Source organism: Hippoglossus stenolepis, chromosome 22 (assembly GCF_022539355.2).
Source record: "Hippoglossus stenolepis isolate QCI-W04-F060 chromosome 22, HSTE1.2, whole genome shotgun sequence".
NCBI lineage: Eukaryota > Metazoa > Chordata > Actinopteri > Pleuronectiformes > Pleuronectidae > Hippoglossus > Hippoglossus stenolepis.
In genome coordinates this window covers 14,290,131-14,403,354 of record NC_061504.1, presented here as the reverse complement: position 1 = coordinate 14,403,354, position 113,224 = coordinate 14,290,131, and the positions used below count along the sequence as shown (strand labels likewise).

General features: G+C 43.4%; 8 protein-coding genes across 15 annotated transcripts; 4 read left to right on the top strand and 4 right to left on the bottom strand.

Annotated features, from left to right (window-relative positions):
* The first annotated feature begins 612 nt into the window (after positions 1-612).
* On the top strand, positions 613-40,109 carry si:dkey-97m3.1 (fatty acyl-CoA reductase 1). Of its 4 annotated transcripts, none has more exons than XM_035147559.2 (14): positions 613-837; positions 15,574-15,831; positions 27,428-27,603; positions 31,084-31,263; positions 31,616-31,793; positions 33,433-33,477; positions 33,551-33,669; positions 34,155-34,184; positions 34,373-34,440; positions 36,230-36,401; positions 36,488-36,617; positions 36,956-37,083; positions 37,287-37,389; positions 39,811-40,109. In XM_035147559.2, the coding sequence occupies exons 2-14, from the start codon at positions 15,643-15,645 to the stop codon at positions 39,895-39,897; spliced, it is 1,605 nt and encodes a 534-aa protein (XP_035003450.1). In that variant the 5' UTR covers positions 613-837; positions 15,574-15,642; the 3' UTR covers positions 39,898-40,109. The 4 variants fall into 4 exon arrangements, with proteins under 4 accessions (XP_035003450.1, XP_035003451.1, XP_035003452.1 ...); XM_035147561.2 differs by having other exon boundaries at positions 614-832; positions 37,287-37,379; XM_035147558.2 differs by having other exon boundaries at positions 614-832.
* A 514-nt stretch (positions 40,110-40,623) lies between these two features.
* On the bottom strand, positions 40,624-45,010 carry LOC118101591 (endoplasmic reticulum-Golgi intermediate compartment protein 2). Of its 4 annotated transcripts, none has more exons than XM_035147502.2 (14): positions 44,871-45,010; positions 44,156-44,304; positions 43,963-44,071; positions 43,801-43,847; positions 43,629-43,696; positions 43,493-43,533; positions 43,075-43,176; positions 42,824-42,919; positions 42,609-42,664; positions 42,089-42,187; positions 41,785-41,882; positions 41,550-41,712; positions 41,097-41,176; positions 40,624-40,954 (listed from the first exon to the last, which is right to left on the bottom strand). In XM_035147502.2, the coding sequence occupies exons 2-14, from the start codon at positions 44,259-44,261 to the stop codon at positions 40,880-40,882; spliced, it is 1,140 nt and encodes a 379-aa protein (XP_035003393.1). In that variant the 5' UTR covers positions 44,262-44,304; positions 44,871-45,010; the 3' UTR covers positions 40,624-40,879. The 4 variants fall into 4 exon arrangements, with proteins under 4 accessions (XP_035003393.1, XP_035003395.1, XP_035003394.1 ...); XM_035147504.2 differs by having other exon boundaries at positions 44,226-44,304; XM_035147503.2 differs by having other exon boundaries at positions 44,156-44,295.
* Positions 45,011-47,788: 2,778 nt separating this feature from the next.
* On the top strand, positions 47,789-66,260 carry kdm7aa (lysine (K)-specific demethylase 7Aa). 2 transcript variants are annotated; one of them, XM_035147399.2, is made up of 18 exons: positions 47,789-47,906; positions 55,231-55,316; positions 55,839-55,956; positions 56,429-56,589; positions 58,334-58,475; positions 58,820-59,006; positions 59,323-59,485; positions 61,103-61,190; positions 61,302-61,408; positions 61,662-61,753; positions 61,931-62,017; positions 62,467-62,718; positions 62,809-62,939; positions 63,675-63,829; positions 63,919-64,013; positions 64,197-64,381; positions 64,482-64,867; positions 65,371-66,260. In XM_035147399.2, exons 1-18 carry the CDS (start codon positions 47,809-47,811, stop codon positions 65,457-65,459), a joined length of 2,622 nt encoding a protein of 873 aa, XP_035003290.1. In that variant the 5' UTR covers positions 47,789-47,808; the 3' UTR covers positions 65,460-66,260. The 2 variants fall into 2 exon arrangements, with proteins under 2 accessions (XP_035003290.1, XP_035003289.1); XM_035147398.2 differs by having other exon boundaries at positions 63,672-63,829.
* A 1,855-nt stretch (positions 66,261-68,115) lies between these two features.
* ndufb2 (NADH:ubiquinone oxidoreductase subunit B2) lies at positions 68,116-70,356 on the bottom strand. The gene is made up of 4 exons (XM_035147400.2): positions 70,164-70,356; positions 69,853-69,997; positions 68,889-68,964; positions 68,116-68,194 (listed from the first exon to the last, which is right to left on the bottom strand). Exons 1-3 carry the CDS (start codon positions 70,247-70,249, stop codon positions 68,890-68,892), a joined length of 306 nt encoding a protein of 101 aa, XP_035003291.1. The 5' UTR covers positions 70,250-70,356; the 3' UTR covers positions 68,116-68,194; position 68,889.
* Positions 70,357-84,912: 14,556 nt separating this feature from the next.
* On the top strand, positions 84,913-91,833 carry LOC118101428 (fibroblast growth factor 6). The gene is made up of 3 exons (XM_035147186.2): positions 84,913-85,675; positions 86,186-86,289; positions 88,391-91,833. Exons 1-3 carry the CDS (start codon positions 85,333-85,335, stop codon positions 88,565-88,567), a joined length of 624 nt encoding a protein of 207 aa, XP_035003077.1. The 5' UTR covers positions 84,913-85,332; the 3' UTR covers positions 88,568-91,833.
* Positions 91,834-91,961: 128 nt separating this feature from the next.
* On the top strand, positions 91,962-96,115 carry fgf23 (fibroblast growth factor 23). Its single transcript, XM_035147185.2, has 3 exons — positions 91,962-93,157; positions 93,256-93,359; positions 93,791-96,115. Exons 1-3 carry the CDS (start codon positions 92,923-92,925, stop codon positions 94,253-94,255), a joined length of 804 nt encoding a protein of 267 aa, XP_035003076.1. The 5' UTR covers positions 91,962-92,922; the 3' UTR covers positions 94,256-96,115.
* A 286-nt stretch (positions 96,116-96,401) lies between these two features.
* tigarb (TP53 induced glycolysis regulatory phosphatase b) lies at positions 96,402-100,102 on the bottom strand. The gene is made up of 6 exons (XM_035148157.2): positions 99,981-100,102; positions 99,670-99,707; positions 99,219-99,340; positions 97,978-98,055; positions 97,759-97,869; positions 96,402-97,224 (listed from the first exon to the last, which is right to left on the bottom strand). Exons 1-6 carry the CDS (start codon positions 100,010-100,012, stop codon positions 96,790-96,792), a joined length of 816 nt encoding a protein of 271 aa, XP_035004048.1. The 5' UTR covers positions 100,013-100,102; the 3' UTR covers positions 96,402-96,789.
* A 650-nt stretch (positions 100,103-100,752) lies between these two features.
* On the bottom strand, positions 100,753-112,772 carry LOC118101630 (G1/S-specific cyclin-D2). Its single transcript, XM_035147545.2, has 5 exons — positions 112,325-112,772; positions 111,195-111,410; positions 108,649-108,808; positions 106,028-106,176; positions 100,753-103,772 (listed from the first exon to the last, which is right to left on the bottom strand). The coding sequence occupies exons 1-5, from the start codon at positions 112,517-112,519 to the stop codon at positions 103,608-103,610; spliced, it is 885 nt and encodes a 294-aa protein (XP_035003436.1). The 5' UTR covers positions 112,520-112,772; the 3' UTR covers positions 100,753-103,607.
* Positions 112,773-113,224: the final 452 nt, after the last annotated feature.

The window sequence follows — 113,224 nt, the reverse complement described above, 5'->3', positions numbered from 1 at the left end:
CTTTATATATAAATATGTAAATGTAGAATTCAAGATCATCTGATAGATGTTGATTCATGATTTTGTAGTACTTGTAAATGTGTAGTAAGTTTTATTTGAGTACTTAGAGGGGTGCGAATCTTATTCCCTTGAGTACCTGCCCCCCGAAGTGTCTGTGCACGGCCCTGTAAATGTATTTAATTGACTGTCAGCTGGCCCATAGTTTAATAATATTCAGTTATTCATTATTATGAATTATCAACTATACCAAAGGAAAATATTCATGACAAATTGTCAGAAAAATACTAAATATTTAGTAAATATTCATTATAAATCATCTGTTAAACCAAAGGCCCATTTTCTAACAAGTTGTAAAACAAATACTAAATATTTACTAATGAATAATAATCAATTATCATTTAACTACTGAACTGTGTGTATTGTTGTGTATTTACTTTAATAATCATGCTGTTATAAATCAGTCCCATAATAAAACGACTCCATGTGTTTCCTCCTTCACTCCTCCAGAACGGCGTGTGCCTGCGGGACAAGGGGCGGGCCGTGCGGGGCCCTGCGGGGCGTGCGGGGCGGGAGGGGGGGACACGCCCTGCCCTCCGTGTGTCAGTGTCACCGGGTCCAGCGTCTGTCATCCGCAGACACACGCTCACAGGCGGGCAGGCAGGGCTGTGCATCAGAGGGGGAAGAACCGGGCGTCTTCTGACGGTGGAAGTATCCGAGCAGCAGGAGCCCAGGGGCGGCCGGTGGGTGGAGGCAGAGAGTCCGCAGCACTAACCCACAGCCTCTTTGACAACCCGCGAGAGGAAGGAGCCGCCCGCGCCGAGCGACGTCCACGGTAAGGTGCGTTTCTATCTCCCCACGTTTTCCTCCTCGTTTCAGCGGCTGTGCTGTGTGGGACTGCGGGGCTGAGCGGGGCTCCGGGCTGGAGGCAGCGGGGCGTCCGGGCAGTGGCACGCCGCCTCTGGAGCATCTTCCTCCGGGTTGTGGAGGCTCTCTCCGCCCGGGGAGGAGGATGCTGAGCGGGTGAAGGAGAACATGGATTCAGGGGGTTGTGGAGGTTTTATTTGTATCGTTTGTTCGTGTTGTTGTGGACGTGGAGGGTTGTGTTAGCACGTAGTCAGCGCAGAGCTGTAGCCGCCTCCGACGGCAGGCAGGGCGGCAGACACCGGGACCGGAGCCGCAGTCAGCGTGGAGGAGCCGCGGGGAGCGAGCAGCAGTTCGCCGCTACACGTCCGGAGCTCGGCCTTCAAAGGAACAGAGAACTAATACACATAATAAACCACTCGTTTCAGAGTTATAACTAAATATAACTGTATTTAATCAAATGTGAATTTCTTTATATTTAAACCCTTTAAATTGGCCCTGTACTCCGACAACCTGGGTCCATTAGTCTGACTAGGAAGTTGTTTAAAAGTGGAATTGGTTCATTTTCACATATTTATTTATATATATTAAAAGCATAAGTCAATAAAAGTTGTAATAATGGTTATCAACATCTATTTGTTATCAATTCCAGGCACAAATAACAGTTTCCATTTAATTAATACCAAAATACAAACCTGTTTCTGTTTTATTCCCTCTGATCGTTATTTAATCCAATTATTTATAGATTAAAAACTCAATAGAAAGTAGAAGACGTTGGTACCTTCCTTCCTTTTTAGTTTTTTATTGTAAAGGGTTTTGCCGGAAGTGGTGTGTTAACCATTTCTGTCTTCACGTCATCAAACGGAACGTGTTAGCAGGGATTTATGAAAACGATAAATTTGTAAATATTGTGATTTTTGTGGCGATCGAAGCGATAAATAACAGAAGAATGTGTGTGTATGTGTATAAGTGTGCGTGTGAGTGTGCATGTGTGCGTGCGTGCCATGTGGAGGCCAGTCGTTTGAATCACCTCCTCCTGGCTGATGTGTTCTGACTGGGATGAAGATGAGCCTCCTCATCATGAACGTGCCACTGGGCAGCAGCTTGAGTTCAGACCCTTGCCTCCATGTTTATTCATTTCTATATAATATGATCATCAGACCACAGACCCTGACATGTCTGTCCCTCACTGTCTCGTTCAGAACTCAAAGATATTGTGTGTCATGGGCTGTGAGCTGAAAACCAGCAGGTTCTAGTGATTAAAACCATTATTAAGTCCTCAAATGAGTTCCTCAGTCGTCTTCTATTGATGAACTAACTGACTAATCGTTGCTGCTGTATTTTTAAAGTGTTTGTCATCATTAATCATGTCGTAGATCTGAACTAAACAGGTTAACGACACTGATTATCTCCCTTTCATTCACACAAACATGCATAATTCAAACACAATAAGCCAATGGGGTCCCGGCCCTGATCAATATCAGACGTTTGTCTCGTGTAATTTATTCACCGTCTTCTTAATGAAGTCAAACCACTCGTGCTGAGTCAGGAAACTGTTCCCTTTGAAATATTTGAACACACGATGCCCCTGGCACATGTTGAATGAAACAAGTTCCATCATGAAATGTGGGGATATAGCTTATTTGATTCTATATATATAAACTCATATATAACATATGGTGTGAGCAGGTTTCCCTCCTCAGAAGCTGTTTTGGTGTGTGATGATAAATGCTGCTCGTCACTATCGCAGCTATAAAAGACCCGTGAGCTGATTTCTAAATCGGGATCACAAAAAGCTAATTATCACAGGGCGACCTATATTTTGTTCTCAGTTAAGTGTTATGTTTTCAAAGCTGTATTAAGTCTGATCAGACGCTGGTAGAAAGATTTATAAAATGATATACATGGCTGCTCTCAAAGTGGATGATGTTTTATTTTTCAGAAATGTTAAAAGTTGACAAAGTTGTGTTTCGTAAAAAAGATCTTGGCAGGAAAGATTCTTTGACAAATTGTTTTACAACTTAAGTCGTAGTAAGTCGGTTCAGCAAATGTGACAGAGCAAAATATCATATCACATCCTCTCATCCTGTCATGTTTTACCTGACCTGCTCTTATTTCAATATCATCTAATAGAGCCTTTCGCAAAAATATCAATATCTGCATTTATTTTTGCCAATATGTTAATAATATAATACATCAACTTTTATTTTAAAGAATAAACAAAGCAGAAAGTTCACGTTGAAGTGTATTTTACTTTGTAATATCAGTATCGGCCTGAACCTTAAATCTCTAAATGTTGCGTAGACGTGTTTCTTTTCAGTCGTCCTGTATGTTTCCATTCCTCAGAGACTAGTAACACAACACACTAAGTGCAGAGGTATGTCTCTTCTGCATCTTTGGTGTTGGGCCTCGAGACACGGCTGTGATATAAAGACTCCTCCTCAGCAGAGAAACCTCTTTTCAGTCAGTGCCTGTGTGGAGGAGCGAGTCCTGTAAAGTGTGCCACCTTCCTCAGCCTCGGATTGTTATCATTCAGTCTTGTTGATCGTGATGTAACATGTAACACATCATGCACACGTCTCTGTTTGGACATTCTGAGAAGTGCTGTGTAAAAATCCCCACATTGATTTGCGTCCTCTGGAGAATTCTTTTCGATGTGCGACAGTAAGTCCCTCAGTGAAACCTGCTGGTTTACTGTCGGCTTTAGAGGAAGGAAGTGCCTGTTAGGTGACACTTCATATTGATGGGCTCCTCCAAAGATCAACTCACGGGGGAACATCATCGGCTTTAAAGTCTCTGACATGTGAGCTCATGAGTCACCATCATTTGTATTTAATTTTTAGCGTGATTGTTGGACACATGATGACGATTCATCCTGAGCCTGACGTGGGATTTATGTATTTCGACTGCAAATATTGATTGTTTACGATATTGATAAATCTTGCGATTGTTTTCTTATTCGTAATTTGATTTATAAAATGTCAGAGAAATGAAAGCGCTCTCTGGGAATCGTGCACATCGATGCAGACCTCATCGACAGTTCACACAGGCCGAAGCTGTTCCACTTCATTCCATTCACAATCATACATTTTATCTGGCAGGACTGAGATTTACATGGCGCAATAACTTTAAAAAAAAACACTGGATGCTTTGTCGTTGCTCTAATTTGAATGTGTTGAAAGTTACAGATTGCTCTTCTGTGATCGGTCGTGCCGTCTCCTCCCCACAGCAGGATGTTGTGGTCTTGCCAGTCCGACCTGCGTTAGAGCTGCTGAATAGCATCTGATAAGATAAATGCTTTAATTCAAGAGCAACAAACTGAATAGTTTAGTAAAACAAACAACAAGCAGAATAATGCAGGTGTTGATTTAAAAAAAAAAAAAAAAAAGATAAAAGTAGTTCACGCACTGTGGTTGTGCCCTTTCTGCAGAGCCAGGTCTAAAGGAGGAGCGGAGTCCCTGCACCTGTGGTTCACTGGTTCTCAGGGGAACTCCCAGATAGGTTTGAATCAGCATTTGGTGCCAAGGCGGTGGATGGTGAGGATAAATGAGCAGGAGAAAGGGGCCACGGCAGCAACAGGGAGAGATTGTGTTGATCCCACGTTCACCCTGAGGATAAACCTTACTTTGTGATTTGGCAGGTCGGTTAAACTCCATCAATTCCACTTGGAAACACTCGGAGGTGAAAGTTGTCTCTTGCCACTTTAAATGGGAGGAAAACGACTTCATTGAAGGCTCAAGCAGATGTTGTAGATTACAGTCACCTTGCAGCACCCTCTTCATATGTGGTTCTCCTGAGCCTCCTGGCTTGTTAATAACCAGGGGGATATTGTAATGGGCTGTATGACATTGAACCCAACATACACGTGGGTTATCTGTTAACAGCGTGTCCATGGAAGCTAATGGAGAGGATGTTCGGTGTTGATTAATGCAGCCAATGACCACCACATACAGCAGCTCTTTCAGATCAGGGTGTAGGAGCCACTGATTTCATCAACCAGTGGAACATGTCCGCCTCGTCTCCTCTCGTTATCTTTACATTTTCTTCCACTATAATCAGTAGAACTCAAAAAAGTCCTCGCTTGTAAAGAAAGTGAAACAGGAAACACCCTGTGAGCAGGCGGATGTTACTTAAGTTAATCTACCAGTTACACAAACAATCACAACTACAATGACTGAAAAAATACAGAGCCTCAGGACTGTAATTTGTGTTTGCGCTTGTCCAATCAAACATTTGTGTATGAGAGCAGAATCTAAAGCTGCTCTCAAACATGCACTGAGCTCCAGTTGTACGTGAGAACACAAATGTCCGACTTAGTTGCTCCCAACATTTTCCAGAACTCTTTTTATTGCCAGCCTTCGAATAAAATGTCAGAGTGAGCTCATGTTAGAAAACAGCAGGACGGGAAACCGAAAGGACGCAAGTATCTCAGGATTGAAAAAGAGGAGCCCTGCACCTAGAAGACGTTAATGAAGTTGTCAACGTAGAAAGACAACCGGGTTCGAGAGCTATTGGTGAATTCTTCCACTTATAATCCTCACTATGGACATTGGGGCTGTTGGGTTCTCTTGCTATTTTAGGACTGATTGTGGATTATTCATAAGGACATCAGGACATTTACTTCATTGCGATGTTTCTCATTTTAGCTCTGCCGAAGTAGGAACTGCCCCAACGGTTTTATTTAAGCAGCCTATCAAACAAGGCATCCTCGTCTCCCCCCACACACACACACACACACACACACACACACACAAGACAAACAAGAGGAACCAGATTGTCTCGAGGTGAAGCAATGACAGGCTGATTGCCTGGACTTGCCCTCACACCCGAGCCTATCATGTCCTTTAGCTGCTGTAGAAGTCAAACTCTTTACGTGTGACATATTCTAAGTTAGTGTTTGTTTTTAAGGGAGCAACAAGGAAAAACCTCTTTGGCTAATTTGGAAAGAGATGTTTGTCTAAGACCCTGTTAGGTCGAACCTTGTTCTCCATATCAGGAACTTGTTGGATAAAGGCCGAGCCTCCTATACATCGACCTTGTGGCTGGCAGCCAAAGATACGCATACTTTCCTCCTGTACGTCAGTCTTTGCTCCCCCCCCCCCCAACTGGTTGAACAGAAATGGAAGAGCAGGAGCTTATTGGGATCATATCCTCCTCACAAACGACACAATGCAGCAGAAGTGGCCGTGGTGCAGAGGAGATAAAAGACTGCTTCAAAGTGAACGGTGCAGCCGCTCTTTAAATAACAACGCAGTCAATTAGCAAGTTGTTTTTGAATGTAAGGGCTGTTTTCCTCCCGAGGTATTTACTCCTGTTTTTAATGCCTGCTTTGATTCTGATGTGGAAGCAGCGATGAGTCAGAAGATTAAAGGGCAACGTGACTCACTTAATTATTTAAGTCATCCATCAAGGAAACTAAGCTTAATATTTGCCTACTGTGTCGACACTTGTCAGTGTGGTTTTGCTGTGGTAACGGCAGCAGGAGTCGCTGCCAATTTACACAGAATTGAGAAATACTACACAGAGGATGTGTTAGTCATGGATCGACCGTTTATTATGACAGGGTTTCTGCAGGTTTAAAGATATTTGACACTGACCAAAGTGTTTGCTGACTTTAACCAGACCAAATAACGCTTGAAATCCTGGAGCGATAACCACGTTTACCAGAAGAAAATCTGAACTGCACCACAGTAAACATTTGATCTCATTTTCGGTAACACATCAGTCACTCTTGCCCGAGCATGAACCACATCTTCACTCCGGTACCAGGAAGAGAGCAGCCTTTCTCATAATCTCTCCTCCTCGTCTGGTATCCAGCAGACAGCCAAAGCCGATTGCCAACTCTTTTTCTCTGAAACACACTTAAGGACATCTGACACACACTCACACACTCACAAACACACACGCATCAACAACAACAAGACTGTCCTTGGACAACATATTTGTCTTTTATTGACAGAAATTGGAAATTGGCAACAACCACTTAGCTGCATTTTTAAAGGTTCCATCGTTTGCCTCCGATAATATCACAATGTGATTGGAATGAGCTGTGTGTGTGTGTGTGTGTGTGTGTGTGTGTGTGTGTGTGTGTGTGTGTGTGTGTTTGGTGTTTGGTGTTTTGGGTTCCTTTGTGTCAAATAAGGTAAGATTACAAAGGTATAGAGTTAAATCTTGTTCTGTTTCTGTCCACTAGCAGCGTAAATCTGAAATAATCTGTGGATGTTCATGCCTCTCGTGCTCAACAACCATCAGTGATGTGGTGGTGGTTCTTCTACCTCGGCTCTTATCTGATGGATGGATGGATGGATGGATGGATGGATGGATGGATGGATGGATGGATGGATGGGTGGGTTGGTGGGTTGGTGGGTGGATGTGATACTCGAAACGCTCACCAATTGGTGCCAGAGCTGCTCTGTCATTAACTATATGAACCTGACTGGCAGCAACAAAAGGTGAAGCTATTGAGCACGTGTGTGAAGTACTACATTATTCTAAGTGCAGTGTGTTCACTGTAATCTGCCTTTGCACCAGATACCTGAATCACAATCAGATCAAATCACTCGGTCACAGATATTGGTTTCCATGCAGGCAGAGCGTGTGTTTGCTCAAAAGCATGGATGAGTCGTGAGTTAGAAGAAGTTGTGTGTCTGTATCATGTCACCGAGGTTTCCGTTTTACACTAATGCGTATTACTGATGTAATTAGAGCATGTGCACATCTTGGATTAAGAGCAAAGCAGTTATTAAGCAGTCGTTCACCCCGGTGCTAAGTGATCTGGCTTTTAATGTTATAATATTCACAGCATCACATTCATTACATTGGAAATCTTTATTGCTTCTTGCTTTTAATGGGTCAGTCTTCATGCCGACACACTGAGAGCGTCCAGTGTTCCTGGACTCTGCCAATCCCAGTTTAATAATTTAACATCACTTGTGGACAGAAGTTTAATCAACATGTAATTAATTAGCATCAACCTGACCCATTACACCCCCTGTAATTTGATGAAAACTGGAGGAAACCATCATAAAGTTCTTTCAGGAAAGGATCCGGCACTTTTCCTTTCCCAACAATATTTGTCCTGCGATGGGGACACGTCTCGTTTTTTAACAGTTACAACCAACCTTTGTTTTAACCCTTGGATACAAAAGCTGTGATTTGTGGTAATCAAAAACAAGATATTTAATGAATATAGCAAATAAACCTTTTTTTAAATATTTGCAGATAAAGTCTTTCACAGATATATCGTTGTTGACATTTATCCGTCATTGTCTGCGATTATTCCACCACCTACAGTGATGAATCATGATCTAGGTGAACAGCAAACATGGAGTGGTGAAGGCAGCTTGAAGGGGCCTCAGAGACATCCAGGTCCAGGCCTCTTTCCACTTTTGGAAAATGAGTCTGCAGGATAAGTGACAGTGCAGCTGTGGCCTGTGCCCCAGTCTGCCTCTGTGATAAGGGCTTGAAACTGCCTCACCAATTAAGGCCTGTTGCCATCGCCGCTGCATGTCTGCGTATGTGAGCTCATGTCGGGCTGCGGAAATCGAGGCTCTTTTGTCAGCCACTGTGTTAATGGCTTCCTCGGATCGATCATAAAAGACCACTGAGCTCTCTGCAGCTGGGGTTTGCAAGTCAGTCCAAGTGCATCCACAGTGAAAATCAAACAAATCCCACGGCTGTGTCCCAAAACACTCCCTCATTGACTTCTCCTCACACAATAAACACTCAATATATTCACTGGATAGTGAGTAATGCATCGAGACTGGATTCTGAAGGATGAATCATCCTTTTGCACCAGCACTAACAGGCGTGGCGTTGCAATAACGGTAATTGACGTGTCTGTAGCAGGAAATGCATTGTGGGAAACTAATTGATCATATTTCTGTTTAAATGTGACTTTAAAGTGTCATATTACAATTATAATGAGGTATTAATATGTTAAATAATGTTTGAAACTACTTAAAACGTATAATTTCTTTATCAGTATTGTTGTTATTGGTGTTTTAAGTCCATCTGTTTGAGTAGAGGCAATGTCCCCATGCACAACTTCCATAGTGTCCGTGAACTGTCACTTCCATAAATACAAATGAGTCTCAAGAAGATGGTGATAGTGTTTGCACTGAGGAGTCATTAGTATAGGCGTCTATACTGGAGTCTATACTGGAGTCTATACTGGAGTCTATACTGCTGGAACACTTTTACAACCAGTTTGACAACTGTTTAAATGAACAAAATATGTCCACTGGGTTACAAACGAAGCCTCAGTTGACGAGTTATTCGCAAGTTAGAAACACAAACCATGACATTTACCCCACTGCGCAGATCAACTCTACTCATACATCACTGCATTAATACTCCACTACAAAGCGATCTCACTTTTTCTTCATTTGCCTCGACCTTCTTTACGCAACTGAAAAGCAGCTGAGCACTAACTAATGAGCCACTACGACTTATATGAAATTATTTTATCGGAGGAAACCATCATAACTCACATCACAAGAAACACCAAAGGCAGATAAAGAGAAATAAAATGATGAAGATAAAACAAAACTGCTAAAAGGGGAGTAAGTAAAAGCAGAGCAGAAAGGAAAAGTTATCTATTGCACCTCACTAGTTGCATCTTCCTCTTACACACACTCTTCAGTTGAAGTGTTGTAATACAGAGCCTCACTTGTTTCAGTGCTTAAGACGACAGCTTTCAGGGAAGTGTTATTTTTTTTGTAAAGGTGTTGGAACAACTCGTTCCCAAAAGCGACAGCCTGCTTGATGGTGCCTGATTTCTGCAAAACGAGTTGCGGTGGTTTCGTTACTTGAAAGCAGTGCGCTGGGACTCGCACCGCGGTGACCACACGGTGCAGGTTCATGAACTCACGGGCCCTGGCACGGCATCCAGATTACTATTGCCAGTCTGGGCCTGAGCCTGGCGTAAACTGACGCCGCAGCGCCAAGAGGCTCCGTCACTCAGAGGCGGCTGGTGTAATTACAGCATCCCTCTGCCATCACACGAAATGTAGACAATGCACTGTTGCACGTGTTTGCCAATACACAGAAACACAAGCTCACACACACACACACACACACACACACACACACACACACACACACACACACACACACACACACACACACACACACACACACACACACACACAATCTCCTCTGGCCTGGCATCCGATAGCGAGCAGTGACCTTCATGTGTAGATTTGAAACTGGCTCATGTTTTCTACTTTCTTTAAAAGATTATATTAAAGAGACACAGCTTAAATCCTCGAAGCCCACGGACCAACATAATTAACTCTAATTAGATTAGCCTTTAGCTGCCTCGGGAAAAAAAATACAAGGAAGAGAAGACCTTCTAGTTTTTGTGCGGTAATGTAATCTCGGATAAGGGCTCTTAAAAGTGCTGTGCAATTACGTGGGTTTGTGTAAAAGGGCAGTGTCACCATCTCCTGTGCTGGAGCGGGGGAGTCGAGCTGGAAAAGATGTTTTAAGTGATTCATCGTCATGGAAAAAGTGATGTGTTTTTATTCCAAGGAAAGAATTCAGGGTTTGACTTGTTGACTTGAGTTCAGTCTACTGTTATTTTAAATTCCTCTGAACAGCTCAGCAACCACGTGTAGCCGTGACGATGTTGCAAGAGTGGTGTGATGTTTTTGCCTTTTAAAAAAAACTAAAAAACGGCACTGCGCCAATGGGTGTGGCTAAGTGACAATACGGCTACATATGGTGTTTTAAAAGAAACATTATCTCTGTCCAGACTTGTTTCGTAGCTGCATATCAGAAACAATCTCTCTGCAGACTCGCACACCTGAAATCTTAGTAGCAGAGGATACTACAAACTAGAATGATGCAAAATAAAGAGCAGGATTTTCAGTTCTTGGACAGACGACATTTTATTCATCACCCGTAGAGTCGTGACAGATTTGAGCCAATCAGGCAGCGACTGCATCAACGTTTCCAAACCTCTTCGTCTCAACTCTGGAGTTTTCAAACTAAAATGGGGCCAGAAGCATTTTCAAAGCTTCTGGAGTAATGTGGGCGCTAACTCATCAATTCATCCTCATCGTAAAAGTATTTCCTGATCATTTTAATTATGAGACAATCAGGGTTATGTTAGAATTAAAGTAGTCTGATCTTTGCCTGATAACAAACTCGTCTGTCGTCTTGGCGAATGGTCAAAATGACTCAATATTTTATCAGTGTCTCAAGTGCAAGTGATTTCTTTCCATGAGCTGATATATGTGATTAATCTAATCTTTATATTCATTCGTTACCCACGTCCACTCCCTCTTGGTAAAGAGACACGCACCTGCTCATTTTCTCTTTACTTGAGATTGTCCTCGACAAGAACCAGTAGAGACCAGGACAGAAACATTATCACGTAGTTAAGGACTTATTGATGATCTGTCTTTGACGATTGTACTGTGTATCTGGGAGAATCAGGACATGTTGGTTCTAGTGTTTGTTGTGGTTTCTTTTGAGTCTTGGCTCCTGGATGAGACTTGTTTGGTCCCGGAGTCTCTTCTGTGTCCTGGCTCGAGTGTACGTCAGCTCTCTGTGTTGGCAGCGGGATGTAAAAACGACTGCCCTTAGGAGTTGTACACTTAACTCCGCTTTTCAGGGTTTTTATTTACCCTGTTGGCAGTGTGCTATTAAGTGACTTTGACTTTGTGCAAGTTGACTTGTTCAAGTTGACTAATGCTACCTTAATTATTGGCTGCATTTTTGCAGCGTTTTACTCTTGCCATTTTTCCCACACTCCCCTCCCGCCTCTGTCAGCTTTTGTCCACTTATAATGGCTTTAGCCGGCGTGCAGCTGTAGTGCTCGATCCTCGCCTGTGTCTCCAGCAGCACTCAGCTGACCCACTAATGGAGGGGTGAGTGAGGAAGGGCCGGAGGCAGCAGAAGGGCCGCAGAGCTGCCGCTTAAAACAACCTGCCTCCGACAAACAGCGTGGACCTCCTGGGGAGAGGGAGGCTTTGAGGAAAAACACAGAAAAACCCTCAGTCAGAGAAGAGAAGACGAGGAAGCATGAAATCAGGCCGGAGTGCAGCAGCGTTGGCCTCAGACACCAGCAAACCTCTGCAGCTCAGCTCTCTTCTTATGCCACAACTTGTTGTGTTAAGTGCAGACGTTGTCCTTCAAATGTCAGAGATGGGACAAAATATCAGCGTTTGTTAAATGCACACAATTCGGCGACAGTGGACGTTAGCATGATTATAATCTTTTACGATGTCCGGTGGTTAAATTTCACACTGTAATACTAACCGGTGGGAATTTGACCGTGGTTAATCATCAAACTGGGAAGTGTTTCATCCCGAGACGCGGTACTTCGTCAAGATGGCGTCACAACCCGAGAGGCTGATCCCTTCAGGTTTTAGTGCTCGTCTTTGCCGCCCGCTGCTCTGACTGTTCCTTTCAAGTCATAATACAGACTTTAAGAAGGAGGCTGCCTCATTCATCAGGGAGAGGACAAGGTTAATGCTCACAGAATTTCTCTAAGCTTTATTCTGCTGATCCTTGGCAATCGGTATTAATATTAATAAAACATTAGATTTTGTTTTTATACTGCCAACAAAAGCCTGTGATTTTTAGCATGAAAAGAATGAAGGGAAAGAAAACATGCCGGCGGCCTCAGGAAGCAGAGGAGTGTTTTCATGCATGTCAGGAAACTGCACTGGGTCTGATGTTGCCCTGAATGATGCTTACTGAAAACCTGTGTTGCCTTTTTCTGATGTCTTGGATATTGTGGTCACGGTCCAACTCATGGTTCTCATTCTGCTTTTGACTCAGTCTTTCAACCTCTTATCATAGGATGTGTCTGTCTCCAATAAAGTGTGGATACCCGACCAAAGCCCAACGGTCAGCAATGGCCAAGGCCGGGTTCGGACAAATGTTTGATATTCATATATTCATATATTTGTGGTTGGGACACAAAAATATGAATTCTTGTAAGGATTTGATCAGGCTTGGTTATGTTTCTCTGCTTCTACTATCTGTACCAGAACTCAGGTGTCATCACACTGTAATATCCAAAGATTTCAAGCATTATCAGCCCAAATAATTGCTTTAAGAATCCAGTAAGGAAGCAGAAAGTGTTCTCTAATAGAAGATCACACTGTAGCTTCTGTTTCCCATGTTGCCTTGTGGGAGATAAAGGCCCAACACCATCAGCCAGAGTGACAGGCAAAGAGGTGGAGCTGTCGAGCCCTGGAAGAATACAGCAGTGTGTGTGTATGTATGTGTGTGTGTGTGTGTTAGTATCATGAATCTGGGTTATGTGCGTCCCTTCCAACACTTTTCCAGCTGCAGGAACATTTCCATTGTCGGGCATTAATCCGTAGTGACTCTCAGCCCCTCTGCCCTTGTCCTCGTGTCCACAGGGAATAACTGTGAAGCACAAGCTGGAATGTCAGGGGCCTCAGCAGAGGACCTTGACTTCGACCTTTTTTTTATTTCAGTGTCTGTGCATAGTAGAGTAGTAAATCTGCACATACATTACCTTGTCTGTATATTATACACCTTGGAAGAAAGGTTTTTAAATGAGGATTAAAGTAATTTGTGTGAAAGTGAGTCTCGGTGGGCGTTGCTTGAAACTCGGGCTTTAGTTTCTCTGACTGTGAACGAGTGGAGTATTAAATCCAACACACAACCTGTTTGTAAAGGGAGCGTAATTCAATATTGCATGCACAGACGGCAGAATGGATAGAAAGCAAGTAAATACAAGATGGTTTGTTATCTGGGCCACGTTTGGCTCAGGAGGATTTGGTTGCTGACTTCTGTCTTTGCCGGGAATCAGCAGCCCGGGGGGGGGAGGATGAAAGACACACGGTGGGAAAAAAAAAACTGATCTTGTGTACAAATCACTGCTCTGCTGAGTCACTGAAAGTGCTGATCAAGCGTCTGCCCGGACTTAATGTTGTGCTAATGTTGGCAAGTTTTTACATGTAGGCGTCCCAGCAGCCCCGGCTGTTTTTTGCAAGTTGGTTGGCAAACGTAAGATGTGACTGAACACGTCATGACTGTTCGCTTGTTCGGGAAAAGAGGACGATGCCAACCGGAGACACAAGGCCGTCATACACTGTGCTGTAGTCGTGCATCGTTGTCGTGGTTACACACAAATGCGCTGCAACATCTGGAGCATGGTTGTGAGCTGCAGACGGCGTGACACTGGTTTCTCATCGAGGCTGGAGGCTGCAGCGAAGGTCACATGACGAAGATGAGAACAAAGTCTGACATCGTAAATATGCGACATTGCACTGAGGTCATCGAATACAACCAAAGCCAAATAGTTAAATCTGGAATCAGATTATAAATCATGAAAATGTACGAAGTGCATTGTCTTAATTCTGCAGACCAACCATAAATTTAGTTTATGGTCTTTTCATTATAGTCCCTACACTCTGAATATGATGTACGTTTACATGAGGCGTTTTCTGCCTCCAAGCTCCAGTCAGGAAAAGGCACTCATTTCTTCAAATGCTTATAAAACCCTGTTGTTGTATTGTTATATCTGTGGGATCCAAACTACCGCCCTCTTCGCTGAAGGCCATCACAGTAAAAACTGTGAAATATATAGGTCTTACTTTTTCTAATAGATCTAACCTTTGACCCTAGCAAATAAAAAGACTGTCTGTTGGGTTGGGGTCTGGCTTGGTTAGTTTTCAGACGGGTTCAAGGTGAAATAATCGTTAGTCGCAGCCTTAGTTGTTGATTGAGTGCAGTTTGATTGCTTTTCCCACTGATGAGTTTCCAGTCACCTGTTGGCACAGAGGTCTCCCCCCTTGCAGAACTTATTGTGCAGATAAGATTCCAAGTGGAAGCAAATTGTTATGTAATTTAGATGATTGACCACAGATGCTCCTAATTCTGACCGAATCGAGCCGCGCAGTCTTCATCAGTGGACGGGAAAATTAAATATGCTTGTATTGGGGCCAACTGTTGCTTCTGCTGTTGCTTCCGGACAGTCTGTGTTGGTGAACAGTTCAGGAAACCTGGCATCGGTACTGAAGCTAATCACCAGCGGCCGAGCCCTCAGTCAGGAGCCAGGAGCCACATCCGCCTCTATCCGATGTCTTTGCCGTAATCAGGACCATGTAGGACCTGGCCGCCTGCCACTGCTAAAGCAGCAGACGCAGCTCCAGATTTATTGTATTGAGTTGGCCCAAATAAGCAGACACAGTCCATTACACCGCCGCCATTAGAGCCGCAATTGATCCAATTAAGTTGGCGTAGAATGAGGGCGGCCGGTCATCGAGAAACACGTCAAAAATCCTTGAAGAAAAGACATGAAGGGCGAGTGAGGGCTACTTTATCTTGGGTTGTTGTGTGTCTGTGCAGGGTATCACAGGTATAGAGCCAATACACACACACACACACACACACACACACACACACACACACAAGCTCACAGATGCCAAACTGCCCCTGAACATTTCCATCTCTCTATCCCTGTGTGAATATTCATATGATCTTCAGACAAGTTGCATGTGTCCTCATTGAAGGTCAGAACACAACACAGCTGAGCCATAGCTAAAAATTTGTTGAGGTGTGTGTGTGTGTGTGTGTGTGTGTGTGTGTGTGTGTGTGTGTGTGTGTGTGTGTGTGTGTGTGTGTGTGTGTGTTTGCATCCGACTGAAGTAATTAACAAGCTGCACATTCATGCGTAACATTTCAGTTTGTATTCACTTATCCCCCCCCCTCCTTCTGCAGGAGCTGCCTGAAGGCCAGGACCTCGACGGGTGAGAGAAGCAGACAACAGAGGGAACGAACAGACTGACTATGGCGTCCATAGCGGAATACTACGCCGGCAAGAACGTCCTGATCACGGGGGCCACGGGCTTCATGGGAAAAGTGCTGGTGGAGAAGCTGCTGAGGTCGTGCCCCGAGGTCAAAGCCCTCTACATCCTGGTCAGACCCAAAGCCGGGCAGTCCATGCAGCAGAGGGTCAGCGACATGATGAAGTGCAAAGTAAGTCATTTTCCACCCACTGTTCCCCCACAGGAGAATAACACCATGAAGAGGTTTCACAGACACTCCATGGATAGGATGATTAAGATGATTCTTGTGGTTTTGGTCATTACGGTTGAAAAAGAGATGATCGACCTGCACTGCGCTGGAGAGTCGACTATTAAAGCTCGAACCGTTTATCCAATAATAAGTTTGAAAGAAAGAAAATTAAACAGCAACAAAATTAATGGATCAAAGTCACTTATTGAGCAAACACAAGAAACATTTGTGTGTTTGCGGCTCCTCACATGGGAGGATTTGTGCTTCTCAAAGTTAAAGATGATGATTTGTGATTTCTTTTAATAAATGAATAGTGATTTTATCAATCTATTTATTCTCGCTCCGGATCCAACATTTAATCACTCGATACTCATTCCAGTTCTTGAAATTAGGCCTGAATTGATTATAAATCTAATACGAGCACGTGCAGGTCGTTGGCTGAGTTTTCATGAGTGCAGGGATTTCTCTGGTAATGAACTCAGTGAACGGAGCCTTTTTTTTAAATAGATTTTAAAGACGTGGTGTCGGATCATTACATAGTCTTGCATAGCAACATCTTTAACTCTAGATAAAGACGATAAAGGAGAATATCTTTGCTGCTTGCACCAGCAACAACGAGAACACTGAGGGCTGCCCTTCTCTTTGAAGAAACTCAGAATAGAATCTCACATTGTCAATCAAAGCATCGGACTATTTCTGTGTTGTTGAATAACGAAGAACACAGAATAACAATGTGAATGAATTGTACCGGAGGAGCAGAAGAAAAGGTGACGATGATATTATGCTCTGTCGTCTGTTCTGTTGTTTGAACAAGACAAAAGTTACAGATTATAGATGAGTCACTCACGTCTTCACCGAAATGTGCAGTGGTTATGATTTAGTTATCATGTAAAATATGAAAAAGCAGCACAAAGAGAGATGTGTTAAATCATCGCAGCAGCAGAAAATAACCCGATGACGTTCAGTGCTCAGACTCGTTCATTCAAATCATCACTCGAAACCGGGGATTGTTCAAAAGGCTTTCGCGGTTTTCGGCGTGTTTACAGAGCCGCGGAAATTTGCTTGTGAATTATAGCGGCAGCGGCAGCAGCTGTTGCCATGGTGACACAAACTTAATGACAGCTCGGTAGATTCCGACAGTTCATCTCCGGGCTTCAAAGCGAGAGACGCAGAAGAGTCGGAGAGCGACAGGGACGACTCCGAGTGAGGATACTGAAAGGACGAGTGACCTGCGGGGTTGTAGCAGGAGCAGGAGGTGAGGATGAGGAGGTCGGACAATGAAGAGGGGAAGAAATAAAGGAGGTGGATGGGGGGGGACATAAGCTGAGGGGAGAGAGGTAAGCTCTAAATATGTGATGTCAGCTGTATCAGGCCGAGCAGCGAAGCATGACTCATCACAAAACGAACTGGACTGAATGAAGTGATGTATCGACAGCGGAGCGAGTCGTTGATCAGAAGCAGCAGCTGCGAACTCGCGTGCTCCTGCTCTTCGGGCGCTGCTGGCCTCAAACTGTCAGGCACACCTAAGAAAATCACACCTTCCCTGTTTCGCCCCCACTTCTCTCTCGATCTATTTTTACTGCTCTCGTTGAACTCGGTGCTGCGCTCGTTGCTCTGCTCACCGCCCGTGGGTCTGACCCTTTGAATTTAGCCTTTTTCTCGTCTTTTCACATCTGTAAACTTTCACGGAACCTCTTTCACCGTGTAATGAATTAAATTCTGTGGCCTCGAGGGAAAAATTAAAGTGAGAATAAAACTTTTTTTGATCGCCTGCATCTGTTGTTAATTACATGTCAACAGGGTCACGCTGTTTTGCTCAAAGGTTTTTCAGTTTACTGGTTCAAAACCTTTTACTGTCCTGATACTGTACAGATGCAAAAGGCTCCCTTCCTTTACAGAAGGAAAGGAGAGGGAACATTTAGATATGACATTATGACGTAGAGTGCACAATAAAATATATAGAATTACCCAGGTTGTTAAATGTACTTTATCTTGGACTCTGGGGGCTTGTAGAATTATCTCTCCTGTTGTACAAAGTAAAAAAAAAAGGAGTAATTTGATTATGTCCGATATATTTCTGTCAATCGACTGATCATTTTAACCCAATAACAACATCCTAACCTGGATTAGAGCAGTGATTGTTAATCCTTACTAAACCCAAATAGGATGAGAGCAGCTCTGTGTCAACAATATCAATACACCAAAATATCACAGAACTCATGTTCCACAAACGATTACTCCTGTTCTAAGTATTTAACCCACTTCACATTCACTCATGGTGACGTATGATTTTTCTGCTGAAGGTCTTCGCGGTATTTCCCCCCCTCAACAAATTTCCATTGGATTTGGCATCGCTCTAATAGTGTCTGCTATCAGGGCAGCGCTTGATGCTCTGCCAAGTACAGACTCACTCAAGCTCGGGCCCCATTCAGAAGTGATGTCATTCAATTTCCACGACCTGGCCTCAAGTGCCAATTGGTATTCATGCGGGTCCCGGGATCAGTATTATACTGTTCAGAACTAGGATAATTCATGGAGGAGAACAGTGGTTTTGGTCTCTCGAGTGAGCCTCCTCTCTCCTCCTTCAAGCCCGGCCCGTATCTTTCTTACCACCTGTTGCTAGGTAACAGCCGAGAGATCTATCCCACGGCGCTGCCCCGAGCAAGAAAAGGACAAACCGATAGGAATCTCATTGTCTGCGCATCTCGGCTGCACTTACTTTGACATTTAAGCTGCGTCCACCTCTCTGTCCGTCTGTCTGTCTGGGCGACGCCAGCAGCCCCGGCTGTGGTGCCAGGCACTGAATGGCATGTCAGATCTTTTGATACAAGTGGGCTTCTGGGTCCACAGGGGTTCTCTCCCGCTGTGCGGCAGGATTCTCCCACCCTCAAGTGGACCGTTAATCCCTGCACCAGTCTTAACGTTTCATCTCTGAGGCCGCGCAGCATCTTCGTACTGCAGGACCGACTCTGTAGCTGGGAGCACTGGGTTCAGATGTCGGCTGGAGAGAGGTGGGAGGTGGAATCTCTGGTGGGAAGGACGGGGATGTGTGGAATTTTGCCTTCAAGGCAGGATCCTGATCAGAGGAGGGTTTACTGTGTGTTTACTGTGGAATGACTATTGATTACTGCTGTAGAGGATGTGCAGTGATCAATGTGGCACTTTGTGCTTCTGTGCATCAGCATTGACATCGTGTGAAGGCTCTTTAATAAAGTTTATCTCTGCAAAAACCATTAGATGATTGAAAGAAGATGAATGTAATTAAATAAAAACAAAAATTAATAAAATAGATGAATGCATCCCTAAATAAAACTTCATTTTCACCACTTCAAACCAAAAAGGCCACAGGGTCTGAATCAGCCTCTCAAATACTTTCCACCGTCTCCTCACGACATTCCCCGTTTGTCGCTGGTTGCCCGTCTGTGAGTTTAGCCGAATGTTTGCTCTCCATATTTGCTCAAACATGTTGTCTAATGGGCTCGGAGCAGGCGAGATGTTGAACCAGTCGTTTATTGAGCAGATGTTGTCTTGTTTCTTTGGCAAATAAGAGTCGGCTCCTCTTTTCTCCGCAATCGTTTTGATCCCTGAGGTTTTTATTCATCCCCGGTTTTAGGGGAGATCGTGGGATTGCAAAAAAAGCTAAAATATTTACTCTTTTTGTTTTGATGTCTAATTGCTTTTTGATTCTTAGTTGTGTATTTGTTTTGTAAAGTAGTTTGGCAGGAATGTTTGTGTGATGTTCTTCCTCTCGGTCTAATTTTCCCTCGTAGGTGTTGACGTCTTCTCACAATGTCAGAGAACAGAGAGATGATTGGTAGTTGCTGTGTTTCTGACACAGACGGACCCACCTCACTGACGTCCTGTGTATCAGACTTATAAAGAGCTTCATGCCTTAAATACCAGAGCTCAGCTGAACATGCGTCACGGCCGATGAGCCTCACCTGTATCTGTTATGTTCATGGAGTTAAAACAATAAGGGCGTGTTTGTGAATGTGTTGCATAAAAAAGTCTGGGAACTGCATTTCAGACACATGGATGCTCAGGAACATGCAGTTCAAAGAGTTTTATATATGTACGAGAACAGTTGCACTCACTCACCTTCTAATTCACTCTCAGGCTCCGGTTGTTACTGCTGAACAGTCCTGACGCAGGGCTCCTGCACTTTCAGCATTAAAGACCATATTATCCATTGATCACAGGATGTTTGTTCCACAGTCTGACGTTCGCTCTGTGTTGAGGGTGCAGCCCCCTGCTCAGTGGTTTCCAGTAATTTGCCCATTAACGCAATCTGATCCATCATAACTAGATGGTTGCATTGATTTCCTCTTGTTTGCATCCAGAGCCAAATCCGATCTTTCAAGATTTATTGATTCCTGCTGGCCTTAACGGGGCACCTCTGTGTTTTTCCACTTGTGGAGTTGATGGAATTGCTTCCTGAACTGTTAAAGCCACCTGAAGAATATATACGACTCAATCCTGAAGGAAGACGTTTATTCTGGTGTGTTTTATGCTTTAGGGCTCAAAAGATAAATCCTGGATTTAACGTGTGGCACAAGGCTTTGTTAAGAAGGCAACTTTTAGGGATGAGCGTGACTGAGGTGACTGAGCATTTTCTGTGTCTGGTCCTGTCCAGCGACTCCATGGGGAGAAGTTATTGCTGCCAGTCTGGCTCGCTGCAGAGCATCTGTGGTTGGATATCATGCGACGCAGCAGGCAAACAGACTGAGAGGCGACCAGTAGCCCTACAACTCCTCCCCGGAGACAGGGCCAAGGGGGGGAACCGATGTAATTAGGCCACAAATTAACTCCAGTTTATGAAACAAATTAGCACATTAAAACGTCGCTGGTGAAGTCATTACGTTTTAGCACAGACTCTCTACATTGGGTGGAGAGTCTGTCAGGTGTCTGCGAGTGACCACGAGTTTCTGTAGCATCAGTTCCCTCTGAGACCTGAAGGGCAGCACAACTTAAAGAGCCCTCTTTTTTTGTTATTTGGCATTTTTGGTATTGGATAATCGATACTGTGGAAATGGCTTGAAGAAGTCAACAAACAGATCTCAATGAAGTATAAAAAATTGCCTTTAGATTTTCTTGTCCCTGGATGATTATTTGCCCTTTAGTTGATGATGATTTTGTGCAGGTGGGTGTCATTGATCGGGTGTCCTGCTTTTCTCCTAAAAAGTGGGGCTGAAGTTTGGGAGAATGCTCGGGATCCGGTGGCAGGACAGACGAGACGCTGCTCTCCATATCAGAGAGGCTCGTGTTCATCAAGATTACAACCTGCTGCTGCTCCGTCTTCAGATAAACTCTGATACCAATCTGATGCAGATAATCAGCCCGAGTGACGCAAGTCCGACTCGCCTTTTCTTGTCACAACGACAATCGATATTACGTTCAATGGAAAGGTTTCACATCTGAGCCGGTGGGTGAACGGCAAGATAACGACAGTTACACAATTCGAATGGGCTGCTGTGTAACTTGGGCTCTTGAGTTATCCAACTCTTTTCAGACGAACTATGGCCTGATGATTATCTTCTCTACCCACAAAGGGTGAAGCAGCAAACACTCAAGTCCGGCTTAATTCTCAGAAATGAGGACTTTGCTTTACTAGTGTAATCGCACCAACTAAAGGTTTGGACATAGACTTGACTCTGTAAGGATTTAACTTGAAAGCATATGGACCTGAAAGACGTCATCAGGTAGACCGTGTTCAACCAAGGACAGAGCATGACTTTTAAATTTATAAAACTTGTTTGTCATCATGTTAAATGGTGATAAAAATGTCAGTATTGTATTTACAGCTTGTTTCTGGAGCGTTTCAGTCTTGTCATTGTTTAATGAGAACACAAAGACCTGCGGCTCACACCGTAAACTCAGCCTCATTTCTGTCCTTTTGCTCTTGGAGGGGTTATAACATTCTCCTTGGCTCGGCATGACGTTACTGTCTGAGGGACTGGAACGCGATGCCACCAACATACCGAGCGCCAGGCCCAGACACTCCATTACTGTAAGCCTTATTCTGCTCGTATCGATTGGTTTGAAGTTGAGTTGTGTACAGCGAACGCCCAGAGCCAGACATGAGAAGACCGTCCATTTTCATTAGCTTGCTTCGATGAGGGGTTCTCCTAAATCCTGAAGCTTTGATTTAGGGCTGAATAAAGAAAGAGCAGACAGTGTCTCTTTTTAAGTGGACCAGTAATGAAATGTAACACCATTAGTAGACGGTGTTTACCTTTTAAAGAGACATATTGTGCTTTAGCAGTTTCATATCTCAAGTGCAGGGGTCGGCTCTTTAGCCTCCTTAACATTTAAAATCTCATTTATTATTTTTGTAAAAGCCCAAAGTGATCGTACATTCTCTCATTGTAAAAACACATTTAGTCAAGTCATTGCTTTGGACAACAGCCTGAACCTTGAGATTTTGTCTTGGCCTTCGTAGCTAGTCTCGTGTTTTCTTCATTTAAATACGCGATGTCACACGCTGCACATTCACATCATACACGCCTATTGGCTAGTTTAAAATGATGATCTTGACTATGAGAATAATGTGAGATAAACCTCAACAATTCTTCCAACGTGCACATTAAGTTTTTTTTAGTTTTCTTTGCATCCCAAAGCCTAAATACGATTCAGCATCTTACTGATCTCTAGCTCCGACTGAGAGGCTGTTTCGCTCAGCAGCAGTGTTGAAATGTGCAGTGACATGCGCTGGTTAAATCAGTTTTTATGCCTCTGGGAGCCTCTGAGGGGGGAGGGAGGGAGGGACAGGGCTGGATGGAAGACAGGGTGAGGAGGAGAAGAGGAGATGAACCCTTTTTTCCTCCTTAATATGCCGAGAGCCCTGGGGGGTTAGTCACGTCTGTCCTTCTTCACAGCTTCCCACGAGACGCTTCGCTTTTCTGACTTCTCTCGAGACGAAGCATTTCATCCTTAGCATGGGGCCTTGTCTCTTTTTTTGACAGATGGGAAAGAGAACGTGGCTGGTGTCAGAAAAAATAATAATTATCCACGGTTCCTCCATTGTTTCCTCCGTGTTTACTGTGCTGTATTGTGTTTTTAGAAAAACAATTTTCGGGCTTCTTTTGTCAGGATTCCTGCTCACGTCCTATTATTCGACTAATATAGACTGTGCGTGTCAGGAAATGGAGGTCAACGCTGAGGGTGCAGCTGTTAATTGCTTCTGTCTGACACACTTTAGTAAACCTTCCCTAGCTACAGTAACATTTTTCCGGCATGTTCATCTCTGATTGGTGGTGTCTGGCTTCCTCTGCCAGTGTGACCACCGACAGTGTTGAGGATGAAAGCCACATCGCAGACTCTTATATTTTAAATGAACAAGAAGAGAAAACTGTTTCGTTGGGTTTCCCTTAACTTTTTAGCCTCCTACTCATTTCTAGCTCTTTTTGTCACTGTCATGAGTTTGGTCCGCTGGGGGGGGGAAGGTCTGCGTGAAGGGGGCTGTGATTACAGTGCAGCCCAGTTAAAGGGCAGTTAGTGAGAAGAGAGGCTGTTTAAATGACATCTCGGGTTGCTGGGCTGAAAGGAAAGTGCCATTAGTGTTGGGTTTCTGTGAAAGTCCGCGGAGGCGATGCATCGAGCGCTCACGAGGGACGACTTATTGCTCTCAGCGTCCCAAAAAATGGCAGCGTCCAGTGCAGAGAAAGGACAAAGAGGTGACCACGTGTATTAGCCACCATTACACTTTAAGCAAAGGAAAGTCACTGAGGAGAAGTGACTCTACAGACGACCTTGATTCTTGCTTGTTCAAGAACACGACTTTGTTTGTCTCGACTGCAAGATGCAAGACAGAAACGCTTGTGGCTGGAAGGCAGTGGGGATGTTGTCCTCGTCGCAGAGCGTAGAGGAAACGCGAACTGGTGGACCATTGTCTCCCGGTACAAGGCGGTTAGCTCGCAGATGCCCGTGGGCCGGGGGAAGGGTGCAGTGGTAAATGCGAGCGGTGGAAGGCTGGCACAAGACCGCTTATCATCCAAAGAGCCTTTCTAACAAAACAATGCCACAATCCCACAATGCCATTCTCTGCCTGTGTCCACAACAAAGAGCCCTCTGAAGCCCACTTTCTACAGCCTCATTCACCCCCGACCCCTCTGCACTGTCTCCCCTCTGGGTCAGTCTGTAGTTTAACTCCGGATCATGGCTCCTTCATAAACATAATCCTAGTTAAAAGTCGTGCTGCTCTTTTTCTGTGACTAGTGGAAATAGCTGAGGGAGAATGTAGGTTTTATCTGTCAAGTGCCCAGTCAGTGATAGCACTGCGAGGTCGTGAATGAGGGGTGTGTTTCTTTGTGTAACACTCAATTTGCACAAACTGCAGTTGCAGAGCTGATAAGAGTGAAGTGAGCAGCTGGCCAAGATATGAGAAACCAGCGTGTGGCCCCACTCCCCACAGAGCTGGTTTTACAGCCGGTTTACAGGCAGAAATGTGGCAGTTGTATTACTCTCTATACCTAAAGGCGTGAATCACTGCAGTTAACATAGATGAATATGATGATAAACTATTGCACTCCTTCAGGTTGTAAAACAGGATCCTACTTGATGTTGTACTCAGCCTCAACTGACTTTAAATATTTCTACTTGACAAGACAAGACTATGTTCCTGATGTGGTTCGTCCTGTAGATCTAGTTTTAAAGTCTTGTACAAACTGCACCAGCGACAGCTTCAGTGTTTTGGAGGGTTCAAACATTATCAACCGCTAAACAATATTTTCTCGAAAAGCTTGAATAAGAGCTCGACTTAATGTGGTTACAAGTTTCCTCCTCAGTCGAACCAACCCTTGTTGTTTCCTCTCTGCTGTTCCCCGGTGTTGAATTTTTAAAGTGGTTTTGGTTTCAGCAGCACTCTCAAACCTCATGAATGACAATCACACGACCAGAGGGATGCGTATCAGCGGCTGTTCCTCCACGACCAGTCTTTGCTATTCTGGGACTTTTTAAGACACGGTTGATCCCCAAAAGTCCTCGTCAGTGACATCTTAGAAGAAACTCTTTGTAACTGATGCTGCTCTGTGAGGATTATCACTGTGCACTTACACCTGATGTGTCAGTGACAGATACAGTGGGTCACGGGCCACGTTAACACAGAAGAGTTCACGTTGGCTCTTCAACTTTCCTGAAGACGTCCTCAGCAGACGACCCAAACACTTTGGGGGCTACTGACAAATCTGGTTGGTTTGTTTTTTGCTGCCGGGCTCAACACCCTGAGGAGGAGGTTGAGCTGAGGTCATGAAATGACATCAACAACTCAGTGAATCATAGTGAAGAGAGAACACGTTGTGCAGAATGTACAAAGAGGGACAACATGACTGCTCAACATTTCTGGAACATTCAGGTGAGGGGTGGTGTCTAGGTATGAGCATGCAGGAGGCAGGAGGCAGCCATGTGGTATAAAGGTATAAAAATAAATTACGTGTTTTTGTTTACAGCACATCGACCCAACCGTCGGCCCTTATCATCAAAAGCCCTCGAATCTCGTTGTCTTTCCAAGTTGAGGTCTTCGTCTGTGTCTTCCTCATGTGTAGCTCCTCTTTTTCATCCTGAGTTATTTGCAGTTTTCCCGTTTTGTGTCTGTCGCATTTTAGAAACGTCATCAACACGCCGTCTCGCTAGCTGTGAATTTCTCACAAGGGCAATTTGCGTTCTTGCATACGGGAAGATGTCTGGACTTCAGTGCATATCTGAGAGCAACTTACGACTACAACACACAATGATTGGGCTTTTTTGGAAAGATGAAAACTGAACACTGACTGAATCTCTTCCTCTTCTTCTGCGGCCGCTCTCTGCAGACTGCCGGTCTCTGACTGCCAGCTGCTGCCATAGAGCAGAGGGATGTGGGGGGGGGACACTATTATTTTTGCATTACATAATAAAAGCAGTGCTACGCTATGATGCAGAAAATGTTGCATGCATAAACCCCCTCCCAGCCGAGTGGGAATGGCTCTGGGTTATGACTTTACATACTGTACATCAGGATTTGTGCCTAATATGGGCAGCGTTTGGAAAAGAGAGGAAGAGCATAACAAAGCAGAAGAGACAGATGGGGCCACAGAACATGAATATAAACAGATGTTTGAAGCTGTTTAATTCAACGTCTGTCCTCTTCAGGAAGAGAGCTCTGCTTCCTGGGACATCTGACACACACACACACACACACACACACACACACACACACACGCAGAGCGGCAATTTCATAACAGAGAAAGCACACACGTTGATGCCAATCCCTTCGCTTCCCCTCACCCTCGTTCTTCTTCTCATGCCATCTCCTACCATGTATCTGCACAGTGTCTTTCTGCACAGCTGCCGGAGATGTCAGCCACGCCGGCGGAACAAAAAAACTGGCGCCACTCTTTGGCGGCTCCTGATTGGAGCTGCACGGAGGGGGAGGCGTGACGCAACATGACATCTCCCTGACTTTCTCTGCTGCCTTTGGTTAGCGTCTCCCGATGCAACACTGTGGGGTTTCATGTTGAGTGCTGCAGGGGGACTGTGACGCGGCGCTCGAAGCTCAGCAGGGGGCAGCGGGGTGTCGGGCAGCAAGGGCGCGGAGTGAGACATGAGCTGGTAAATCTAGACGAGAGGTCGCCTAATCTGGAATGCCTGCAGCCCCCAGTGAGCAAACAGGTGGAATAATATCACACAAGCTGGGCTTTGTGTCGGGTCACACGTGCATCATTGTGTGAACTGGATATTTAGTGCAGGAGAAGTGAGTGTGATGTGTACACACCAGTTGTGAGGACTTTTTGAGGAATGAGTGTGCAAACATTTGTGTTACTAAGTTAAATATTTGCTAATTACTTTTAACTGTACATTAGTATTCGTAACCTTTGGTTGGGAGGTGTTGTTTGGACAAAATGAGCCATTTGAAGACGTCACCTCATTGGTCCACTGTTGCAGCACTACCTCTGTACGACACGTGCAGCTCCTCTGACACACATTTCTAATCTACCTGACTACAGAAGCCTTCATTTACACAAATACACCCAGTTTCTCTTAGTTGAATGAATAATAAGGCAGATAAGTAACAAAAGGTCGTGTCAAGGTCAAGGTCAAGTCAAATATTGACCTCATTTGAATCATTTTAGCTGTGCAATCAGTCATTAGCAGGTCAGAGGTCATGATTCTCACGTCTGTGAACTGTCTTTGCTAAGACAGTCTGCAGGAAAAGCTGCCGAATGATCCTCCTGTGCCGTTATTGTTTTCATAAAAATAAACCCTGACTCGCTCCACAGATCAGAAACACGTGTTTGTGATATTACAACTTTAAGGATGATTTTTTGCCAGAGGGGAACTGGCAAAGTTACACATGTGCTGTGTTTGCTGACTCGAAATCATCAAAATTCCTCTTCCAGTGCTGAGCTGTCACTGCTGGAGTCAGTTTTTACAGTTGGGCCTCCAGCTCTTCTGCAGTATGCACATAATTATAAGTGGCATATACATTTGCTGCTTTATTTATCGTTGTGCATTACTCAAAGCTGCTTGTTAGCAAAATGGCTTGTAAAAATGATGTTTCTCTGTGTGTGCGTTTCTGTTTTGGCAGCTTTTCGACCGCGTGCGGGAGGACAACCCCGACTTCCACCAGAAAATCATCCCCATCAGCAGCGAGCTGGTGCAGCCGGGCCTCGCCATCAGCCCGGAGGACGTGGAGAAGCTCAGCGCCTGCATCCACATCGTCTTCCACTGCGCCGCCACCATCCGCTTCGACGAGCCGCTCAAGTGAGGATTCACACGGATTTGATGCATGAACACAAACCCCCTCGTCAAAGCTTTACCATCCCTCCTTCATATGTACACATAAAACACACATCTCTCCTTTCTGTCTGCACTGTTTTCATCTTCTAAAATATTTTTTATTCCGTCTCTGTGCCACTTGCAGCTTTTTTCATATTTCGCTAAACCAAATAATTTACCAAAGACCTGGATAACTTTCCGTTTTGCTGCGTAAACGTTCCTAACAGCAGGAAGCTCATGTCAATAAACGTCACCCCAGAGGATACGCAGCTCGCCGAACTGGCTGCACTGTTTTATTTATCTGAAGCAAAGAGGAAGCAGGAGGGTTTACAAAGCAGTAAAGTGAGAATGTGGAGAAATCTGCCATTTGTAATAACATCAAGTCTCCTACTGTTAAATCTGTCAAACAATAAATAGTTTCCCCTTTATTTTTGTAAACAACACAGAGCATGAATAGCTTGTGTGATCAACCCTGAATATTTTAAAATTACAAGACAATAAAGAGCCATGTTGGAGGATTAACCAAGATTATATGTATTCATGGTTCCCAGAGGATGAGGTCTGAAGACTTTGGTGATCTCCTGACATTACGTCTTACTCCATGAGGTCGACACTTTTGGTTTTGAGTGGGTCCTTGACCGATATTTTGGAGAGTGATGCCATGCTAGTTTTGAACAACCTGTTGTCATCAAAGACTCGTGTGTCTGACCTCAGCTGTAGGAATTTGACAATGGACAATAACAGGAAGCCTTTTAATAATTTCCATCCAGTAATCAAACAGAATTCCAGGGAATGTGGAAAATGTTGAATAAATCTGTTGATCCGTTTAACATCTTCCTCAGCTCTCTTTCTCTCTCTCTCTCTCTCTCTCTCTCTCTCTCTCTCTCTCTCTCTCTCCCTCTCCCTGACTCGTGCTCGCTCTCCCTCTCTCTGTCACTTCACCCTCCATATCTCTCTAAGTGACCTTCACCTCCCTCTTTCTTTCTGTTCACCCCTCTTCTTCCAGCGTTTCCTCCCCTCATCTCTCTCTCTCTCTCTCCCTCCTGTCATCTCTGGGAGTCATTACTCTGCTGTGCGGAGGCCGGCAGCTTTGTAAGCAGAGCGGAGACATAAATCAAGCCACTGCAGCGTCTCTGTTTAAGGTTCGAGACTCTTCAGGCTTTTCAGTCCGACACCTTGGCTTCTCTTTATCCTCTGCACGTCTTCATCCACACTTAGAAGATAAATCCTGTTTATCCGAACCTGGATATTATTTAAACAATTGGACAATCATTGCTATCTCGAGTGTTTACATTGCAGCTCACGATGGTAATCTCTGAAATTTCACTCCAGTGGTGCTAAGAGGAAAAGATATTGAATAATGATTTTGTTGTCGGAAAAGTGAAAAATGTCCCATCACAACTTCCCAAGACGTCGTCTGCTGATGTTTAGTTTTGTCCGATCAAGAGACTAAAACCCCAAAATATAAAATGTACTAATAACTATCAAATGAGACAAAGAAAATTAGCAAATCCTTATAGGCTGAAAATGATGCTCAAATTATTATTAAATTATTAACTATTGGAAGATTATTAATTGTTGCAGATTATCATTATGTTTATTTTTGTTTACATCAGTGGTTCCTAAGGTCCAGTGTCAAAAGATCGATCTTAACTTCTACTGTTTATTTTATAAGTAAAGTTTTATTGAGAGTTAAACATTAAACTTATTTACAAGAAAATGGCAAAGATGAAGCTTTTTTTTATTCTGAAGATAAGTTATTTCTTAACTTGGTGAACTTCTGACGACTCGGATCTATTTAGATTCATACTACTGGTTTAAAGGGGTTATAAAAATATAAACACCATGTGACTCTGCCGTAATGTTCTTTAGATCTAAGTCACGGATTCAATGAGAACAGTGTTATCATATCAAAACTAGAAGATTAAGACCCAAGCTGTGACACAGTTGTGATAAACTTAAGTTCGAAGGTGGAATCTTCAGATAAGAAATGAATAGTTCTCGACTTGTATCCTCTGACTCATCAGAACAGCACAAAGACGAGGCTGATGAGTCAGATGCAGGAAGCGTTGGAGCGCAGTGGTGCTGACGTGAAAACCCGGCATATGGTCCCAGAAGGTGGCGAGCAGACGCCACGCCAACACACACACACAACTCATCCTCTAATAACCAACTTCACTCGCCGCCCGTTAACGAGCTGGCACCACCTGAGCACATCTGATTCATGCTAGTGGACCCGTCGCCCACGACCGAGAGGCACCGTCCATCTGCGGCTCCGCCCACACACACACACACACACACACCTCTCACACACACACACACACACACACACACACACACACACACACACACACACACACACACACACACACACACACACACACACAGAACCAGAGTGTGTCCTGCGGTGTCTGGTTTAACTGACCCTGGGTTTTTTCTTTCTGATGCCTTGAGGCTAAACGGACCGTGTGTGCTGCCGCTCCACTCTGCTGCAGAGCTGGTGCACGTCACAGACCCAACACCAATGCAGACGTTTGCCGTATATGAAGTGTGTTGGTGTGTCGGTTTTCATCCCCTATGATTTTTCTTTTCTCAAATCGTTGGGAAATAACTAATGCAATGTATTAATACTTATGAATAGTTTCGGTGTAGTTTCTAGTTTTACTTCCACCAAGGGGGTGATGTTTTATGTTACACAAAAACGACAGAATATTTTTGACTCGTTTATTGTTTTTCTTGAGCTTTTAAACCTGTAATTTTCGTTTATTGAGGCAGAGAAATGGGGAAATGCTCAGTTTGATTCCCTAGCTCCAATCCGACAGAATGATCAAGTCAGCTATTTGTGTTTAGGTCAAAATCCCAGGTACACCTCCACAAACCAAATCATTTAAAACAGATTGTTCAGAGGTGTGAGGAGTTTTAAAAACTGTTGATTGTGCAGCTCTGTGCTCTCTGGTGTGCAGGAGAGGCTGAAAACTGAAAAATAATGATGAGACCAACACATTTATTAAAAGAGCAGATGTTTACTCTCCTCTGTGTGGTTTCACACCTCAACGTCCCCTCGTGTCCTTCTGCTCTGGGTCACAATCATGTTCAGCAAATTCAGATTTGAGTGAAACACTTGGTCAACGGCAAATGCAAATGTTCTTACATGCAAATGCTCAGACTGAGATAGTAGCAGTCTGAGTGTGTCAGTCACACACACACACACACACACACACACACACACACACACACACACACACACACACACACACACACACCATTTAATAGCTTTTCCCCTACACACACATTTCATCTCAATCAGACATGCAAACCTTTCAACACCCACACTCTGACTCACTTGCTCACCCCTTTCCTCCCTCTCTCACACACACACACACACACACACACACACACACACACACACACACACACACACACACACACACTATTTAACACTGCATGTGCCCTCTCTCCCGGCAGACACGCCCTGCAGCTGAATGTAATCGCCACGCAGCAGCTCCTCAGCCTGGCCCACCAGATGCACCACCTCGAGGCCTTCATTCACATCTCCACCGCCTATGCAAACTGCAACCGCAAGCACATCGATGAGGTCATCTACCCGCCGCCCGTCGAACCCAAGAAGCTGATCGAGTCCCTCGAGTGAGTGGAGGAGGGACGCGGAATCAATTCCAGTTTGGTTGCATTCACGCTGCGAGGGATGGAATGTGAAACTGATAATCTTCCTCAAATATTTAAAGAGAGACAGGTTGTATCTGCCCTCAGGAAATATGTCAAAGATGAGTAAAGCTGTACAACAGTTACTTTACTGATATTGAGGAATAAAATATATATTTTGCTACAAAGCCAAATAAAATATTAGTTTCTCATCAATATGTAATATTTACTAATCATAAAATATATGAATAGTTCAAAATCATAATAAGATGAAATACAGATATGTGTTCTGTTCATTGCTTCATGTATCTGACTGTGTATTGAATTTCCTTGTCAGGTGGATGGATGACAGCATGGTGCGGGACATCACGCCGCGCCTCATCGGCGACCGGCCCAACACCTACACCTACACCAAAGCCCTGGCCGAGTACGTGGTGCAGCAGGAGCAGGACAAGCTCAACATCGGCATCATCAGACCCTCCATAGTGGGAGCCAGCTGGCAGGAGCCGTTCTCTGTGAGTCCACTGAAATCAACCACTTTCACATATCACACTGTGACATGAGAACAGGCTCGTTCTGCCGCGTGAAGATTTCTAGAGCCCTCCTTGTTAAGTGTCCTCCTGGGGCAGTAAAACCAATGGACATGAGATATTGATCGACGTGAAGCTGCTCGGGTCAATTCCACCCTCCTCTTAAGTGGCCCAGGATTGAAGCTAATTGGTTGATAGTAAATTAGGACGATTTAACTGAGTCGGCTTAAATCCACCCAAATAGCTGCTGGGACGGAGAAGTAATGGTGGAGCAGCAGAAGGAGGGAAGGTTGAGAGACCAGAGAAGTTTATGTGAAGTCTGATACGTCTTTTCCACCAGGATGGATTCGGTGCAGAGCCAGCTCAGAACCGACCTCTTTTGAGAACCGAACGTTACATAGTCCAGATTCCATTCCAGTGTGAACTAATCTAATGCACCAATTAGTGTTTTTTCCAACCGCCAACAGACTTTAGAAGAAGGAGAAGGTTACGTAGTGGAAGTTGAGGTCATTTCCACTGGAAAGGAATCAACCCCGACTGGGTGCAACTGCTTTTCGTGCTTGGTTTTAAAATAAATGTTCAAGTCATTACATTTTTCATCGGAAACTTTCAGAGAGCTTCTCGCTGATGCTGCGTTCACTCACGTTTTCTCAGTGGCAGAGACTTCCCATAGTTGAGGTTGGCTGCGGCTCAGGAGATTGAGGTCGTCCATAAACCGGGTGTGTCGGTGGTTCGATCCCGGGCCATTCAGTTCCCAGTCCCTATGACGTTTCTGATGGTTTTAGGGATTTATTTATTTTGACTTCTTTTATAACAACTATAACAATAAAATCTTAAGTCAAATCCCACTTGCTAGATTTTTACTTTACTCTCATCTCATGGTGTCATCAAGAAGGAATTTGGCAAAAAATGTTCTGCTGCTAAAATAAAAAGCCAAGAAAAACACCGGAAAGGGAGTCGTGTGCCTGGTGTCAGTAAACGTGGGCGTTGTGTTTGTGCACGGGGACTCCTTCAGTCGTCAGCTGGCTCTGGCAGCGACTGTTTGAAAAGGCCTCGCTCACTCTTGGCCGTGTGGTCGCCCTTGGCTGCTCAGTCGGTGCTGTAAGGGAACGAAGATGTGGGGCAGCTTATTTGTATTTTTGTCTTCACGTGTGGTCTTAACTCTGACATTAAAAACATAAAGGTTCTGTCATTTTGTGTCTCGAGATCTGCAATTCAAAGATTCAGTCCTCAGCCTGGCAGTGAGGCCATCGACAGATAGTGGCACTAAAAACACCTCCAGCCTCAGCGGCCTGTTCATCTTGTTCTTTTTATCGGCACCAGAGAATATTGTTCGACTCAAGACAAGAATCAGCCTTGACCACATAATGGCCCTCCAGTCCCACATGTTGGAAGCTGCTGCAGCCTATAACCGGCGGCCCCATCCATTTTTAATGGAGTCTAATTGAAGTCGACAAATCGCTGCTGCCCAGCCCCTCCTGTGTTCCCACCACAGGAAGTAACATAAGCCCGAACAGCTGTTTCAGAACACGGAAACATACACACGCTGAATGTTAAGGATGTATAAAGTTAATGTCATGAAAGTCTCCGAGGATTAACACGTGTCTCTGCTGCTGCTCCTCAGGGTTGGATCGACAACTTCAACGGGCCGAGCGGAGTCTTTATAGCTGTAAGTAGGAAACGTTGCTCACGTTTAAACACAGTTTTTAAATCCCGTTAAGACACTTTTGTTCTCGTATCAGGCCGGTAAGGGAATCCTGCGCACCATGAGAGCCAACAACGATGCGGTGGCTGATCTGATCCCCGTGGACGTGGTCATCAACCTCACTCTGGCTGCCGGCTGGTACACGGCTGTACACAGGTCAGTTAACAGAGGCACAGATTCGTCCTGAAAGAACCTGAACCTCACATCTCAAAACTAGAACGACACTCAGCGCTAGAATCCAGTGTGTAGTTTGGATCTCCACAGTAGAAGAACACGGCTAGTTTGAAATACACTGTTTATGTTGTTTTGAGGACGGCAGCTGTAATTATTCAGTGTCTTCTAATACACATAACACTGTACTGCTGGAAAACCATTAAGTTCTGTTGAGCCTTATTCAGGCATCCTGGTAAAAGGTTCAAAAGTCGGACAAGACACAATTTAAAAAGACAGGATTCAAATTTATGATGGTCTGCAATCTTCAATTTACTGGAGCAAAATTAAGCAGCAGAATCATGAAATACTTTGAGACCCAAGTTACATAAAATACACCGAATATCATTAGAGATATCACGCGGGTAATAATGTACATTGTTGTGTTATATCAGTGTTTATGTATCTGACAACTTGTACTTATTTTTTAGAAGGACAGCAGAAAAACAGAACAATCAAAGTTAAGTATTAAAGCCCCCTTGGAAATTATGTGTTTAAATTTAAATTCAGTTATCCCTCAGTTTCCCAGCCTTTATGTGTTTCCACAATCTTGGTTTTTAATTTATGATCAAACTTTATAGTCTATTTGCTCTGTGTTGTCAGTTAATGTAGACTAATGTGTTCTTATCGACCTCCTCCCACCTTGCAGACCTAAAACAGCTCTGGTGTACAACTGCACGACCGGCGGCATCAACCCGTTCCACTGGGGAGAGATCGGTACGTACACTCCCTGTGGGTCGTCTTGCTCTAAGGGAGCAGGGCGCCATCGCTGCAGGCGGACACTTATACGCCAGTTTCGTCTGGCAAACCCACAATATTATTGTGGGTTTGCTCTCATCATCACAAATAAATACTCCAGTGTTGTGACATAATGTCCTGGTGATATGGTTGTGGTGTTGGGTGTCAGGGGCCTTGTGGTGAGTGACTGCCCCCAGCTGGCAAGAGACGGAAGATGGATTTAACACTGAGGGAGTTGAGTTAGGGTCATAGATAAAGACACATTTTCTTCTAATGAGGTGGTTCTGTGCATATTAGCTTTTGTCTGGAAACTGAGACTAAATAGGCTTTGATCGACAGAGTAAAGGATGTTAAAAAGAATTCGAAATGAGTTTAACATTCAGATTTAGAGACTAGTGCACAGCAATGCAATCAATAACAGACCAGACCCTTTGTTTTTATCCTAACTGTTCATTCTGAGGTGGGGATGGAACGATGGAGCGATGGGAGAGTGAAAAGTCAGTTTCCCTCGCAGCGGTCGTCACGTACAGTGGGATTAGAGGCTTTGGATATCAGGCTGGCCCGATGGCAGGGGACCCTCTCTTTCCCGTCAGATTAGCAAACATGTTCCCTTTTGCAGAGGAAATTGCCACCAGATGGCTGCGAGCGGGATTAGGCCTCATCGCCGCGACTCCCCGGTTACGAAAGAGGAACGGTGGACTCTAATCTGACCGAATGAGAGCGAGCAATGAAGCTAATCGAGAGCGAGCGGATCAGAGGAGACGGGAAACAACAAACAGAATTAGTGTTTCTTCTCTTCGTATGATATTAAAATGATAAGCAAAGGAGGAGGATCAAGTTCCTTTGTCACTCGCAAAGAATTCTGGGTACTCTAGCCCAGTTTTTTCCTTTCCACCGCTGTAGTGGACGTCTGCGGGCGACTCAAGGTTAGCGGCGCTCCTCCCAACCGGGCTGCAAGGAGCCGGACCACAGCTGGCTGTCACCTCGGATCTGGTCACGTCGGCCCCTGCAGCCGCCACCACGTATCTGTTGCCATGGAAACAGCCGGTTGCGAGGCCTAGTTTGCGTGCCGCGTGTGATGTAATGTGTAGTCACATGGGCCGCTTTCTCTGTGTCTGTGGATGACTGATGCTGGAGGAGGAGGAGGGGGGGGCAGCTCAGTGCTCGGTGGGGGGGGGGGAATGATCGAGGTCGGACGTTTGATCCTGGAAGTCATGATCCCGCAGACGCTGCAAATCTGTGCGTTTGTTTGTCGGTAACTTGTGTAACATGTGAATTTGCTTTAAGAGATAAAGAAAACTCCATGTTGCATCATGACATCACCACAGGACTGAGTCCCAGCATGTGTCTGGATTCACGTCACAGAGCTTAACGTCCAATCATCTGCTAAATATGCACTGATCTTTGAAGCCAAAAGGTCGTTAAACAACACTCACCACTGCTCTTACAATGTTTCCTCAAGCTCCTCTCACGGTGTGGATAGAAGAATATTAAATCTCCTGCATTATTAAAAAAAAAAGTAAAGATATGTTTAGGAATTAGGCCGTTACTGAAAGGACAAAGTTAAACAGTGATATGGAGAGAGAGAGAGGAGAGAGAGGAGAGAGAGAGAGAGAGAGAGAGAGAGAGAGAGAGAGAGAGCAGGGACGACGCTGATCCTGCGGCCGAGGATTTAAGACTCTGTAAAGATTCAAATTCAAATTTTAGAAAGACTATTTATTTAAACTACATTTTGTGTAGTGACTTCTTATCTTTCTTTTTCCTGCAGAGCACCACGTGATGTCGTCCTTCAAGAGGAACCCTCTGGAGCAGGCCTTCCGCCGGCCCAACGCCAACATCACCTCCAACTACCTGATCAACCAGTACTGGATCCTGGTCAGCCACAAGTTCCCCGCCCTCCTCTACGACCTGTTCCTGCGACTCACCGGACAGAAGCCACAGTAAGACTCCAAAACGCCTGTTGTGCTTAAGACCTAAAGTAAAAGTTCAGCTGTGTCGTAACCTCCGACCTTCTCTCTCGCTGCAGGATGATGCGCATCTTTAATCGTCTGCACAAGGCCATCGGCCTGTTAGAGTATTTCAGCAGCCAGGACTGGGAGTGGAACTCGGAGAACATGAGCATGTTGATGAATCAGCTCACACCAGAGGACAAGAAGGTGAGGGTATCCACGGACTGAGGAAATACAACAAGTGTATTTGCTCATAATTCATTCTCTGATTGGTCATAATGAATAATTTTCCTTTTGATACCTTGAATTATTAGGACTTTTACTTCAAATTAATAATTTACTTCTAGTTTCACTTTAAATTATCAAAGTTCTTTATTCACTGAAATAAGTTTGCTTCTTCTATTTGAACCCGATGACACTGAGAATATCATCAACTGTTCTAGCATTAGGGAGCCCAGTGCTCCACCTAGTGACTGAAAGAGGTATTCAACTTTATTTCTTGACTTCGGTATCAACATGTCTTATTTCTTTGTTGCCTCTCGCAGACGTTTAACTTTGACGTGCGTCAGCTGAACTGGCCCGAGTACATCGAGAACTACTGCATCGGCACTAAGAAGTACGTCCTGAACGAAGACATGTCCGACATTCCTGCTGCCCGGCAGCATCTGAGGAAGTAAGTCAACTTTACATATTAAGTGTGATGAGTCTATTGAGTCTAGTTATTATTTATTATTTGTGATCCATCATGTTTTTACATTTTCTATCTAAAGAAAGTAGAAATTTACCCACATATACATATTTATATTTTACTGTACAGACCAGATGTAGAACTCATAGGCTTCTTGTTTTAACTGTGTCTCTCTCCTGATTTCCCAGACTGAGGAACATCCGCTACACCTTCAACACTCTGCTGGTCGTCTTCATCTGGAGGGTGTTCATCGCCCGCTCGCAGATGGCCCGAAACATCTGGTACTTTGTGGTCAGCCTCTGTTTCAAGTTCCTCTCATACTTCCGTGCGTCCAGCACCTTAAACAACTGAGTCCCCCCCAGCAGGACATGGTTCCTTCGGTGAGGATTATGGAGGCTCTCTACGTGTGGGGGCTGCGGTCGAGTGAAGCACTCAGGATGGAGTTGAGACATCTACTAGCCATGAATTATTTGTTTTATTTTGGAAATCCGTCACCAAACCCCGTCCAGAAAAAAGTGTTCACTCATTTCGAACCCTCTTCTTCTCAAAGTGGCCAATTATATATGCAACAATAAGCCTTCTGTGTGATTTCTACTTTCTTCTCCACCACACAGGCTCCATCCTCTTGAATCTCGGTACGTTGCCTTTTGCCTTGTGATGATTTCTTCTTTTTTTTTTCATACTTGAAATATAGCAGTGCTTCAGTGGAGGACAATTTCTACAAGATTATTTTGGTTCTCGGTTTTTTACTGTGGGGAAAGCCACTTCCTGTCTTTATTGATGCGCAGGTGATTTGGATATCTGTACGTCATGCATTATGTGTATCTACTGCCTTTTTAAGATAACACGCACACACACACACACACAACTGACTAGTGTTACCCGTCTCAAGGCCAATCCACACATTACTGAGACCAGTATTAAAGCTAAAATCCAAGACAACCGCATCACTAGATACGAAACATACAGATCTGCCGTCTTTCCTGCTGTTGAGGTCGTCACTTAATTTACCGTCACACGATTCTGTCTCCGAACGCTCATCCACTTTTTGCCTGTTTGTACAGAAGTTTGTACTGAAACTAAGTTTACTACTTTTACATCTTTATACTTGCGTGCAAAGGCTAGTCTGATACGTGGTAGACCTTGGCAGTGTATTATATATAAATAAGAGTACATCAGAGTTGAGTTTATTTGTATAGCCCAGTGGGACATATTGTACAGTGTTCCCCACTGTTTCCAACCGAGCGCCGCGTTTCTAAGACAAACAGATGAAGGACACATTTCTAGAAGCGTTCAAGAAAAAATATATGTAAGTAATTACCCAGCGATGTTTTAAAACCCCAGAAGCTCATTTAACAACGATCACTTCTGTACTGAAGGTATTTCCACACTTCTGGTCTCTTCTAGCTTCCTGGTCAGAAACAGTGTCAGCTTTAGAAATGTTTTTTTTTTTTGTACAATTTACAGAAACATTTCTTTCATTTAAAAGAGTGAACTTTGACCTTTCAGGAAATAACTTCAGAACAGAAGTGGTTAAATAAGGTTCTTGGTTTTCAAACTATCATATTTTAGAGAAGGTGAACACTGCCACAGTGACTCAACTGTAATGCTAATACACCGCTTGAAGAAAAGAAGTGAACACTTATATCACCAAGTCAGATAAACTACAGGAATTTCCATCTGTCCATTTAGGAAGCACAAGTGATTGTGAATCGATTTCACTGCTTTGGTGCAAATAAAGTTGCAATGGAGGCAAAAGCAAGACAACCCCCCATAAAGGGAAAGGTTTTACATGTGGTGTCCACAGACAGCTTCTCTCTCCTCATCCTTCCTGACTGATTCTTCTCTAGCTTTGTGTCCTTCTAGTGTCCTTGTCACTACTGGTAGCATGAGGCGGTACCTGCAGCCCAATCAGGTTGCACAGGTAGTCCAGCACATCCCTACGTGCAGATGTGTGATTTAAGTGTTCCCTTCATTTTGTTTTGAGCAGAGTATATGAAAGCTGACGGAAGCTATGAAAGCTTGTTAAATTCTGCTACAAGCTTGAGCTTTTCCACCTCAGCTTCATGTGTAAGAAAAGACGGATCTTTGTAAACCAGCTTTTGACTGCGAGTAAACAGGCCGGAGTCTGGAGCCTTTGTTGTTACTGATTGCAATATAGACTCTCATCTGGTTAGAGGGAAAACATGATGTGTTTGCAAGTTAATATACAAAACAAAAGTAGTGGGCCGAGTATAGAGCCTTGAGGGACGCCTTACCGCAATTGATGGATGGGCTGCTATTTTGAAGCAAGACAAACTGCGATCGATGTCTGGACCTAAATCACAAGAGTGACAGATTATATACCCCCAGCCCCGCCCCCTGTATTACAACCTCGACGTCTGTATTACAACCTCGACCCCTGTTTGGAAAATCTGTAAATATCTGAACTTGCATATTATTCTTATAGATTACCCAAAAACTTTATTTGACTGTAGATTTCTTTTGCGTGGTGAGTGACTTCACAGGATTCCACCACAGAGCTTCCGACAGAGTCTACCAGAAGTGTTAAAGTGTTACTAAACAAACTGTACGACGTTGTACAGGTTGACTCTTGACTGAGTACAAATACATAAGTTATGAGCCTTTATGGGAGAAAAAGGGACAAAACTAAATAAATGTTTATGCAAACATGTCTGTGGTGTAACCGTGGTTTACTGTCCTTAATTTCAGAGGACGGTGAACCAAACTGTCTGCAGCAACGCCTGTATGAACTGGTTTCGTCAGAATTGTTGTCACGGAGCTACAGGGCTATTGTAACGGCGGCGGCATTGTCATGGAGCGTCAGGAAACCCGAGGGCAGGAGCTAGTTTACCGTATGTTAACAAAACAGCAACACATAATCAATAACGTCATGTTCTTCTTTCTGGTGTCATTTTGCAACATGTCTGACCACCTGTGTTCCCGGCTCAGACATCACGTCATTCAAGTCTGCTTGGCAAAACTGAAATAAAAAACAAGAGAAAAAGAAACCGTGTGATGCAGTCCATTCAACTCGTCTTCTACCTCACCGTGTATTTTCTATTCACAAATACGACAAGAGTTTAAGTTTAATAATTGTAATAAAGATTCTCAAGCTATTAAAACTAAGAGTAAGCCCTTAACAATAACCTCACTTTCTATAGTTAAAATAGAAGTTGTGACCTTAAATACTGGATTTACGTCTCTACGAGTTTATTTGTATAAAGACGATAATATGTTGTCTTCCTGAAACTTTTAAATCAAATCAAAGCTCTTTATTTTATTAAAGACGGAATTAACCAAGTGCAATTTTTCTGATTAATGATTCCATAATTCATATTTTTCCACAATCATCATCCTCTTAAAACGTAACTAGCATCATTTCATGTTCCAGTTTGAGATCCAAATCTTTCCAGAGATTTGCTGATATAAAACCAATAGAATTGTTAGATTGAGAATGAATTTAAACTTTAGCAGTGTTGGGATGATGATGTGTATTTTGTGCTGCTGCAAGAATTGAAAAAATAAAAGCTCACAACATTTTTAATGAAGCACCATCATAACATGGAAATAATGTTGAAAACACATGTATGACTGCAATGGTCTGAGGTGGATTTGTGCAATTATTCATAATAACAGAACAGAAAGATTTGGCTTTTTCAAATACACAATGTCATGACAAATACAAAAAAAAACACAATTTCTTACAAACTGAACAACAATACATAACAAGACCTTCTGCAGGTGTTTGTCCTGCAGTCTGAAGCTCACTGAGAAACAGCTACTCCTCAGGAACGTCGTCAGCCAGCAGAGGGACGAGGTGATTGTTCACATTGTTCATCTGGTTGTGCACATCCTGGAACAGATTTAAGAAAATCTATTACGATTTCTTTTTTAAAGTTTAGTCTAATTTAATACAGAGACAGAGCAAGTAATTATTCCGATACTGAGCTGAAATATAAATCAATATCAGATGGTATTTTTGCATCTCCACTCACCTCTCTGGGCCGGTAGCCTCCCAGTTTAAAGCGACAGCAAATCACATCGAAGCAGAAGCCGACAAACCCGTGGAGCATCCCTGTAAAGAGAGAGGGAACACAACGGTAAATATAAATTCATTTTACTTGTCAAAATGAATCCTTCGTGCCACATATGCTATACACCTATGATCTGAATTGAGAAGACTATTGACTTGAGACTAGCCCTCAGTCGAGCTCACACCCCCGCCATGGCCCAACACTCCCTTTAAATTCAATCAGGCTTTCATATTGCAAACACTCATGGATATAAGTCCTCTGTATCTAGATCCATCAATTATTCCCTCAGATATTGGGGAAAATGTGTTAAAGAAAGTCATAAAAACATTCCTAGATCTTCTCCTTTGTACAGATCTGTGTCAAAGTGTAAAGAGTTCTTTCCAGAGATGTTATTGCAGGGTGGAGTGGACTCGCCTGTCGTGGAGAATATTCCCCCGATGATGCCGCAGAGTCGCACCAGGAACTGCCACAGTGGCATGTGCTGCTCGCTGACCGTCACCATCAGAGAGCTGGTGTCGTACTTCAAGAAGATGCCGGAGACGCCGTGACTGCCGGCTGCGTGGTTTATCAGCCGCTCCTGGGAAACACGGAGTACAGGGTTCAGTTCATTTGGATTTAGTTTTTCATTTCATTTTCCTGATTCACTCACTCGCTCAGTGACAGAAAACTGGTGTGTGTCTGCAGAGATCTTGTGCGTGTTGAGTTTGGTCGGCACCACGGTGATGAAGTACTGGAACATCTGGTTGTCTGGGGGCAGAATCACAAGGAAAGAACCATTAAACATTTAACTAATCTGTTTTTCAATAGATTTCAAGGAGAATCAGTATGAAAACAGTTTTTTTGGGTCAATACTTGTATCGACGCCTTATTAATCCTGCAGTAAACTCAGTTCTTATCCTCTGAGGTGGGAAAGCACTTCATCACGTTTTTAATTCTCTCCTGCAGCGACTCACGGTTAAAGGTGATTTTCTCTGTGCCGTCCAGAGGATTGATGATGCCCGGGATCTCCTCGCCGAAAGACAGATGGTCTATTCGATGGGAGAAGTTATACGCTGGGATGAGAAGAAGTTTGAGGTTCAGTGAAGGTGGAAGAGGAAAAAGTTTGGGCTGAAAAGTCAATTCAGAGCCCTCAAGTGGTGAATAATGGCACGTTCAAGATTAGCTGATTAAGGTTAAGTTAAGGTTAAGGTTAGAGTTAGGTTCAGGGAAAAGGTTAGAGAAGTACTATGGTTTGTATTAAAGTCTCTAAAACGATGGAGAGCATAGAGGATAGGTTCAATAATATATAACAACAATCTGATGATAGTAATCTTATTATTATAGTTTTAATCTTACACTAGAATAATGAGAATAATCGTGAAGAAAAAGAAGCAGATGCAACATTTAACGGTTTTATTCTAATTAAAGTTCATTTCTGAATCACACATTTCATTCAAATATATAATATACATGAGACAGGCGTGTGGAACTCACTCTCATGGCTCACGAAAGCTGCGATATGGGCGTGACCCTGCGGATGGTGAATCGGCCTGAAAGAGACAATAAACACGTGTTAAAAGACGAGTGTGGAGGACGACTCTGTGACGATGTTCATAAAGATCAAACAGCTGCATGATGATGATGATGATGATGATGATGATGATGACGATGATTCGCTGCCTTAACATGGAGCTGAATCAGTTTCTTACTTCCCCACAGTGATGTGCAGATTTCCTGCCACCTTGTTGACGTACATGTGTCCGTGTATCCTGCAGCCATTGAGCGGCTCTATAGATGTATCCTCCCTACACACACACACACACACACACACACACACACACACACACACACACACACACACACACACACACACACACACACACACACACACACAGAGAGAGACACATTTATTAAGCACAATATGATATAAGAATAATGTTTCTGCACATGTGACACTGACCGTGGAGGCAGAGCGGTGGGAGCTCCTTTCAGCAGAGTTTTGTACAGGACTTCCTGAAGAGCGTGTTCCTCTCTCAGTCGGCTCTGGATGAGGAGCAGGGTCCTGAAAGTAGGTTTAAAAACTGTCACTAACTCAGTTGAAGTACACGTCCGTGCAGAGAAACTACAGGTGGGATGTGGTTACACAAGATTTCTGGGTTGTTACCAACGTCTTAGTGCTTGAGAAACTAGCTCAAAAACTGAATGAAGAGGGTACAGTATCTGGATCGAGCAAATCTGAAGAGTTCCTTCAGGTTTTATACCAAGACTCACTAAGGATCTTTCATAGCTGCTAATTTAGAAAACACACATCCAGACGGTGAACTACTGCTCTGGAGCTGGTAATCAGGTGCTTCCTTAGTGATTTCATGGATTCTCACCTTTGCCACAGTCTTTGTTGAGGAGTCAGGTCGAAAATAACCTGATCAAACACAGAGAAACAAAACGCAGCAGTGAAAAGCAACATTTCTTAAAACTGGAACGAAAACTCTGCAGATAAAAGTGTGTGAGACTCACAGGTTCGTACTGGAGGCCGCTGGATGTGATCATGGTCTCAGCCAGATCCAGAATATCTGCTCCCACATCTGGAACCAGACGTTAATAACTTAACTAATAGATCAATATATCATCACTACGTGTGTATAACTGGTTTCTGTGTGTGAAAGCAAACAAAGGTTAAAAAACTCACGCTGGCATTTCATGGCAACTGTGATGTCGATGTTTATTCTCAGTTTACTGTGAATGAGTGAGAGTAAGTCAGTTCTACGATAACATCCTGGTCGATATTATAGTTATAAGCAATGCAACATAAACGTAAAAACGAGTTAATGTGTAATTTATGTGAACATACCTGGAAAAGTCTTTGTCCACTGCGTATTCATATTTCATCCACGTGTCTCGATAAACAAAGAACTCCAAGACGGCGAGAAGAGCCATCGCACAAAACGCTATCAGCGACACTGTGGATGAGACACATCAGTGAATACAGTCCCTCATATCTTTAGTATTATTCATATTATATTCATTTCAGAGGGCTCTCCCACCCGTCCCCCCCGACGCTGACGTCTCCACGTAGCTCTCCGACACTTTGGGGAAGGCGTCCAGCTCCCTCACCAGGCTCAGAGCTTTCCTCCTGGACAGACGCCTCATGTTCGGGTTCAGGACGCGTCGCCTCCTCCTCGTCCTCCACCGACAAAACATCAGAGCACATCAGGGTTACAGGCAGGATCTGACCTCTGACCTCTGACCTCTGACCTTATTACTGCTCATATTGAGGATGCAAATATTCACATTAGGGGGAAAACAGTACTTCAGTTCTAGAAGAATACTAGATTTGATATTTTTATTTTCCATCAGACAAACAAATGCGATGCTGAGACAAATGAATATTTATTCTTTATCAGAAATATTGAACAATTATCAATGATTAAATATCAAAATATTTGGCTAAAACATTTAATCGATAAATCAGTTTGCTCAGATCTAATATCATCACACCATCAAAATCTTACCCATTTATCACAAGGTTTTAGTATTGGTCTAAACATCATAACATATTATTGCTCTTATATCCCGTGATCATATAAACTGAATTTATGGATCCCTTCAAATAAACGACACAGAAAATGACAAATACGAAATACAAATAACAGACACAAAGAACATCTCTGTATAAATATAAATATAAATAAATATACAGCACCCCCCCACCCAGCACCGTTCATTCTAACATGTTATGATCATGCAGCACATGTCTACCTGTGATATCATGTGTCGTCATGTGTCATCACGTGTTTCAGTGTTTGGAGGATCCTCACCAGTTTTCATCTTGTCTCTATTTCTTCATCATGATGCCAGTTACTCACGGGGGCGCGCGGCTCTCTTCCTTGTTTGGGGGATTAAAACGTGACGTCAGAGAGTGCGTAAAACGTGCGCGCTCAGCAGGAAACGCGCAGCGAGCAGTGTCGATACCCAGTCAGCAGGGGGCGTGGTAACACAAAACTAGTAAATAGTGATCAAATAATATTTGATCAGTGTATTTCTTGAACATTTTTAGAAATTAATTAAATTAAACGTTAAACTATCTATATTAGAACTATATTATATTAATTTAACAATTTATTTGTCTGTATGATATTATATTATATTATATTATATTATATTATATTATATTATATTATAATTTGCAGTGTAATAGTAGAGGTAGATATCTCTGTATAAATCGACCTGTTACACTTTGCCCTTTGCAAATACAAGTTGCATCACTTAACAATAAATCAATTAAATTGAACCATTGTCATTGATAGCATTTAAAGCTCAATCCGTGCTTTCCCAGGTAAATTCATCGGGTCTTTTTTATGTTTGATGATCCCAAGGTTTGTTTAAGAAGTAGAAGTTGTGCACGTTCATCCATCAGCAGTGACACAGACACACCTTGAGAACCTCTGACCTTCACTTACAAGGATTTTCCTACGTCGTGCTGCACCTTTAACCTTTTTACTTTTTTCTCTAATGTGTTTCATATCATTAGTTGATGCTCGTGCATGTGTGGATCTTCATAGTGTGCAGCCGTGCTTTCAAATCAATAATGCTTTCAGATTTGCATGATTTAAGATGATTTAGGATTTATGCACTTGGCCATTTTTGGACTGCTGGAGTCTGTAGAGTTTGTTTGCAGTGAGACTTAAGGCAGAATTTTGTTCAGATGATTTGCAGCTTATTTAGTTGTTGTCTTTCTGTGTAATATCTGATATAAGTCGGCCTGTTACACTTTGTCCTTTGCAAAGAGCTGATACAATTCCATTCAGACTATATAATAGTGCAAACCACAATCAATTTAAATCTGAAACCATGCTTTTCCAGTTAAATGTAACTGGTCTTTTCTGAGGTTAATGATCACATGTCTGCTCTAAGAAGTAAAAGTTGTGCACATTCATCCATCAGCAGTGACACAGACCCATCTTGAGAACCCTCTGACCTCCACTTACAAGAGGCAATTAACTTCCAGGAGCAGTGTTTACAGGCATGTGTGGATCTGCACACCGGAGGGGAAGCTGCTGGACTGACGGGAGAGAGAAAAGCTCATGTGAAGACATGATAACAATCAGTTACAACCAACTGGTGAGGTGCAGGCTACTATTGTCACCTGAGGACAAAGGAGATGTTTATGTCTTGCTGCAGGCCCAGACTGCACCAAAGGAAAAAAAACAATACAGACGAAACCTGCAGACGAAACCAGTGAATCACATGTGTCGCCTGTGCAATCAGAGCTCATGAGTCTGTGCATGCATGCACCAGAGCTGCTTGACTATGCAGAGCAGCACAGATGGGTGTGTGGGGGGATGGGTGCTGTCAGCTCACAGATCAAGCTGTGGGTCGGTGGTCCCATTGCTAGTCACCGCACAAGCACGTAGGGCACGTCAGACACGCTCCATGGAGACATACCAGGGCTGGATTTGGTTGTGTTTTGGTTCTCCTGTGATGCTCAGGGATATTCTGTCGCTCTTTGCATGAAGAGAAGTGTGAGAACGGCAGGAAAATAAACTCTGCACATTTTCTGCTGAGAGAGCTGCTTTGGATTGTGTGACACATTTATGGTTATATCATATCAGCTGTGTTTATAGGTTTCAGATAAGTCTGTACTGATGCTGCACATTTACATGCCGGTTCCCTAAATCAACTAGATCAGTTTTTACATTCTTTTGACAACAGTTGTATTTGCTTTTTGTACATTTTCACTGAATTAAACCTACAACCTTGAATTACCAGAACTCAGAAGAGGCCCAACAGGAATTCACCTGGAATTCAATCAAGCTTTCTTGATCTTTGAATATGCTCTTAATTTGTATCACACAAACGGAGGCTCTTTATTGTCTTTGTTTAGTCTTAACTTTGAATCACTTGTTTACCTTTGTTTAACTTGCTTTTGAATTGTGTCTTATTATTTCCTCTTTAACTGTTTCCTATTGTTTGCCTTCAGTGTTTCATTTTTTAACAGTAAAGCACCTTGTAACTGTGCTTTGAAAGGCGCTATATCAAAGTTTATTATTATTATGATTATAATTGGGATTGTTATTAATATTATTATTATTATCATTAACTATCTGCAGTACCTGTTCCAAGCTCTGGAGCTACTTCAGTATTTTTCTGTATTACTTAGAGTACTGCTACTACTTATCTACTTCAAACAGTTCTACAATATACTGTCACTTTTTATTGTCTGTGTGCCAGATGTGTGCAGAACGTAAACAGTCTACACAGTGAAGTTTGTGTTCATCCTACCTGGTTTATCTGCATTGAAGATTGTATTGTCAACGTTTTCATGAAATTAAAATGACTTTGCTCTATTAACTTTTCACGTGTGTGGCTTAGATGAAGAAGTTTGTAAAGATGTATTATCATGTATTGTTATTTTTTCCCTACATTGAAAGATACTGTTTTATTTTCAGATTTAGAAAAACAAGGGTTATAAATAATAAGCATAAAACCATGACGTCGTTGCCTTGTAGGGAAAGAACCAACAACCGTGTCTGTTATTGTTGTGTTTTCACACTAATGGAAATCCAGTCGAGGCGTGACGTCAGAGGCGGGGTGTCCTCCGAGTGGCGGAAGCTCTCGTGCGGCCTCGGGTATTTCCGGACGCGGGGCTCAGTCCCCGCCCCGCTTCATTCCTGCGTTGTTTGGGGACAGTAGGAAGATGGCGGCGGCCCCGCTGTACTGTGTCTGCCGGCAGCCCTACGATGTGAGCCGGTTTATGATCGAGTGCGACATCTGCAAAGACTGGTTCCACGGCAGGTAGGTCGGCGGCGGGGTCCCGGGGCGGCGGAGGCCAGCGGAACCGAGAAACACGCGAGGCTCGGGCGAGAAAGGCGACGGTTCTCCGCGCGGCGCTGCCTGGAAGCTAACTTAGCATGCTAACGCTAGCGGTGGGCGACGGGGGCTTTAAACCGTCCATTGACGCGACTTCACGGGAAGAAAGTGGGGCTGCGCTCACTGAAACAGCCTCACATTTAGAACCGAATCGCTCGAAAACACACAACCTGAACTTAGGCTACACAAATATATCGATATTGATCAAAAGGAAGCACAGAGGAACCAGTTTTTATCCACTAGTACGCGGATCTGCCAGGAGCCGCCGGGCTGTGTCAGTCCGACCCGGCTGATCCAGAGCCCGGGGGGGTCATCGGTTCACTCTCAGGCTGCCGGTTGTCTTTATTGTTATTAATCCCAGTGGAGATGAGTTTAAATGTTGTCTTGGCTTTGATTTAAACCGGTTTAATTTAAACCACTCGACATAAACAACCTCTCCTGTGATCCGCTTCACCAAATCGGGTTATTTAAGGTAATGGCAGCCGGGACCGACCTTTAAACTTTAAACTTATTCCCATTGTCAAAGTTTTATAATTGAATTATCTGTTTGGACACAATCTCTAGATTATTCCTGATATCCATAATAATTAATAATAATAAAAATCTAATATAAGCATATTTCAAGTTGTGTGTAATTTAAGCATTTTAGCTTTTTTTATTTTGTACATTTTTAGTGGTTTGCTTTAGTTAAAAAAGAAAAAGTAGAGAACAAGGTGCTTGTTATGGTTTGGCTTTTGATTGACAGCTTGAGAGATTTAAACCCCCTCCCCTTTAAAACACAGGAGGCACATGGCAGGAGACCCCTAGCGGTGGACAGGGGGGACTCTTTCGAAGAACCACACAGGCACATCTCCTTGAACTGCTTATTGTCTTTATCCTGTTTGTTTATAACCTGATTTATAAGTGGGTCATTGTGGGTGTTATAGAGGTTTTTCTGAGTCATGTTGTTTGTGGGTGGTAGCTGTCAGAACTCTTCCTGGAGGTTGAATCATTGTCTCATGCCATCCTGTTTTGTAATGGCCTGTGTGGTGTGAGATTTCAGTCACGATTTTTTGTCGTAACCGCTGATGTTGGCTTTGTTTTGGTGTCACTGTCACTCTGAACTCTTTTTGGGTGATAGCGTGACCTAGATAGTAGTGGAAGTTGTACTTGAGATTGCTTGATCAGTGTTCAATCTCTGTATCGTATTGAGCAAGACAGAGAGCTGCTGGAATGCTTGTGTTGAAAGATTGATGATGATGATGATGATGATGAAAGGATAGAGAAAGTATTGTGTTGTTGTCAAATCATTGTCAGTGTGTCAGACTTGGGTAACCAGTAAAACCAGGCTTCATCAACTGTGACTTCTAATAAACGTAGACGTAAAGACCCCGAGTCTAAAAGCTGTCATAGATGAAAGTTTCATTTTCCCTCGTTCTTCCCTCCGCTGAGTCTGCCTGTGTGGGCGAGTCTCCACGGCAACTGTTTATGAATACAATAACCTTCTTCTTTTTTTTTTGCTTGTGTGGAAATGACGGAAGCCATTGCGTAACCGCAGTAAGCACGCGGCCAGAAAACAGGCTGCCCAGAATTTGTGGCGTACGACAGCCAAAAAGGATGGGCTGGCTGTGTGTCATGTGCCAGCAAGGAAAGGAACAAACGCCGGAGCTTCCCCCCCATTGATGACTAATAAGCAGAGACACACATACGCAGAGCGAGTGCTCCAAAAACAGCCACATTTCCAGCCTCTTTCCCACGAGGCGGGCCAGAAGGGAAAGGGGTATTCTCTGGCTGGAGATGGTGGTACGCCGACACAGTGGAAATGAGAGGAGCTCAGCCTCCTCGTGCCTGGTTTTGTGTGTGTGTGTGTGTGTGTGTGTGTGTGTCTCTGCTAGTGGGATTGTTGTTTGTGTGGGGGGCGTTTGTCTCGCTGTCTGGAGAATGTCCTGCTTTCCATCACTTATATCTCTCAGCATCTGTGTACACAATACAGCCAGGGACTTTTAATGGTTGGAGCACCGGGGCAATCAGGGCAATGTGGTTCCTCTGCAGCGGACTAGTGATCAGTGAGGTAACCGGAAACAGAAACGTATATTTGTCTTGATAAGCTCCTTGCAAATGTACTTTGTATAGAGTCCATTATTGACACACATCAACCATCCACTATGGCTTTATTGCTATACCAATACAGAGATATTTCCTGGCTCCATCTGGGATAAGGGAAGATAATTTGTGTTGTTGATATAGATTTGAGATGCAGTAGCAGACGGGCTGCAGTAGTTTATAGTAGATTGTACACTATCATTGGATAAGTCACTGTTATAAACTCCGTGACAGTAATGAAGTTGTGGTCACATTAAATTGTTGTCATAAGCAGTAATTCCCAATATTTCTGCCCCGTGTCGTGTCAAAAAAGAGGAAATGCCTACTGTGTGTCCCTTCACAGATTGATATGCCTGAGATGACATTTTGTTTCACCATGTTTGATAATTGTTTGTAATGTTAATGTTTTAAAGTACCTGCTTTTCTTTTTCCGTCTATTTTATTTTTAGCCCCTCAGGTATCTCCCTTAAAAGACTCAACAAGAGCCCTTTACTAGAGCTTGTGGTTTACATCACAACTGCTAGTTTGAACTCTTCTATTTACCATTTAGAGCCTCACATAATTACAAGACCTACTTCTGTAAATTGTTTGTTTGCCTTGTTTCCAAGATGCCTCTTTATGTCAACGCTGTGGATGTCGGATTAGCTTGGAAGTCCTCACCGGGTCAAGTCGGATCACAGTGTTTACCCCAGTTTAGGTGTCAGGCGCTGTGGCCGTTCCCATTGTCTGATTTTGGTGCGGGTGGAGGGGGTGATGATAAACCAGCAGGGGCGCGATGGGACATAGGAAATGATTGATGGCAGCTCCAGCGAGCCAAGTTCAATGCACAATCCGTCAATGTCTCGCAGAGTGTGAGCACACCAAAGAGAGATGGATATCCTCGACAGAGTGCCTTTTTAGTGTTTGTGTTAAATGGATGGATGAGTGGAAGAATCCTCTTTTTTTTGTCCACGAGGAGACGATTCGGGTCCTGTCTATTTAGATGTCTGATAAGTGAATTAGACCAAGTAAAGAGCGGCCTCATAGCTCCTGTTAAAAGCTATGTTTACATTCATTAGTACATGTGTCCCTGGGGGGGGGCAGGGAAACCGCATTACTTTTAGCTTGATCAATGTTGATTAGGGGTCAAGAGCCTTGTGTATTGATTACCAGTCAGTGTGAATTATGATATTAAAGCCATACATTATGCCTTACAGTTCATTTAGTTTATAAATCTCTATTTATGGCATTCCTTTTAATGTGGGAGTAGATTTAACTCTGTCATATCACATTCAGCTCAATGAACGTCTGTCTAAAATATACAATGTGCAGCTCAGTGTTGCTGCAAGTAAGAAGTGACTTACTTGTCTTATTATCTTCACAGTAACGTATTTGTTATTAATGCCTCCTGACAAGCATAGAGAGCAGATTTTATCCTCAGATCTGTCTGTCTTTGTGACTTTATTGGCTGATGTATTCAAGCAGCAGACAGTCACAAGACTGATGACTTTGTAGGTTTTGCAGGGGCACTGGGGGCCTTGAGAGAACCATGTTGAAGACATGTGTGAAAGCAAAGCGCTCGGCGCCGGGAGCCTCAAGTCAACCCAACCTGCACCCAAAACAATTAAGTAGTTAAAACTCCCTGGGGCTCCCTGACGCCCCATAAACAACAAAGTAATCCTCTTTTGTTGTTTACCATCTGACTACAGAGACATTCTACGGTCTCTTTCAAGCTCGAACCACTGCAAAGATGTTAGGTCGCACATGTGCTAAGTCGCTACAAAGATTTAACCAGTAAGGCTAAAAATGACAGATCCCTATCCATCTGTCAGGGCTCAGTGGCTCTTACGGTTGTCCAGGTCCAGCACTGTTTATGTAAGCTTTGGCTGAGTGCATTAGGTGCAGGGCTGGAGGAGTCCGGTTCTCCTCCGGGGTAGATAAAGATAGCCAGGTGTGTTTAACTGCCCTCATCTCCTCTCTATCTCTACCACCCATCCATTAGAGATCTGCCAGCTCCCTAATGTAGGCGTGTCGGCGCCCCATGCGGAGCGGTTATTTAGAGCTTAAAATAATGGCAATGCCCGCCTCCAGCCTTTGTGTTTCTGCACTGATCATGGAGGACAATGAACCCCTCATAGTGCACGGACTAATGAATAAGCTCCCTCAGTCACACAGGAAGGAGGCCCTTGATGGGAGGAAGTGGAGGGGAGAGGGGCTGTTGATGGCCGGGGCTTTAGCCAAGCACACACGTCTCGTTCAGGAAGGGATGTTATGCCTGGTAATCTGCTGCGGTGCCATCACAGAATAACTCCAGTCTGAATATGGCGAGGCTCAGTCTTTTTTATCTTCGGGTTACGTCGACTGTTCTTTCTGTCGTTGTCATACAGTGATAGCACAATCTCATTGAGTATTACATTGACGCCCTTTCAGTTGCTTTAAATCTGATCCCAGTCGTTTTTCAAGCCAGTGAAGTTCTCAGTTTGAGAGCTGTTTGCACAATCACCAGCTCTGCAATGATGCAATACACCATCTAGCACGTGCAAGGCAGGAAATACTTGGCCCGCTTTTCCTTTTCATCTGAGTCTCCCCCTCTGTTTTGCATTTGCAGTCTCAAGTCCACACAGTTTCACAGGCCCTGTTAAGCAGTGATCATTACAGGTGACATGCAGCTGAGTCAGGCCAGCGCATGTGGCACAGTGCCCTGATTTCCCACTGTGGCGCTGCATAAAAGAAAAATACCATGTGAGACGAGGACAACCAGGTCACCTCAGCTGAACACGCACCGCTCTCGCTGTTCTTGACCATCCGGCGGCACAGAGCTGTGACTCATGCTTTCCCTCCAGCCGACAGCCACATGTTTGAACCAGGATTCCTGATACATGAGCTCGGCCCGATACTACAGCCAAGCCCTGTGCAGTGTTATTGTTGGTCATCTCCTTGCTCACGTGCTGGAGCAGGGGTGCTGCTTTTTTCACTGCCTTTTTCACTGTGGACGTTGCAGGGTAAATGAGTGTAAAGGAAACCGGTGATAGATAAATGTGCCTTCTTGAGGCTAAAACCTAAAACAAAAATCCTATCAGTTGCTCAACTGATGCAAAACCTCCTAATGTATTTGTTTAGAAGGTCACTCAGGGTGATTACAGCAACTACATGCATGTTATGACCCTTTCCCCACAGAAAATGTGTGAAAGATATCGGCTTGTTTGCTTGAGGAGTGACGCTCTTTCTCACAAAATGTGTTTGCGCTGTGCAGCCAGCAAGAACACCAGGTTGTGTGTGTGTGTGTGGTAAACCGTGGCGAGGCTGCTACTGTTGATATCCTGTTAGTGCACCAGGGTGATGGAGTCCAGCATTCACACGAGCTCACCACTTCCTGATGAGTTAATGGCCCTCGGCTTTATTTCCTTTACAGTTTCCTGCAATTCCTTGTAGATCAAAGGTGATAGCACGCTGCGGTCGACTCCAGCCCACTCGCAGGCGAGTTTCACGTTTTTAAAGCGGAGGTTTTATCTGCAAAAAATACATCTTTTATAACTGGGCACTATGCTATTGTTGCTGCCACTCACAAAGTCACCATGTTTGTTATTTTAAAATGGTTTGCATGTTGCAGTTTCTTCCTTGGGGTCATCGCAGTGTTAAAGGTGCTTAGTGGTTTGTTTCTTAATTGGACAGATTACAAACAAGCAGAGGAAGCAGAATAATTAATAACTTTGTCATGTTAGACGCCGAAGTTGTCTAATTTGGAAAGATGTTAGTCTGCTGTCAATGTGCTGTAAACAAGAAAATCAGCCAGAAAGTTTTTAACTGTTTCCAGGTCAACTGGGGACACATGATATATAATCATAGAATACGACGGTTGTACTTAAACAAAAATCCCTTTAAATTACAAACATAATATTTGTCTGTTATGAGGATCCTCTCCGTGTTTCCCTCCACCTCATTTTCCATCATTTAACCACTGAAATGATCTGAGCTGCACGAGCCTCAGTTGCATGCTGCAGTTTTTCTAACTCTAAACATCCCTTGGTGTCTGTCCAGGTTGCTCTGGATCGGGGCTCTGGTATGCTACAGAGGAATGCGTGTGTGCTGGTGCCTGCGGTTTGGCCGTTGCAGGACGGTCGGGGGTAGCAGTGTGAGTGACACTGTCACAGGGAAAAATGCAAGACTGCAACAATCCTCAGTGTCCGTGCAAGCAGTTGGTGTTCAGTTAAAGTTTTGACCTCGTGCTGCATTCAAAGACAAAGGAACAAAACAGGAAATCAAGTTTCCAGGATGATTACCAGGATGATTTCTAGCCCTGCAGTCGTGCTATTTAAGTCGTATAAATAACAACTTTTTCCCTGTTATGTATTTGGAGATTCACACTAATTATCTTAAGCTGCTTTTATGTTGTCGAATCAATTGAATTAGTGTTGATGTTAGGTTTGACTTTGATGTAACTGCGAGCTGTGGTGGCTTTGCAGCAACTTTCTGCCTTGTTCTAAAACATTTGTAGAAAAACCACTTGAAGCAAAGTTCATATTCCAAACCCAAACTGTACTTTGCTGTTTCACTGTGATTGCTGACTTCAAACCTGAAACCCCCAACATCGCCTCTCATGCATGAGGTCTGAGAGTTTGACATAAGCTTTGGTTTGATTCATCTGTGTCAGCCTGACAAAGGACCCCCCCTCGAGTTTTGTCAACACTGCAAATCATCTTTTCTTTTAGAGTTTTGTTATTGATCACTACTTTTACATCGTCCAAGATGTATTTCATCACATTCCCTAAGTTCTCTCAGACGTCTTCTCATTTTACATTTTGTGCTGTAAGTTTTCTAAACGAAAGTGACTCATGAACTAGACATGCAGGATAACTTCTGAATCGTGCTTGAACATGCAATAGCAGGTATATAGCCAATCTTTGGCTGACTTACACTTGACTGATGATCAACGTGGAAAGAATTATCTTTGGTAATAGTTCCTATGTTGCAATGTGAGAGAGATTTTAAGTTCTCACAGTATCAGAAACATTCTTTGTAGCTGTTATCATTACAAACCTCAACCCTGATGTCGTACCCTGCTTTATTAGACCCATGTCCCAGTGTGGGTTTTAATAAACTTCTAAAATCGCTGAAAACTCATAGTCTGTATTTGCAATAAGAGAAAGTGTGAACCTGCTGTAACTCTGTGTCTTTTCTCTGTCTCCAGCTGCGTGCAGGTAGAAGAGCATCATGCCGTGGATATCGATGTTTACCACTGTCCCAACTGTGATGTCGTACACGGACCCTCCCTGAGTGAGTAATGCTTTCTCTCATTAGTGGCACTTCTCTGCTTTTTGTTTGTGGGGTTAGTGAGTCCCTCCCTCCTTCCCCCAGTCCCGACATGCATCTCATTCATCAAACACTGTCCTCTGATTCTCTGCCTTACATTTACATGTCTAACCTTCTTGTCATTCAGTATTTCACCTCCCACCCCCGTCTCCCTGTATGTTGGGGCTGGTCCCAGGGGGAAAAGGTTTTTCTCTGTAGTGATAGTCAAGTCTGAGTTTTTCTAGCGGGGGAGGGGAATGGGTTAACCTCTGAGCGCCAGAGGGCAGACATTAACAGGCTAATTGAATGGCGCTGTAAGCCCTGCACTTTGATAGGACAGGCCCCTCTATCTTCATCTCTCTGCACAGGGGTTCAAGTAGTGAATAAACATCCTCACAAAAAAGTGGCGATGACGTGCATAATGCAGCACTTTGTTGCCTGAAGGGGGCGGTGACATGTGAACCCAAACAACCCCGTGAAACTCTTCTGTCTCTTGTTTTATTGCAGTGAAAAGGCGAAACAACTGGCACAGGCACGATTACACGGAGGCCGACAATGGATCGAAGCCGGTTCAAGCTGGCACCCCAGTGTTCGTCAAGGACCTGCAGAACAGAGCCTTTGCCAGGTAGATATGAATTTGGACACGTGCACTGATACGGCAGCTGTGCTTAAGATCGTCCACATACAACAACAAATCCACCTGATGTCTGTAATGTTTTGAATAATGACATAACAATATTCCATGATATACACTTAAACTATTGCCCAATGTTCTCTTTATATATTTAGAGCTGTTTTCAGACATGCATTGAACTCCAGATATTTTTCTTAAATTTTCCAGAGGGGTTGTATGTGAGAATGAAAATGTACAAGTCAGGGTTCCCACTGAAGTTTTTCCTGACTTCCCCCTAGTAAAAACTCCAGAGAATGTCCTCATGCATTTTAATACCAGGTGTGAAAAGGACAAACTTAGTTGTCTGTCTGTCCACTTGTGATCTGATCTCTGAGGACAGATGTTAAAACCAGGTCCGAACAGGGCCAATGGGACCATGACTCTGACTCTCTCCTAATGAAAACATGTCATGATCTCTTTCCAGTGGTGATGAGATTCTGATGCGGATGAAAGGCGAGCTGGTGACACCCAGGTACCTGGAGAGACACGGCTTCAACTACCCCATCCAGGTCACCGAGATGGGGGGTCTGGGACTCAAACTACCGGCCCCTGCTTTCTCTGTCAAAGACGTGGAGCAGTATGTGGGTAAGGAAATTTCATAAGCCACTTTAATGTTCATCCTCTGGGAAGGATGTGGGCTCTGTGAATGGAAGACACGGCAGCATCGGCCTGCTGGAAAGCCAATAAAAGCTAAGTGGCCATCGCTGAGCAGGCGCCATCTGTGTGTCAATACGAACAGGTTTCCAGGTTCATGGGGTTTCAACCCACTTATCAGGCATCAGACGATGGCTGAATGAGTTCTAAATGAGTGACGGCTAGGCTTTCACTGGCCTCTCCGTGACCACCGCGCTTCCTCACCGAAACAGCTTGCCACTTCCCAGCTCCTGTTACAAGCCCATTACCAAGCCCACCGGTGTTTTTATCATTAAGTTCAGATTACAGACTCCCTCTCTCAGTTTATCTCCCTCTCCCATGCCCTATTGAGCATTAAGCCCAGGCACAGGTGTTGTGACCAGGGACCGAGTGTCTGGTTACGTTTCTTACAGTTGGAAGACAATGGGACTGGAGGAGTGAACGCTGGTGTCCTCTGTGACTCACTCGGGTCTAATGCTGTTGTGTAGTCGGCGCAGTGTGTGGTCGGTTTGATCTAGTGCTGGAACTAATGAACACCGATGGAATACAGCCCGATACAGACACTACTCACATCTTAATCATGGATTTTAATACATCAATATTGAATCCTATAATACGATGATAATAATTGATGAATACAAGTCAAGCATCGTCAAGAACTAGCATGTTGATATTCATTATTAAGTCTTGGATTTATACAGATTTGAACGTGTTTCTATCATAATTATTTTTGAAACGCGTTGCTATATAAACGGATGATTAACAAGGGAAACAATTTCTTAACTGAGCAGTAATTAATGCGTTGAGCGAAGAGTCTAGTTCATTCATATTGACAAAGACGTATTTGCAGCAATTACCTTAATTAATGACCTTTTTAACATGACTGGGTGGTGTAATATATCACAGTGATTGTCCACATCCGGCAGCTCAGAGCCTCTCGAGCTGTGGATTCTCTTGCGTTTATGAAAAGTTTTCTTCTTGCTGTCGTGTTTGTGAAGCTGCTGGTTTTTTTCTCTTTCTCTGTGACCGACTGCCTCGAGTCCAGCTGTTCTCTGTCATCAGACGCTGGCCAGCTGGGCTTCAGGGGTCTCTGTGAGTGCAAGTGCATGCGAGTGTGTGTGTGTGGGAGAGCGAGAGAACATGCAGAGGGGTAATAAAAAAAGGTGTGTGGGAGGGGGTGTTGGGTAAAATACAACAACCAGCTGTCTTGCTCTACACACTGCACCCAGCTCCGACTTCCGGCCCCATGTGTCACCCGAGTGTGATTTGTAGCGTCTCAACCGTTCGCTGTGTTCTCTCTGCCGTCTTTTTTCTTTTCCTCTCTAGCATCTGTTTTTTGTCTCAAACGTGTGTAAACACACCACGTGCACGCTGTTTCATCTCTGCATATATTTCCAAATGTGCATTAAACGCAGCAGACCTCTCACCTCCACCCACTGCACCTCCTCAGGGACCGGTGGCCTGGACAGATTGACAGATTGTCTATGTGGTCTCTCAGTACGACCCCCCCCTCCCCACCTCCCCGCTCTGCCATATTGGTGCCAGTTTACCTCAGGGCTTGATCTGTGAAAGCACATGGAGATGCCAGGAGGCCGCTGACCCCAGTGAACCCCACACCCACTGATGTGTTTCATCCACTAACCCTAACCCACTGTCACTGACTACAGAACCTCTCCATCTGATATCTCCCGTCTAGGCACCGACAAAATCATCGATGTGATAGATGTGGCTCGGCAGGCGGACAGCAAGATGAAGCTCAGCGAGTTCATCAAGTATTTCACCAAGTCCCAGCGACTCAAGGTGCTCAACCTCATCAGCCTGGAGTTCTCTGACACTAAGTAAGTTATCCTGTGTTTTATTCCCTCTGCCCAGTATCTTCACTAAAACACAGTTTCCTAATAAACAACAACAGTACAAGTCAGTTATGAAAATGATAATAAATTCAGCAATATGATCCAGTTATACACCTGCTACATACTAAAGGAGTTTCAAAATCTGATCCGATTTTTAAAATGTGGGAGACCTCAGAAATAACGACAGATGAAACAGATTGTCAATCTTTAAATTGTGAGACAAACACTAGACGATCTACAACTTTGTTTGTTTTTCTAAAGTTCACCTGGAGATGCCACTATGATTGATAACTTTCAACTCAACCTTCTAAACCTTTCTCTTTCTGCAGGATGTCTGAGTTGGTGGAGGTTCCCGACGTGGCTCAGAAAATGTCCTGGGTTGAGAACTACTGGCCGGACGACTCCTTTTTCCCCAAGCCCTTTGTCCAGAAGTACTGCCTTATGGGGGTCAAGGACAGCTACACAGATTTCCACATAGACTTCGGAGGCACCTCCGTCTGGTACCATGTTCTCTGGGTGAGTGTGAGCTTTGCCTGTTGTTAAATCAAAGGGTGAGTTGCCCTCACATTAGTCAAGCCCAGTGAGTTACTGTGGTATATAGGGTGGGCAGTCACAGCTGATTGGCCAGCACAAGCTGAAAGGTCACCTCGCTTCTCACATCATGAAGCTCCGCTGTTTCAATCCTCATGATCTCACTGTCTAGTCCAGAAACTGCAGCAGACATGAGTTTCAGATGGGATGTGGGTGTTAAGAACAGCGGGCATCATCACAGCTGCCACGCTCAAACGCACAACATCGTGTGTGTGTGTCATCCTCCTCGTCTGTTCTTCAGGGTGAAAAGATCTTCTACTTGATCAAGCCCACTCTTGCCAACCTTGCACTATATGAGGCATGGAGCTCCTCGCCCAATCAGAGTGAAGTGTTCTTTGGGGACAAAGTGGAGAAGTGCTACAAGTGCGTCGTAACCCAAGGAACCACCCTGCTCATCCCTACAGGTCTGTAATCATCTTTTATGCCTGCGTGAAGTGTCTTACATGTAATAAGTTTACTTCTAGGATTGGCCCCTGAACAATTAGCTCTAAGCAGATTGATTTAATTTTCCTTTAAACTCATGCTAAGATCACATATAGGATGATAAAGTAATTCAACCTTTCACAAGGCAAATACACCAGCGTGAGCTTTAACTGAACCAGGTCTTATGTAAAAGTAACCTTGAGAGTCTTGTATAATACTTAGTGGTGTCCGTGCACAATAAATTTCACACACTGGGACAAACAGCTATTTGCGTCGCCAGTGTTGTCTGCATTTGTTTGTCTTTTCACATACGTTCAAGCGTTAAAATAATTGTTTCCCATGACTCCTGCCAGGAAAATACAGGCTTCCTGAAAGACCTCTATCATTTTCAGGGGAAAATAACAGAGAGAGGGATTTTCTCTCTGAGCGACAACCCAAACATCTCTTGATGATCATAATTACGATGGAAAAGTGAAGAGAAATAGAGCTTGTGTTTAATACGATGAAAGAGGCAATGATGCTGTAGATGACAGCTTCCTCCTGCACGTGACTTCACAATCTCACTTCTCTTTTACTTAGGTTATGTTATTGTTGTTGATAAGCAGTTGTGTTCAGACCCTAAGTCTCACATGAAGAACACAAGCAGAAGATTGTTCAGGAGGACAGGACATGATGTGTAAATTCAGCTGCGGGAATCACGTGTTTCTGTTTGTACAGCACATCGACACTGATGTCGACCTTTATCACCAAAAGTGCTCGAATCCCATTGTCTTTCCAAGTTGGATTATTTGTCGTAAACTTGTGTCCAAAGCTAGAAACGTTAGAAACTTCTTCAACTTTCTTACCAGACATTTTCTGGACATTTTACTAAGGAGTGGCAGCCGAGGTTCAGCAAAAAGTCCGGAGCAACTCACTCTGCCATTTTTGTTTTGTGAGAAAACTGTTGGGACTTCTGTGCTGTGTCTGAAAGTGGCTGAGCAGAATATGACGTGCTTTCATTCATAGAAGTGAAGTGAACACGTCCGTAGCCATACGATTGTTCATCCGTCAGCCTCTCAATGGTCTTTTTTTTTTAAGCCGATGGAGTTCCTTCACTCCCCCCCCTCTCACCGCTCCCAGAAAAAGACAAAGCTCAGTTCAGCCCGTCAACTGCTGGACGTCCTCAACCAGTCTTCCAACCAGCGCTTCTCAGCAGGTTCGAAGCAGCATTGTAAAAGAGCGTTTTGGGCAGAGAGGGTGCGGAGAGGTGGGAATTAAGTGGGGGTCAGAGAGCACAGTCAACCGGTGCATTATCAGGCCTGTCTATCAGCCTTACACCGACCCCTCCCCGACACACACTCGGTTCTCTCGCTCTGTGTTGGATAAAGAACCATGTTTATCTGAGTTATTTTAATAGATTGCATTATCTCTTAGTCCGACAGTGGGAGGAGAAGAAATTTGTTTTTGTACGTACACATCAGGGTTCATCTTCAGACATGATAAATAAACAGATTCTGCCTGGTGAAGTTTTATGGTGATTTTTGTTTTTGCTGATATCTCTTAATTATTGTGTTAGTGTAGACTCTGTGTTAACCTCTGTGCTCTGGCTCCCCCTGCAGGCTGGATCCATGCTGTTCTCACCTCTCAGGATTGCATGGCGTTTGGAGGGAACTTCCTTCATAACCTCAATATTGGCATGCAGCTCAGGTGACCACCTCAGAAGACACTGCTTTACCTCGATTTCTGTTTGAATGCAGACGCTCTTGTGTCTGTTGCTTTTTCACTGAACTCTTTTTCGCCTCATGTGCTCGTTCGTAGGTGTTATGAAATGGAGCGTCGTCTGAAAACGCCAGACCTCTTTAAGTTTCCGTACTTTGAGGCCATCTGTTGGTACGTGGCCAAGAACCTGCTGGAAATGCTCAAAGGTGAGAGATAGATGTTTGTGAAACAGCACAATGATGGATGTTAAATAAAATGTAAATGTTTTATATTTCAGTTACACATTTAAAAACAGAGACAACTTAAATCAATAATGACTGGAATCCCAATATTGTGATGGCTTAAGTGGAAATAAAATAATATTTATCATCATGGAAATAACATTTTCTTATGATTTAGATTTTCTGTCTTTAAATTCTGTTTATTCTGAGTTTCACCAAAATGTTATTTTTTTCTCAGAGCTCCGTGAGGACAACTGTCCACCATCAACCTACCTGGTGGAGGGAGTCAAGGCTTTAATCAGTGCACTGAAGACCTGGTTGAAAAGAGAGGTGAGAGTCGGCCCCAGTGTTCTCAGAGGTCATTTCTTTATTTCCTGCTTTTCCGCCGCCACAGTTCAGGTGGCTGTGAAAACACTCCAGCTGAGTTCCAGCAGGAGACATCACCTCTGTGTGTTCTTTATCTTCTGGATGACAAACTTCTCTCTGTTCACTTCTCTCTGTTTTCAGGAGACTGAACCCACCAGTGAGGTACCGGATAATATCAGGCCCAACCATCTCATTAAAGAGCTGACCAAGGAAATCCGCTACTTGGAGGTAGAGTTTGACCTTTGAACTTCATTTTGACATTGTGAACGGATGCATTGATGCTGGTTTTAAATATCTATAAACTGTTATTGGTGACAGAAAGCTGAAGCTGTAACATGATTTTAATATCTAATATATTTTCACCCAAGTGATATATTCCAACAATTTCGGGGGAGTCAGTGTTCAGGCTCTTTATCATGTCGAGATATTTTAGCTCTTTGGAAAAACGTTTTCTACAGATCGTCCTTTAGTTTCAGTGTCAAATTAATAAAACCAAACAAAACTCGAATGACCTTCAGTTCTATCCTTCATGTTTTAAAAGAAATTAAAAGTATTGCTTCAAATGAACCACGACTTTACACTCGTTTAAAAGGTTTCCTATTGTCAGGCACCTCATTAAAGCACCAACCTCGGCAGACACTTGACTTCATGAATGTGTTTTGAAATCTCCTCTACAGGAGGAACCAGTCAGTGTTAGCAAGCCAGTGAAATCTCAGGGAAGCGGGTGCGGTCTAGCATCTGGATCGAACGCCTGCCCGGCCACTCGGTCCACGCTGGAGAAGCTGAGCCAGGCGCGGCGGGCGAGGCGAGCTGCCAGGCGGCTGAGGGAGCAGCAGCGGCAGGCGCCCAAGGTGCCCTCCAACCTGGACATCTTAGAGCAGCACACCAGGGAGGTGCTGAGGAGGCTGGAGGTGGGGCCGCTCGATGAGGTGAGGACAACAGGAAGCTACAGAAAAGTAGCGCCGTGTAAATGGTGAAGGGGTTTGGTTCTCTGACTGACTCTGGTGTGAACTCCTCAGGATCCAGCGTTCTGTGCCAAGGTTCATGGGAAGCTCAACAAAGTGTCGACTGCATCGGCCATTGCTGCTGCTGCGGAGTCTTTAGAGGACAACCACCTCCGGCTGATGCTGGTCAACGGCAGAATCATCAGGTGAGAGCTCAGTTCTCTGTGGTCAACACAGCAGCGTTTGATCCACTGAGTCATGAAGGCTCAGTGGTCATGTGCAGTTTGTTTGTAGCAGAAATTAATGCAGAAAAATGGAAAGTCTTATCTGCGCATTAACACAAAAACATTTTTTGTCAAACTTAAAGCCAAAACAAATTAAAAAATCCAGGCAACAGACTAAAACCACATTCAATAAGATAATGTAAATAACAACAGAAACTAGTGTTGGGCTAAAACAAAAATGTTCTAATATTTATGATCCTGTGTGTGATATGAATAAAATGACCTCACGTCAACAACAACCTTAAACAACAATGTGAATTAATGTTTAGGGGACATTAAGCTTTGTTTTCCACCACAGGAATTAAATGCTGTCAGGTTCCAAAATGTGTTTGTCCTACAAAAGAGATTTCTGATTTTATATTTCCACTTTTATTTCATTTGGAAAACACTTTGTGCTTCAGCTTGAAAAGTACTATACGAATAACGTGTATTATTATATATTAATTAGGAACTTTTTCAGGAACTCTACTCTTCCACTGTAGTGACCAGAGTCGATATTAAGCTCCAGGGAACTTTTTGGCTCCCAAAAAGTAACGGCTGCATTGAATAAATGTTTATACAAACCATAAATGATGAATATCAGAAAGTTCAGTTTTCTGATTGATTGAAATAAAACACATTTAGCTGGAAAACAAACTCGTTGATTTGTTTTAGCAGAGATATGAGGCGACCAGGCAGCAGCCCGGTGAAGACGGAGGGTGAACGGTCATCTCTTGGCCAGTGTCCACCAAAGAGTTGTGTGGATGTGAAGTCGGAGTGGACGCAGGACGACCAAGAGCAGCACAGCACGGTCGACAGGCCCTCACTCCTCGGTGAGTCATCGCTTCTGAAAACCCTCGTTTAGCAGAAACCACGTGAAGTTACTGTCAGGAGCTTGATGGTGTGTTGTTGTGTTTTTCAGCGGGTCTGGAGCGGGTGAAGACTGAACTCAGGGAAGAAGTCTCAGGAGACTCGAGTGTTTCAGATGTGGAGTCAGACAGTGACTCTCCCACAGAGGTGAATGATGAGCAGGAGTTTATATATCACACTTTGTGAGAGGACAGAGAATCACAGTCAATACTGAGCTGACTAACAGCTCTGGGCGCTGAACAGTGAACTAAACAAGCTTCAGGTCAAACATGTTAAAATGTTTTGCTTGTATTTTGTTGTCTAAATCCTCGTCTTGCTTTGCCAATGCAGCGTAAAGCATCGTCGTCGTCGTCGTCATCATCGTCATCGTCGTCCTCGTCTGATGAGGATTCAGAGAGCTCCCAGGAGGAGGAAGAGGAGGAGACGGGCTCATCGCAGCAGAAAGGCTCAGGGCACGTCATAGAGCTGGACCCGTCAGGCCACAAACTCAGGCACAAACACAAACCACTCAAACGGTGAGAAACACATGCAAAGATGTAGAAAATGTTCCCATCGGGCACCTGTCAAATCTTGAACATGTATTAAATAAGAGTCTGTGATGTCTTCGTCCTGCAGAGACCGTCCTACCTCACCCAGCACAGAAGAGGCCATTCAAGGGATGCTGTCCATGGCTGGCCTGCTGTGCTCCCCCAAGCCGGAGAAGGGGGCCTCGTCCCAGGAGCCCTGGTGGTCCAGCCCGAGCCAGTGCTCGCGGATGGAGCAGAGGGAGCCGGGGCAGCACCAGCGCCTCCTGCAGGGGGACAAGAGCCCGATGGACAGCCAGGGCAACAGCAGCAGCGAGGCCTGGGACAATCAGGGGCTCCCCAGCCCCCTCAGTCGAAGCCACACCACCAGTCCAGAGACGGACTTCCAGTACTGTGACCCCTCCATGTCTCCTCCGCTGCACCCTTCCAAGAGACACGCCCCAAACCCCCCACCAATCAGCAATCAGGCCACGAAAGGTTTTTAACGTTTTCTTTTTCCTTTTTATCAGCAAAAAATGTTGAAATATGAAAACATGACACATTTATGAAAGAGGAAAGTTTCAGCTGAAAGCAATACTGGGAATCTTTTACTGAGCAACAGCGCCCTCTGCTGCCACAGTGGTTTTCATGTAGAGAAAACACAAAGTCTACCAATGTCCCATTTACTTAAGGGAAACATCACTGAACAGGGAATATTACCCATAATCCCCAGCTTCCTGAACCAGAACTGTAACAAATAAACCAAACTCTGTTCAGAATTCTTCACATTTTTAAAGTTTCCTGCTGAACATTGGAGATAAACTCTGACTTCTAGGTCTTTAAACCATCATCAACTCATTTTAATGAAGCTGCCGGTTAAATGAGTGTTGATTTGAACATCCGAGCAGGATCCCAGGTCTGTGACGCAGCCACGTTCACATCTTAACTCTGTTCATCTTCTCTTGTAATAAAATCTATCTCCTCTGGTTTGTCTTTTCCAGGCAAGCGGCCCAAAAAAGGAATGGCCACAGCCAAGCAGAGACTGGGAAAGATCCTGAAACTCAGCAGACACAGTCGTGTGTTTGTGTAGAAGTTCAGAAACAACACAGGTGAAAGAATGAAAGAAGAAGCTGGGGATTGTATTCTCCACGGAAAAACAAAAAAGAACCATTTGTGTATTTGTTACTGGACACTTTTGTGCTGTAGAAGACATGAGGGGGGAGGGGGCTCAGCGCCTGGAGTTCACCATGACTCCGCGTAAAAAAATTTAAAAAAACGAACTCACTGTGCATGCTTAGGAGACAGGGTATTGGATCTGAAACAAGCGAGTGCACGACGTCACTACAAGCACACTAAGAACAAAACAGACACGAGGAGCGAGCATGTTGTGACATTTTCTGCTGCAGGGAAGAAAAAAAAAAAAACCCGACGGACTGAAGCTCCCGGGGGCATTAAGGACTAAAGTCGACCACACGAAGCGACTAAAAGACATTCGCCGACACATCTACTGCTTCCGATGCCAAGATCCATCCGCATCACGTTTGCTAGAACACACCCCCTCTCCGGAGAACCCCCGCCACTTGCTTTGTCAGCGAACAGGACGATGGAGCCGCAGGTGAAATAATGGCAGAGCTTCTTCTTTTGTTTTCGCTCTGCGGGGAAAACGAGGTGCTTAAAGAGGAGGAGGAGGTGAACTGAAATTTAAAAATGGTGCTTATTTGTTTGTACTTTTTCTCCACTCATGCTCGTCCCTTCCTGCCCTCACCCGCCTCCCCCTGACCCTCCCCCCTCCCCCGTCTCCACTTTTTATCTCAATCACACCAGCAATAATGACGTAGAGGAGGAAGGTGAGAGTGAGAGGCAGCATGTCGGCTGCGCACTTCCCTGTTTGGAAAAAGAAAATGGGTGCATTACAAACATTCTCTCAGACCTGCACTGTCTCTGTTCATTCATTAGAAGGGAGTCTCGTCTTTCTGGGTAATTATTAAGGGAAGTTGCGCCGAGTGCTGCCTCCTAGTGAAATAGTTTTGAATAGGAATTACGAGTCGTTCGACAGAAAAGCGACTCGCATGTTATCCTGCTTAATTTATTTCTTGTTTTATCTGTGATGTTTTTTTTTAAACGTGTTATTTTTATGGAATTCTGAATGATGTATTTATTAATTGAAAGAGATGATTTTATTTTATTTTGACCCTGAAACTTCGGCTTATTCCGAGGTTTCTTTTTTCTTAACTTTTCTTTTTTTATCTTTAACTTTTTTGTAAATGTGGATGTTTTTAGAGTTCATGTGATCATCTGTCGAGTAGCAGTTTACATACAGAATCTTTTCTATCACCTTTCTATCATCACAACTCTTTCTTTTCTTCTTCCCCCCCGCTGCCCGGTCGAGTAGATCCTGTGTTGATTCTCGTCTCTTCTGGTTTTGGGGGCGATGTGCGAATATAGACAAGTTTTTTGGTTGAGAACATCGACACCTGAGCTTTTTCCAACTAGTGCCACTTATCATTTAGCAAAAAAAACAAAAACAAAGGAGTATTCTGAGCCACTGTGGTCGATCCAAAGTAGTTGATGTATTCAGAAGTGAAACTTTGAGGAACTTCAACAGGATGCGTGAGGTTTTTTATTTTTGAAGTAATACCAGTGCTGATGTGATGTGTGTTTTGCTTGAGGTGCGCAGTTCTTCACTCTCAGGGATTGATGCCATGGACATAACTTTCGATTAGCCACCAGCCACGTCGTGGAAGAAACAGGATGTTCTCGACTTTCAGCTTCTCCTTCTGCTCTGGAGCTGCTGAGCTTTGCTTGTTTTTAACAAAAAAAGATTTCATGGTTGTGGTTTTCTAGTTGTGAGGATGAGCCGTCAGTCATTACTTCTGTTCACATGAATTTGGTTCTGTCCCCTCGCTCTGTGTTTGTGATACGTTGACTCTAAAATACTTTCCGCTCATGTAAATGACGCCGAACTGTTGCCAAGTAGCTTTAACTCGTTTGACAGCGTGAGACTTCTGAAAGCTTTGCTCAGGTTGAACTTGTCGTGCACGTGACCCCCGCGAGTGACTGTTCACTCAGCTCTGATGGTGTTTCACAGAATCCCAAAACAAATCGATTTCCTCCGCTGTTTTCTGACACTACACTTGAACCTTTCTCCGGAAACGGAATCATAACATACAGTCCTGTGTTTTCCAGTGATAATGAGATAATTAACTTGTTATCTCGAGGTAATGATAGTTAACTAATAATGAACTATTTAAATATCTCTTTATCTCTAGATAAAGCACTCGTTATTAGTTAATTATCTCTTTATTAATTAAGTCGTTATCACAGGAAAACAGAGGAAATAAGATGTGTGATCTCATGTCTCTAAGGTTTCTGTACCTTTGAACTTTTTGCATGTTAAGTCATTTTTAAAAACACGAGCTGGCCCGCAGGCAGGGTTTCTTCTCAGCTGTAGTTTTCATCGCACAGGATCTGTCTTCTTTTTGCTTTTATACGCAGCTCTCTCTCTCTCTTGGCATTTGTGTTTGTGCGTTGGTTTTTTCCAGATTTGAATGGCTTATGATTTAAAATATACAAACACTGGCTAACTGTGACACTGTTAATGCATTTTTTTCCCTGCATTTCAAAACTTGCGTGTAAATAAAAATAATGAAATAACATTTGTCTCTTCTTCAATCTATTTTACAGTTTGTTGTATTGTTAGATGTTCACACGTTTCTACCATAATCACAGACATTGAAACAACATAGTTTAACTTAAAGAACTTTATTAATCTATGTACAACAGCGACTTTCAGAATGATCTGAAGACTGGCACAGCAGCGGGGATCTACAAAAAAACAAAAACGACACATAAGACAAGTAAAACAGTCCGGGAATAAAGGCTCCATTCATGAAGGTTCTGTTTGTGTTGACTTGTTAAACGTGTGTGTGGTCATTTTGGAGGCTGCGTGTGTGGTGCTGGTCATTTAAATTATTCTGTTCAGTCCATTTATATCTATGATGAATATCAGAAACCTTTATGTATAATGTAACACTTCAGCATCACAAGCTGCAGCCTCTAAAACGATCACAGTTTCAACAACAGCACAAGCTTACTGAAGGTTGGACTTATTACAGATAAGACTTAAAGGTTCAGTGCGTAAGATTCAAGTGAAAGGATCTATTGGCAGAAGTAAAATAATCCTAGTGTGTGTTTCATCTAAATTGTACAAATTGTTTCATTTACCCTAGAATGAGCCCTTTATATTTACATCAGGAACATGTCCTCTCTATGGTGGCTGCTGTGTTTTCTACAGTAGCCCAGACTGGACAAATTAAACATCTTTATGACAACTGAAGGCGACCACAGGTTCTCCTTCATGTTTGGAAGGGGAGGGTGCAACGTCACCACTAGATGTCACTACATTCTACACACTGAACCTTTAACTATGAGCCAACTAAAGAAGCAGCTACATGTACAAATTCAGCAAAGCTTCTACAAGTTGTAGACAAGCCCTTGATGAGTGAGAGTGAGAGATCACCTTATTCTTCATCATCTGGTGGGATTCCGAGCTCCTCGTCTGTCCATTCAGAGGCTTCAGGCCAGGGGAAGTGACCCTGCAGGAGAGGACACAACCTTCAGCTTCACATCCGGACTTATTGTGTTCCTGTCAGGTTCCGTAAAACTAGTACAAGTTCAAACATTTCAAACAGGGCTGCAACAACTAATCGATTATAAAAAATAGTTTGCAACTGATTTAGTAATTGATTAGTCGGGTCTGTAATAATATACAGCAAACAAACCAGTAAACCAGCCAATCCTGTGCCTTGTATCGCTCTCATGACACCATCTCCTATGGAGGCAACGTTTGAAAAACGGCGGAGAAGAACAACACTAACGCTACGGACGAGGAAAACACATGTTGGAGCTGGTCCAGAGGGTTCTGCACAGTGACCCTCCCTGTTCTGCACAGTGACCCTCCCTGTTCTGCACAGTGACCCTCCCTGTTCTGCACAGTGACCCTCCATGTTCTGCACAGTGACCCTCCATGTTCTGACAGTGACCCTCCATGTTCTAGACATTGACCCTCCTGTTCTGCAGTGACCCTCCCTGTTCTGCACAGTGACCCTCCATGTTCTGCAGTGACCCTCCATGTTCTTCAAAGTGACCTCCATGTTCCGGACAGTGACCCTCCATGTTCTGCACAGTGACCCTCCATGTTCTGCACAGTGACCCTCCATGTTCTGCACAGTGACCCTCCATGTTCTACAGTACCTCTGTTCTGACAGTGACCGACAGTGACCCTCCATGTTCCGGACAGTGACCCTCCATGTTCCGCACAGTGACCCTCCATGTTCCGCACAGTGACCCTCCCTGTTCTGCACAGTGACCCTCCATGTTCTGCACAGTGACCCTCCCTGTTCTGGACAGTGACCCTCCCTGTTCTGCACAGTGACCCTCCCTGTTCTGCAGTGACAGACAGGGTCAGTGTAGTGTTTACTCACCAGAACCGCGTCCGGGTCGTGCCAGCAGTGCCACAGGATCCAGAACCACATGGCTCCACTGAGCAGCTCTGACTGGAACTGCTGGCTCTTGGTCAGTTGTGGATATTGTCTGTACTGCGGCTCGATGTGAGGACCCCCGCTGCCCCTGTAGAGTGAAAACACATTTTAAATATAAACGTTAGATCTACAGACATCTTGTCCTGAGTTCTGCTTTTTAACCAGCGCGTTGTTTTGGTAATTTAACGTTGTGTTAGCATGTTGTTGCTACAGCTAGCACACAGCTCGGTGCTAGCGGGCTGGAGGCCACTTACTTTCGGATGTTTACTCTTTGAGGCCCGCGGCGGAACAGCCGGGAGCCCAGCCGCAGAACGCCCAGCGTCCTTTGTAAAGAAGACATGTTGGTTTTAACCGCTTCTGTGTTTCTGTGTTTCTATCCGAGCTAATGGCGAAAAGTCACCTTCTCCACAAACCACCTCCCAACAACGACCCCTGTGATTGGATAGAGAGACGAGACCCACGTAGTTCCGTCAACAAGAAGAGGCGGCGATAAAAACCACAGCGCCCCCCAGCGACCAGGCGTAACACAGGCATAGATAGATAGATAGATAGATAGATAGATAGATAGATAGATAGATAGATAGATACATACATAGATAGATATTCAATCAAATTACTCTCTCATTTTCTTCCAGATTTTCTTTAACTGTCAAATATCAACCTCAATTTTACAGCATCAGTCAGGCTCTGTTTTCTGTAACTTTGATTTAATGTATCAAACTATGTATTACGATATATAATATTCTCACTCTATTATCACTGTTGTTATTTTTTGTAAATGAATGTTGAGGATTACTTGTTTGTCTGTGCTCTCAGTGTAAATGTCAGTACAATCTAAAATAGACTCACACTGCACATCACCAGACAGTCAAACTTAGGTTTGCGTGAGCTAACACGTAGGTGTGTGTGTGTGTGTGTGGGTCCAGAAAGAAAATAATAAACATCACTTAATATGTTTGGAGATTTGCATGTTTTCAAAAGGAAATAATAAAAAAATGTCCTTTTCCAAAGCACTTCAGCCAGGCAGCCAGCAGATGGCAGTGAGAGTCTGAAGCTTGAGGGCCTCACGTGACAGGAGGGCCAGACACTGACCTGCTGATTGACATGAACCTGACATGTCCTCAGCCACCCACACGCCCACGCTCAGGGCGGAAGCAATCACAGCTCCCTCTGAAGTGCAGTGAAAAGGAAATCGCTCCGTTTTTACTGCACTTCTAAGAGAGCAACATTGGTCCCAAGGGTTGTCATTTTCCAAGTTCGTGAGTGGGAGGCTGTCGGCAGTGGTTTGTCAGGCAGTGGACCTGGAGGAGACGTTCAGGGATGTGATGGTCCGTGTCTTTGTATCCAGACAAGGGAGGAAGACATGCAGCGTGGGGCCAAAGGGCCCTGTGGTCACACATTCCTCAACTCCTCCAGTGCTGCCCACAGCCATGACCAAAATATCAGATCCTGTCATGCAAACACTGCGGTCACAACATCACGCTTTCACACATATAGATGTTTACATTGTGTTCTGGACAATATCGTGGCAACAACAGGTGATGTTTTAAAACCACCATGTTCATCATAAACCTACATTTTACATTTACATTTAACACTGTGACGTAAACAGTCTTGTTTATCTGGCACCTTCTGTACAGACGTGTATTTTTAACAACAGGAAGTGATTTAGATTTATGTTGCTGGGGTGAAAATTGCACTGCCTACCACTCCTATGCTATATGTTCCCAAACAAAGTCACGTGACTATTGTACATCTACGCTTCAACAAACTAAAAGTAGAAATAACCCGCCGAGATTATGACTCTGGCAAAAGTTCTGCACTGGAAATTGTCCCGAGTTAAAAATATTTAAGCGCATGATGTTAAATGAAACTAAATCCTGAACTCAATGTTCATATTGCACATTTAGAACATGTGCATTTGTGCTCAGTGGCGAATGAGACTCATGTAGTTCACAGATGCTTCAAGCATTAAATAAGTAAGACTGAGATTATCATATAGTAAAAAAACATTGAGATACTGTGATGTCATCGTTTGAATCCCTTCATGAAACTCATCTTAATTAGTTTTTCTTTATTATTTGATCTTAATTGTCTCTTAACTCTACTGGAATTGGTTCAGATTAATTATATTATTTATGTAAATACAAGTGCTGATCCCACACAGACACCAGAGATAATGTTGCAGTGGTGAAATGTCCGACTCTCTTTAAAAATCTCTCTTTCATTAAAGACCTGTGCACAGAACAAGATACACAAAACACACAAAACACACAACCAATACAATTTACATACAAAGCACAGCAGGTACACATGAAGAAAATTAATTAGAGGAAGCATTTAAAGTGCTTCAGTATAATATCTTTTAGATTCATAAGATCACAATAGCAAAAAAAAGTACTAGCTCCTCTCTTCTAAGCTCTTCAAATAAAGTATTTATTTGAAGAAACCATAAATAATAAATCAATGACACTTTACAATTAAAAAACAGCAAACAAACTAAGACTTTTCTCTCAGAGGGAATATACAATATAGTTTAATGTAACAGAACAGGACACATTAGAGATCTTATTATCATGTGCACAGGTAATATAACTGACTGAGAACTTCACTTACGAATCCCTGTTATTAAAATAATCAATAAAAAGGTAATAAAATACAATTCAAAACAATTGTTGGGTGATACCATAGACAAATTAAAATGTTAAGTTTTGGTGTAGTAGTATAATATCATAAAGTATACAGCATTGCATAGGAAGAAGCCTGCATTACTTGGGGTAAATATATACATTACAAGTATTTGGTATACATCAAGCAGTACATGTATGAAATATGAAGTTATTAATTGCACAGATATGGTTTTATCAACATTAAGAATATATCAACATGTAAAAAACTTCCAGAAATTCATGAGCCAGGTTATATTTTTGATAGTTTAATCAGCCTTGTTTGATCCAATTATCAGTTTGACATATTCAAACAAACCCAGTAGCTATGACTTTCACCCGGGGCAGCGTCACCAGACTGGATCCAGCGGCTGTGAGGTCATCAGAGCTCTTAATTCGAGCGTGTTATTGGAAGTGGTCAGGAGGCAGTTTTCCCCCTCAACCACTGATGTGAATGCCATCATTATGTTCCGTGCAGCATCTCAGAGTGGTAGTTTGTGTGGGGCTCGCTCGGCCCGGCGTCGCTCTCCTTGTATGGTTGTTCCGCAGGTGGAGGCTGCAAGTGTTGTTATTTACTCTCCACGCAGGCCCAGGAAAAAATAGACGTGTGTCTTCACTGTTGAGACGTTTCAAGGCAAATACTCACGTCGTGGTTTGTGCAAATAAGATGCAGGACAGCTGTTGATGAAGTCTAACTTCTCTAATGGAGGTTATTTGTTCTGTTTTTGTGTTTTTAAAGCTGCAAACTGAAGTATTTTTAGCTCCTCACACACATTAAATTCTCAGTCAATGACAGAAAACATCATTGGTAGTGGGCAGTGGTTATTTACAAGCCTCAAACTAAAAATGGCCTGATGATTTTTTAAGTGTTTCGGATATCCGGCGTGAGAGTTGTGTCAGTGTGCTGTTGTTGTTGTAACCTAGAAATGGCCTCGCGTCAGAAGCCTCCAGGCAGTAACCGGTGGCAGCCACAGCACGGCCGCAGCGGCCGCGGCTTTAGCCAGGGAACCAGAGTGGGCAGACAGATCTGTCAATCAGTGGCTTCCGGAGTTTGTTTTCTGAGACCTCGTCTTCTTAAGTGCATGGTTGACACAGACAGTTTTTTAGTTTTCTTTTTGGGAGCACACACGCGGCAGCCACGGAGCAAATTGCAAGGAGAGGAGGAATCTTAAGAGAGGTTTTAGGGAAGTGTGGGCTTTTATGGAAGACACAGCAGGATAGAAAAAATTGGTTTCACTCATGAATATGACTGTAGTTTTGATTTTTTGACGTCTTAAAGGCAAAGATTGTGCTGGTGTGTTAAACATCCAGGCCTCTCTCAGCCTAACTGGCTTGTGAACCCTTAAAATGAATCAAAACGTGGCCTCGTCACACTTTACTCTGCTCTGACGCTGTAGGAATACAGAGTTGGGGGTGTGAGAATTAAAATACTGTGCACTTGAGAACTTAACAATTGTTTTCAGGCACTTCCATGTTATTAAGAGCCAAGTCGGAAATATTGGAGCCTATTTTCTCCTTGTAATTAGGACTCGGATGTTGACACGAACTCTTCTTCGGAAACCGATCATTACGATAATTATGTTGCAACATGAAAGCAGCATTAGTACGAACTTGAGTTTCCTTTGTGGTTTTGTGTGTCATTTGTTTGTAGGTTTTAACAAAAGAGAAGAATGTAAGGATAAAAAAAATAAAAAAAGAGGATATCTCTGGTTCTGCTGCAGCAATTTTGATGCTTTTTTAAAAACTCAACATTGTAAATCTGACATTATCATAAGAGTACAGCACTAAATCAGTTGGATGCTCTTTAAATAATCCGTTGACCCCCTCAGATTTATCTTGGCTCCACGTTTGTGTCTCGACTCCAGCGGTGGGGAAAAAGAAACTGACAAAACAATTTTGTGCTGAATCACTGTGACGAGACGTTAGTGTTTTGGTGGTTTTTTTGGGCAGAGTTATTGGCAATATCAGGCCCTGGACGGGGACACTGCAGCATGATTATATGTGTTGACAAGACGGCAGGGATATAAACAGCATCAAAGGGCCGACAATAATTCAGCTCTGCCACTTTTACACCGTGACACCATTCAAAATAGCTCGTGTGAGGCAGCATTGTTTCCTGCACTCCGGCGTGGCACTTGAAGGGCACCCGGGGAGCCATCTCATTAGGGCGACCTTTGGACGGGGAGGTCACAGGCAAAAGGACGCGAGCACATGAGACCCCGGCGACTTGTGTCCCGTCGTGCCTGGGATGCACTGCGCTCGCCGCTGACTCTTTTGTTGATGGATCAGCTGGATCAGATTCTCTGTGGTGCATGTTTCCATTAAGTACACACACACACACACACACACACACACACACACACACACACACACACACACACACACACACAGGCCTCTATAATGAGCGATAAGTGTCTGCATACTCGGTGTAGGGACTCTGATTCCTTCACAAAGAGGAGAGCTGATCAATGGACATGAAATCTTTCTCATTTAGTAAAAAATACTCAACTTTTCACAGTAAAAGGACTGAGAAGTAATGTGTCAGTGCACAGACACAATCGTGGAAATTCCCTGTTTCTCTCTGGCTCATGGTTCCATCAGTCATCAGATAATCTCCTGAGGTTATTGTGTATTTTGATATTCCACTCAGACACACACACTACCTGCATTGCAGAGGATGTCACTGTTGTCTTTACCACATTTAGCCGAGCACGTGCACACATCGTTATACATCTCATGAAACTAATGTGCTTTTGAAAACACGCAATGCGTAAATATATATGTATAAATATCTTGATCTTATACATCGTACTTCTCACAAGTTTAATTCAAAGTAAAGTGGTATTGATCCCAGTCAAAGCTCATGTTGTGCCTGTGGCCCGATGCTGCAATGCAGTGAGTTATCCCTGGATGTCACTGGATGTCCTAACAGCTGTTTGACACCAGAGGGCGATGTCAACATGTCAGAGGAGGGAGGATGGGGACTCCACCGAGCTGCAGCTGGAGCCTTTTCTACACTGAGAATTAGATTTCATGTTCAAACTGAGCTTTTTCTGTCACGTTACAGAGAAATCAATGTCCTGATAACAGCGATGAACCACTAGACACAGCTTTTTATTCATTAGGGCATCAGAGGCCTGATCAGACAGGCTTATGACCAATCATCATTTTAATCCAATCACCTAATTCATGAATTTGAAGTCTGTCCGCAATCCTCCAGCTCTGGACATGTGTGCAGGACATTGTTCTTCTGTGTTCACCAAATATTTATCAATCATGACGTTTCACCCCCATTTCTATAGTATCAAATAAACAATTAAAACCAAACCCACTGGAAAAATAAACACTTGTGTCATAAGAACTACTTAAAATGACAGAAACCATCTTTAATTTCCCCCTCCATACTTTTCAGTTTGGTACGTGTCCCGTCTGCTAACATGGAGGAGGCAAGGGTTTAATGACCTCTACTGCAGCCAGCCACCAGGGGGCGATTGAGATGATTTGGCTATATTTGTGGGCCCTCTTATATCCAGTCTGTGGCATAGCATATATCCACTGACACACGTCATACAATTTGTATAATCAAATTCAATGCGTATGTACTTTGTCAAATAAAACCTGTAAAGTTGAATAAAAGAATAAATTGATAACCAATCAGATCCAGTAGGGGTCGCTGCAACTACAACCGAGTGTCTCCTCTCATTGGTAAACAGACGATATTTATAAGCATTTCACATTCCCCCATTCACACACACAATCATACAAGGCTTCTACGCACCACACACACACACACACACACACACACACACACACACACACACACACACACACACACACACACACACACACACACACACACACACACACACACACACACACACACACACACGCCAACTGCTCAGTATCTAACCCAGGGACAGTTTGACAAGCAGACTGAAGGATCTGGGGATCGAACCTCCTCACTTCAGTCGTTTTCTGCCACGTCATCCACAGTGTTTCATCTTTTATTCTGATTTGACAGGTTTGTACCAGTTCTGAAAGTCACAGGCTGGTGCAGACTGCTTCCTGTTTGCCCTCTGACCTATGAGGACTGTTTCATTTCAGGCTGAGCACCCAACGGACTTGTTTGCTGTGATGAAACTAATCTCACTACAGTTATGTCAACTCAAAGTCTTCTGAGTCTCTGTGTCCCTGCGTTGAGTCTCAGAGTTTGTTTAAAAAAGAAACAGTGTCTGGGTAAATCACAACTCGACAGTGATTCCTGCGGATCAGTCTTGAATATCATTTGTTATTAGTTGCTCTTCATGACGGGCCGGGAGCCAGAACCTTTGATCGACTCCTTGTGGGTTTAGATTTCATCCAGCAGGGGCCGTGACAAAAATAAATGATCTGATCTTTGTTGTACTGGCAGAGTGACAGCAGCTCGGTCCAGGATGACTCACTCTCTCAGCAGCGAGCCATTCCTGACGCTCTCCCCCCGACCCATCAGCCAAATTGCAGTGAGCCGACGCTGCTCGCCGCCCCTCGCTCGCCGCGGAGCAAGGTGGTCGCATCCTCGGGGCCCCGGCGGCACTCTTCACATCCCACAGGAGTGAGAACGTGCAAAGCAGTGAGCAAATGTGTTGGGAGAATTCCTGGCATTCTCCTGCCTGGTCCTGGTGGCCTGGCTCGGTGTTGGGTTCCTGGGAGAGAGGGAAGAGGAGCCAGGCGAGTCGGCTGCAGACTCAGCAGCTGACACCTCCTCTGATCTCTATCTCTTCCTCCAGCCATAAACCAACCCGTCTGACTTTTCAGCATGGTCGCCACGTAAACAGAGCTTTCCTCGTGGCCTCAAGCGAGTCTGCCAGTTCTGGCCCTGAAGGAGCAACGAGCTCTGACCAAACCTCAGTTCATTTCATGTATCTGAAAAATCCACATCGCAGAAAATGTTCTAAATGGGAACTTTCTTGATAGTATCTAATCAGTTTTTACTCTACTTCAGATCTTTTGGAGCTTTTTTTAGACATTAACCCTTTCTATGAATTTTGCCTTCCACATATGAGGAACACAGCAGGAGATTCTCCTGGTCTGACGTGTTCTCAACACCGGGAACATTATAGGAACATTCATGTGAGGGGGGGGGGGGCATCTGGAGCATACAGGAGGAAATGTCCTATTCCAGCAAAATGGGACGTAAAGTCCTTAACGTCGGGACGAGAGATAAACCGATAAATGCAATTAACTCCTCTAGGAAACATAGGCATAGGCAGCACTGCGGGTCAGCCAGTTTTCAGGACCTCATGCTAAGGGTTTTGTGAATTGACAGTCGTGCTGAGCTCGGGCTCTTCGGTGTAACACAGGCTGACATGAGACGCCCACAACACTGTTGGATCGCGTCTCGTTGAAGAGACGTTTAAGCATCTTTCAGTTCTCCACGGGTGAGAATGTGATTACTGAGCTTAACAGGAGGTCAATGGTCGTGACGGGAGGCAAAACACATCCTTCAGAGTCATTTGTGGGTTTTTATCACAAAGGCCAAACCATTTACAACAATGTTTTGTTCTGCTATCATTGTGTGATTTGAATAATGAAAGGTATGGCTCTTCTTTGAAGCTCCTTAAAGCAATAATTTAGTCAAATGAATTTGTTTTGGTCTGTCAACACGTGGATCACATCAGGCGGGACTTTGTTCTCGTTATTTGCATTTTATTTGTGGAAAAAGCCGCCAGAACAGGATGTTAGACTGGTTTCCTTTGTGCTGAAGGTCAGTCTGAGACCGAACGTTGGTAGAACGGTTTCACCACAAGCTCAATCAGTAGCTGCTCTGGAGCTTTTGATCCGCAAACAAAGGTTTCACAGTTTTCTGACTTTTTCACTCTGTCAATAAGATTTGATCGCAACATTTAACAAGAACAAGAAATCCTTACACTATGCTAAAAAATAATGATTCAAGAATACCTGATATGTGAATTTTAGAAGACTCAACCATGTCAAAAAGAAATGCCAAAGCATCTTGATCGCCCCCTGTTGGCTGGCTGCAGTATTGGTCGTAAACCCCGCCTTCCACATGTTAATGTGTTGGATACATGTTTCTCTAAGATGGTTTCTATCATTTTAATTAGTTCTTATCGCACCTATGTTTGGTTTTAATTGGTTATTGGATGCTAGGGGGTGAAACGTCATGATTGACAGCTGACCCTGAATCTGCACGATGGCGTCGTTCATATCTGAGGTATTTTGGCTTCATTTCTGGATGGTGAGAGGAGGTGGAAACAAGTCGTCCATCTTTACATACAGTCTATGGTCTATTATAAAGAAAACAGGAGGTGAGCAACTATGGACATAATGTATGTGTTACGATTTTTAACGTCATTGTCTGTCCGGTTTGTCTGTAGTAAGAAACACCTTTTTTCCCACTGTCACTGCTCTATGACGTTGTGCTCGAAAACTGCTGTGTCACTGCCTGGGATTTGTAGCCGGCGTAAAAGTCACCTCTGCCTCGTTTCTTTTTCCCTCAGTCACTCTTCGCCCAATTTAGCAGCAGAAAAACCTTTCTCTGCAAGGTGCACAAGCTGTACCCTTGAACAGATATTTTTACCGGGAACACTTCCTCCCGACAGCCTGCACTTTGTCCTCCAGCTTCAAAGCTCCACAGAATAAAAATGAAAGAGGTCGAGCGGATCCGTCGCTCACTTCAGCTACATTGCATATGTTTTACTATCAGTGTGTGTCGGCGACTGTCAGGCTCCCTGTGGATTTGCTGCTTTTTTTCCCTGTGTCACAAATTCTCAAAGCAGCAGAGAGGAGGGCAAACCCCAGTGCAGTTTGAGGCTGTTGAATTATACATGAGCTTCTTCAGCAAAAAATCCTGAAGCTACTCTCAGGGCGGCACTGTTACAATTTTACAAGCCCTGGTTCCGTTGGAGTGAAATACAATGGTTTCGACCAGTCAGCTCCTCTGCTCGATAATGCAAAGTTTGTTGCCTGAGAAAAGGAAAAGGTCTCAGTGCCGCACATGGAGAGGTTATGATGTCCGACATGTCAGGGACCTCTGAGGATGATCTGTACCATTGGTCCATTGGAATTTGTACGATACTTTTGGATGCAATTGATTATGATGTCGAACGTGATGTCTTCGAATGTCTTATTTTATTTGACCAAAAATCCAAATCCTCCAAAATATTACATTTTAAAAAGCTTGTAATCGTCACATTTGAGAAACTGGAATTTTATTGTTTTTCGTTTTTGCTTCAAAATTGGTAGCAATGATTAATCAATTTTCAAAATAGCTGCCAATAACCTTTTTGGTCGGTTGATTAATTAAAGTCTCAGCTGTACTTGGTGTTTATTTAACAAAAGTTATCACGCTAACATGCTAAACTGATGGTAGCATTGAGCTAAAAGCCCTGCTGTGCCAAAACGCAAACCACAGACTGTAAATAAAGATGGACGACATTACGGCTCTCTAAAGTGAAGCCAAATCACCTTGTTTGCCCCCCTGGTGGCTGGCTGCAGTATGAGTCCTAAACCTCTCCTCCATGTTAGTGGATGGGACATGGATCATTGACAGCACAAGATGGCGGCACCAGTATCGCAAAACTTTTGGCTTCATTTTTCCATAAAGGGAAGAAGTGGGGATGTATTGTTCATCTTTATTTACAGTCCATGGTGCAGCCTCACAGAGCTGCTAACTTCCTGTAGACACTTGTTTTATCATATAAACTTTTATTTATCTGTGTATGTCTTATGAATAATAACTTTTTTCCATCAACTGCTGTGATTCTAAAGCTTGAATCCCGTCTCTGTACGTGAAGGCCTGTGCAGCCTTGGTGTGTTGTCTCTGCGTTCACAGTTGGCCCGAGTGTTATTCGCCGTCTATGCCAACGATCCTGATGTCATTCCAGAGAAATCCCTCCCCCGTCTCCGGGTCCCCCCAGCTGTTGTTTCAATATCGTCTTTTAAACCCCATGTTAATAAAACAGTAATTGAAAGAGCTTTGCATCCTCCTGTATCCAGTTACTTACACTTTCGTAATAAAAGCTGTTTGTGAGGCTATTCCCCCCGGTGCATTGTCTTGATTGATGTGCATGTGTGGGTGTGCGTGCACTAAATAGATACTATAATTGCAACAGCTGACCTGACAATAGTGAACTGCAGATATTTCTCTCTTGCTCGCGTCTCTGGTGTCTGCGTCGTCTAATTTAGCTCTAATATATTCAGTGGAGGTGAGTCTATAGGCGAAATCAATGTGCGCTGTTACGTGAGCGAGGTTCCTTCTTCCTCCGACTGTTCTCTCGATACGTCGAACTTTCTCTCGCTCAAGTCTCGAGCCGCGACAATTAGTCGATCGATTGTTGAGTCGCTTCAAAGAAAATTAATCTGCAACTTTTTTGATAATCATGTGCAAACTTTGTTTCTACATACGACTCATCACGAATATAATAATTGGTTTGAAGTCCTAAAATATCTTCTGTGGCTTTGCAGGACATTTTACAGAGTTGGAAACATAATAACACCTTACAGAAAATGTAAAATGTTATGTTTTTCAAGCTTGCGAAATAATTATGGTTTGTCTCAGCTGCATCAGTTTTAACTGTACTTCTTTTAATCTATCTTCTCAAACATGATTGTTTCAGCTTCAATTCAATATCTTTGGGTTTTGGACTTTTGGTTGGACGAAACAACACCATGGTCTATTTTGTGATAGACATCCATTACTGTTTTCATGTTCAAGGCCAATAATAAAGAAAACTACTGTTATTGGATGGGACATGGATTGCATTAAAAATCAACGTCAAATAACACTGATGAAGTAAAGAGCTTTCCAGAGTTTTAAGTGGATGAGGGTCTTATTTCTCTGTATAACTGTAAGCAAATCACATAAATATACTTGATATGTCAACAACTGATAAATATTTGAGGATCTTGTTGTATTTTTCTGTCAAAGTGCATTTTGGGGGATGTTTGCGCAGCAGAAAGGTTTTATGAGCAAACAGCAGCCTCAGCGTCGGGCCAGCACCAGAGTATTATCTGAATTAATCTGAGGAGCATAGTAGCCACTGATTAACGGTGCCCGCTCTCCATTGATTTAAGTTTCCCTCTGTCAATAACCCAGTAGTTTTGTCTATTCAGGCTATTGGTTGCCATTGGTTTGCACAGTCATGTGCTGACACAGCAACTCAGGAGGCTGTCTCATTAATTTGCGAATCACTCAGGTCCAGTCCGTCTACTCCGGTGGGAACAAAGGACCTAGATTTTCTCTTTCATTATATTCCTTCAGGGATGATTCAGAGGAATGAAGAACTGCAGCATGTAAAATGAAATACAAATAACAGAGTTTGAATCAAAGGATTGTTCTAAAAAAAAGGTGTAGAAGGAGAAAAGACATGAAAATATCATTATGCTAGAAACTAAAACCGATGTTTGTATGTTACTATGTCTGTTCATAGTCTGTAATCATAGTTGGTCCCAGTGGTGGATGAAGAATAGAGATTATTTACTGAAGTAAAACCAGCAAAAGAACAGTTTAAATCCATTATAAGTAAAGTTGCTGCACTTAAAATAATACTAAAGTGAAAGTAGATACTTATCTCTCAGTGTCAAGAAAGTACACAGAAAAAAATGTCCCCTGTGGTTATTCACATATCACATTAATAGATTAGCAATAGTCTTAATATTTATATTTTACTGAATTATTGTTAATATTAAAGCTTTAAAGTGTAAGGAGCATTTAAATGTTACAGCAGGTTTGATATATTGATGGAGAGTTCATCTTTAGCAGTAGCAAAGTACAACTTTGAAATTGTACTTAAGTGTAGTAACTGCGTAAATATACTTGCTTTCCACCACAGATCAATATTTTACATATATGAAGTGATATTAATTTCAACCCAGAATACTGGGTCATGTAAATTTAGCCTGAATATGTTAAATATAGAAATATATATACATAATAGTGTATTAGAATACTGTATATGTCTGCTACATAACATGCACATTAAATAACTGTGGAGAAGATACATTTGGAAATACTGAAATTAATCTCTTTATTCTAAGATATATATGATGTTTGTTTGTTGTTGTCTTGCCAGTCCGCTGCTGTTTATCAGCAACAAGACCTCTCCGGTTGCTAAGGTGGGCCTGAGGCTCCCTGGTAGCCGACAGCACCTCGGGCCCCAGAGCCCGGTGCTCTGTGACGCACTGGGAAATCCCCCGAGCCCGTGTCACCTCCCAGCACCCTGCACCCTGCAAACAGGGATGTAAAGGTGGGGGAAACCAGTGCACTCACTTTTTTTTTTCAGCCCAACATTTTATCCACATTTTAGACAAATAACATTTGTAAGAAAAGAATTGGTCTTTTTTCACAGGAGACATTTTGACTTGGAAAATGACAGGTTTCCTTATTATGACATAAATAACTGCAGCTCAATGTTAACATGATCAGAAACATCTCATGTTTTCTGCTGTGACAAGTCAAAATGTCTGCTGTGATAAACACATCTAAGTAGTAAAAAAACAAAAAAAACCTTTAATAAGTGGTTTATAACAACCACAATACAGAAGTACAATCACATTTTCAATTAACAATTTAACAAAGGTTTTATATCGTTGTGTGTTTGTCATTCTCATCTCATAAAGAGTTTTAAACCACAACCTTCACTTAGGACCAAAAATCTGTCTTTAAATTTTAAATAATTGATAATGTGACATTTTTCGTGATATTTATAATTATTGACTAATTATACATTTTTTATATATTTTTTATATATTATATATTATAATATTTATTAGGGAAATATCCTTTTAAGGCAAAATAAAGCAAAAATGCTAAATAAACTAAAAATCCACTGCAGGTCTTTTTCCTTCACTGCTTCACTCTGCTCTCAGTTTAATAACGACGCCGTGTGATTTGATTCATGCAGGTTATATTTTCCTGTTGGTTGCTGTGTGTGTTACTTACAATAATAATGCGCAATCTGACCAGGCAAAATATTTGGTTGTGTAAACTTCCTGAACAAACAGCTAAGGACGTGTCAGACAGGATTGTCATTCGCTCTCCTGTGACTGGCTGTGACTGTTTTTACACCTTCCTTCTAAATAAGGCAGCAGGCTGCCAGGACATATGACCACCGTCCCGATTTGGGTTCTGGACACAGTATCCATCCATCCATCCCATGGTTGCTCAACACCAATGAAAGTCAAACACACACACACACACACTCACACACACTCACACACTCACACACTCACACCCTCCCTCCCTCCCTCCCCTCCTGCAGGTCTCCCATGTGAGAGAGAGCTGGTGTCAGGTCAGCCATAATTAGCTGGAGGAAGACCAAGAAAATGGGTTAGTTTACCTTCAAAATAAAAGCAGCAATTAAACATCTTCCATTAGATATGACACGCAGTTCCGTTGAGATTAGATTCCGTGTTTATTAACAAACTATGATATAATAATAACATATTATAATAAGTGTGATGAAAATGACACTCTGGAGAGACCAGTGTTGACATTGGAAATTTGTTTCCTCAACTCGTAAACGGCCATTTTAAATTTAGACCCAACTTCTACAATAAACACCGTCTGAATGTCTTCAGGTGTCCTATTTTCAAACTGTCCAAAAGTCAGATTTGCAGCTTGAACCTGCAAATATATGCTTGATGATGAAATGATGTTTATGATGAAATAACTCAAATTGCACAAAAAAAATCGTAAGACTGCACTTTGTGCTTGTCGAAAAATGTAAATCCTAACTTTAGTTAAACGTATTAGTATTCACTTGTTAGTACCAGTGCTGTTTATTAATATAATATTTAAAGTATATTGGAAGTTGATAAGAACAATTTCATTACTTCTCGGTACAGATCCATGGATTTAGGTTGAGATTTGGTGTTTTTGAATACAAATATTGTTCAGTTTCTTCTTTGCTGTAAGTTTTTTTAATCTTCTCGCACTATACAATCGAGACATGTGTTAATTATTTAGTTAAGACAAGGTCATTGCTCGTCAGTGTTTATTTATCTGAACTATTAACTATAATATATTGCTGGTATATGATTATGAGTTTCGATGGGTGTTGGGTCGAGTTTATCGTGGAGGCCTTAAAATATGAACCAGATTATTTTTAAACCCGTGGAACCATTTCATGAAGACTTCTGCTTGGAACTGACGTATGTCATTCAGATTTTCCTCAACTTGGCACTTTCTCTCCATGACTTCAGAGGTTTGTGGAGATGCGGTGACGCAGGGACTCCCCAGGATGAGGGTTTTATTTTGAAATCTACCACAGGAAACTTGTCTCCTCATTGTGTGCAGCTTCTCCTGACACCGATGTGAAGGTGCAGCACTCCCCATCATTCCAGTCAGAACTGCTGCTGCTGCTGCTGCTGGGGTCCTCTCTCTCCTCCTCCTCCCATCCCTTGCCTCTGATGGGGGTGCGCAGCGGTGAAGTCACAGTGATGTCATTGTAGGATGTGGGAGTCGGGGGCAAGGTGAGATGGTTTTGCAGTGAGTGGTGTCCCCCCTCCTCCACAGCCAGCGTTTGCCTGTAGAGAGGCGCGGAGCGGCGAAAGATGATCATCGTCACCGGCACCAATTCAAGCTCCGACGCGCTCAGTCCCTCTCCTCCTGCTCACATCCCGGGCTATGGGGCCTCGGTCTGCCTCCATCCCACAACAAGCCTTCACCACCGCCACCACCATGCCAAAGGACAGGAAATAAGAAGAGTTGCGTTTCTAGGGCAGGTAACTTTGACCACGTGCCCCGAAGGTGAACCGGATGGCCATTGCGCAAAGGTGCCTCTCCAGCATGTCCAGCGGGGCCAGGGCGCACTGGACGCTGCCGGCGCTTCTTGTACTGTGGACTTCTCTCTGCGGGATCGCCTCGTCTTACCCGATTCCCAGCAGGACTAACGCCACTTTGCTGGAGAAGAAGTGGGAGACGCTCTTCTCCCGCTCCTACCTGGGTATAACCGGGGGGAAATCGGAGCTGAACTGGGAGAGTGACTATTTGCAGGGCATCAAGAGAGTGCGGCGGCTCTACTGCAACGTGGGCATTGGGTTTCACCTGCAGGTGCTCCCGGACGGCAGGATAAGCGGTGCGCACAGTGAGAACCAATACAGTGAGTTGCATCCCGGAAAGCACGGATGGAGGAAACCAATGCGCAGCAGGGAGCGTAAAAGTTACTCCTCCTGCATGATATTTAATATAAGAGGTGTGGGAAGTTTCCGAAAGCAAAAAGGTCCCGAGCCTCATATGCGTGCAGAGAGAAACATCCTCCCAAACCAAAAACATGACATGAATGCCCTGGAAGCAGTTCAGACGCACGCTTATTTTTACCCTGCAGCAGGACGCACGCACATGCACATGCACGCACACAAACACTTGCACACACACACACATTCATGCACATAGAGAGGGAGCACCGTGATGTCTAAAACGCATGGATCAGGGCTGATGGTGCACATCATCCCGGCGCAGTGCACCTGCAAGGTTACACCCATCACTGCTGCAGAGGCCAGTACCACAGGCGCAGTGTGTGACTCTGTATCTCTGCTGTGCGTGTCTGTGTGTGAGTGTGTGTCTGTGTGTGAGTGTGTGTGTTTCCCTCATAACCTCCTGTTTCCTTCAGGTCTGATAGAAATCTCCACCGTGGACCGAGGAGTCATCAGCATGTTCGGAGTGAAGAGTCAGCTGTTTGTCGCAATGAACAGCAGAGGAAGGTTATACGGAACGGTACGTGTGTGCGCAACTCTACACACACACACACTCTCTCACTCCCATGCACACACGCACACACACTGCTGAGTGTAAGACGAGTTCATGTGGCTGCTGCATCCTCGGGTTTATGAGCACTGTTGTGTTATTAATATTTCCTGATGATGGGGGGTTTCACACGGAGTCCCAATTAGAGGATGAATCAGCGCCAACATCTTCTTCTCTATGTCAGTGCCACACTGAACAAGTAATCCATTACTCCATTACAAGTACAGGCCCCGCATTCACATTTAAGTAAAAGTGCTAACAACTAAAAGTAATCTAAGTAACGAAGGTAAATGGCCCATATAGCACACAGCCTATTGAAATATAATATACGACTATGGTTACTGCTGCTGCTGGAGACAGAGCTAAATAGCTACTATAGTTACTGTAGTAACAAGTAACTATCGCTATAGCTATTAACTGTAGTGTAGTAACAAGAACTACGCAATAGCTAATAACTATACTCTAGTAACTATCGGGATAGCTAGTAACTATACTGTAGCAACTATTGGTACAGCTAGTAACTATACTGTAGTAACTAGTTACTATCATTATAGCTAACAAATATACCTCAGTAACAAGTAACTATTGCTATAGCTAGTAACTATACTGTTGTAATTTATAACTATTGCTATAGCTAGTAACTATGTTGTAGTAACAAGTAAATGTTGCCGTCAATAGTGGAGTATTTCTCTCGTAGATGTAGTAAAACAGAAATATGAAGTAGCATAAAATGGAAATACTCAAAGTAAAATTGCCTAAACGTTGTACTTATGTGCTGTATTTGAATAAAGAACAATTCTTTGTTAATTCCCAACACTGGAGTCTTAATATGTGATTTATTCCTCATAATGTTCATCGAAGCAGATAATGAACTTTGCCCTGCAGTCAACACCATGGCTGCAACATGTAGTCAACAGTCAACACAAGAGTCTGATCCTCATTCCAACAAACCACAGCACACGTCGTCTAAATACATTTTCAGTGGTTATTTCAGGTACTTTTTAAAAAGTAAAACCTGATTTTCCAAAAACTGTCTGGATGTTATAAAATACCTGACCTTGACGTGAATGGTTAAAAACTGCCCTGCTGAATTTTTAATGATCCTTTCAGTTTCATTAAAAGAGACAAATATTTAACTTTTTGGTGAAGAAACTAAAGCAAAGAGGAAATTCTTCTAAAATATGAATATAAATGAAATTTGACCTCCATACTTTTAGAATTACCTCACACCGAGTACCAAACTGAAGTCTTGATCCGAATCAAACTCAAATGATGTTTCTATGCTTCTTCTGTTCAATTGATAAATATATTTTTATTAGAGATAATGTAACAGCAAGAGTAAGTACTTTTACACAAGTATTTGTAATTTTAGGTACTTGAACTTGAGTAACTCCAGTTTATGCTCCTTTTTACTTGTACTGTACCATATTTTAGAGGCAAATTTCACTTTTTACTTCGTACTTATCCGACGTTCGCTTAATTTACCAGATCAATTTGTTATTACTCATATAGTAATAAATTATGTATTACTATAGAATAAACTACTCAGCAGTATATAACTACAGTTAGCCTCCTTTTTAACAGATGCAAAGTAATGTTTGGATATAATCCAGTGAAGTATATGATTCTGTATTTTTACTTTTGAAATCAAAGGTATATTTTGATGTTAACACATGTTATCTACTTTTAATAAACCTTTCGTAACATGGTATTGTCACTTTAACGTAAATAAATTTAACCATAATGTAAATCTAATCTTGCTTAGCATTTACTACCTGCTTATCTATGTGCATTTGTCCTTTAAATTCATATTTTAGGTTATTTTACGAGTCGAGCGTTAACAGCGGTGAGACGAGTATCTGCTTTTCAAGAGTTTTGCAACAACATGCCTCCTCCTCCAGTTTCCCTCAAAGCCTTCTATAACCGTCTGTTTGCCACAGTAAAGGTCACGTGCGCAGACGTCGTGCATGATGACATGACGTTCGTCCTGCGTCTGTCAGGAGATTTATTGACTTCTCTCATTTATCCGTTTGTCTGATTGTTTGGGGGATGGGACTCTTTTTCTTTTCAGAGAGTCTTCGTGGACGAGTGCAAGTTCAAGGAGACTCTGCTGCCCAACAACTACAACGCCTACGAGTCTTTTGTTTACAAGGGCTTCTACGTGGCCCTCAGCAAGCATGGCCGCGTAAAGAGGGGCAACAAGGCCACCACCGCCATGACCGTCACACACTTCCTCCCGCGGCTATGAGAGAAACTGGCAATAACTCTGTAATTTGCACATGTGGATGTTCTTCCAGGTAAAACAGAAATGCATAGTCACGATATACACACCAATGGACTGCGTAAGAAAACACAAATATTTATTCTGTTTATATATATGTATATTTGGATAGCTATCTTTGTATATGTATGCCATACTGTGCTGCTTATTGTTTTTACGGCCGGGGGCGAGTCAAAGCCGCGGCCTGTCTCACTTTACCTTGGTGCTTGCTGTAACTGAACTATGTGTCACTTCCTTTTTTGAGATGGAGGATGAGCGATATCCTGAGCTTTTAAAGAGTGAAATGAATACGTTTTATTACCTCAAAGAACCACGTCACTATACATTTAAGGGATGCATGGACTTCCGCCCGAATATCTGCTACGTTTCATCGTTTCGATCGAACCTCCGAGTGCTCGACGGCTCGACGTCAGCGGGGGAAAACTTAAATGCACTACCTTTGCTGCACGATTTTAAAGGTGCCTTGGTGTTCCCACTTGTGGCCCCCTTCAGCTTGCATGTAAGAGACACCCGCTGGAGTCAGAAATAGGGCTGACGCTCCGGAGAGGGCCTCAGGAGGGGAGGGTTGGGGGGGGGATTGACTATCTGGTTTATTTTCTTTTCTGTAATTAGATCGATTAAGTAATATACAATCTGTGGTGGAGACCAGAGAGTGGTCGGCCATGGCGACTGGCGCGAGGCCACGAGTTTGACTGTGTGGCATCGCCAGCAAATACACAGGGTGGAATACATATCTAACTGAGCATGGAGAACGTTTTTTAGTTTCTTGTTTGGACCGAGCTTGCATCTGCACAGGAATCAAGCGAGCGGATTGGAGCACACAGTAGAGAGACGTATTCGCACATTGTCCTGGACGGAGCTCCTACAGCAAAGTGGGTTGCTTCAGCTGCTGTTTGAAAATGATGTCCTCTGTCCTTCCATGAAACCAATGAAAAAATGTAAATAGCTGCAAATGTAAAGAAGAAGAAGAAATCAGGAGCTTTTTACGCTGCTTTGTTGCAGTCGCCTGAACGAGGCAAAAAGAAAGAGTCCAGGTTGCACATGAGCCGTCGATGATGGTGCCTCCATGTTTCTTTTTTTGGTGAGAATCTGTTTCTTTCCCTCACGTTGCGGTTGTGTGTTCAGTGGGAGTATGTGTGCGCGCCCCGGGCCGTGTCCCCTCCTCGTGTGTGTGCTCTGCAGCAGCACTGCAGTGGCGGCGAGGTGTTGGGAGCTGGAGGCAGATAGTTATTAATGCAATTACAGATGAGCCGATCACGTGCCCCGAAGGGACTCAAGGACAGTGCAGTCGGTGGAGTGGCTGCTCCCTGGAGGATTTGTCACATTTTAGCAGTGGAACACTGGTGTCGGAAAGTTATCACAGCATCTTTTTCACATACAAATCGTGGAGGTGCACATGTGATCAGTTTGTTTCCAAAGCTGACGCTGTACCTCGCTTTGCAGACTCGCTGTCGGCATGTGGACCCGTTTCAAACTTGTTTTCTCTGCTTTGTGTTACTTCTGAGAATCTTAACGTGTGCATGTTCCCCTTGAAGTTTCTGCAGCTGTTTACTTTAAAAAAAAACACACTGGAGGGTTGCTCCACCATCTGCCTCCATCCGTTCATGTGTCGAAAGAGGAAGCAGGGCCGTTTAAATCCAGGAAAGACGTATGCGAGGGAGGCGGCTGCTGTGTTTGTTGTTCGTCAGACCCCCCTGCAGGAATGACAGGCAGCCCCCACCACCACCACCACCTTTAGAGCTCTATTGCCCCCCCGAGCACCATCCACCACCCACCTCTGCTCTTCCCCCCTCGCCGCGGCGCTCACCCGCTGCAGGCAGGGACCTTTGGATTCCTGCTGTAACCCAGGAGCTTCCTCCTCTCCTTTCAGCCTTTTTTAGTTCAAGGTCAGAGTCACGGACCAGCCTTGGCCAGCCGGGGTGCTCAGCTATATGGGTCGGACTGTTTCCGTGAAACAGAGACACTGAGTGCATAAACTAACTTTATTTTATGCTTTAACGGATTATAAATGATTGAAGAGGTGGGTTTCTATTGGACAGGTGGAAAAACACGGCTCTTACAGTTCCCTGTAGTTCCCTGCTTGAATATTTCTGAACCAGTCCTGCTCCTCTCTCTGACTTTAAGAGCGCCACCTCTTTAAAATGCAGCTCCACGACATGCTCCCCCCTCCTCCCCTCCCCTCCCCTTTCCAAGTACTTGCATTGGGATATTTCTGGGGAGGGGACATCTGCAGAGTTAATGCAGTGTGTGAGGAGCAGGCAGAGTCATGCAGAGCCTCACCTCTGCTGATGCAACTCCAGTCCTGCAGGGCCGCTCCCTGGCCATCCTCAGGACGAGCCCCCTGCTGCTGCTGCTGCTGCTGCTGCTGCTGAGTACCGACCCCAACACCTCCCATCACCTCCTGACACAGTATCACCTGCTGCTCTACTGTTGTCTACGACGCACAGATACACTCATAACAGTATTCGTCCCACTGATAAATCTCCTCCTCATTTTTTTTCCATTCGCGAGTGCCGAGACCACGATGCTGAGAAAGTTGAACTGAAAAGACTTGTTGCTGTTGCAGACGAGGCTGCACGCAGAGGCACTGACGTACCTGCGAGGTGGGGAAGTAAACGGTGGCACTCGTTACCCACCTCACTGTCAACGTGTCCAACGTCTCTCGTAGCACCTTATTCACGACATCTTCATTATAATCTCACGCGGAGATTAAGTGAGTTTTCTGACACATCTCAGAGCTGGATCCTAAACGAGTGATGGTTCGTGTCTAAAAAGAAAAAGCTTCACCTTTCAGCTTTGACCAAAAGGAATCTTATCCAGATTGATCTTTTCTTTCCATCGCTTAAATCAAATTTAAATTCATTCAAGACGAGGAATCTTTTTTTTTAAAATAATGTTTAATGTCCTATAAGCATGTCTGGGCCCCGAGCTTGATTAGGGCTGTGTGCTTCATGTGTTTTATTTTGTTTTTTTTAATTCCTGCTCTGAAAGTAGTGAGCCTCCACTCTATTCCTCTCATCTCTGCTCTCATATACCTCACCTCCTGCCTTAGTTTTGGTTTGCTAATGACTGTAAATGATGAAGAAACAACCTCCTGTCACTTGTTTCTGAAAACAGACAATGCTAAGTAAGGATATTAAAGTTTTTTCCTTTTATTTTTGTACGTATGTGCTGTGCACAGCAGTCTACTGTATTCCTGAGATACCAATAAAGGTTTGATTTTTTAAACGGTTGCTGGTTAAGTGTAATTACAGCATGAAAATACTCCTGTCTATCAAGAAGGTTCATGTGCTTCTGCAGAAAAATGATATTACAGTAGCCGACATTATTAGACTGTTAAAACAATATTTCCCTCTGATTAGAGTAAAAATCAAACAAATCACAGAGTAGAAATACTTGAGTAGAGCAGGAAGTACCTCAAATTTGTACTTTAGTGCAGTACTAGTATAGTATAAGTAAGTATAAGTATAAATGTACTGTTACTTTCCACCACTACAGCAAATGTGAAAATATGTAACTCCACTAAATTAACTTTTCCTACAACTGGAAACAACTTTTCAGTTTCAAGAGAAGCTGTTGAAATGTCATTTTTTTATAACGGTTCACAGTTAAATGTGATTTTAACTCCAGCTTCCAACTCTCAGCCTGACGCACTGTAACTTTCCAGGAAGTCAGTGAAAACTACATTGAGTGAGAGAGTGGCTCCCTCTGCCGGTGAAGAGCGGGGATGTGGAGTTGGGCAGGTGCGTAAAAGCAGACAAACTTCAGACTGTGGCTCCACGTTCAGCTCATAGTGAAACTAAAGTGTCCAAAAGTTTGATGTGACGATTAACTTCCTTAGTAAAAGTCTGAATTTGCACAAACTACAAAAGTCAGTTGAGCTCATAAACAAATAAAATGACCCTGATTTGATTAACAGGTCGTTTTATAGGTTAATACCCATGTTTTATTTTTTATTGCCTAATTCAAAATGTTTCATGTCCAAAGAAAATAACCGGACTTTGGAGCATTTGGTCTAAGGTCTAAGGTGGACCAGTCAAGACGTGCCACCTAAAATAAGCCTCCTGTTGTGTGACCAGAGCACCGGGATAAACAGACAGAGGTGGAAGTGCCCTTCCGCTGCAGCACACCCGCACATCTGCTTTGGGGGCGAGCTTCTTTTTTTGTTTTTTTTAAACGCAAAGGATGTGAGCAGGAGTGGCACTCGGGGGGCTTTAAATAGGAACTGTCTCCAAACTCTGGGACAACACAGCATCTGAAAAACTCCCAGCAGCAGCAGCAGCAGTAGCAGAAGCAGTGGTAACCGCCGGTTTTGCTCCAGGATGGACGTCAACAGGAGACTGGGGATGAGGGACACTCTGCTGGCGCTCCTACTCGCCGTCTTCCAGGGATTTCCTCTCGGGGACGCAGCCCCGAACCCGTCCCCGCTGGTTGGATCCAACTGGGGGAACCCGAGGAGATACATCCACCTGCAGACATCCACGGATCTCAACAATTTCTACTTGGAGATCAGATTGGATGGCACAGTGCGCAAAACTACCCTCAGGAGCTCGTACAGTAAGCGCGTCCACACATCTTGTTGTTTTCAGTTTACTTGTTGCAGTGGAGGTCTGTTGTTCACATCCTCTCTCTCTCGCTCTCTCTCTCCTGTGCAGGTGTGCTTTTACTGAAAGCTGAAACGAGGGAGCGCATCGCCATCCTCGGCGTCAAAAGCAGCCGGTACCTGTGCATGGATTTGGATGGAAACCCGTTCAGCTCTGTAAGTTGCTTTTCAATTAATTCACTCGATCTCCTCGTTGAACTTGTAGTTGTCGGTTTCCTCTAACTTGGCACACGTGTGAAGTTTTACGCATCCTTGAAACATTACTTTAAATATGGGTTTTCTTTTACGCACGAACAGAATGCAGCAATGGGATGTCTCAAAATGAATTATTTTGATTATTATTAGATAACTCAGATCGACGACTTGTTAATTATTAATTGATGATCTCCTTAACTTTTTTGTGTCCATATTTCGCACAAGTGCGCGCTTTTACGCATGGTTTCAAACCACTTTTTGCACTTTTACGCACCAAATATTTCATGGTTTCACTAACATCCATTTTCCAAAATAGTTTCACTTGATTATTCTACCAAGAAGAAAAATAGAATACCTCCAGTTTAATGTTCTGCCTCTCTCCTTCTCCTCAGCCCACCTGCCTGAAGGACGATTGTCTCTTCAACCACAAGCTTCTGGAGAACAACCGGGACGTGTACTACTCCAGCCGGACAGGCATCCTCTTCAACCTGGAGGGCTCCCGGCAGATGTACGCTGCGGGTCAGAACCTGCCCCAGACCTCCCTCTTCCTGCCCAAGAAGAACACGGTGTCGCTGGAGCGCCTCCTGCTGCATCGGGAGAAGAGGAACCAGCTGGTGGATCCCTCCGACCCGCACAACGTCTACATGGGTCAGAGCGAGGTGGGCTCCGACTCCCGGGCCGTGCCGGAGGACGACGCCGACCTGGAGGTGGAGGTAGAGGTGGAGGTGGAGGTGGAGGCCGGGGACGACGGGCGCAACGTGTCCCGGGAGACGCCGCTTGATCCTTCCACCCACGACCCTTGGAACGTGCACTCGTCCAACCCCGCGAGTCCCCGGAGCACCGGCACCATGGGGTGACTTCACGTGTGACCCAGCTTAGTTTCAGTGCGGGCGCCCAATTTACCATAATGTAGGTGTAGGCTTGTAGTTCATGAACATATGATACAAACAATATACAAACACAGACTTAACTTAAAGGAAAACAGAGGAAAGAAAAGCATTTCCTTCTTTTTCAGACTCTTAATCAAAAAAACATTGTCTACCATCAATCATTCAGAGAAGCAGTGTCATTCACTGAGAGTAGAAATTATTACACTTGACTTGCAGCCCCTTTTGCACAATTCACATTGTCTCTCAAATCCATTTTCTATATCACTTCTTCAACATCTGCTCTGAGATCACAGGTTCAATTTATAAAGAGAAATGTCTTTGACGTGGACTTCACTCATCACTGACCAATATTCTGTACATTCCCAAGTAGGTTTTGGAGATAAATGGAGGATATGAAAGCAGGTTTAGTTAGAGGAGATATCGGATGATGTTTCCCTCAGAAAAAGTGACCAACAAATGACTGGAAAAAAAGGAAATCGTAGCTGTGCCAAGACAAATGAGCCAAATCAATTCCCACCCGTTATAATAAGTTGTCACTCTCTTGCATAGTTTCAGCAATCTTTGGAAATGCAGGACAAACCCCCCCCCCTAAATATTAGTAATCCCAACACTTTGTTTAGTGTATTTGTGTGTGGTCTCTTCTCATCATGGTTTTTTGCAGCTGGTCTGAGAAACCCACATTTCAAAGTGACATTAACCCTCCGACAGACAGAAGCCTGACTTCAGCCTGACCTCTGGGGGACGGAAGGCCCTGTCTACTGATGTGAAACAAGGCAGGCGTGATTTTACATAACAGCATGTGTTGACTTCAAAATGTGCATTAGTAGAGTTAGGATGAGGTTTCGCTCGTATTTCAAAGTCCTACATTTGCTAAGTTTATTGTAAGATGTTAAACCTTAAAAAAAACAAAGAAATTCTATATCACTGCAATCACTTACATTATCTGTTTCTGCAATTGTGTTTTTTTATTTTGCCACCAATAATACAACCTATAATTCTTGACTTGAAGTAATATGACAACAGGGTAAACAACCTTTACGGAGCAGTGATCTTGAAATCAAATCTGAACTCTATGATTTTACGGGTGCCGGGCACCACCAGCAACTTGAGCCCCAGTCCCAACGAGTATTTATTTATTTAAAACCATTCCTTTAGTGTTATTTATGGTATTTATATGGATGCGTTTCCTTTACAATGTACATATACTGTAAGAAAACATGGTCTGTCTTTGAATGTATGAGCAGGAGTTGTGGATGGAGCGTTGCTTGAATTTGGGACAAAATAAACTCATAAAGGAAAAGTTGTGTGTCAGATTTGTGTCTTTTTTGAACGTGTGGATCTTTAAACGGTTGGTGCTTTGTGTGCTGCGTCATTTCCCAGGGACAACATGTACTATGCAAACGGAAGTCATGAATATGGGAGCAGGTTTAACAATCGACCCAGTTTCTGTGGAGTTCCGCTCTTGAGCCAAGGATCCTGCACTTTTCACACCTCACTTAGCTTCATTAGCAAACGGGCACATGAGCTGCGGCGTGATTTCAGCTTTGACCAACAGTTCAATCGGTCGTTGTCGTCCATTAACCTTCGAGGGAATAGCTCGACATTTCCGCTGCTGTGGTGACGAATCCAGAACTTATACAGCTCCCGGCCAAGTAATAGTCTCGTCACAGATAACAGCATAAAACAGCTGAGACACGACTTCAGTTTTTACAAAATAAACAACATATAATTACCCTCATGTAAATGAACGTCTTGGGAATCTTTGCCAAATTATTATCTGTTTAATATTTATATTAGCTGATTTATTGATAATGTACATTTTTTACTGCCTAATCAACATAAGCCCCCAAATAATACATATAGGTTGGGCTGTCAATATTATTAATTATTATTATTATTATTATAATACAGTAGCTGGTCAACATGGAGATAATTTCACCTATTTTATATTCTACTAGATGCTTAATATTGTTGCATCAGTTGCAAAGTAGGTGGAACCTTTGTGTTCAGAAATCAAACACCTATGAGTATGAAGCATCCGCCCACATAGACATAAATAATAATGTTGTTTCACAGCGTTTTCAGATATGTGCATAAAAAACTCAAACAAAGATTTAGTGTTTTCATCTTATATTGCACGTAAAAGTAAAAATGAGCAGCTGCACAGGAGACTCATCAGTGTTCACTAAAACATTAAATAGACTTTGGCAATAAAAGAGGTAATGGAACATTAAATATGGAGACTGACACTCGAGTCTTTACTGGCTTACTTTACAGTTGGAAGGATCACACGTTTGATAATACAGTATCACACAAGTATTTATATTACTGATCCACAGTAAAACATATAGATTACTGAGAAAAACATAATTTACCCTGTTTATTCTTGTTCCAGTTACCCGTGGTAACTCTTGAGGTCTCTTATTTCCCTTTAGCGTTTGTTTCTTTACATGTTGAACATAACGTGCACAGATGCTGCACACACGCACAACGTCTACTCACTACTCAGCGGCTGTGAGCTTTTGCAGGTGGTTTGTTCTGTTGGTGAACACACAGCGAGCAGCAGAGAGGACCGGGCCGGACTCGGACGGGCTCAGAGTGAAGACAAAGCGGCCGATGCCGGTGTTTGGACAGGGTGCGATCATGTGGGACATCTTCACCCCTGCAGGTAGGGAGCACTTCAAGTCCTCCACAAGGTGCCCGATGGCTACGCGGATGTAGGCACCGTGGCTCACGACCAGAGCGTGGAACGCGAGACCCTGCAGGCCGTCATCAGCCGCACCGACAGAGGGGACATCCGAGGCGGCAGCTGCCATGTCCTTTGTGGCGTCTCCGGCTGCTAACGCTCCATCGGAGGCGTCCGACCCAGACGCGCCATGTTCCTCCAGCATTTGCTTGAAAAGGACTTTGAGGAATTTTTTGAATCGCAGCTTCACCTGGAAGCAAGGTGACATTACCCAGAGATCAAAAAGGATTCCTCAACTGATTCTGCGTCCGCCATCAGCAAATGGCAGGAAGTCATGTTTGTTTTCTGTTAGCTGAAGTTTTGCCTCATATTTTTTGTCATTCTACAAACTGTATATTAAAATTGTTCCTTAATTCTCACTTTTCAAGCAAAACTGCTCATACCTTGTTGGTTGCAGCTTTTTGCAGTGAAGATTTGCTGCTGGTGATTTTAAAACATTTACATAAATTCTCCTGTTGTCTAAAAACACAAACCTGTTTTTCATGCTTGATAAGTTTTGACATATTGAAGATAAATGATTGTTATTCAACAGAAATATAAAAGTCGACTCCACTGAGACTTGCAGCTGATGTCAGTCGACAAGCTCTTAAATGCAATGTCCCATAATGAACACTGAAGGGCGCTGTTGTGCAAGCAACACTCTTCTGACCTTGAGGTTCTTGGTGCGTTTTCAACTTTCACACTGTGACTGGATCAGCATCTAAAAGGATGAATCGTGACTCACCTGTCCTAAAGTCTCTCCTCCTGGCGGCGTGTAATCTCGACACGACTGGCCGGCGGCGTTGGCCATGTTCTTCAGATGCTCTTTGGGACGTCCCTCAGCGACACCGAAACCCTGCACGGACGACGAAACCACAGGTCAGAGCTCACGACATAAACCGCTGTGTGGATAAAGGTGTAAATCTGTGACATGTACAGGTTGTATGGAGCCCACGAGTCTCACCCTCTCTCTAAGTAACGGCTCCAGAACCATCTCCATGCCAGAACAGTGAGTGTTGTTCCTCAGGATGAGTTCAGCTGTCTGATGGAGGAAATGAGATCTGAAGATCAATGACTCAAGACGTCTTTAGCTGCCAAAACACTTGAGAAATATCGGTAAATCATGGTCAGCACCGGTGAATCAAAACCCACAGACGCATGAATGTTCACACAGCTATTTCATATCGGGAAGTCATCCTGTTTTTCTCCATCGGGCAATTTGACTGGTTTCCCTGATGGGAAAACCTCAGCGTTAGCTCCTATTTAAGAGTTAACACACGCATTTACCGACAAGTGAGGAGATCTGAAACTCTGACTGTGGCACTGCGGAGGGTTGAGAACCTACAAATTAAGATGCTGTGGGTACAGTTACCTTCCTACTCTGTGGGTGGAATCTTTCAATAAACTGATGACAGTGCTACTAACCTGTACTGGTAATATCACCGTGTATGGAGCCAAATCATCACACAGGAGCTGGTTAAGATTTTTCATTCTTTATTTAAAAAGGAAAATGTGCGCGCGGTCTGGCCACAGGATATGAGCCAGGTCTGGAATTACTTTACTGAAAAGGTCACTGACTGTTGCACAACGGCTGCACTGAAGTGGAGACTTTTATTCTCAGGAAAATTTTAATCAACTCACATGAGAAGTTCCACCAACAATGTATGACACGCTGAAATAAATCTGATGAGTCGGACATCTTACTGAATCAAGTACGATTAAAAAAGGAATTTAGCTGTGACTCATAACAGCAAAACTATTTTTTACTCTCTCTCTATATATATATATATATATATATATATACAAATTTGTGTTCCATGTGAAATTGTTCTTATATAGTTCAAGTTCATTTTAATGTATTCTCTTCTTCTGCACCTGTAGTGATTCTGTACCTGGGCAGCTGTAATATGTGGATTTCCCCCATGGAGATCAATAAAGAATTAGATATTAGAACTTATAATTAATCAAAGAAAAGTTCAAATAAATAAATCCTCAACAACAGTATGAGCGATCATAGTATAGAAGGAGAATGTCACCCAATGTTAAACCTCATGAGTTTTTCACTCAAGAATGAAGCTCTATGGCAAAAGAGGAATATGAATCAGGCTTTGGATTAACAGGCTGTAAAATTATGATTTCATGAGACCTTCCACTGTCACTTGTGAATTCCACATGTTGTAGCCCAGCTGTGCGAGTCTGTCTTACCTGCACAGCCCGTTGTAAGTTACTGGCGAACACGTTGTTGAAGGCGATGTCTCTGAGGTACCTTCCAGCTGCGTCTCCCTGCAGCGACCCCGTCTCTGACAGGGACGTGTCCACGCCTTGACCTGAGGGCACAAGGGACATGTTTTGCGGCCACAAGACAAACAAGTTTTGTGTCTCTTTTAAAGTTGTTGGTGGTTGATTTACGCCTTTTTGTCGTCATTTTGCTTTTCTTTGTGTTTTCTTTTTCTTATGTCCTTCTAGTCAGCTTTCATGTTGTTAAGCCCTTTATAACATTGTGATTATTGTTGTCGTTGACCCGTACTTGGGTAAATGTACTTAGTTACTTTCCACCCTGAGTAGCTGACCTGTCCAGTGTAACGTGAGAGGATGTTGTAACACTGTGAGACTGCAGCTGTGTCCATGTTTAAATCCCCCTCTTGGTGTGACGTACCTTGCAGCAGCTTGTCTCTGTTGTACGTCGTTTCCCCACTGCGGGAAAACAACGTCACTGAATTAGCTCAAACACACACAACTGTTTGTTTTTTTTAATTCAGTGACAACAAAACGCTCGTGTGGTGTAGTTTTAAAAACCAAGAAGCTGAGTGATGAGGACTGAGTCACAGTGAACTACACACGTCCAGCCGCCATGCTGCGCCAGTAGCCGGCTGACTGGTTTGAGACACACGGACACGAACCAGTTCCATCGTGTTCACGTTCCCTGAGGATATCAGAGTAGAATTAAATGTGTGAATGTTCACTTACTGTCTCACGAGGGTTAAACTGAACGTCAACATCTTCTCCTCCTGTCACTTCCTACTTACTGCTTCTGCGCCTGCTTCTTCTTCTTCTTTCCTGCAATCTCGGCTGTCAAACGAGGAATTGGTGCATTACCGCCCCCTACCGCTACAGACAGAGTGAGGCAATATTAATAAAAAAATGTTTACTATTGTTATTATTCATATTATTACTGTTATTAGATTAAATTATATGAATAAGAACATTATCTATATTTGTTCTATATAATCTAGTATCAAGTTTCCTTCTATTGAAAATGTAATTTGTTTATCGTAAGTGTATCTCCATATTTTCATACATAGTATATAGATGTTCTAATACAAGTACTTTCTTTCAACGTTATTTTATCGTCTATTGAGTTAACGTGCACCAGACTATATTATTATTGTAAATGTACCTATACACATTGGATTACTGTTGGGATGACAAAACATGATTATAACCTGGATTGTTTAAAATAAACTTACATCATAAGTTACGCAAGGGAAAATTTCCATCAAACTTGCAAATACTGATGAAACTGATGAATCAAACTTAATTCCAAACAAACATAACAGGGATCAAAACTTCTCGTGTTTCTCAGGATGGATATTTCTGCAACAGGGACATAAAATACAGATGCAGGTCTGTGTAATGATCTCTATACAATTATCTCACTAAATTTAAGTCACAATCCAAACAGAATAATTCATTCAACAGAGAAGCAGATTAAAGTCTGCAGGACAAAACACCACTCACATGATTTTAGCCAATTTATTGAGGAGAAATTGTTGAGGTACACTGTGTGGTTGCAGGTGGGAACAGTGGGAGAGGAGTTTGGAAAAAAACAACAACCACACTGAACGACGACGAAACATTCTCGTGGCTTGAACTTTGACAAAACGGGTACCTCAAAATATTAATAATAACAATATTCCACTTTATTCCAAATGAACTGATCTCAACATGCCAATGAAAATCCAATTCTTCTTTCTGATACGTATAACATACAGTTTAGGCTGTTTTTTTGACTTAGCACCAGCTGGATGAAATAACCTTTTGTAAAGTATAGGCACATTTAATTGCTCAGTGGAATCTGGCAGTTTGATATTTTTTGATTTAAAAGAAGAATTAGAAGAAGAAGAATTAGAAGAAGCACCATACTTCCTCTCATCCACACAGAGAAAAAAAAAAAGTGAAAACCCGTCCAACAAATTCAGAGTGAAAACGATGTGTGATACGAAGTGTGATGAGGTAATGATGAGATGGCCTCTCGCTCTATCTGTCCAAATTAACCTGAGGTACACAAACATTACAAAGAAGCAGCAAGAATATGATAAAATATTAAAAAAAAAGATACAAATTAAACAATAAAAAGAATAAAACATGCTAATCAAAAATAGATCGGCAAAACACAAGTACAAGTTCTTCCAGTCCCGCACCAAACTGTGTTACGTTCCCTCCGGTACACAAACAAAAACAGAAAAGCAAAAGGAGACGTATACAAAAAATTCATAATATAGCAGCACACAAGTGAATCACAATAAGGCATCTTTGTGTAAGACTAGAAAAGAAAAAGCTTCATAGCAGCAAGAGAATCATGTGTATAGTCCGTTTTTTGTCACTTTGGAATTATGTTTTACAAATTATACACAAAACATTTAAAAGCACGAACATTTTGTTCTGTTTAAAGCATGTTTTTTTTTTTTTTTTTAAAAGGAAAAAAAACATTTGGCTTTAGCACAACAGAACATGCATGAACACAATAAAGAAACTTAAATGTCTGTTCTAATATATAATGAGGATTTCTGCTCTTCAGGGGAAACTGGTTATATACAAAACTTTCCGACTATGTAAACCCCTTCCTACCCACGTCTAAAATGGAGAGAAGTCACAAAAATGGCAGTTTTAACATTTCAGTTCGGAGAGCAGTTTTACATACAAAGAACAAAACAATAAGAATAGTTTGGACACAGAATGTGTTGAACTCCTTAAAAGACTATTGGAAGGTTTTGGCTATGAATGAACAAAATTTCAAGTAAATAGACGCACTGGATAAAAAAAATAAAAAAAAATCTAAGTCTACATGTGACTTGGCTTTACGTAGTTTCTATACTATTATACAATAACTGATTATCCTACGTCTACTCACCTGTCGAGGAATAGCTTTCAAGACAACGTGCGTTACCCCATGGGAATCCAGCCCAGAAAAAAAGAAAATCAAATAACTTAAAAGAAAAAACTAAAAATTGAAAACAAAACTAAAAATTACCCTACTAACCCACTGAACTCTCCTCAACCACCATCCCCTTACCAATCTTAAGGAGTGTGTTTTTAAAAGTGCATCAATATTGTTAGAAGTCGCCCACTCTCCATAAAGTTAAATGGTAAAATGGATAACAGGAGAAACTGCGGCACGTCCAAACTGATCCGGGCCGACATCACCAGGGATTCTGTTCCTCCTCCTGTGTGTCACTCAAGTATCAGAAACATCATATAGCTTAAGTTAATTTCCCCGCTCTTTCATGACTTCTGGCGTTTCTTTCCCCCCCCCCCTCGACTTTCCACGTGCTCGTCATCGTTCCCCTAAAAAAACCTCACAACAAACCTCTCGATCTTCACTCGTTTCCTCTCAAAACCTGTCAAAACTTTCCAAATCTCAACAACCTGGCTAATGCTAAAACCACATTTTAACTACAGACTAAAAACTTCTATCTGCTCTCGAACACCAACGTCTGAACGATTAAATGTAGCCTCGCTGAATTCAACATGTACAGGTACTCCTGTTAATATACTGTGCTCCTCTGTGACTTTGGCAGTGAAATCAAGACTTTAACTGATCCCGTCTTCTCTTCTAACTCTTAACCTTTCGGACATTAGCCACTGCCGCCATCCCATCCCTCCCCCCCTCCCTCCCTAACGTCCTTCCTCTGTGAGCGGGCCCAGCCCACTCCTGGCCAGCACTTTTCAGCATAAATAAAGAGCAGTGCTACAGGTGCACCCAGTATGAGAGACGGAGCAGAGCGGCCACCCGTGGTGATGCTCCTCCGCATCTACTTCCTTTAAATGCCATGTACTGTATTTTATCAGCATTGCAATCATGCGAGGAAAACCCCAGTAAAACTGTGAATTGATAACTGTTTGCTAAAGATGATAAAAGAGTAACATAACTAAATGCTTGCTAAATATATACATTATTTATTATATCTTTTTTTTTTTGCTAGGTTGTATCAAAAGAAATATGTATATTTCATATAATTATGCTATATATATTTTTTTCAAGTATGAAAATATATTCAGATTTCCGTTCGGGGGAAATCTAAGGCACTATCAAGTTTTCAAGAATTAACCTTTTTTTTGTTGTTAAATAGCTTGTTTGATTAAATGTGGCCCGTACAGCGAGGTGAGAAAACACCCAGCCGGGTTTGAATGGGGCAAAAAAAAGGGGCGAAATTCCTTAATTTCTAATAGTTCATAGATTGTCACACCATCACTCGTGCAGTGACTAGATACTGGCAGCTCACGCTTCCCCCCCCACCTGTCTCGCTCACTCCGGCTAGTTCATTGGTGTGACGGGCACGAGTGGTGTGTGTGAGGTGGTCGAACAACGGCAGTTCACAAGTTGACGTCGCGTACATCTGTGGGGGTGCTGGACTGGTCCTGCTGCTCCCTGGCTTTGCTGCCTGCTGGGACCCCGTTCTCCTGCCGGTGCTGCTGGCCCTGCTGCAGGCTGGTGGCCAGCACACGCTCGATTTGCTCCTGGCACGCCCTCAAACAGTCCTGGAACAAAAAGGGGTCAGACGTCGTTACACATGCACACGTCACCAGCACCTCGGCTTGTGTGTAAGTGCTTATAAGACATTCCAGTAACCGAACAGCCCTGGAAGCACAACATTTTGTTTTGCATCTTTTGAACTGTCCCCACCACACATGCATGCAATCATTTGTGTCCCAAACAAAAAAACGCAGCTTTAAGTCTGACTTTTCATTTTGTTAACTACCTCCATCGAGAAAGGTTGTTTGTTTTAAGCAAGATTACACAAAAAACTAAACGGATTTCGACCAAACTTAGTGTAACATATGTTGTTTCTCTAATTATACACCCAAATACTGCAGACAAATGTAATCACTTTAATACAATCTGCCTCTAAAAGGCTTTTATCCAAACTCTTTGTGACTTTTCCTACAGATACCCATAGATTCGAAGTTCAAAGAAAAACGTGCATGAAATATGTGAAAGTCCCATATTAGCACTGTCAGCTGGTTTTCTCAGCTGGTCTCTACATTATACACTAATTTAATTATATCACAATAAATTAAACAGTCCGTACATATATGGAGAGACCGACTCTTGACTTTTTACACCTGCACGCTGACACTCGCGTGCAAAAATCTAACGAACAAGTCGTTTAAGTGCTTTGGTCACATGCATGGCATACCAGCAGGGAATTATGGTTTTTGCAGTAGGTGGTCCTGTCTGCATCATGACCAGAACAATGGGTACCAGTACACGGCGATGCCAACAGCACAGAGCAGCGAGCTACAGGGTGGGCACAGGAGTGCACGTCTGATGTATGAGTGAAGGGGCACGATAAGGAATGGAGGGTCCTAAAAGAGCTCTGTGGTCTATGAGGGAGAAGATAAGCGGAGCTGAGGCTCTGGATTCCCTCTCTACCTCCCCTCCTCCCCTCGGGGTTTACAGCGCGGTCAGTCCCATGTGGGGGCCTAGAGGAAATGGCTTTGACCTACTGCACCCTGACCCTGTGAGTTTTGGTGTAAAACAGAATATAGGACAGTGGGGCCGGATGTTTTTGGACAACTTGTCTTGTGAAAGGGGGGTCGTCTCCCCGTCTCCCCTCTGCAGGTCTTGTGTTGGAGATGTGGGAGGTCTGCCTCGCTGAGCCGGCTGCAGGATTCTTAAAGAATGCACCAAGGCTCGCAAAGAGGCCAGCATTCCTTTGAAATGTACGGATAATTGGAACCCGATGGGCTGCAGTCGGGGTGCCTGTTGTGACGGCTGGGTTGCGGGGCACTCGTCACCACGGCAACGCAACCACAAGCCAAGAGGCAACCGTGTTGTTAGTCTGGCACAGTCACTGCGGCCTATTAGGATTTCGGGGCCTATGAAGTGATCCACTGGTGTCACAAGATACCGTGACACAGAAATCTCACACTGGGATAAATATGGTTCATGTAATGTTTATTTTTATCAAATGTGATTGTAATTCTATTTATGTCTAATGTACAAAACCTGTAAACTGTACAAACTCCATTCAAATTTTGAAATGCGTATTTTATAACACACTGGTCTATTGTGCATAATTTAATTATAATGGTATGTGTAATTTATGACTTACACAATGTATTAAAGTCTATGGAGTCCCATTTACAGCAATTATATTTATAATAGAGCCCCTGTATCCAGTTCAAACTCCACTCTAATGTATAGTCTATGAATTGATCAAGGATTTAATTAAGTATTAAAAGTCTATGGAGACCCATTCACTCCCATTGAGTAAATAACACAGCCCCTTTACAAAATAAAGTACAAGTGCAATTCAGTTGTTAGAATAGTCAGTATAACACACTGTAATCAATGAAAATGTCCGTCCACAGGGATGAGGACAGCTCGGTCAACGTTTTGTGTCTTCATCCTCACTTACTGGAAAAGAGCCACTCCTTTGCTTCATTACGAACATATTCCTCCACCAGGAGGGGCACACAGCTAAAGTGGAAGCCATGTGAAGAAATTGCATGTGTCCTACCACAAAAATGTGGGCTCTGAGTTTTAAGAAGACATTCCCTCTGCCGCTGCTCTTTATAGCAGCAGTCTGGCTCCCCAGCCAAGAGCCAGAAACTTGCTCTGCCTCTCTCTCTCTCCATGAAAAGTAAATAGCTTCAATCTGCCACTACTGAAGTCATCACTGTTGTTTACTAAAGGGCCTTTGATGCTGCAGTCATGAGATATTGCAATGATTATTATTAACAATGAATTGCTGCATTGATGTATAAATCTCCGTCACTGTGGTACTCACCACCTCTGTGTTGGTGATCTTGGCCAGCAGGTCTGTCAGGTTGTCTCGACTCAGCCTCTGGTCAGAGTGGTCGAACTGGAGACCACATACAGCAGCTCCCATGCTGCCTGTGGCGATCATGGAAGGGGGATTCATCGCGAGGCGGTCATCTGGTGAAGAAAGAGCATTCATGTGCAATTAGTAAAGCAGCAGCTTTAGGCCACAGTGACGCACGGAAATTGCATTTGTAACTTTGATACGAAGCGCTGCAAAACTTGACACAGCCCACAGGAAGTGTGAGAGATGCACGCGAGGTGCAAACATCTGATTCATCCTCAGCTCCGCAGCTGAACCTGACTTTCCCACAGTCTGGATTTCAACAGACCGGGCTGCCACTGGAACCTGTGTGGTTTTCTCCATAGAAACTACAGCCTTGATTAGAAAAGCAGAGTAGGAAGCCTCCTACTCGCCGAGAAATGAGTTCCAGGAACGACTCCCTCCAGCACATATCGAAGTCAAGAAAGACTTGAACGACAACAGGCCTGGATGGAGGAGGCAGAGGACGAGTGCAAGTCAGGAACAAAGCTGGGGGGCGACTTTGAACAGTTCATTATCTCTGCCCTCACCTCGAGCTTCAATTTTATGGGAAACCTTGGGGTTGAATTCCCCAAGTGTCTTAACTTCAAACAATTACATCTCTTCGATTCAAGTTTACAAAAAAAATCCAGATCCATGACAATGAATTTGAAATCAAATCAAATGGAATCATTTGATTCCATAAAATGCATCAATTTTGGTACTTTTTTATAAACTGTCCATTGTGAGAATGTTAGTGCACAGTGCTACATTGCTGGAACTTGCCCAACACAAAAAGGCTTTAAAACTTTTAACTAATCTCGTATTTACTCCTCAACTGAGAAGAGAAGCAGCATCCCCTTCAGTAGCTGACCAATGTGAGTAGGTCTTAGGCTACATCCACACTACTAAGTTTTGAAACGCATCGATGACGCTACGTTTATGCCTGGTGTACACACTACTCCTACGTTTACAAAGCTTTTACTTTGGTTTTGAGCGCCTTAAATTGAAAAGTTTGTAAACGCTGGTGGGCCCATTTTGTTTGAAAACGTTGCTGCTGTGTTGTCATAAGGACGTGACAAAACAGACGTTTGTAAACGATGATGCAAGTTCTTCTGAGAACAAGTCGACTACAATGGGTGAAGGCAAAAGTTGTTAAGGCTAACTGAGCTACCTCCTCTCAGACTTAGAGACAAGAGATACTTGTACTGTTAAATTGCTTTGTGAATCACTCTTTGAGCAAAAGTTAGAGCTGACATGTGCCTTATTTCTTGGGAGTTTCTCCTAACATGGCCAGTTAGAATCTACTTTTAATGGTGAGATGTTTAGTGAAAACCGCCCCTGGTGCTTTTTCAGCAGCCCTGATCAACGCTGATCTCGAAAAGGCAGGGAAACGGCAGACACAGCCTATCAGATGGTCGCAGCCCAGCGCCACCCATTCCTGGTGGCCTGTTCGCTTTGATTAAACCCTGGAGATCGGCCTGCTTCACTACGCCCCTCTTTCTCCTCCAGGGACCAGCTGTCCATAGGAGGAGCTCCTCCATCATAAGAATAACATCTCAACTCCATATAAAACTCCAAACATTTACATTACTGCAGAACCACAGCAGGCCTCCTTTTTTTTCCACTGTGGCTGCTTTGTGCTTGGATATAACTAGCTGCTTATGAATAGCAGAGGCGACCACTGAAACACACCCAAATATAAAAAAGAAAAATAAGTGTGACACTAAAACTTTGCTGAACAGGGAAAGAAACTCATTGAAGGAGCCTATGGTTCCAATAATTAGCTCTAGTAAACAAGTAATTATTGGCAGGATTTCACTGCAATGGCATTTGTGGGGAATTTTATTGCACTTAAGTGACCTTCTTTGTTTTATTTCCTTCATTGAATTAGCTGACAGGAAGTGGCAGATGAAAGTCAGCCTTGTGACAGAGGAGCGCTGCATTGTGTGTGTATTAGGTGATCCTGCAGTCGTGTTTCCATCCAGGATATGAAAATATTAGAGGGATTCCTAGTATAGACAAAGGAATGCCATGAAAATTCACCTAGGAAGAGGCCTAAGGGGACATCTGAGTTTGAGCTCCTCCAGAGTTTATTCTGGACATGACGCCAGGATGGGAGGAGGAAGGAAGATCACTCGAGCATTGACTTTTTTAACCTGGAAGCGCCTCTGTCAACAAACAGGACTTAGGCTGCACCTGAGTCATCCAGCAAAGTACGTGTGCGTCTGCTGGAGCAAAAGTTAAAAGTATGATCAAATCACTACCATTACCACGTACGTAGCTAATCTAAACACAGCACTTATACGATTTTTCTCAGGCACTTAGTAGAGAAATATGGCGATGACCACTTTAAGCAGCTTTTTGCAGCTGCTGAGAAAAACCCCTACTACAGGCTGTGCAGGGAAGAGAAAGTGGATAAGGCAGGCCGAGAAGAAAGAGGTCACAGATGACTCACAATGGGAGAATGTTTGTGTGTGTGGGAATATTCTGGTGGATGTGGCAATAACAAGGCAGCAGAGCAAGCACGCACACAAGGCACATGAAATGATATGAAGCGGCGTTACCTGTGGCACATAGGGCGATGAATGTCAGCGAGTGTTTGCGCACCATCGCCAGCTTGTCTTTGGGAAGGGGCAGCCTGCGTATGATGTGCTCTATAAAATCATTGGGAATGACTGAGGCCATGTTCCACTTCAACTTCCCCAGCACCACCAGTTCCCAGTCCTGAAAGAAACCAGAAAAATTAAAGATGAGTTCAACAAAAGCTTCGAGGCAAAAGCCCCCACAGTCTGAGGGGTTAAATGGCGTGATGCCATGCCTCCATTGACCATGAAAAGGATCACAGTCCATCTCTATTCCCAGAGGAAATGGCTCTGTAAGAGGAGCAACATTTCTTCGCTTTATCTCTCCTCACTGTATCTTATTATCTGCATGCCATTCTCATTCCTCGCATCCTTTGTGTTCATATCGCCGGCATGTGACAAGCTTTGCCCTGCTTAGAGGCCCTGCCAATGAGAAAGCTAGCGCCTTCCTTCCTGTCACAAGCCTCAAACAGCTACCATGAGTTTGCAGAGCACAGGCAGCAGCACAGAGCTGACTCTTCACTCAGTCAGTCTCTGCACCAGCAGGAAAGTGAACACATGAAATGAGTTAATCTCCTGCATGTTAATGACATGTTCTACTGTTTGGTTTTCAGTCATTTAAGTAAGTAGAGCATGTGTGAAACTTGTTGTGTAAAATGTGTAACTCTACACATCAGTCAAAAGCTGGAAGATTTTAAAAACGTCTTGTAGTGTTTTTTGGCGTCAGAATCAAGTATTAAGGGACAGACATTTGTGCACAAAAGCCAGAAAAGTGCAGGGACACATTCATTTGTCATCATCGTTGGAACTAATGACATTTACCCCAAACAGAAAGATATCCAGACGCCCCAGGATTGCCATAAATCTTGCTCGTAAAAAGAGATTTAGAGAAACTATAAAACTAAATCTTTCCAAACTTTCTATTTTTAAGCATTTATTAGAGCCATTATTCTATTTTAAACTTTCAAGTTTTTATAAGTCACGACATCAAATTTTTGTGCCGCTTTTGCTTGTACAATGACAATGAAAGCTTTCTATTCTTTTTCTGTGTAGGGAATTTTTCAAATCATGTCACATACTCACAAATTTCCATTAAGAGCAGCAGTTTTTGGTGCTGCTGAACTGTATTGTAATAACAGGTGTATATTATTATGTCCACCTCATTCATATTAATACACCAGATGTTGACTGAACTATGACTGTCGACTACATGATGAATAAATGCTGATGATTTCAACTTCACACTTCCTGTGTCACCCACAAAGTAAATGTAGTAAACGACAAAACCCCGACAGCAGCAGGGGCAGCCCCCTCCAACGCTGATCTGTCATCTGAGATGTGAGCCATCATTTACATTTACGTTGGTTTCTAGCCCATAACCTGACAGATGCTTTGCATTTAACCCATTTAATCTAACCCCTGAGGAGATTATTGACTGTGACATGAGCGGGGCGGAGGTTTGTTGCCTGGACGCTTACTTCCTGGACAGCTGCCACACACCCACCCACCCACCCACCCACACCCACAGGCGCACGCACGCACGCACGCACACGCACGCCCTTAAACTTCTCTGCTGCACCAGTAGAGTGTTCATTACAAGGAAGAGCTGCAACATCTTTCACTGGCTCACGGTGCGTCCTCCGAACATCCTGTGAGGATATCCAGGAATCTGGAGTCTTACGACAATATGGAGCATCAGATGGGGTGCATGTCATTTCCCTCAACCGCTCCAGGCAACACAGGAAGATGTATAAAGAACATATGGAGCCATTGGCTAAAATAAGAAATGGGTCAAATGGTCAAGACCTCAATTCTTTAGTAGGACACCAACAGAAATGTGATGAAAAATGCAAATTCTGTTTTCTCTTGTCATCAAAACTTCAAAGATAAGTCAAAGAAAAGCATAAAGTCTGCACAATAATCTTAACAATAATTTGATTCAGTTCTACTTCTCTTAGCCTTGGCTATGAGAAAGTAGTTCTCAGAATCATTCAAAGTTTGAGCATAAAATAGCTAATTCAATTTGCCTATGTGGAGAATGTTTTGCTGACTTCATATCCTTGTGTTTTTGGCTGTAAAGTATTGTTGTGAATTCCATAAAGGGATACACTCTTATTAACCCTCATATGGATGCATGGTAGTACAATGAAAGTGCTTATTGGGAGTTTTTAAAGAATACATTCGTCTACATCTCTTGGGAAAACAGAGCACATCCATTATATTTAAAGATAAATCCAAATTCTATGCTACATAACTGGCACTAGATGGCAACACATCCCTCTCCAGTCCACATGGAGCCAAAGAAAGGATGTGGCTGTATTGTGCACAACTCCACTTATGGGGAAAATGGGATACTTCCTGTGAAACAAATTAAGCTATTAGCATTATAAAATCATCCCAAAATGTGATACTGCTTCTTTTTTTTTTTGTATGCCTCCCAAGAATGAACGAACAAGCACATGGATGGATGAATGGATGAATGGGTACATGGATGGATGAATGGGGGCTTTTGAAAGCGCAGTTCTTACCAGCAGCTCCCGGGGTGAGATGGAGTTGTCTGTGTACATGCAGAGTTTTTCTGCTGATAGCGGCCGGCTGTCTTTTAACTTGGAGGCCAGGAACATGCACACGGCTCCCAGGAGCTGCAAGTAGTTCTTTCTAGTCAGCATCACTGCTAAAAATCTGTCCAAATAATTAATGGCTAAAGGGAAGACGTCCTCGTTGCTCTTCTCCTCCTCACACACCTAGAAAGACACAGATATATAAGGTGGAAAGTGTTATATTATAGTACTTAAGAGGGAAAATTCTCAAACCAAACTAGATGGGATATGAGGATTGGTTTTGCTTACAGGATTGTGTTGTTTTTTACATGCTCATGTTTAAAATAGGTTAATAAAATTGTGACTTTAAACATATCGTATGTCATTAGCTGCAAAATCAGGTCGAAAACCAAATTAGCTCAATAGGAAGTCGTTCAGCAAAGAAGAAGAAGAGAAAAAAAAACTCGCCTCCTCTTCCTTGTTGGGGCTTGTCGCGTTTTTTTAGAAAATATTTTAAAATTAAACCAAACAACTTGGGGGTTTTCAAAATACGTGCAAAATGTCCCCAAGTTGTTTAAAAACACTTCCCGACAGTTATAAACAAGAAGCGGTAGCTAGCGTGAGGTGTTTTTTTAGCTTTTTTAAAAATGAAAGTGGTGTTGCACTCACGTCCTCACGTACCCCCCCCCCCCGCCCTGCCATGAGCCTGCATAAAAGTTTCAAACAATTAATAATAATTACACCGAGGGGGGGAAATGTCTATTTTCGATATTGTTAATTAGCCTAAACTCCCCCTGTGTGGTTTGAGCTAGCCGGCTAACAAAAAGCACCAGGTTATTCGCGGTTAACCGATGTAAATATCAAGCTAGGCTACTTCTCTGAAGCCGATTTGTCTTCGTGCAGGAATTTCCGTCTCTCCCACGCGTTTCGGTGAGTCATTGTCATTCAATTGTCAAATACATGACAAGTCTCCCTGACCTAAAATCACCCTGGGGTTTGAGAGCTAGCATTAAAACAAAAAAAAAAGACGTTCGTGCAAGAAGCTAAAAAGGAAAAGAAAAGAGAAAGTTAGCTTAAAAAAAAAAAAGCATCCACAGCTCGAAATGCCCCCCACAAACCTCGTGCATCCACCCCGCAACCATTCGTCTCATGTAGGGTTGAATATCCGTCTGCACCCGCTGGAAGTACGAGCACTGCGGCAAGAACCTGTCCTCAACGGTTAATAAACTCTGCAGCACTCGGTCATCGTACAGGATGTTTGGGTCCGGCTGGGCTCGCACGGTTATGTCCGACTCCAGGCAAAACAGCTCCATGACTCGGGCCCCTTCTTCCCCCTCCTCCGCTTCTGCTCTCTCTCCCTCGGTCTCCTTTGTTTTTAATGGCTAAATATTGTGAGGAGGAATTCAAACTGGTGTCAGACGGTTGTCGAGAGCGGAGGAGGAGAGGAGGAGGAGGAGGAGGAGGAGGAGAAGTGCCCAGGACGAAGCATGAAGCGGAGATGACTGGGTTCGCTCCAGTCCTGCTGCCTCCTGGTTCACTTCTTCCTCTGCGGCTGCTCGGAGGTCCGACCGGCCCCGCGGAGCAGCGACACATCCGGCGAGACCTTCACAATAAGAGCCTCTGTGGGAGGCAGGCAAGGAGAGGCAATGTTGTTTAGAAAACACAGTTCACACACAGAAGTATATTCAATATGCTATATGTATATATGTATATTAGTTGCTGTACAGACACATTAAAAATTATAATAATAAACTTTATTTTTATAGCACCTTTCATACAGATGTATTTATATATGGTGCTGTAAAGACACATTAAAAACAACATAGAGACTAGATTAAAATGATAATAAGCTTTATTTGTATTCAAGGTGCAGGACAGAGACATTAAAAACCACAGAGACAATATTACAATGATAATAAACTTTATTTGTTTAGCACCTTTCATACACAGATGCTTATTCAAGGCGCTGGACAGGGTCATAAAAAACAATACAGAGACTAAATGACAATGATAACAAT

Excerpts from the sequence above, each read along its gene's own strand:
- si:dkey-97m3.1 (XM_035147559.2), top strand. The coding sequence starts at position 15,643 with ATGGCGTCCATAGCGGAATACTACGCCGGCAAGAACGTCCTGATCACG. Across the intron at positions 33,670-34,154 it reads TGGTACACGGCTGTACACAG|AAGGACAGCAGAAAAACAGA; the intron begins GTCAGTTAACAG and ends CTTATTTTTTAG. Across the intron at positions 36,402-36,487 it reads CTCACCGGACAGAAGCCACA|GATGATGCGCATCTTTAATC; the intron begins GTAAGACTCCAA and ends CTCTCGCTGCAG.
- LOC118101591 (XM_035147502.2), bottom strand. The coding sequence starts at position 44,261 with ATGAGGCGTCTGTCCAGGAGGAAAGCTCTGAGCCTGGTGAGGGAGCTG. Across the intron at positions 43,697-43,800 it reads AGTTGCCATGAAATGCCAGC|ATGTGGGAGCAGATATTCTG; the intron begins GTGAGTTTTTTA and ends GTCTGGTTCCAG. Across the intron at positions 43,534-43,628 it reads GCGGCCTCCAGTACGAACCT|GTTATTTTCGACCTGACTCC; the intron begins GTGAGTCTCACA and ends GTGTTTGATCAG.
- kdm7aa (XM_035147398.2), top strand. The coding sequence starts at position 47,809 with ATGGCGGCGGCCCCGCTGTACTGTGTCTGCCGGCAGCCCTACGATGTG. Across the intron at positions 61,191-61,301 it reads AATATTGGCATGCAGCTCAG|GTGTTATGAAATGGAGCGTC; the intron begins GTGACCACCTCA and ends GCTCGTTCGTAG. Across the intron at positions 64,014-64,196 it reads ACAGTGACTCTCCCACAGAG|CGTAAAGCATCGTCGTCGTC; the intron begins GTGAATGATGAG and ends TTGCCAATGCAG.
- ndufb2 (XM_035147400.2), bottom strand. The coding sequence starts at position 70,249 with ATGTCTTCTTTACAAAGGACGCTGGGCGTTCTGCGGCTGGGCTCCCGG. Across the intron at positions 69,998-70,163 it reads CAAAGAGTAAACATCCGAAA|GGGCAGCGGGGGTCCTCACA; the intron begins GTAAGTGGCCTC and ends TTCACTCTACAG. Across the intron at positions 68,965-69,852 it reads ACGACCCGGACGCGGTTCTG|GGTCACTTCCCCTGGCCTGA; the intron begins GTGAGTAAACAC and ends CCTCTCCTGCAG.
- LOC118101428 (XM_035147186.2), top strand. The coding sequence starts at position 85,333 with ATGGCCATTGCGCAAAGGTGCCTCTCCAGCATGTCCAGCGGGGCCAGG. Across the intron at positions 85,676-86,185 it reads GCACAGTGAGAACCAATACA|GTCTGATAGAAATCTCCACC; the intron begins GTGAGTTGCATC and ends TGTTTCCTTCAG. Across the intron at positions 86,290-88,390 it reads GAGGAAGGTTATACGGAACG|AGAGTCTTCGTGGACGAGTG; the intron begins GTACGTGTGTGC and ends TTTTCTTTTCAG.
- fgf23 (XM_035147185.2), top strand. The coding sequence starts at position 92,923 with ATGGACGTCAACAGGAGACTGGGGATGAGGGACACTCTGCTGGCGCTC. Across the intron at positions 93,158-93,255 it reads TACCCTCAGGAGCTCGTACA|GTGTGCTTTTACTGAAAGCT; the intron begins GTAAGCGCGTCC and ends TCTCCTGTGCAG. Across the intron at positions 93,360-93,790 it reads ATGGAAACCCGTTCAGCTCT|CCCACCTGCCTGAAGGACGA; the intron begins GTAAGTTGCTTT and ends CCTTCTCCTCAG.
- tigarb (XM_035148157.2), bottom strand. The coding sequence starts at position 100,012 with ATGTTGACGTTCAGTTTAACCCTCGTGAGACA. Across the intron at positions 99,341-99,669 it reads CAGAGACAAGCTGCTGCAAG|GTCAAGGCGTGGACACGTCC; the intron begins GTACGTCACACC and ends TTGTGCCCTCAG. Across the intron at positions 97,870-97,977 it reads AGCCGTTACTTAGAGAGAGG|GGTTTCGGTGTCGCTGAGGG; the intron begins GTGAGACTCGTG and ends TCGTCCGTGCAG.
- LOC118101630 (XM_035147545.2), bottom strand. The coding sequence starts at position 112,519 with ATGGAGCTGTTTTGCCTGGAGTCGGACATAACCGTGCGAGCCCAGCCG. Across the intron at positions 108,809-111,194 it reads TCTCACCCCGGGAGCTGCTG|GACTGGGAACTGGTGGTGCT; the intron begins GTAAGAACTGCG and ends GGTTTCTTTCAG. Across the intron at positions 106,177-108,648 it reads CATCGCCCTATGTGCCACAG|ATGACCGCCTCGCGATGAAT; the intron begins GTAACGCCGCTT and ends TTTCTTCACCAG.